The sequence below is a fragment of the Balaenoptera acutorostrata genome, chromosome 16, assembly GCF_949987535.1.
Source record: "Balaenoptera acutorostrata chromosome 16, mBalAcu1.1, whole genome shotgun sequence".
NCBI classification, from domain to species: Eukaryota; Metazoa; Chordata; class Mammalia; order Artiodactyla; family Balaenopteridae; genus Balaenoptera; species Balaenoptera acutorostrata.
The window spans coordinates 20,030,416-20,152,311 of record NC_080079.1 but is presented as its reverse complement, the minus strand read 5'-3'; the positions used below and the strand labels follow the sequence as shown (position 1 = coordinate 20,152,311).

General features: G+C 39.3%; 2 protein-coding genes across 5 annotated transcripts; one reads left to right on the top strand and one right to left on the bottom strand.

Annotated features, from left to right (window-relative positions):
- The first annotated feature begins 556 nt into the window (after positions 1 to 556).
- MXI1 (MAX interactor 1, dimerization protein) lies at positions 557 to 91,902 on the top strand. Of its 4 annotated transcripts, none has more exons than XM_007173070.2 (6): positions 561 to 1,048; positions 20,352 to 20,484; positions 38,835 to 38,864; positions 83,523 to 83,637; positions 84,268 to 84,439; positions 88,020 to 91,902. In XM_007173070.2, exons 1-6 carry the CDS (start codon positions 787 to 789, stop codon positions 88,181 to 88,183), a joined length of 876 nt encoding a protein of 291 aa, XP_007173132.1. In that variant the 5' UTR covers positions 561 to 786; the 3' UTR covers positions 88,184 to 91,902. The 4 variants fall into 4 exon arrangements, with proteins under 4 accessions (XP_007173133.1, XP_007173132.1, XP_057386806.1 ...); XM_057530822.1 differs by lacking the exon at positions 561 to 1,048 and adding an exon at positions 18,359 to 18,649; XM_007173071.2 differs by lacking the exon at positions 38,835 to 38,864 and having other exon boundaries at positions 557 to 1,048.
- A 4,565-nt stretch (positions 91,903 to 96,467) lies between these two features.
- SMNDC1 (survival motor neuron domain containing 1) lies at positions 96,468 to 107,778 on the bottom strand. Its single transcript, XM_007173072.2, has 6 exons — positions 107,594 to 107,778; positions 106,289 to 106,408; positions 101,353 to 101,495; positions 100,576 to 100,737; positions 98,538 to 98,691; positions 96,468 to 97,720 (listed from the first exon to the last, which is right to left on the bottom strand). The coding sequence occupies exons 2-6, from the start codon at positions 106,406 to 106,408 to the stop codon at positions 97,583 to 97,585; spliced, it is 717 nt and encodes a 238-aa protein (XP_007173134.1). The 5' UTR covers positions 107,594 to 107,778; the 3' UTR covers positions 96,468 to 97,582.
- Between the last annotated feature and the right edge of the window lie 14,118 nt (positions 107,779 to 121,896).

The following is a 121,896-nucleotide window of genomic DNA, read 5'->3' as shown; positions in this document are numbered from 1 at the left end:
GACTATGGCTGGGAAGAGGAGTGTGGGGAGAGATGCTTACACCTCCTCCCTCTTCCTGGAAAATAACTTTGCATTCGAAGGGAGAAAGAAAGAGTGAGTAAATCTGTAACTGGGATTTGGTGGCCTGGGGATTTCATTTGGCCCCGTGAAGGCAGATGCCCGTGCGTCTGTGAGTGAGTGAGTGAGTGTGCGTGCATTGGCGGAAGAGAACTTGAGGTCATATATGACGATATTTTGGATTGGGCTTTTATTTTTTAAGTCATAGCAGCTCCCATTTGTTGGAAACCTACTATGTGCCAGGCATTGCTATTACTTTTATGTGAAGAAAAAAATAGCTTCGTAGTTTGTTTTTATGCCGGTGCGCTCAGAGCCTTCGAGTATTTTTTTCGATTCGTGTTTAAATCCTACGCTCTACAATGTGGTAAGATTTGGGGAGAGTCGGGGAAGTGTGCGGGGACGGGCAGGGGGCGGTCCCTGCCTCGCTTGTCTCCACCTTTTATTTTGACCGGTCCGATGGCGACCGGCTCGCACTAGGACCCAGGCGCCAGAGCGCCTCCGTCTGTCCTGTAGGTTCATTCAATCTCCCATACACACAGACCCACTGCGAGACGGACACACACTCACACTCAGACACACAACTGCACGCAGCGAGGCTCGGGAAGTCAGGTCGCCTCCTCGCCTCGGCGCCTTCTTCGCTCCAGCCAGCCGGTTCTCCCCTGGGGCCCGGAGCTCGGCCGGGCCGCGCAGCCCCGAAACAGGACGAGCTCGGCGGACCCCGGTTCCTCCATGGGCAAACGCGGGCGGCCGCGCAAGGAGGCGCGCTGCGAGGGTGCGGGGCTGGCCCCCGCCGCACCCCCGGCCGTGACCGCGCCCCAGCCCCCGGCCCAGCCAGAGGAGCTCGCGGGGGCCAAGCTCAGGTGCCCCTTCTCGGACATTTTCAACACCAGCGAGAACTCGATGGAGAAGCACATCAACACTTTTCTGCAGAACGTGCAGATTCTGCTCGAGGCCGCCAGCTACCTGGAGCAGATCGAGAAAGAAAACAAAAGTAAGTTTGGGGGCGCTGGCTCCTCCTCGGCGCCCGGCTCTTTCTTCCTCGCCCATTTGGGCGACCCCTGTCGCCTGCTTGACCCCCCTCCCCCAACACACACACATCCAGCCCTCGGCAGTAAAGCCGATGACACCGGAGAAAGGACACGCACGCACAAAGCTGCTAAAGATGTAACAAAGACGAGCGGGGGGAAGGGGGGGGCCTGTCGGTGCGTCCGTCTGTCCGTCTCCCAGAGGCTGGCAGGACCGCTGGGCCGAGGAGCGGGGGAGTGTTGTTGTTTGCTGACAACTGAGCCGAGAGCTCATCTCTTCGAGGTCGCCTTTCTTCCTTTTTTTTTTTTTCCGGAGCCTTCTCGGGCAGACAAGTGTTGTTTTTCTGTCGCTCGTTCCTGGGTGGGGTGGGGATTAGAAGCCGAAAGTTGGAAACTGTAGGCAGAGCTCAGCGGTTCCAGAAAGAAAACACACAGACACACACGACAACGATAACACCAACAACCAAACAGCCCTCCGCGGCGTGGGCTCGGGCTGGCTCGGCTCTGCTTCTCCCTCCTGTCTACTTTGCTTTTTCCTCTCCTCTCGCAGGAGGCTGGGCTCAGGCCATCGCGTCCACGGATACAGTCCTCCTGCGCCTCTGGTGCCCTGTGGTTTCCTCACCGCGCCCCCCCCCCAAAGAAACAGGCCGGCAAAGCCAAGCACCGCCAGCAGCTCGCCCCGGACCCGCCGTCCTGCGCCCGGGAAACTTGGCGAGGGGGACGCAGCCAGAAGGAAACTTTGGGATCTCGCAGGAAACAATAGTTATGGAAGAAGGTGTAGGCTGTTATGTTCGGTTTTTTTATTTTCCGGGATACGGCTCCCGAGTGAGCGCGCTGGGAGAGGAAGGCAAATGCCTTCCTCGTGGATTTCTACTGTTCCCCCCCCACCCCAGATTCAGGTGGAGAGCGATGCTTTGGGGGGGGGGGTGCTGGGAGCCCCACCCCGGCCTGGCCTCCTTTTTGTATTTGTTTGTTTCATTTTTGCCTCTGCCAACTGGGTCCCCCCATCCTCCCCAGGCAGTTGCTCAGCGCCGTTAACGGGGGCACGCGTGTGCGGCGTTTCCAGCACGGTCCTCACAAATAATAGCTGCGAGAAGGGGGAAGGGGCCGAGGAATATAGACCGACAGAGTAGAGAAAAGCAGGCTGTTTTATCTGTCCGAACAAGTAGGAAGATCAATGAGATGAGAGAGAGAGAGGAGGAGAGAGAGAGAGAAAGAAAGAAAGAAAGAAAGAAAGAAAGAAAGAAAGAAAGAAAGAAAGAAAGAAAGAAAGGGTCCGATTGCAACGTGTCAGATCTTGCAACCTACTCCCCCCTCCCCCAAACACAACAACAACCCTCAAACACAAAAACACCTTAGCTGACCGACACCCCAGGCCTTCGGGGTTAAAATAACCGTGTGATGGCAGCGAAATCGTGCAGTAGCTTAAGGCAAAAACAAGGATTTTTGTAGCGTGGTCGGTAGTGCGTTCTTTTCTTCTCTCCTGTTTTCTCAGAGTGCCTGGGTTGCGAGAAAGGCGCATCGTCGGCCGTGTAGCTGAATGTTTGCGATTATTCACGGGGTTTTGCGGGGGGGGGCAGTGTGCATTCGTCAGTAGGGTAGTTTCTGAAAAGCCAGAGCTGGTGGGGAGGTGGGGGAAGACGTGGTTTTGTTTGGTGTGTTCGCTTTTGTTGGAGGGGGGAGGGGCGTGATTTCTTACGCTATCCCCCGCCCGGGTGCCCTGTTCCCCTGAGTCTGTCCCGTGGCGTCGGCTCTGGCCGGGGGTGCACCCAAAGAGGGCACCTTGGCAGTGTGTGGCAAACCTGGTTGGCCCCCTCCGCCCCCCTCTACAGAAGGGTGTACTAAACAGGCTGCTGGAGCTTCCACCGCATCCCTCGCCCCCCGCCCCTCGCACTCGCAGACAATCGGAGACCTCTGCTCCCCACCTCTCCGCCCCCACCCTCGCTCCCCCGGCCGCCTCGGCCGCCGCCACCTCCTTGTTTACCGGTGCCGGGGCTCTGGCGTGGCCACCAGTCACGTAAGCAGAGGGCCGGGCGCGCTGGGCCGGGCTGCCCCGCACCGGGCGGGCCAGCGGCAGCGGAGCCAGGCTCCCGAGACCGTGGAAGCCAAAGGGCTTCCTCCTGGTCCCTTTCCCGAGGCGTCCGCGCTGCAAGACCCCGAGAGGGGCTCGGGAACCTGGGCGCCCCAATCGAAGTCAACTTCGTGTGCGTAATCAGCCCCTCGGCCCCGCTGCCCCCCCTCCTTCGGCCGGCTCCCCGCGGGAGTATTTTTAGCTCTCTTGCCTCTTTTCGCAGCCGCTGTTTGGCTCAGCATGACGTGATGCCAGCGGCCCCCAGATTTCCCCGAGAGCGGGAACTCCGCTCTAGGCTCTCGCCCCCTCCCCAACAGCTCACGCAGGCGAGGGTGACCTCCAGCAAACTATGGGGCGACCATCCGCAGGGCCCTCTATTATCTCCCCTTAAAATTGGAGCGGCCCACGGAGGCCACTTTATTTTCCCCACTCTCGCCCCACCTCCCGCCCAGTCTCGGTCTCCTGGTACGGAAAACAGCGGGCCCTACATCTGCCTCATTTTATTGGGGGTGCTTCTTCGCGCTGGCGGCGCTCGCCGTTGTTTTCTGCTCGCTGCACACAATGCCCGCGCGTCACGGCGGTCCGCGTGTGCACAGCAATAACGCGAGTCGGGGGGCGGGTCGTGCGTGCGTCGGGTTCGGGCACTGAGGGTCCCTCCGCGCGCGCAGGACTTGTTTTGCTTCAGAGCCCCGCTTTCCGAAACGCTTACATCATTCGGTCGTGGGGGGAGGGAGGGGAATCTAGGCGTTCCGATAGGATTCCAGCGTTTCTCAGGTCCCTGGTTTTTGGAAGGAAGCAAGGACCCTAGCTTTTTAATTATTTTTATGATTGGGGGAGCTCAAGTTTTGTTAGTTGGGCAAGGTCTTTTTGTTTGTTTGTTTGCTTGTTTTCTTAGGTCACTACTGCAAAGGGCATTACTGGCCGGCTCAGGTGCACAACCTCCCCGCTTTCACTTCAGCCAGTTCTCCTGTAATCACTTGATCTCAGTTTCTCCGCCTCCTCCTCTTCCCCCTCCCAGCTAGAGACACATGGTTTCCACATGGAGACAAACTTCTTTCCTTTGACTGGACTTGACCTAGCAGCGTCCCTCAGCCAATCGGCAGCTTCAGCTTCCTCTGACGTCACGAGTTGCTGAGGCCAGAGACTGGGGGGTGGAGCCAGGAGGCAAGCCAGAAAATCACGGGGAGCTGTAGTGTGGCCAGCTGGTACAATCCCTTCTTAAAGGGACGCTCTTCACCCGGGTGTTGAGCCTCAATTCTCCATTTCGGGTTCTGTGAGACATCCTCGAAACGCACCGATAGGCCCTGGTCACGAGTTTACACGTTCCGCTTTTACCGTTTGCAAAGTATTTACTTGGCAGGAGCTTGCCTTATTTTCCGTTGTCACCAGAACTGCTTTTCATGGCTTCTTTGAGGTTTACGTACTAGGAGAGCTGAGTGTACACAGTAGTGAATTATTCTCAGTATATATAATGAGTTTTCTTGGGGTGTTCAAATTAAGTCACTCAGTATTGACTGCTCTGTGCAAGGCAAGGATTGCTTAGGATATGCTGGTACATTCTCCCAGAGTTCCAACTGATGTGAATCCCTGAGAATCTCAAATTATAGGCCTCCAGAAATATTAATCATGGATACTGTGACCCTGTTATCACAAATTCAGAAATTATACATAAATAACCTCTGATATATCACCCATATCCATTTGGGGTCCAGTGGAGGGATAGCAATTTAGGACTGACTGATTAGTAGAAAAAATATGTCCTTCCTGTTTTAGAAAAGGCTAAAAATGAAAGGGAATAAGAAAGAAATTCACAAAAGGGTGTTCTGTGCATAAAAGTTGTTCAGCAGGCAAGTGGAAGTTACTATAACCGGTAAGGTCTACAGGACAGAAACGGGCTTCCCAGTCTGTAGGGAAGGTGGCTTTGGGGCAATGCTTAAGATAGAAAAGAATGATTAAATGGGAGTAGAAGCCATGGGTGGTTCTCTGGAGTGTTTTACCTGGGTTTGAGGGTGAGGTGCTTTCCTAAGGGCATGCACAGGCCCAAGAGCAGCCTCTTCCCCCTGATAGAGTAAGCTGCTGCTGTGTGGTGTCATTTGGCCCTACCCTGCCTTCCTGACTTAATCTCTGCTCCCGTCCAGCAGGTCCACCAGCAAGCAGGCTTTACAGTCATGCCTCTGTGCTTCACTTAGACTCTTCTCTCTGTCTAAAATGCCCTCATTCTCTTACTCCCCTGGGGTTATCTGTGTCTTACCTACCCTTCAAGGCCTAGGTCACTTCCCACCTCCTCCAGGAAACCTCCCCTGGATATTTCTCAAGTCAGGGTAGTTGAGAGAACAAAAGCTTTACAGTCACCCAGAGCAGGGCCCAAATTCCCCCTTCACTGCTTACTGGCTGTGTGACCTTGGGCACAAGTTACCTAACCTTTCTGAGGTTTCATTTCTTTTTTGTAAAACAAGGATAACAATAGCATCGGCCTCCTGCCATTGCTGAACAACTAACTGAGGTGCTCCTTTTAAAGTACCTGGAATATAGTAGGTGCTCAATAAATAGTCACTTCTTTGAGCCTTGATAATCAGCAATTCTCTACTTGCTTGCTGTGCATTAGCTTTATCCTCACAGGGAGAAGATTAGCATCTTAAGGGAAAAGATCACTTACAGTATTTCAGTATATGTCACCGTTGCATAACACTGGGCATACGGTAGACAGTATACAGCCTTTGATTGGTTGGATTTGTCATTTACTGGCTATGGCACAGTGATCAGGTTTGAAGGCCAGGGGACACATGACAGACTTTCTGAAGACTTGGAGAAGAGTTAGAAATACTGATCTCTTTCAAGAAGGGAGGATGTCTCCCATTATCAATGCAGAATGCCCTTGGGCTGTAAAGACCAGGGCTTGTAAGGAGATGGTAGGTCAGGCCTAGAGAGCTGAAACTACATCAGCTGTGACCCTACAGACGGATCAGTTATTGGTTTAGAGAGCAGGAAACCAGCGCAACTTATGCTAAAATTGAGGGCTTTGGTGGCAACTAATGTTCACCTAGGTCACATTTCTGTACAGAAGGCATCTTACGATTCATTCATTCCACAAATATGTATTGAGCATGTACTATGTGCAATTGCTTTTTTTTTCTGAAAACTCCATGGGTTGATTTATGATGGGAGTGGAGTGATGTACTTGTTTTTGGTGGAGTTATGTAAAGAGCATTATTAAATCAGGCTTCTGTTTCCTCTGCATCCTAAATTATGTTCCTCAGATTCAACTTTTTTTCCAGTTTTAAATATTATCTCTGGGGGCTTCCCTGGTGGCGCAGTGGTTGAGAGTCTGCCTGCCAGTGCAGGGGACACGGGTTCGAGCCCTGGTCTGGGAGGATCCCACATGCCGCGGAGCTACTGGGCCCGTGAGCCACAATTACTGAGCCTGCGCGTCTGGAGCTTGTGCGCCGCAACAAGAGAGGCCGCGATAGTGAGAGGCCCGCGCACAGCGATGAAGAGTGGCCCCCGCTTGCCGCAACTGGAGAGGGCCCTCGCACAGAAACGAAGACCCAACACAGCCAATAAATAAATAAATAAATAAAATAAATTAAATATTATCTCTGCCCATAGGTAAATGCCAGAAATAGACTTTTGAGGATACTGTTGTGGCTTTCAGAGTCCCAGAGCTCCCAGGGACTGGGTAACCTGTGGAGGGGACCCAGGAAAAGCATCCGGACCATGGGAAGTTAGAGAAGCTGAATTGAGCCATTTCTGGTTTGGGAGGTGGTGGTGGTGGGGGGAAGCTCTATCAGATCCAAGGCAAAACAACAGCTGCTCACCTACCTGCCCTCTCTGACCAAAACACTCTCCCACTGATGCACCTAGAAATGGGGGTTTTCATCTGAGGATGGCTGGCAGAAGTCTGGGGGTAGAACGGAAGGAAATGAAGAGGGTGCCAGCATGCGGTGGCAGCAGCAACTAATTGCATTGTATAATGTCAACACTGGCAACTATTTATCGAGCACTGACTATACTTGGTAAAGAATGGGGCTAAACATGCGTTATCTCCTCCAATCTTCACAACAACCCCACGGCATATGCACTTCTATTACCCCCATTTTACAGAGGGGGTAACCAAGGAACAGGGAGCCGAGTAACTTGCCCAAAGGTCACAGGGTTAATAATGGCAGAGCTGAGGTTTGAACCTAGGCCTCTGATTCGACTGAGCCTACAGTTTTAACCATATATACGTGTATGCATTTTCCAGCTAAGGAATGAAGTCCAGAGAGGTGAAATGATTTGCTCAAGGTCGCCCAATTACCTGAAGCAGAGCGGGTGTTTGTAACACCCTGTTGATTGTCCAGGGTCTTCCTGCACACACTCTGCTTAGAAAAGGTTTAGAAGTGAAGCTGGAAACAGAAGAGCCAACCAGAGAGATTGTTTTTGTTTTTCAGAGTTGTTCAACTCTGCTGGCCCTAACTCAAGTTTAGGCTCCTAGGAAACACTACCCCCCTCCTACTGCCTTTCCCAAGTCTGTCCTCTGGACATATTAGAGGACTTGGGGCTGTTGCTATGGTACTAGGGCCAACAGCAGGTTCACCAAAAGCTGGGTCTTTTGCCTTTTAAAAAAGGCCTGGCCCTGCAGAAATGAATTGGCCACAAAGATTTGCATCAGTCATTGTGGCTTGTTCTGTTTTAGATGCCCCTGCCTCCCTACCCCACCCCCTCTTCCCTACCACCACCACTTTCTATAAATACAGTTGGATAAATATTGATTTAAACTGGGTTTCTGGAGGAGAAGCCCATGGTTGCCCTGGCCTGGTCTTCACTTAGATACCACCAGTATGCCAGGCCTGACACACCTAACCCCTGATAGCACTGGCTTCCAAATGACCCGTTTTGGGGAGGTGACTTGTGGTTTTGTGGCTTTTGAGTTAAAAAAAGAGAGAGAAAGAAAAAGAAGTATAAAAATCAATAACCCAGCAAAAAATGGGAATCTTCCTGCAGAATGAATAAAGGCATTTTCAGCAGGAAGAAACGGGGGAAGGTTTATGGTAGCCTGGCCTTCTGAACCAGTTCTCTGCCCTTTCCCATTCTGCCTTCCAATCCCTTTTGGGTTTTGCTTTGAAAGGAGGCAGGTGGTAAGATGGAGCATCAGGGCCAGAAGGAGCCCCAGAGGTCACAGAGCAGCCATCATCCTCACTATACAGACGGGGAGGCCGAGGCCCAGAGAGGGACAGTGGCTTACCCAAGATGACACAGGAGAGGCAGAACCAGGTCCTTCTGGGCTGTGTTCCCTCCCGCCTGACGTGAGAATGGGTCCCAGGCAGAGCCCCAAACCAGGCTTTTGTTTTATAAGTCAGGTGCTCATAAAGTCAGCAATTCTCAACCCTGGTTTACTGATCCCAGGGTGTGTCCGGTTATTGCAAAGGTCATTGCAACATTCTCAATAGTCTCTCAAAATTGAGCTAATTTGAATTCACCATTTAGAAGAAATATTTCCTTTTACATTTAGGGTGGGGGGAGTGGGGGGAGCCTGAAGGCGATGACAGTGACAGGATGGCTACCCAGCCTTAACTGAGGAGGAGGAATTCAAGTCTTCCTGGAGGGGCCTCCTTCTGGGGGTGGAGGGTGGAGCTCTGGCTGACACTGGAGAGAAGCTTCAATTCCGCAGGGAGAGACACCTGCTCTCTGGCTCTTCTGCTAAACTAAAGGGAAATAATTTTCTCGATACTGTTGTCCCTGAGTGGCCTGGCTGGAGGTCTTAAAGCTGTCAGCAGCTGACTTGATCTCTCTGGCCAAAACGAATGGGCGTTTGCCACCATCCTCCGCAGCTGGAGGTTCCTTCTTTGCTTCCTCATCTTGGCAGAATGCTGTACAGGGCCCCTTGCTTGTGAAATATTTTGAAAGTTCAGGTGACCCTTGTTTTGAGCAATACATCTCCAGGAAATATATGTAAATAGGATCTCTTTTTTAAAAATTTAGGTTAGAGAACCTTTCTTTAAAAGGCCCCTGTGGCAAATAATTTTATAAAATGTGGAATTATATTGCATGCCAGGAATTCTCCCTAAATGTGTTCTGTGAGTTTGTTCATTCATCCATCCATCAAACTGGTACTTAAGGGGTACACACTGCTTTATGTCAGGCTCTGTGCTAGGACCTGGAAGTACAGTTTCCTGCCATCATGGAGTTATACTCTATTGCAGTGCCAGATTTTAGAAATTCAGTTGTCTTAAAGTAAACCCCAACAGTGTGGGACTGCATCTGACTTGGGCTTTGTGTCTTTGGTTCTAGCCATCATTACAGATAGAACAAAAATTTATGCCGGGCTTCCAAAAAAAGGAATAGTCCCTCCCCTCCCTGCATGCACCCTGCCACCCCCCAGCCTGGTGTTTAAAATCCTTTGTGTTTTGTGTTTATTCTTGTAATATTTACATATCTGACTCTTTTTTTTTTTTTTTTTAAAGCTGCCTGAGCTTAGGAAATCAAGTACTGTGTAAGCAACCTTGTAAATAAGCACATTCCACTCCTAGTTCTTTACAGACTAGGGCACTCTGCACTTGGAGGATTGTCCATAGCAGTGCTCCTACCAAGCCTGCTCTCCCATACAACATGCCCTTGGCCTCATACCTCTAATATCCAACTCCAGTGTCTGCTAAGGAAATTTAAACACAGCAAAATTAGAAAGATAAACACAGTGTCCTGAGGGAGAGAAAGATTGGGAAATTTAAAGCTAATAAAAGGGGATTTGGATTACCTGCTATTAGAGATATTTTACCCTGTGTCTTTATTGCCATTAGCAAGGATACTTGAATAAAGATGATTCGGGACTGTTTTAATACTGTTGTATTAAAATGGAGGGCGTGCCCAGGGCTGCTCTGTTTTTGGCCATGGGTGGCGAGTGTAAGCGCATGTGGCCTTTGTTTTTATTTCTACAGGGGCCCAGAACTTCATTATGATGTCCCTGTGTTATCTCCCTCTTACCTCCACCACACCTGACCATCTCTACCATATTTCTTGACTCCCAAGACTCTGAGTACCTTGCATGCAACTTTCTTTCCTTTTTTCCACCAGCTGTAAAATTTCTAACACCTGTGAGGAGCCAAGCACTGTGCTTGTTGCTTCCAAAGTGCAGTATGTGTGGTCTCCAGTTCTAGTTCTATATTCCAGTGCAAGTGACAGACAAATAGAGAACAGTAAATAATACTTGCCTGTCTCCTGCGAGTCTGATAGCCTGTCCCCAAGGAGGCTGCTGACAAATACAATGTTGTCTCTGTTTTCCAAAGGAATAGTGATAATGGTGCCCTTTTACTGAGCAGTTACTACGTGCCAGCACAATGCTAAGTGCTTTATATTAAATCCTAACAATCATCCAACAGGAGGGTGCTATCATTATCCTCATTTTATAGATGAGGAAAGCCTTAGCCTTAGCAAGGCTAACTAACTTTCCCAAGGCCACTTGCTAACAAAGAGTGGAGCTGAGACTCAAAACCAGGTTTTTCTTTCTTCCTAGGAGACTTCAGAACTCTGAGAGAAGTGTCAGAGAGCAAGAGGCAAGAAATGGAATCTGGAATGTTTGAGGTTCAGGCTGAGGGTCCCCTTGGGAATGCCTCCCTGGAGCGACTTCCTTTACTTCCCACTCATCCTAGGGCAGAGAGAGGGCAGCCAAAACCTTCCGGGACTCTTTAGGCATTGACACTGAAGCCAGATAGGGCCCTTTTTTCTGGAAGGCAATGGTCTAGGGTGTTGCCACTTGCCCTTGCAGTACCACCTTGCCCAGCACCCCCTGGGGAACTCACCCAACCAGTAGGGCTCCTGACACTCTGGGTGCTACAATGTCAAGGGTGTGAATCCACACCCTGTCAGGCTCTACTAGGTTTCCAGAAGGCACTTGAGCTTGTAGGGTCTGGCCCGTGCTTGGCAAGTGTGAGCTGCACAGATGAGCTTTAGGCCCTGGCTGCCACCTTGCCAGTGTGGGCCAGCTGGTTCCGGTCAAACGGTGTAGGTCCAACCTCTTCCTCTCCTCCATCGAGATCTAGGAAACAAGAGTGATCTTAAATATAACTGGGTTCATGTCATTTATTTGGTTAAAGCCCTTCAATAGTTTCCTTCCTATCTCACTTAGAATAAAATCCATCTTCCCTGCATGGCCGTCACCCTTACTGTTTAACGTGAGTGTGGTCTGAAGATGGGTAGCCCTGGTGTCTCCTGGGACCTTGTCAGAAATGGGACTCCCAGGTCCCACCCCAGAGCTGCTGAATCCAAATCTCCATTTTAGCATGATTCCCAGGTGATCTGTGCGCTCATTAAAGCTTGAGAAGCTGGCCTAGACAGCCCTTGTGATTGCCCTAATCCCTCTACCCACCTAAAGCTACCGCCCCATCTCATTTATTATTTATCCCTTATCCTACTTATCACAGTTTACAATGATTTTACTTGCTTATCATCTATCAGGCTAGAATACAAGCACCTTGAGGACAAAGACCTCAAGCAGTTTTTGTTTTTTGTTTTTTGTTTTAATAAATTTATTTATTTATTTATTTTTAGCTGTGTTGGGTCTTTGTTTCTGTGCGAGGGCTTTCTCTAGTTGCGGTGAGCGGGGGCCACTCTTCATTGCGGTGCGCGGGCCTCTCACTATCGCGGCCTCTCCCATTGCGGAGCACAGGCTCCAGACGCGCAGGCTCAGTAGTTGTGGCTCACGGGCCCAGTTGCTCCGCGGCATGTGGGATCTTCCCAGACCAGGGCTCGAACCCGTGTCCCCTGCACTGGCAGGCAGATTCTCAACCACTGCGCCGCCAGGGAAGCCCCACAAGCAGTTTTGTTCATTGTTCTCTTTAGCATCTAGGTTAGTGCCCAGCATGTAATGGAGGATTAAGAAAGATTCGTTGAACAAATGATGAGTTCTCTGCCTTTAACCTTCTGACCTAGTGTTTATCAACAAGGGAGCTATTGATGAGACGGTTCTTCTTGAGCAGGATTTAAAATCCTTGGTTCGTACTCACTAAATGCCAGTAGAACTCCCCAGTCATGGTGACACGCAAGAAAGACACTCCTACACATTTCTGAAGCCTTCTAGGCGGATGGTATTACACCTGGGTGAGACCATTGCCCTAACCAATTTTGTCTGACCTTGTCTGACGGAACATACCCTGACGTATGCTGTGGGGTCCAAGAGTTGGGAAATCTAGGTTTGAATCCGTTTGCTACCTATGTGACCTTGGGCAAATGACTTAACCTTTTGGGGCTTCATCTGGGAAACAGGAATCTCAGAGGTGCGCAGAGGATCAAATGAACTGACTATACAAGTGGCACCATGCACACTGTTGCCTCTCATTATGTAGCAGCTAGTAGGCAAGCGGAGGCATACGTTCTAGGATCTCTGGAGAATCCCAGAATCCTAGAATCAGAATGCTGGAAATAGAAGTGATGGTGAGATCACAGACATCTTTGGCCAGGCAAAGTCCTGGTGTTTTATTCTAAATAGTGCACCTGAAGCTGAGAACTCAGCCACGAGGCAGCAGGGCCGGGTGTGTGATTTAGTGTCCAGGGCCTGGCTGGCCCTAAGAGTGACCTCCACAAGTTTCTGCCGCTTGGAAGGGAGTGGTGATGCCAAGGGGTGGTGAGGCAGGGCAACTGTAGGCAGGCTCCTGGCAGGGGAGGGAGGGTTACCCAGGGCTGTGTCAAGAATGTGGGGCATCCTCTTAGCAGCAGGGGAAGGCCTCTGGTAATATATTTTTTTAAGGCTTTAAAATCAAGTTGCATTTAACTTTGAAAGAATAGGTCATTGCATCCAAAACCTGATAAGTGCAACAAAAAATTACAGTACATTCTTGCTTTTGAATAGAGATGCAAACATTCTAAACAAAATATTAACCCGTGGAATGAGCAGTTTTAAAGAACAACATACAATGGCTGACCAGGATATATGCCAGAGATGGCTGAAAGTCACAAAACCTATCAGTATAAATGATTATAACCACAAATTAAAGGAGAATAATACACGGCTACAGCAACACATGATGAAATGTCATTTGAAAAAAAGTATTCGGGAGGCATTCCTAATGAAGGAAGCTACTTCCATACAACAAAGATCATTTACCTGTGCTGGTCTTTTAATTAAAGTGATGTAGCGAGGTTGGGCCCATGGCTTGTGGTCATCACCAGCAGAGGAGTTGATTCTTCCCTTTCCTTAGGGAAGAATGAACCTTGAACAGAAGACGAAACAGGAAACGCTTTGGATCCCTTTGGAATGTAACTTGATCTAGATATTTAAAGGAGAGGGTCTCCATAAATTTAAAAGACCAGAAAATGTATTCCACTTTATTTATCTATTTTTTATTTATTTTATTTTATTTTTTATAACTTTATTTATTTGTTTGTTTTTTGTTTTTTGGCTGTGTTGGGTCTTCGTTGCTGTGCGCGGGCTTTCCCTAGTTGCGGCTAGCAGGGGATACTCTTTGTTGCAGTGTGCAGGATTCTCATTGTCGTGGCTTCTCTTGTTGCAGAGCATGGGCTCTAGGCGCGCGGGCTTCAGTAGTTGTGGCACGCGGGCTCAGTAGTTGTGGCACATGGACTTAGTTGCTCCACGGCATGTGGGATCTTCCCGGGCCAGGGATCGAACCCGTGTTCCCTGCATTGGCAGGCGGATTCTTTTTTTTTTTTTTTTTAAAGGATTTTCTTATTTATTTATTTATTTATTTATTTATTTTATTTTTGGCTGTGTTGGGTCTTCGGTTCGTGCGAGGGCTTTCTCCAGTTGCGGCAAGCGGGGGCCACTCTTCATCGCGGTGCGGGGACCGCTCTTCATCGCGGTGCGCGGGCCTTTCTCTATCGCGGCCCCTCCCGTCGCGGGGCACAGGCTCCAGACGCGCAGGCTCAGCAATTGTGGCTCACGGGCCCAGCTGGTCCGTGGCATGTGGGATCTTCCCAGACCAGGGCTCGAACCCGCGTCCCCTGCATTAGCAGGCAGATTCTCAACCACTGCGCCACCAGGGAAGCCCTGGCAGGCGGATTCTTAACCACTGAGCCACCAGGGAAACCCCATATTTACCTATTTATTTTTAAAACCACAAATCAACTAGAAAAAGAATTATGGAGATGGGTAGAGAGCACAGGATGAGAGTCTGTAAGACTGAGTCCTAACCCTTGCTCCATCAGTTTGATAGATAACTGTGTGACCTTGGTAAGTTACCATACCTCTCTGAGCCTCAGTATTTTCATCTGAAAAATGGAGGCTGGATTGAGGAATACGCTTAATGATACAAACTTCTACGAAACAAACCATGAAATGTTATTCGGGGGAACATTCACTTGGCATGCCCCTAGCAAGATCCTCCCGCATACCTTATCAGTTGCACCCCCAAGTGGGGTGCTCCAGGGTAAGCAAGAGTCTTGCACGTGCATATTAATTGAGTCCTGCAATGCAGATTTCTTCTTGGATCCAAGTTAATGCAAAAAAGAAGGAAGAGGACATTCGAAAGATTAACACATCCATTACAATCACCGAAACAGGCTGCTGTTATAAGGGCCATTTAATAAAATGTAAGAAGCCCTTTTCTAAGAGGGAAGAGATAAGCCAGGATGGAAGTCAAGTGCAGCTGTTTGAGCTTCTGCCAGTGGCCTGATCTCACCAGAAAACCAAAGTTAAAAAACAACAAACTTCCAGATTCAGCGATCTCAGATTAACACTGCCTCCCCCTGCTGTTTCCTCCACCCTCATGTCCTTTCTTTCCCTTTATCCCCAGCTCAGGCACCTGGGTCGTGGTGCTTTTCCGTGTGGTTGGGATGTCAGCCGGCAGCCCTGGCGACTGGAGCCCTGGGAGGCGGCAGCTACCTCTCGGGTTTAGCATTACGTCATCCCTTCTAGACCCAAATTTATCTCGGCTGCACACAGACCCGCAGCTCTGAGCTGCTGCTGACTCGAGGAGAGCTTACGCATGAAGTTAGGCAAGGCTGACTCACTGGGCAGAAGAAAAGGTTTTCTGCTGCTCCTCACGTTTCTGGGCTCCGAGGAGAGAGGCGAGGAGGAGGCTGCGGTTGTCATTTTGGGGTGGGCGATGGGAAGATGTATAACTGTTAACGGTTCCTACTTAGGAGCTCAGGACTTACCTCCCCTGTTCCCAGCCTTGATTATTTGAAGATCCCCACCCTTGAAGATAACTGCGGAAAACAGTGCCCTGCACAGTATACACTTTGCAGTTTCAGGGAAGTTCTCTTAAGCGCCAGGTGTCACTAAGACAGTGACTTCGGACTTGCACCTTAACCTCGTGGCCCCTTCCCCTCTATTCGTCTTTCCTGTCTGCAGAAACGATGTAACGCAGACCAGGCTTCTCCATTGTTCATGGATCTGCAGTAAATCATTTGAAAATTTACATTGAGTAAACGGTGCAGGGAGAGGACCCCTAGGAATGGAGAGCTTTGCCGTGTTCTTCCAGAAGGCAGACTGTCCCCATCCAGGCTGTTTGTTACAGGGCTGGGGGACTCTGGAGGACTTTTTCCGTCTTCAAAAGAGACTCCCCTGAGTGAGATACTTTAGGGAGAGGACAGAAGAACCAGAAACTATGGGTAAGATTCCAGGTTCTTTTGTCATAGACTTTGGAAGCCTTGCTTTTCCTCAGTTTCCCCATTTGTAGTGCAGATTGGATTCATCTGCAAAAGAAAGGCCATGGCTGCCTCTGGGCTTCCCCAGGCTGGGCTGGTGCTGAGGGATGGTTTGTGGGTACCATCACTCTCCCAAGGCTAGAGCCCCAGGCTTTGTGCTGTAGGAGGCCTTTGTGGCCAATGTCCACACAAGAACTCTGGGAGTCAGCCGGAGCAGGTCATTTGCTGTTAGAAGAGGCTGGATATTTCTGTACAGAAACCGGTTCTTAACACTGCCCACTAGCACCATCACCTTTTCTCTTCTTCAACATATGCAGGTGGCCTTTTGGTGATTCTCGCACTACTTTCCATCTCCTCATCTCCCTCTTGGCCATGGCTTTAAAAGAAGGGTTGGTTAATTCATCTGGAGGTCAACTGTGAAAGGCCAGGCATGTGCTCCAAGCATCCTGCTTTCTCTTAATAGCCCGCTAGGGCTTATGATGTATGGATTTAAACCCATCTTGAACCCATGTGTATTTTCAGTTTGTACTTTTTTCCTTGATTGCATGTCGCATGGTTTACCTCCCATTGGGTAGACTTTTATTTGTTATAAAGCTACCTCTTTTAAGCTCCTGGGGTAGCCCTTAGCAATTTGTGATCTGAAGTGGTAGAAACTTTCAACTTTATTAGAAACTTTCAACCTTATTTTTATTTCTACCCTCAACTTACAGATGTTCTGAGTGAACAGGTATTTTCTTTTAAATAATTCCATTCTTCCCCTATCCAACATGTCCCTTGTTGAATGTGGAGGGTGGTTGTTACCAACACCCAATGGGAAAGCCCAGATCTGAAGTGACCTAGCCAACAGCTGAAAAAGCACAGTTCCTGTTTCAAAGCTTTTACAAAAAAAAAAATCTCCTGTGGCTTGTGAACATCTCTCATTTTGGGTCTCCCTGCATTTGATGGAACATCTATTTGGCTCTTAAATGTGGTGCCAAGTGTAATATTTAATAAGGCTGGTAGAATTTTGCAGATTTTGACCTCATTGGAAATCTTGTTCACTTTGGGAAAAAAAAGGAGGGAGAGCATATTAAAATACAGCATGAAGCCCATGACATTTTTGAGAGTAACGTTTTCATTCTGAGATGGTTATTTTCTGCAGTAGCCACTGGAATGACCACAGGAAGTTCTCCCCTCACCAAGAGCTTCCTGTTATTCTGGATGTCCACCAGGAGGTTAAAATAATCAGGGTGGGGAAAAGTTATGGATGTTTACGCAATTCCCAGCTTGCTCCTAGAGCTTTCAACAGTTATGACCCTCTTGCCTTTCTTCGCCCTAGACCAGAGCTTCTCAGTCAGGGGTGATTTTCTGCCCCAAGAGACATTTGGCAATGTCTGGAGACATTTTTGGTAGTCACACCTGAGTTGGTGGTGTGTTACTGGCATCTAGTGGGTAGAGGCCAGGGATGCTGCTGAATATCCCACAATGCACAGGTCTCCACACCCACCCCCAGTTAGGAATTATTCGCCCAAAATATCAATAATGCTGAGGTGGAGAAACTCTTGTCTAGACTTTGAGGACTTGGAAAGACGGTGGTGGTGAGGGCAGCCATTGGCAGTCTTTTAATGTGGTCCTGCTCTCTTTAGCCTCTGCTTTCAGTTCCTTCTCTGTGGAGGAGAGCGTGAGAGGAAATGATCATCATAGCTTCCATTTATTGAGTGCCATGTACTAAGTGCTGGAATTATTTAATCTTCACAATTAGCCCTACTGACTACACACTCCTTGAGAGCAAGGCCCATCTCTGTTTCTCTCATTACTGTACACATTATGTCTTGTACAGTGCCTGACACATGGCAGGCCCTCAATGTTTGGATAAATGGAGTAATTATATCTGATATAGATGTGAGGAAAATGAGGCCTGAAGAGTCCACACAACTAGTGTTAAGTAGCAGAGTCAGAATTTGAACTGAGCCTCATGTGACTCCAGCACCAAACCACTGAATTATATCCCTCACTTGCAGCACCAGCGAGGTTTTCTAGTCTCTAAAATCTCGAGGTTTTCTAGCCTTTTCCCCTCCTGAGGGAGGTGAAAGGAGTTTTAAAAAATAAGATTAAAAAAACACACAAAACACTACCTCTCTGTGAAAACTGAGGTGGAAGAAGGGCCTTATGGGAGCCCTCTCTGGCTCTGATAGGATCACCCCTTGTTCCTGAACAGGGATTTTTGGCTTTTCAAGTATTTATTCTGCACATGGGGCAACCAAGGCACACAAGTTACAGGAGAAAGTAGTAGTAGATAGAAAACTGGAGCGTGGCACTGCGGATCAAGCATGCTTCAGCTCCTAGGCGCCCGCCGGGAGTCATTGAGAAAAGGGCTCCCCGGGAGTAGACTCACAGTTCGCTCAAATCCTTCCCTCCGCGAAGCAAAGCCCAGAGAGCTTCTTAGTCTTTGCATCTGGGAGGTACAAGTCGAGCGGGACTACATCTCCCGGCGGCCATTGCGGAATTTGGCAAGGCGCAGGCGCATTGAAGCGGCGTGCGTACTACGACTCCCGGCGTGCAGTGGGCGGGGCGGGACTACATTTCCCAGGAGGCAGAGGAAGGGGCGGGAGGGGGCGGGCCGCGGCACTGCTCCCGCCCCTCCCCCGTGCTCGCGCGGAGAGGTAAACAAACCCCGCGCTGGCTGTCTGCAGAGGCGCGGGGGCGGCGGGGCGGCGGGGCGGCGAGGAGCGCGCGGAACCGCGGCGGGGCTGGCCCGCCCGCCGCCGCACATGTCCCGGGGCGGTGCCGGATTGTAGCCGCATGAGGCGCCTCCTGTCGGCCGGGGAAGGGAGCGCGGAGAGGCCCCTGTCGCCGCCCGCGGTGCCCATGGAGCAGGTGCGGATGATCAACGTGCAGCGCCTGCTGGAGGCGGCCGAGTTTTTGGAGCGCCGCGACCGAGGTAACGGCTGGACGCCGCCGCCTCCTCCACCGCTTGAGCCCGCGCACTCCAGCTCCGCGCAAGGAGTGCGGTGCGGCGGGTGAGGGGTGCGTGTGTGAGGAGGGTGCGTGTGTGAGGAGGGGGTGCGTGTGTGAGGAGGGGTGAGTGTGTGAGGAGGGGTTGCGTGTGTGAGGAGGGGGGGTGCGTGTGTGAGGGGGGTGCGTGTGTGAGGAGGGGGTGCGAGTGTGACGAGGGGTTGCCTGTGAGGAGGGGTTGAGTGTGTGACGAGGGGTGTGTGTGTGTGAGGAGGGGGTGCGTGTGTGAGGAAGGGGTGCGAGTGTGACGAGGGGTTGCCTGTGAGGAGGGGTGCGTGTGTGAGGAGGGGTGAGTGTGTGAGGAGTGGGTGCGTGTGTGAGGAGGGGGTGCGTGTGTGAGGCGGGTGCGTGTGTGAGGAGGGGGTGCGTGTGAGGGGTGTGTGTGTGTGAGGAGGGGGTGCGTGTGTGAGGAGGGGTGAGTGTGTGAGGAGGGTGTGTGTGTGTGTGGGTGCATGTGTGAGGAGGGGTGAGTGTGTGAGGAGGGGGTGCGTGTGTGAGGAGGGGTGTGTGTGTGAGGAGGGGTGTATGTGTGAAGAGGGGTGAGTGTGTGAGGAGGGGGTGCGTGTGTGAGGAGGGGGTGCGTGTGTGAGGAGGGGTGAGTGTGTGAGGAGGGGGGTGCGTGTGTGAGGAGGGGTGAGTGTGTGAGGAGGGGGTGCGTGTGTGTGGGTGTGCGTGTGAGAGAGGGTGGGCATGTGAGTGGAGGGGTGCATGAGACAGCAGGTATGTGAGGGGAGGAGTGCCACTGGTGCATGCGTGTGGGGGGCACATGTGGGTGTGTGTATGTTAATGAAGGGGAGGAGACTGTCACCTGGGGGAGACGGAGAGAGGGGTCAGGCTGGAACTGGGAGCTGCCCTGAGTGGAGGTGGACCAGAGGAGAGGGAGGGAGGGTGTTGAGAGTGGAGGTGATCTGAGGACCTGGGAGGCAAGAGGATGCAAAGAACTGGAGGAAAGGGCTGGGAGCAGTGCAGGTAGGGGTGGAGGAGACAAGGCTGAGAGCAAAGAAAGGGAATGCCTGCTGAAGAGCAGGGCGGAGGGCAGACACTTGTGGCCAAGGGACCTCTTTGAATCTCAAGTGTGATGCGATGGGATCCCCTTAGGAATGGAGACTAAGGGAGCTGTAAAGAGATGGGGGTATGAAGAGTACAGCCCCTGGAAATTGTGGTGTTGAGAGAAAATGTCCTCCTAAGACTAGGTGATTGATTTATTTGAAGTACACAAAAACGTGGGGCTTAGAGAGACACCTTCTAGAAGGGGGATAGTTAAAGGAAAAGGGATTTTGAGGCAAGTGAAATAATTTAGGTGAATGGTAATTGGTCTCAGAAAAGAGAGTGTTTGAGTCAGGAATTCTTGGAGAAAAGGATTTTGGAGAGGAGGGAGAAGTTCCTTGGTTTAGAGGAAGTGTTGGTACACCTTCCAGGGGTGAGTTGGGTCTGTATATAATGTCACAGGATTGATGACCAGGCAAGGACTGGGAATTTTATCTTCCAACCAGAAAGAGTGGAAAAAATTTACCTCTTTTTCTTCTCTTGTTTTCAACAACCTGTTACTGCAAGGACTTGAGATCTGTAGATCCTTGAATTTGGGTATATTCCTCTTATCATATCTTTTTTTCTTGCCATTTCTTTAGAGTGTGAACATGGCTACGCCTCAGCGTTCCCCTCCATGCCGAGCCCCCGGCTGCAGCATTCAAAGCCCCCACGGAGGTTGAGCCGGGCACAGAAACACAGCAGCGGGAGCAGCAACACCAGCACTGCCAACAGGTAGCAAGCTGGGGAGGTTTAGAAAGGGCAGCTGGAGGGAGGGAGCACATACTCAGGCAGAAGTGCTGGCCCAACTGACCTCAGTTCTCTAATACCGAGTCTAGAGCAACACTGAACAGCCAAATGGGTGCCTTTCCCACCATCCCTCAGGATATGGCCCTTTTAAAATAATAAAGTCTCGGAATCATAACCTACCTTTGTGTAGAAGGGAAGAAATAGAATCTGGAAAGACAACCAAAGAAGTTCTTGCTGGGGATTATTAAGTGGAGATGTCTGTGACTGAGAGCGATAGTAAGTTCAGAGACCTGGCAGCATGTGTCCACGCATGCAGCCACATGCTAAATGCAGTCTTGGGCCAGCTTAAACTTGGATGATCCAAAATTTTTAAAAAATCAAAAATAGCTCAGGCAGGATATAAAACAGAATCAAGGGTTTTGTCAAAGGAATAAAAATATTTAGGTAGAGTAGGAAGTTAGTGGGCACAGTCTATTTTTTTTAAGGATGATAAGATTGAATTGGGAGCTTTTAAAGCAAAAAAAAAAAAAAAATGGAAAAGAAAGAAGGTGCTTATTCTTCAATCAAAACAGAAACTTAGAAAATGCTTACTTGGCTGTACTCAGACATAGTTGACTTCTATTTTTTTTGAAAATTTTTGGTAGTGTGTGGCTCTCTCTTCAGTGTTTTTGTTCTAGAGGGTCAGTGAATTCTAAAGATTCATCTCATATGAAGTTTTCAAAAGTCCAGTCTTAAAAGAAAGTCAAAATCAACAGATGCTTGCCTTTTCCATTGATAAAAGGAATTAAATGAGATCTTTTTTTTCCAAAGTTTGGTCTAGAGAATATAAGCATTCATTTTGGTGGGGCACAGAGCAATCTCTGGGTAACTAAGTTTGCCTGAAGACTTTGGAGAGCTCCAGACAGGAAATTGGATAACACTTGGGGAGGTGGATTGGGGAGGGGTCAGGAGTAGGGGCTCTAACTCACTGATGCAGAAAACTTGAGGTTCCTATATGTAGCAGAGCTCAGAATGTTGCATCTTCCCACTCTGGACTACTGAGGCACATCACTAGGATTCACTCTTCTCTCTCTGACTTATCTTTAAAGCTGTGTTTCCTTTATGGCTTCTATTCTTCATTAAGACTATTCTGTGTATTTTAAACAATTTTAAAAATTATAACAATAATTAGCCATAAGTGTAATATGCTGTATTTATGTTTATGTGTGGATCTAGAGGGTTTGTTGTGGTATGGGAGGTTTGGGAAGAAAATATGTAGTATGATATGCAGCATTAAACAAAAAGTACGTATAAATTTTCTTGCCCCTCACAGTTTCTCTGGTTAAGGTATCGTCAACTGAAACCTGTATTCAGGAATTTATGAGTTTTCCAATCCATGTGTAGATTAAAAAAAATTTTTTTTTTAACTTCGAGACATGGGAGAAATACCAGGTAGGAAACCAAACGTGGATTCTGCCATGCTGCAAGTATTTATTGTTTCCTACTTTCTAGAAATCAAGTATATGATCTCATTACATTTTTCCTCTGTCCTTTACTGTCATCATAGTAAATTGAGGGATGAACTATGTACTCACCAAGGTCCCGCCTTCCCCTGAAGTTCTGTGACACTGATTTATTGACAGTTTTAGAGATCAGTTACTATATTCGTTATTCAGTACACCACCCCATCATTGCAAATGTGACATTTTTATTAACAACTCAAGGATTATAGAGGTATAAATAAGATGTGTATTTCTAGATTTTACCAGTTATGTTACAGGTCATTAATGTCTTTGTCATCTGTTGACTTATACTTTGCTTAACTTGGGGTTTTGACTAAGTGATGTTTCTCTTTCATGCTAGTGTTCTTGTCAGGATTCTACTATTGTGTGTGGGACCACATTGCTAATTACTGTGTATTTTAGCACAGCATGTCAGAAAATTTATAACACTACAAGTATGCCATGTTGTTCTTAGTACCCAAGGGAAAATAATTACGTGTACATTGGACCACCTAAGACTAAGTAAAGTAATTTTTCATGGGAATATAAATAGTAAGAAAGAAAGAAAAAGAGAGAGAGAAAGAAAAAGAGATTTTAGGATATATTATCTCAAGGTCGACCCATGTGTGGGATTTAGGGTGGGGCCTTTAGATGAGAACTAGTATGTTAAAGTGGAACACTAGAAATTATTTCTCCTTACCATTTAAGATTTCTGCTTCATGGAGTAGGGAACCAGGGATCAAATTCTAATACTGGGGTACTTGGGAGATAGTGTTGTTGTTTCATTTGTAAGGGAGCACTGTAGACTCCCTGTTAACTTTAAGCCTATTACTGGATTTAATAAAGATTTTATTATACTGGTTGCATAAAGCAGAAAGAAAGAAAACTTGTAAAAATTTTCATTTATTAGTCATCTGAAACAAGGAAAGGAATAGAGTTGATGAGTATATGCGTCTTATTTTCCTGATCAAAAAGCTACCTATATGGAAGTTGCTGTTCTTATGCGTCTTGAACATTGATCTCTTGTATGTCATAAAGTGACATTTGTTTCCCTGACATTGTAGCATCCTTAAGATATAATGTTGGTTGACTTTTCCCCCCCTAATATTCTCAGGTATAATACGATATTCCTGATATAAAATGTTACTTTATAAATTTATGCTGAGAGTTGACTCATAATATTATAAATTCCTATTCCTCCTTTCTCCCAAGCCTTGAAACCTTACTTTCATAGAAGTAAAAAGGAGAGAAAATGAGTGATGTAATGTGAGTTTAAAAGCATGTACCTTGAAAATCCCAGTAATTTTATCATTTGGGATCCTTTTAACAATTAGGAGGTGGGATCTGTAATACATAATTATTTTTTAAATTCATGGTTGACTTTACTGTAGTCTTGGTTCATGGCCTTCTGGCACACTTCCAAAGATCACCCTTGCTAAGATGTTATTGCTGTTAGAGAACTGGCTGCAATTGCTATCTGGCTTATTGAGTAGTATCAGATAAGTTCAAATTCCCAGCTTCTTTACTGTTTGGTCTCACAACTGAAAAATATTAAGATCTGTCATCTTTAAAACTCTACTGACACTACTGTACATGGCTTCAGCGTAACACCGATTTCCTCCTAAATATCTCTTGAGCCTGCCTTTTCTCTTAGCTTCGTTACTACCCTCCTAATCCAAGATACTATCACTCCTCACCTGGACAGCCGTTGCGACCTCCTGACTGGTATCCCTGCAACCACTCTTGTCCCAAATATAATTCTGATGAATTATATTGGCTAGCCTTCCTTCAGTTGCTTCAGTATACCATGTTTCCTCCTACCTCAGGGTCTTTGCACATACTCTGTTCTCTTCTGAGAATCATTTTTCTTCCCCTTTTGCCATGTTACCTCTATCTAATTACACTCTTACTTCAGCTCAATAATAACTTCTTCAGGGAAGCCTTTTCCTCATCTGCCAAAGTAGAGCAGGTATTCACATACCTCATGGCATCCCTACTTTTCCTTCACTGTTTATCACAGTCTATAGAAATACAGTTATCTGATTGATAAATTCATGTCTCATTTATTGGACTAAAAACTCCATGAAGGCAAGGATTGAATCTCTTCTGCTTAAAGATTTATCCCCAGTACCCATCACAGTGCTCTGTACACAGTACATGTTTTTGAAGAATGGAAGGTTTTCAAACTCCAAGTAGACTGTCCTAAATTGGAACTGAGTTTTTCTTTTGTGCCAAGTATTATATTAGACTCTGTAAGTAGAAATAATGGAAGAATGTGCAACTCCTGCTTTGGCAAACTCTGATTACTTTGTGTTCTGAAGGATATTAATGATAATACATCTGGAAAGGAAAACAATATATAGTATTTGAAGAATAAAAATCTTCAGATTACCAGTTCTTTTAAACAGGTATGTTATTATAGACTACAGAATGCTACAATTAATTTTAAAGACTACTATTGTCATCCTGTGTCATGAGAATTCAGTGATATCAGAACTCATATATGCAAAGAACCGTAAGTCTGTCAAATATTGGCAGTAAATATTGGTATGAGCTTGTGACACGCATATAGTAATTGTATTATTTTAAGGTGATCTACAAAGTAGTAAGTACAGGCATACCTCATTTTCTTGCACTTCCCTCTATTGTGTGTCACAGACATTGTGTTTTTTACAAATTGAAGGTTTGTGGCAACCCTGCATTGTCAAGTGATGGTAAGCATTTTTTAACAATAAAATATTTTTGAATTGAGGTATGTACTTTTTTTTTTTTAGACATAATACTATTGCACATTTAATAGACTATAGTAGGGACTTCCCTGGTGGTCCAGTGGTAAAGAATCCGCTTTCCAATGCAGAGCACACGGGTTCGATCCCTGGTTGGGGAACTAAGATCCCACATGCCGTGAGGCAACTAAGCCCGCGTGCCACAACTACTGAGCTCGCGTGCTTCCACTAGAGAGCCCGCATGCTGCAAACTACAGAGCCCACGCACCCTGGAACCCGAGCGCCACAACTAGAGAGAAAAAATAAAACCAGCACGTCACAACTACAGAGAAGCCTGCGTGCTGAAAGGAAAGATCTCGCATGCCTCAGCAAAGATCCGGTGTGCGGCAACTAAGACCCGACGCAGCCAAAAAAAAAAAAAAAAAAAGACTATAGTATAATGTAAACATAACTTTTATGTGCACTGAGAAACCAAAAAATTTGTATGACTCACTTTATTGAGATATTTGCTTTATTGCAGTGGTCTGGAACCAAACCCATGATGTCTCCAAGGTATACCTATACCAATTTACGGTTGAATTTTCAAGTTGATGAAAAATGTCTTACATTTTTCAGCTGCAGTATTTCAGTACTGTGTGCTAAGACTGATGACATAAAAAACAAAACAACTTTCCTTTTGCTTGTAAGGCTTTAGTTTAACTTTTCTTAAACTACAGAATGATGAAATGTTTTAGTCTTATTTTAGAGGGAATGATGTACTGTTATATTTTCAGCTTTACATCCTTTTTGTCTGTCTTCTTCATGGATTATTAGGGATTTTTTTTGTTTTGTTTTGCAGGAGCGGGGTGAACTCTTTTTCTAGTATAGTTGTAGAGGGTTTTTTTCCCCCTAGTGGAAGTAATTTGAGATATATCTTCGGTTGTTATTCTTAAACATGTACTTATTTGTTCACAGAATAATAGAATGAAGCCTTATTTTTATTTTTGTGAAATTTCTTATTAGTCTATATTTTTCAATTTTTCTATATTAAATAACTAGTTGCTGAGTCTTTGTCCAGTAGAGAACTCCCAAAGTTTCAGGACAAAAGTGGAAATTAGTAGCAGTTAAACTCTTAATGATATTAGTGTTGTTCTTCAAGTACTTTCCAAATGTTGAGTGATGTGATCTGATGTGTTCTGTGATATTCTGTCTTTCACTAAAACCAAGTTTAAATGAAAAATTCTCAAGAATTATTTATATACCTCAACAAACTCAGATTTTCCATTAAATGCTTCATTGAAGCATGAGTTTGCTGTTGTTGGGTTTCTTAAGAATATATCCCCCTGTGGAAGTATCGTTTGAAGGAGACTTGCATGATCATGGCTTGTAAGTTGGTAGGACAACTCCTTCTGTTCCTATTTGATGAGAGGCCTTTCGCCAAAATATTTATGTGATACTGTAATATAGAAGATCACAAATCATAGAAAGGGAATTCAGGATTTCATCTGGTACAGCTCTCTGTTTTATGAAGGTAAGATATTATCATATATTTTATGGTTAAAGCTCATGTGGCCTAGAGATGCTTAAGGGATTTTTGTCCAAGCCTTATAGCTATAAGTGATGGTTAAGTTTAATATCAAGACAGATTTTAAGCAGTATATGCATAATTCTAAGCAGGCAGGAATGTTAACCTGAAGAAAGCTTTCTCTTCTAGTTTTTTCCTTACAAATTAAACAGCATTGCCTCCTTTTGGATATATTGTAGCATGATTCTTTGTCATTTCTTAAGTGAAGACAGTTTCCCCAATACTAATCTAATCAAAGAGGTTTTGTGGTGTGGTTTGACAAAATATGTATCCAGATCTCATTTCTGTTCAATAGTGCTAATGTAATTTAAGTATGCATATTTTTTTTAGATTGTTTTTATTTTCATTTTGGCTTCTGACATTTTAAAACACTGGCAGACTTTTCTTCCCCGTGTGTGTGTATGTGTGTGTGTGTGTACACATATGTATACCATCTTCATTATCATCTAACACATGTTATCAAGTAAACATATAAATACATTATTTCAAACTATGATGAGCTTAATAGAGAAAAATAGAAGATCCTGTGAAGGCCATAATAGAGGACCTGATCAAGTTTGAAAGATGAAAGAAGGCATCTCAGGGTTGTGAACCTTTGCAATCCTGCTTTCACTTACCTTGAACATTTTTTCAAGTTCATACACATCTGTTAAGTCGTTTTTAATTACAGCATGATATTCTACTTCATGTGTGTACCATAATTTGTTAAGCCAACCATCTGTTAATGACGTTTTAAAAAATATTTATTTATTTGGCTGCACTGGGTCTTAGTTGTGGCACGCGGGCTCTTTTGTTGTGGTGGGCGCACTCTTTGTTGCGGCATACAGGCTTCTCTCTAGTTGTGGCCCATGGGCTCCAGAGCGTGCGGGCTCAGTAGTTGTGGCACGCAGGCTTGGTTGCCCTGTGGCATGTGGGATCTTAGTTCCCCGACTAGGGATCGAACCCCTGTTCCCTGCATTGGAGGGCAGATTCTTAACCACTGGACCATCAGGGACGTCCCTGTTAATGACATTTAAAATGTTAATTTTACACTACTTTTTCATGCCATGCAGGGCTACTATGAACATCTTTGTACAGATACTTCTGTGCATTTGTCCACCTACATCCTTAGGATAAACATGAAGAATTAGAATTGTTGGATCAAAGGGTAGAATCCATCTTCAATAACACCTTGCATTTAATATGCTACTTGTGTGCAAAGCCCTTTAACATACATTATTATTTCTTTTGAATTTCAGAACATTTCTGTGAGGTGAAGTGGAATTTATTTCTCTATTTTTTTGATAAGGAAACTGGACTGGTATGCACAGTACAACTAGAAGATGAGAGAAATCCCTGCAATTTGTTTCTCTGGAATCAGCAAACAGTCCTTAGTAATAATTTACTTAAAAACTAAGACTCAGTGACTATAACCTGAAATTTATGTGTTTTACTGTTCTCCTTTTCTGCTCTGGGAAATGCCTGAAACGTGTGGTCTGCACCTGCTGTTTTAATGCCTTACCACCAGGGTTCTTTTTTACCCTTTGCAATTTGCTTCCTTATTTGCTAGCTATTGAAACTGCTCTCTTAAAATAATTTGTAATCAAATTTATTGAACTTACGCTATATATATAGAACTATTGCTGTACATGCTTCCCTACCATAGAGGAGCTTGTGGTATATTTGGAAAGATAGTGTATATAGTAAAAATGATAAATAATACAAATCAGCAAGATGTTATAGACAGGGCCATTTTTATTTATGTTGGATGATGGTACAGAGAGTAAATAGCTTAAATTTATAGAAAAAGTTATTATGGAAATGCTATAGATTCACAATATATACTTGTTCATTGATTAAATTTAATGTGCATTCAAGGAGACATAGGGATTCCACCACATAGTATTAGAGAGAAATTCCTTATGTTTTATCTAAGTAATGAATTTCTTATAAGAGAAAATATTTGGTTTAGTAGATAATTTTGTTATTAATGTTACTGCATACATTTCAGGGGAAAGTGTTACGGATTTTCTTTTTATTTAGTGTTATGACATTGGATAAAAGGGTTTCCATGTGGTATTTATTTCCTTGTCTTTGTTTATCATGGGAAATATTTTTGCTAGTCTTTTGAGAACACTATGTAAACACCATTTGTGGAGGCCACATGACGAGAGCTTTGAAGCCATTTGAAACGAGCGTTTTTAAATTATAGAAGAATATAATTTTAGTCTTTAGTCAGTCATGTATTTTGATAAAGCAACTGATTTTCCTTTACTCTTATTTTGATTAATTAGACAGGGGCAATTTAGGATTCTTTTTGAGGAGCTATAAAGAACCTTTCCTCTCATGTAATAAAAGAGACTAGAGAGTAAAATGTGGTAAGTTTGCCTTGGTATTAGAAGTAAATTTTCAGGTTTTTAATTTCGATCACCATAGTCCTGTGTGATAGTATATATCTTCTATAGGAACAACAGAACAAAAGTGATCTTTAGTCTCCACAAAAACTCTGGATAATGTATTGTCATTAATACTTAGTCTGTTGGATGGTTTTTTGTAGTCTTTGTTGGTAACAGTAAATGCACATAAGTTACAATTTAAAATTTAGATTTCTAGGCCTGGCTCTTAAGTTTTGGTGTACTTAATTTTATCATTTTAATACGTTACCCAATCAGTTGTCCTTTGGAAGGCAGGTTACATTCCTGAAAATAGCACTATTAGTCAAAAAGAAGTATTTGAATCTCATTTTTGTATAGAATCATTGTTTATTGCTGGGAGGGGGGGGTTACCAAAAGCTCAGAGTCTAATATTTTAATGGAATTTATCACGAACACCATATTTAATCCAGTGACTGTTTAAAGAAACAAAATGATTTATTTGTATAAAATTTAAACATGCTTAAGTATGTAGAAATTAGTTTAAAAGAATTACGTGATGGTTATCTAACATTGTAAGAATATAGTGCCATAGTGTATGGTATATAGTTGCAATTTTCTTAGTAAGTCCTGCGTTATTTTTGCTATTTTTGTTATTTTTACTTTTTGCAAAAATTGGATGATGGAATGTGAGCTACATGAGAGAAGAGACTTTGAAATTTTAGAGTACTTATATTCCCAGTGTAGGCACTCAATAAATCCTTACTAAGTAAATGAATGGCTGAATACTTTGAGCATGATTATGTAGACCGGAAGGTACTTTTTAATGAAATGTTGATATAGTTTTGAGAAGACTTTTAGAGAAACTTAGGCTTAATTGATTGTTTTGTACAAAACTGATCTAGGGATGTTTAATATCTTTATTCTCATCGTCAGTTTATTTGTAGCAGGTAAACTCATTGGAGACAAAGTTGTTTTTGTTTTGTTTTTTTTAGCATTTGAGGTTAAGACCCATATTATCAGAAATAGCTGAGTAACATGTTTCTTTTATTCTTTTAACAAACATTTTAAGTATCAGTAGGAATTTAATATTAATTTATTAAGTATCAGTATGTGCTTCATACTGTTGGCCACAAATGTGAAAAATCATTTGGCTGTTAGTGGTAAAGTGTAACAAGTGTGAGGCACTGTCCTGTAAGATGAAGGTCTCTTATTCTACAGGAGTCCACAGGAAGACTTGAACATGCATGGTCATGGCATTATTCATAATCACCAAAAGCTGGAAGCAATTGAAATGTCCATCAGCTAGTGAATGGATAAACAAAATATAGTATATTGTACAATGGAATACTACCCAGCAATAAAAAAGAAAAAATACTCATACATATGACAAAATGGATGAACCACAAAAAACTTATGTAAACAAAGTCAGATACATAAGAGTACATATTGCATAATTCCATTATATGAAATTTATAAGGCAAAACTATAGAGATAGAAAGCAGATCAGCAGTGGGTGAGGGGTGGGAGTGGAGATTGACTGCAAATGGACATGAGGGGACTTTTGGGGTGATAGAAGTGTTCTAAAAGTGGAATGTGGTAATGGTTACACAAATACGTAAATTTACAAAAGCTCATTGAATTGTACACTTAAAATGGGTGAATTTTATAGTATGTATCAATAAAACTTTAAAAAAAGATTGCCTGTCTTATTTATTGCAGTAAGATAATGAAGGGTCTTGGACATATGACAAATGCTAAAAAGAACTAAAGGTAGAATGAATGACTGAATATTAAGCAATGTTTCCTTTATTTTTTTCTTCCAGTTTTATTGAGATATAATTGACATACAGTGCTATATAAATTTAAGGTGTATAGCATAATGACTTACATCATGAAGTTATTATCACAATAAGTTTAGGGAACGTCTATCATCTCATACAGATACAAAATAAAAAGAAAAAAATTTTTTTCCTTGTGATGAGAATTCTTAGTATTTACTGTCTTAACAACTTTCATGTATTACAAACAGCAGTGTTAATATATTAATCATGTTGTACATTACATCCCTGGTACTTATTTATCTGATAACTGGAAATTTAAATATTTTGACTGCCTTCATCCAATTACCCCTCCCGTCACCCCCGGCCTCTGATAACCACAAATCTGATCTCTTTTTCTATGAGTTTGATTGTTTTTGAAGTATAACTGACCAACAACACTATGTTAGTTCCCAGTGTACAACATAGTGATTTGTTATTTCTGTTCATTACAAAATGATCACCACAGCATTGATTCCTTTAAAACTTGAAATAAACCAATAAGGAGTAGGGAGTGTAGTCAGTTGGAAGAAGGCACTTCCACTCTCCTGCAGCAACCAGAACAAGGAAAATTCAGCTATCCTGCCAACCTCTCCTCCCTTACTCCCTTTGAGAATCACTTTTCTATGTGATATATTTCCCTTAGACAGGAGGATTCTTTGAAATAGATATATGTATAACATCTGTGTCTGCTTCTAGTACTATAGTGAGGAATGGAGTATACTAACAATGAAAATTGGGATCTATGGGCTTTCTATTATGAGTAGTGCTATTAATTATGGTACCATTGGGTTTTTTTTTTCCTTCAACAAATATCTACTGAATGTTTATTTCATGCCTGACTCCTTCCTGAAATACTGAATTACAATTTGGAAGTCCAGTGATTTAGGAAATCATTGATATTTTTTCCATTTTCAAAGATTTTTAGAATGTTGCCCTGTAATAGAATCAAATAATGAAGCAGTCTAGGTAATTAGTGGTTTGTCTTTTTAAATGCCTTGTTTTAACTTTTGAAAATTTGTTTAAGAGCAGTCATTTTAATCTTGAAAATTCTCTGTAGTTCCCAATATTGCTTTTACCTAAGAAGTGATTATTTCACAAATATTGTATAACTTTAGTATGTATTTAGATGCATCTTAATTTCTGGCACTAAGATAAAAGTTAGTTAATACTAAATGGCTTACAAATTAAAATAACATTCCTCTGCCTCATCTCTCCCCATCCAATTTCTGCTTCCTAGAGGCTACCACTTGCAATAATTTAACAGTTTCTTCTACTGTTTGCTTTCATATTTCTAAATTAGGAACTTATCCTGCTTGTTATCTGTTGACTTCCTGTTATGAAGATGAAGATTTGACTGTCTATACTCTTGACTGACAGCAGATTAATCATATGCCAGAAATGAAAAATAAATTTAAGTAGATGAAAGAACAGATATTCCCCAAAGCGCTTATGTTTTAAAATTATGCACTTTCTAGTAATTTGTATTATTAGTCTTCTAGAATAAGGAATTGATGTTTTAGTCTCATTCCTGAATACTTTGTGGTAGATTAGAGTATTGCCTCAATTGTAGGATGAGGTTTATAACTTTAAAAAAATTTTTTGATGCAGTGTAATTTCTATACAGTAAAATTCCTCAATTTTTAGTGTATGAGTCAGTGACTAGACGTGTATACAGTCATGCAACCCCCAACACAATTATGATACAGAACTTTTTTTTATCATCTCAAAATATTATTATCTCATGCCTCTATAGTCAGTTTCTAATCTCCACCTTCTGATCTGTTTTGTCACTACAGTTTTGCCATTTCTGGAATTTCATATAAATGGAATCATGTATATACTATTCCGTGTCTGACTTCTTTCACTTAGCATAATGTTGTTTGAAATTCATTCCTGTTGTCCTATGAATCAGTAGCTAAGTCCTTTATATTGCTGAGTCCATTGTATGAATATGCCACAGTTTGTTTATTCATTTACCAGTTGATAGACATTAGGTTGTATATAGTTTCTAGCTATTATAAGTAAAGATGCTACATACTTTTATGAACAGGTCTTTCTGTGGACATATGTTTTCATTTTTCTTAGCTACCTAGGAGTAGAATTCTGGGTCACATAGTAAGTGTATATATAACTTTATAAAGAAACTACCAAACCATTCTCCAAAGTGACTGTACCATTTTACATCCTGACTAGCAGTGTAGGGTACTTCCAGTAGCTCCAGATCCTGGATAGCACTTGGTATTGTCAGTCTTTTAAATTTTAGCCATTCTAGTGGGTGTGTTGTAGTATCTCACTGTGTTTTATTTTGCATTTTCCTAGTGATTTTGAATATCTTATTGTGTGTTTGTTTGCCATTGATATATCTTCTTTGGTGAAGGGTCTGTGTCTTTTGCTTTTTATTTTATTTAGTTGTTTGTTTTCTTATTGAGTTGTAAGAGTTCTTTGTAAATTCTGGATACAAGTTCTTTGTTACATATGTGGTTTACAAATGTTTTCTCCTCAGTGGTTTGCCTTTGTCATTTTCTTAACAGTGTCTTTTGAAAAACAAAAGTTTTAAATTTTGATGAAGTACAGTTTACATGTTTATCTTTCATGGTTCATGCTTCTTTTTTTTTTTGAATTTTTGAATTTTATTTATTTTTTTATACAGCAGGTTCTTATCAGTTATCCATTTTATACATATTAGTGTATACATGTCAATCTCAATCTCCCAATTCATCCCACCACCACCACCCCCCACGCCAGTTTCCCCCCTTTGTTTCCATATGTTTGTTCTCTACATCTGTGTCTCTATTTCTGCCCTGAAAACCGGTTCATCTGTACCATTTTGCTAGGTTCCACATATATGCGTTAAAATACGATATTTGTTTTTCTCTTTCTGACTTACTTCACTCTGTATGACAGTCTCTAGATCCATCCACGTCTCTACAAATGACCCAATTTCCTTCCTTCTTATGGCTGAGTAATATTCCGTTGTGTGTATATATATATATACCACACCTTCTTTATCCATTCGTCTGTTGATGGGCATTTAGGTTGCTTCCATGACCTGCCTGTTGTAAATACTGCTGCAGTGAACATTGAGGTACATGTGTCTTTTTGAATTATGGTTTTCTCTGGGTATATGCCCAGTAGTGGGATTGCTGGGTCATGTGGTAGTTCTATTTTTAGTTTTTTAAGGAACCTCCATACTGTTCTCCATAGTGACTGTGTCAATTTACATTCCCACCAACAGTGCAAGAGGGTTCCCTTTTCTCCACACCCTCTCCAGCATTTGTTGTTTGTAGATTTTCTGATGATGCCCACTGTAACTGGTGTGAGATGATACCTTATTGTAGTTTTGATTTGCATTTCTCTAATGATTAGTGATGTTGAGCAGGTTTTCATGTGCTTCTTGGCCATCTGTATGTCTTCTTTGGAGAAATGTCTATTTAGGTCTTCTGCCTATTTTTGGATTGGGTTGTTTGTTTTTTTAATATTGAGCTGCATGAGCCATGTGTATATTTTGGAGATTAATCCTTTGTCCGTTGATTCGTTTGCAAATATTTTCTCCCATTCTGAGGGTTGTCTTTTCATCTTGTTTATAGTTTCCTTTGCTTTGCAAAAGCTTTTAAGTTTCACTAGGTCCCATTTGTTTATTTTTGTTTTTATTTCCATTACTCTAGGAGGTGGATCAAAAAAGATCTTGCTGTGATTTATGTCAAAGAGTGTTCTTCCTATGTTTTCCTCTAAGAGTTTTATAGTGTCCAGTCTTACATGTAGGTAATCAAAATCCATTTTGAGTTTATTTTTGTGTATGGTGTTAGAGAGTGTTCTAATTTCATTCTTTTACATGTAGCTGTCCAGTTTTCCCAGCACCACTTATTGAAGAGACTGTCTTTTCTCCACTGTATATCCTTGCCTCCTTTGTCATAGATTAGTTGACCATAGGTATATGGGTTTATCTCTGGGCTTTCTATCCTGTTCCATTGATCTATATTTCTGTTTTTGTTCAAGTACTGTATTGTCTTGATTACCGTAGCTTTGTAGTATAGTCTGAAGTCAGGGAATCTGATTCCTCCAGCTCCTTTTTTTTCCCTCAAGACTGCTTTGGCTTTCGGGGTCTTTTGTGTCTCCATACAAATTTTAAGATTTTTTGTTCTAGTTCGGTAAAAAATGCCACTGGTAATTTGATAGGGATTACATTGAATCTGTGGATTGCTTTGGGTAGTATAGTCATTTTCACAATATTGATTCTTCCAATCCAAGAACATGGTATATCTCTCCATCTGTTTGTATCATCTTTAATTTCTTTCATCAGTGTCTTATAGTTTTCTGCATACAGGTCTTTTGTCTCCATAGGTAGGTTTATTCCTAGGTATTTTATTCTTTTTGTTGCAGTGGTAAATGGGAGTGTTTCCTTAATTTCTCTTTCAGATTTTTCATCATTAGTGTATAGCAATGCAAGAGATTTCTGTGTATTCATTTTGTATCCTGCAATTTTACCAAAGTCATTGAGTAGCTCTAGTAGTTTTCTGGTGGCATCTTTAGGATTCTCTATGTACAGTGTCATGTCATCTGCAAACAGTGACAGTTTTACTTCTTCTTTTCCAATTTGTATTCCTTTTATTTTTCTTCTCTGATTGCAGTGGCTAGGACTTCCAAAACTATGTTGAATAATAGTGGTGAGAGTGGACATCCTTGTCTAGTTCCTGATCTTAGGGGAAATGCTTTCAGTTTTTCACCATTGAGACTGATGTTTGCTGTGAGTTTGTCATATACGGCCTTTATTATGTTGATGTAGGTTCCCTCTATGCCCACTTTCTGGAGAGTTTTTTATCATGAATCGGTGTTGAATTTTGTCAAAAGCTTTTTCTGCATCTATTGAGATGATCATATGGTTTTTCTTCTTCAATTTGTTAATATGGTGTATCACATTGATTGATTTACATATATTGAAGAATCCTTGCACCCCTGGGATAAATCCCCCTTGATCATGGTGTATGATCATTTTAATGTGTTGTTGGATTCTGTTTGCTAGTATTTTTTTGAGGATTTTTGCATCTATATTCATCAATGATATTGGTCTGTAATTTTCTTTTTTCATAGTATCTTTGTCTGGTTTTGGTATCAGGGTGATGGTGGCCTCATAGAATGAGTTTGGGAGTGTTAATTTAAAAAATTAATTTATTTTTGCCTGTGTTGAGTCTTCGTTGCTGCATTGGGCTTTCTCTAGTTGCGGCGAGCGGGGGCTACTTTTCGTTGCGGTGCGTGGGCTTCTCATTGCGGTGGCTTCTCTTGTTGTGGAGCACGGGCTCTAGGCACGCGGGCTTCAGTAGTTGTGGCACTTGGGCTCAGTAGCTGTGGTTCGTGGGCTCTAGAGCGCAGGCTCAGTAGTTGTGGCACACGGGCTTAGTTGTTCCAAGGCATGTGGGATCGTCCCAGACCAGGGCTCGAACCCATGTCCCCTGCATTGGTAGGCAGATTCTTAACCACTGCGCCACCAGGGAGGTCCCCTTACTATAGTATTTCATTGTTTTTGTTTTACTTGTTCTGAGTTTTCTTCTCAGATTAAGGCAGTTAAACCAAAACTTACTAAGAGGGGGTGGGTGGGAAATTTTATTATTGATTACACGTTCAAATTTTGGACAATATTTTTTTGCTTTAAATCTCTTTAAAATACACCTTTTCCCTCTTCTAACTTATTGATTTACTTTGACATTTCATTCAAACAAAAAAGAACTTAAACCTTTTTATAAATACTTATAGGTGGTAGAGATTTGGTTGTAATTTATTTATTGAGTTTTAAAGTCTGAGTCTTGTGTTGTACTAAAAGTTCTGTGTTTTTATTGTTTCTCCCATCTGAGTCATACATATCCTTGCCATTAATTTGTCTGAACTCTTAAAGCATCCTGAGATTTTTTTTTACATCTCTAGAGAGAGAGAGAGATGTTTTTTTATTAAGATAATCTCTTAAAAATGAACATCAGACTACAATGAGGTATCACCTCACACCAGTCAGAATGGCCATCATCAAAAAATCTACAAACAGTAAATGCTGGAGAGGGTGTGGAGAAAAGGGAACCCTCTTGCACTGTTGGTGGGAATGTAAATTGATACAGCCACTATGGAGGACAGTATGGAGGCTCCTTACAAAACTAAAAATAGAACTACCATACGACCCAGCAATCCCACTACTGGGCACATACCCTGAGAAAACCATAATTCAAAAAGAGTCATGTACCACAATATTCATTGCAGCTCTATTTACAATAGCCAGGACATGGAAGCAACCTAAGTGTCCATCGACAGGTGAATGGATAAAGAAGATGTGGCACGTATATACAATGGAATATTACTCAGCCATAAAAAGAAACGAAATTGAGTTATTTGTAGTGAGGTGGATGGAACTAGAGTCTGTCATATAGAGTGAAGTAAGTCAGAAAGAGAAAAACAAATACCGTATGCTGACACATATATTAGGAATCTAAAAAAAAAAAAGGTTCTGAAGAACCTAGGGGCAGGACAGGAATGATGGCGCAGACGTAGAGAATGGACTTGAGTACACGGGGAGGGGGAAGGGTAAGCTGGGACAAAGTGAGAGAGTGGTATGGACATATATATACTACCAAATGTAAAATAGATAGCTAGTGGGAAGCAGCCACATAGCTCAGGGAGATCAGCTCGGTGCTTTGTGACCACCTAGAGGGGTGGGATAGGGAGGGTGGGAGGGAGACGCAAGAGGGAGGAGTTATGGGGATATATGTATATGTAGAGCTGATTTGCTTTGTTATAAAGCAGAAACTAACACACCATTATAAAGCAATTATACTCCATTAAAGATGTTTAAAAAAAAAAAAGGAACATCAGTCTTTTTCATCCTGTGTCACTTGGACCTTATGAAACTGCTAAGAAAGCAAAAGGTGGACAGTAGACAGTAATTCAAAGAAGCCTTTTGGCTCTTGAACTATGACAGTGGGTAAAATTTCCACAAATTATGAGACTGACAAAAATATTGTTAAAGTTTAGAAATTTGATTATTAAATATCCATTAAAATAATAAATCAGATTAAAGTAATCAGTAATATAATAATCTGAAGCCTTTTGATATTAAGCAGAATATATTAAATGCTTAAAGTTTCAGTTCTGATGACAGGAACTTAAGTTTTCCTTTATAAAATTCCATTATTGTTAATGCTAAACTATTGTAAAAATTAATACGTTTATTCAAGAGAACTTAGTATAACATAATTCTAATAGTAGCTAACTTTAGGTAGAGTTTGTTATATTTTGATGTTCAACATAAACTTGTTTATTCCTCATAACAATCATATGAGGCAAGTACTGTTATTTTTCATATTTCGTAGATGAGAAAACTGAGCACAGAGAAATGAAGGGACTTTTAAAAGGCCACACAATATTTGAACCCAGTCAGTCAGGCCTTAGAGTCTGTGCCATTAACCTCTCTTCAGTATTGCTTGTCACTGAGTGGTTAAGAACTTGGGGTTTGGAGTAACAAAGACGTGGACTTAAATCATGGCTGCAACTTATATTCTTGGGACAAGAGCATGTCTCTTTACCTCTCTGAGCCTCAGTATTCTTGTTTATAAAACGAGGGTTGTTTGGAGGATAAAATGAGGTAATGTATGTTAACTGTTTAGCAGACACTCAGCTTGTTCAATAGATGGTAAGTATTATTATAACAAATACTAATAAGTAAAATGAAAAAAAGTCACAAACAGAAGACAACCATTGTTATTAGCATTTTGAGGTGTATCCTCCCAGTCTTTTAAAAATGTGTTTTTTATTTTATTAATATATTTTCTTCTCTTCATGTTAATTTTTTCCCTTGTATAACTTCTTTTGGTTTATGTTTCACATTCAAGGAAAGAAGACTTGAATTTGTCTGTATCACTTAGCAATAAGGCAAGCCTGTTTCAGCTTCTGTGGTGGCCAAAACTTTTTCTCTCCCTATGTTTAGGAGTAGGTAAATGGAGATAGAAGAGGACACGGAAGTACATATACCTTTTTCTTTAAACAAAAAAAATGGGATTATGTTTGAATTAAAATTTCTAATATGATGTCTACAAATCAGTAAAACGTAGGACCCTAGAAGTAGGCAAGAGAATACGTGCTAGTATCAATTTTATTAAAAATGACAATGAGATCCTAATTTCAAAATATTTAGAGTTGTTAACTGAAAACAGTATACCTGAATGAACAGTCTTAATGAACATAGACTATTTCTTCTTGATGAGTGAGATAGATAGAAGTCTGACCATGTATTGCATTGTTAAATAAATTAACTGTGTGAATTTATTTAGCAGTACCTAAACTATCCCCCTTTCTATAGCCTCAGCAACAAAACATGGCTAATACGCTTTTTTTCCCCCTTTTTTCCTCCCTTTTAGGTCTACACACAATGAGCTGGAAAAGAATCGGTGAGTCAGTGATGAGGTGCAGCTTTCATATATGTTAAAAAGCAAACTCAACATTTGACCTGTGAAAACATATTGCATATGTAGTTATAACTTTTTTACATGTGTAACATATCATGATTCTGATATATGTGTATTCTCTCCAAAAAGTAGTCCGCATACGCTATCTAAACTGGCAGACATAAATATACTCTAAATTTATTTGAACTTTGAGTTTATGTTGAGCGTTTTTTATTTCTGTCTCAACGGGTTAATTGTGATAGGCTCATGGCTTAAATATGGTCTTGCTAAAGGATTAGGTTTCTGTAATGTAGCTGATAACTATTATGGCAAATTGTAGGATATTGAATTTCTCTTTCTTTGCAGTTCATTCATTCATTCATTCATGCATTCAACAAATCTTTATCTTGCACCATCTATATGTCAGTGCCAGGCAGGCGTAATGCTTTACATAGTAAATACAAGAATGTGTAAGGCAGCTTATGACCTTAAGGAATTTATAGCTTCCTGGGAGAGAAAGATAAGTAATTAAAATACTGTATAGTGTGGTAAGTGTGATGATGGAGAAGCAGAGGATGCTGAAAGATCATTTTTGAAGGTCACCTGATTCTCTCTTGAGGGAGTCTTAGAAGGCTTTCCAGAGGATAGTGAGCACTGTTTATTGAGGAAACTGCAAGAGGTTCAGTATGAGTATAAAAGATGGTAGCATGAGGCAAGCCAGGCCCGATGTTGACAGTTACGCTGAAGAGTTTGGACTTTTTCTGAGAGCAGTAAGGAGCAGTTGAATGATTTTAAGGTGGATTGTCATATGATCAGATTTGGGTTTTGGAAAGATCACTTTGGCTACAGTGTAAAGAATTGGCTGATTGGCAGAAGGGATCTCAGAGACAAGAAAACTCTTTGGAGGCCATTGGAAGCCTCCAAGGTAAGAGGTGATGGTAGCCATTGGAGATAGAAGTAGACAGAATAAAGAAATAGTATGGAATATAATCAATAGAAATTGGTGATTAGTTGGCTATGGAAGGTTAAGTTTTAGATTGTATTATCATTTACTGAAAAAAGGAATATAGGAAGAGGACAAGTTTGGGAGAGAAGATGAGGATTGAATGACTAAATATTCTCTTTCTGGTAGAGAGGTTAAAGTAATAAGCAACAAACTGGAATTGTTTATATTAGCCATTTTTTTAATTATATAAGTTTCAGATGTACAGCACTATAATTCGACATCTGTATGCACTAAAAAGTGATCACCATACAGTTGACCCCCTTCATCCATTGCACCCTGCCCCACAACCTCCTTCCCCTCTGGTAACCAGTAATCTGTTCTCTCTATCTATAGGTTTGTTTTTGTTTTATTTTGTTTGTTTAGTTTTTTTAGATTCCACGTACAAGTGAAATCATAGGTATTTGTCTTTCTCTGTGTGGCTTATTTCACTTAGCATATACCTTCAAGGTCCATTCATGTTGTCACAAATGGCAGAATTTCATTCTTTTTTATGGCTGAGTACTATTGCCTCGTGTGCATGTATGTGTGTGTGTGTGTGTGTGTGTGTGTGTGTGTGTATACACACATACATATACATGCCACATCATCCATTAATCCACTGATGGGCACTTAGGTTATTTCCATATCTTTACTACTGTAGAGGTTATTTCCATATCTTTACTACTGTAGATAATGCTGCAATGAACATAGGGGTGCATATATCTTTTCAAATCACTGTTTTCCTGTTCTTTGGATAAATACCCAGAAGTAGAATAGCTGGGTGTACCACCCATTTTTGACAAACAAGATCTCTATGACCTTCAACTTTTTGTCCTGCCCTTTTTTAAATAGAAGGGCCCTTACATATTGACTAACCCAACTGCCTCATTGCAGATGAATTTAAATGTCAAATCCTCTTGAAGAGGCTTAGCATTTTCCTCCAGGCTGACTTAGTGGCTTTTACCACTTTATTTGCACAATGCTCTGTTCATATCTCCTATTGTAAAACTTAATCAGGTAGTCTTATAATTATCTGTTTATATGTCTCTTTCTGCCAAATGACTATGACTACCTCAAAGGTAGGGATTCTGTTTTGTTCAATTTTGTATCCTTGGTGTCTAGCGTTTGATGCATGTATAGTAGATGATAGCTTTAATACTGAATGAAGGATAAAACTGGAGCAAAGTTCAGTGGTCTAGTCAAAAATGTTTTGCTAGTTAGAGGCAAAGCAGTTTGGCAGGAAATGTTTTATTTTAAAGAGTCTCTTTTCTGTCTTATATTTCTAGTATATTAAAGGAAGTATCTGGCTAGTTTAAACATGGCAAAAAGACTAAGAAGTAACAGCTTTGAAGATACTAAAAATAAAACCTTCTCTTGACCTTTAGAGCACAGAGTGTATTTTTGGGCCATATGTTTTAAATACTGATAAACATGTGGCTTTTATAATTATTTCACCCACATGAATGTGGCCCTTGGGAGACCCTCATTGGAAATCTAGCAAAAACCTTTGCTTAACACGAGAGTAAAGAGACTGTTTAGTAAAGTATTTGGAATTGAGCTTTTAAAATCTTTGAGTAAACTTCATTCAATGCATTCTGTATATCAATTCTGACTTATTGATAACCTTATACCCATAGTATTACTTTGATATGCCCTGTAAATTGTTTAATCTAGTATTTGTCTGTAGCACTGGAGTAGCATGTGTGGCTTTTATCACCTGGACTGTACCTGATCTCTGCTCTCTCCAGTGAGGGCTTTTTGTTTCCGTTTTATTTACTTAGGTCTAAGACTTTCTGGCTGGTTTCCTACCTTACCTCTCTTAAGGCATGGTTCACTCATCCTTTTCTGTCCTCTTCTGATAGTCCTAGATGTCTTTATTTCTCAAATTATGTCTTCTCCTCTCTCCCGTCTTCCCTCCTGTTCTTTCGTCCTCCCTCCCTCTCTTCTTTGAGGTTGAAAGGTAATATAGAATTAACCTTTCCAAGATATATTTGTTTTTAAAAGGGATATTTATCAATATAAATAAATCTCTAATTTAGTGGAATGTGTCAGAGGATGAGTGTTAAAGGAAGAATCCAGTTGAATAACCTATACTCCACTTCTGAAAAGTGGATCTAACAAGAAAACAAAAATATTGGTAGACACAGGATGATTTAAAGGGAGGGGTGGGGGGATGTTTTAGCCAAAGAGCAGGAAAGCAGCACAAGAATATTTTTAATATTTAAGCCTGTATTGCTATTACACTTTTTAGGCCCCCACCCAGTTCTATTTAATGATCCTCTTTTCTAAGGCAGTGTTTTTATTTGACATATTAAATAAAAAGTTAATGTAGATTTGGCATCCTTTAAAATAAATAGAATTTTGGCTTTACCTTTCATTTGCTTTTGAGTGTGAGCTTATTTGAGGAAAGTAATTCACTGTCAAAAGAGTGATTTGATTTTGTTTTCGTTCTGAAAAGATATTCCTGAAGCAAGTCATATTTTTGAAATTTTGTCCCTCTACATACAATATGTTCATATCAAAAGTTTTTTTAAAAAGCTTAGTTCTAAAATCTTGCATGTAAAGCTACTCCAAGTTAGTGGTTTTTTTTTACTGGGGCAATGCAGTGAGAATTAGAGTAGATGATTTTAAATTGTTAGTGAATGACAGAGTAATTCCAGATGGCTATCTTTTTTAAAAAATTTATCTATTTATTTATTTATTTTTGGCTGAGGTGGGTCTTTGTTGCTGCTTGCAGGTTTTCTCTAGTTGCAGCGAGCGGGGGCTACTGTTCATTGCAGTGCGCAGGCTTTTCATTGTGGTGGCTTCTCTTTGTTGTGGAGCATGGCCTCTAGGCGCACGGGCTTCAGTAGTTGTGGCACTCGGGCTCAGTAGTTGTGGCTCGTGGGCTCTAGAGCGCAGGCTCAGTAGTTGTGGCACACGGGCCCAGTTGCTCCGCGGCATGTGGGATCTTCCTGAACCAGGGCTCAAACCTATGTCCCCTGCATTGGCAGGCAGATTCTTAACCACTGTGCCACCAGAGAAGTCCCCAGATGGCTGTCTTAAACAGAGCCCTAAGATTGTTGAAGCTCTGGGTCTGGCCTTGAGGAGACAATAGCCAACAAATGTTGAGGTTCGTACTCCCAGATTTCAGAGGGTCTGGCGAGCACAGAGTAGTTTGCTCTGGCCCACAATTACCCCAAGATGCCTATAGCCCATTAGGGAGCTTTTAGGTAGTTTCAGACCTGATAAAGAAATTCAGATTCTTTCTTGGATAGGTCGTGGGTTTCTTTTTCTGCCTAAAACCTTGATGGTTACACTGAGCCTGGTCTAGGCGGTACAGAACATTTGTTACCTGTGTATTCACCCTGTCCCTCTAGACCTACAAGAGGTCGTAACAGGCTCAGGAGGTAGAAGTAAAGGGAAGTAGAATACCTTTAGCTGTTCTGCATTCCTCAGGAGCCTATGTGAATCATCTCATGGTAAAATTAATTTTACTTTTGAGTCTTTGAGATTTGAAAATTAAGAATTTACATTGCCCCATTGGCTTATCTTATAAGTTGGGTCTTTTGCCAGAGAAGAAACCATTCAGTACAGATTTTAGATCACTTCATTGCTTTTTCATTTTCTTAATTCAAATTACTGAAGATGTTTTTGAAAGAGTCAACAACTTTAATAGGACTTTAATGATCAAGAACCTTAGTGCTGACAGCAGGAGAGGCCATTTAACCTTAATAGTTGTCATTCCATTGAAACAAAAGGCTTACTCTTATCCCCACTTTGGCAAAGCTAAAAGGACCACATGAGGACACTGGACTTACAATGCCTTCCTAGGCAGAGCAGAAGTACCCGAGTATTTGTGATAAAAGAGAAGCATGCCCAGTGAATGGTAATAGGTTTCCTCCATATAGAGGTTTTCTTATACCTCTGAAGGAATGGTGAAAAGAGCATTTATTGAGTACTTACTGTGTTCTCCCACTATGCAAAACCATTGTTTAATCCTGTAAGGTAGGAAGGCAGAAAGTATAGATCAAAGTGTTATTAAAAACTAGCCATTTTGACCATCATAACTACAATTTGAAACAAGTTGATGGGAACACAAAACAGTCAATCATGATCGTATCTGATCATAAATATGATAGCTGTGTGTAATATCAGTCTTTCTCTTCAGTAAGAATTAATAAATACTGTGTTTGACATCATGGTAGATAAAATGAAGTATAAGATACCCTGTCCTATCCTTAAGGTTAAGACCATTGTAGTTTGGTAGTTATAAGTTGCCTCTTTCAATACCAGGATATGTATGATAAGTTAACAATTAATGTATAGAAGGATACATTAAAATTGTTTTTCAAACTGAATGTTGAAACCCATTAAGTAGTCTATGCAGTCATTTTAGTGAGTCATTTGAAAAAGAAGTAGAATAGAATAGAAGATACCAAAGTGCGTTGCTTGAAGTAAAGTTAAATGTAGAATTGTGAAACTTGTATATACTGCCTCGTGATGTAAAAATGCTGTGGTCATAGTCAAACAGCTACTGCCTGGATAGTCAAGGAGAATGTATCCTGAGCCATGAGGAAGAGAGAGACTTTGAATCTAAGGAAAGGATAAGGAAAGGGGTCAGAGCCATGGAAGCAGAAAGGTGGCATCATAAGCTCTGTCCAGGAAAGAGTGAGTAGCCCATATATAGTGGAAGAGTAGAGTCTATCAAATTGGTGTTGGGAAATGAGGCCAGAAAGGTGGTTTGGTATTAGACTGCAGTGTTATTGAATGTCAAGGAATTTGGATTTCATTTTGTTGGTAGTAGTGAGTTTTTGAGACTGTTGATCAAAACATACACATACAAACGCACACACGCGCGCACAGACATGCGCCCATACGCACACATACTCTAGCTGTGAAATCAGGGAGACTGGTTTGGATATTCTGAAGTAGCCCAGGTAGGAGAAGGATATAAGAACCAGCGTTCAGTTGATGGAATTAGGAATAGAAAGGGACAGAGCAGACTAAGAAACAGTGCAAGGAAAGAATATTATTTTCCGTTAACTGCTACTATTCATTCCTCTTTACATTTCATTCTTTACATAGCAGCAAGAGTAATCTTCTTAAAGGATATATCATGTCATGCCATTTCTGTTTACAATCCTCCACTGGCTTCCTATTGCAACTAGATAAAATCTATGGCCGACAAAGTCCTACACCACTCTATCCCTCATCTCCTATGGTCCAGCTGGCACTGTTTTCTTTCTTTTCCTCAAACACACCATGTTTATTTCCATCTTAAGGCTTTTGTACCTGCTGTTTCTTCTGCTTGGAAAGCCCTTGCTCTAGTCTTTCATCGTTATTTAGTTCTCAGTTTTCAGGTCATCTCCTTAGAGAACAGTATTTGCCCCCCAGTCACTTTCTATCCTATTGCCTTTTCTGTCATCTTAACATTTATCTCTGTATGAATTATTTATTTGTTTGAGTTATTTGACTTCTTTTACTAGAATATAAGTTTCAGGAAGGCAGAGACTTTGTCTTATTTACCCTTAGCAGATAGCAGTCATTCATTAAATGTTCACTGAATGAAAAAATGATTAAATGTGCTATTGAGCATATCTATAATCAATAATATGTTATTTATTGAATTATAATGACTTAAGTGAAAAATGACAAATATATAAAATACTCTTGAGAGCTCAAAAGACATATTATTATAATAAAACAATTTCATAGGAGGTAAATGGAAAACTTAATGAATTCTTAAAATGTAAATAAATTATATGGAAAAAATTTGATATCTGGCAACATACTAAAGGATTTTTACCATGCAGAACTTTATCCTGCTCATAAGAAGAGAATTGGTAACTTTTTTTTTAGAAGCTAATTGATTCTTTCAGTTCATTAAGATATCACATAGCACACTAAAAAAAAGACAGGTAATTTTGTAAAGGGGAGCAGTTTACCTGATGGAGTTTATGCTGCACTTGTGAGATCTTTACTCATTTCTCAATCCATGACTTGAAAATGGTTAAGCTTTTTTTTTTTTTTAATTTATTTATTTTTGGCTGTGTTGGGTCTTCGTTTCTGTGCGAGGGCTTTCTCTAGTTGCGGCGAGCGGGGGCCACTCTTCATCGCGGTGCGCGGGCCTCTCACCATCGCGGCCTCTCTTGTTGTGGAGCACAGGCTCCAGACGCGCAGGCTCAGTAATTGTGGCTCACGGGCCCAGTCGCTCTGAGGCATGGGGGATCCTCCCAGACCAGGGCTCGAACCCGTGTCCCCTGCATCGGCAGGCAGACTCCCAACCACTGCGCCACCAGGGAAGCCCTGGTTAAGCATTTTTTGAGGTAAAGATTTATATATACTTGGAGACTGGAATGTCATAAATAATTTCAACTTTTTTGTGGTAGAATTTTTGGTGTATTATGTTTATCTCAGTGGTTTGGACATGATAATGAATACAATTTTTTTTAGACTATATACATGTCCTCATTTGACATGGACATTTTGACAGAGTGATTGTTTTGGTCTACATTATCTTAGAACAAGACATAAGAGTAAATCTTTGACCGTGGGTTAGGCAATTGTTTCTTAGTGTATCACCTGACTATTTAGGATTCCTTGGCAGGAAGAGCATATCTTAAATGGTTTTAGCTGCATATTTTGGGTGCTTTAATGACACTTGTTTAAAAAGAACATATGCTTTTATGTACAGTGTACACATTCTAGAAAAAAATGTACATTTGTTAGGAGGAAAAACAAATTGCAAGATTGGTTTGGTAGAACTTTCATTAAAACTCTTATCTCAACTAATATTGAAGGATATTTGCTTGCATTAAAAACAGGTTATGTGGGACTTCCCTGGTGGCGCAGTGGTTAAGAATCCGCCTGCCAATGCACGCAGGACACGGGTTCGAGCCCTGGTCCAGGAAGATCCCACATGCCATGGAGCAACTAAGCCCATGTGCCACAACTACTGAGCCTGCGCTCTGGAGCTCGCAAGCCACAACTACTGAGCCCACGTGCCACAACTGCTGAAGACCGCGTGCCTAGAGTCCATGCTCCACAACACAAGAGAAGCCACTGCAGTGAGAAGCCCACGCACCGCAACAAAGAGTAGCCCCCACTCACCACAACTAGAGAAAGCCCACACACAGCAATGAAGGCCCAATGCAGCCAAAAATAAATAAATAAATAAATTAAAAAAAAAAAAAGTTATGTAGTTAAGGAAACTATACCTTTATTGTAGGTTTGAAATATATAACTGCAGCCGGATCAAAAGTCTGTAGTTTTAGATTGGGTCCAATAATTCTGGAAAGTTCAGTTGAAAGTTTTTCTTAGCCTTGGTTTATTACTAAGATATAAATTTCATTATGAAAATACCTTATAGTAACTTCCTTAGCCTGATAAAAAGGTCATTTATGAAAAATCCACAGCTAACATTGTACTTAATGGTAAAAGACTAAATTCTTTCCCCTAAGATCAGGAGTAAGACAAATATGTCTGCTCTCATGCCTTCTACTCAACATTGTACTGGAGGTTCTAACCAAGACATTTAGGTGAGAGAAAGAAATAAAAGGCATTCAGGTTGGAAAGGAAGAAGTAAAACCATTTCTACTTGCAGATATCATAGTCTTGTCTTATGTATAGAAAATCCTAACGAATACACATAAAAAACTGGAGTTCATTAAAATTTTAGCAAAGTTGCAGGGTTCAGGATTGACACACAGAAACCAGTTCTGTTTCTATAGATCAGCAGTGAACAATCTGAAAATGAGTTTAAGAAAACAGTTCTATTAACAATAGCATCTAAAAAAATAAAATACTTAGGAATAAACTTAACAAGGGAGGTGAAAGATTTGTACACTGAGAAGTACAAAACACTGTTTAAAGAAATTAAAGAAGACCTTAGCTGGAGAGAGATCCTGTGTTTATGGATTGGAAGACTTAATATTGTAGTACTCCCCATATTGATCTGCAGATTCAGTGCAAGCCCTGTCAAAATCCCAGCTTCTTTTTTTAGAAGGGATTTACAACTAATCCTAAAGTTCATATGGAAATGCATAATACCCAGAGTGGCCAAAACAATCTTGGAAAGAACAAAGTTGGAAGATTCATACTTCCCAATTTCAAAACTTACCACAAAGCTATGTAACCAAGACAGTGTGGTATTGATCTAAGTATTCTTATACTTACAGACTTATAGATCAATGGAATAGATTCCAGAAACAATCCCTCATATTTATGGTAAATTAATTTTCGACAGGGATGCCAAGATAATTCAATGTCTTTTCAACAAATGGTGCTGATACAACTGGATATCTATATGCAAAATAATGAAGTTAGATCCCTATCTCACACCATATACACAGATGAACTCAAAATGGATCACGGACCTGAATTTAAGGTATAAAACTGTTATAAAATTCTTAGAAGAAAACCTGAGAGTAAATCTTTGTGACTTTGGCCTAGGCAATGGTTTCTTACATAAGACACCAGCAGCACAAGCAACACAAGAAAAAATAGATACATAGGACTTTATCAAAATTTAAAACATTTGTGCTTCAAAAGACACCATCAAGAAAGTAAAGACAAATTACAGAATGGGAGAAAATACTTGCAAAACATATATCTGTTAAGAGACTTGTATCCAGAATATATGAAAAACTCTTACAACTAAACAATGAAAAGACAACCCAATATAAAAATGGGCAAAGGATTTGAACAGATATACAAAGGGTCAATAAGCACACGAAAAGATGCTCAACATCATAATCATTAGGGAAATGCAAATCAAAACTATTGAGATACCACTTCACCACTCACTAAAATGGCTAATTGCTCACCAACTTTGTGGTCATCCATTCATCATACCAGTCACCACTGGCTGGGGAAAAGGTCTGAAAAAGTCTACTGACCGCACAGTTTGGCACTTAAAAAGTGCTGATTTCATCATTGTCTGATGGCATTGCACAAATGACTCAGCACTTTACAACTGCTTAAGATGTGTAATTAACCACAGATAAATTTCCAATATATTATATGGTGCTACTACCTAATGTGGTTTGAGTACTTGATAATGAGGAAAGATTGAGTTCTGTAGCATATAAAAAGGGAATATTTAAAGATTTTTCAGAGCCTCTAATTAACAATGAAACTTAACAAAATTAAGACCATATATTGAAAGCATATAGTAATTGTATCAGTTTCGCTTAAGGTATACTAAAATATAACTTGATTGTATTTGTCAGGCCTTGAACAACAAAATTTTAAAAGTATAGCTGTGGGGGGCTTCCCTGGTGGCGCAGTGGTTAAGAATCCGCCTGCCAATGCAGGGACACGGGTTCAAGCCCTGGTCCGGAAAGATCTCACATGCCACACAGCAGCTAAGCCCATGTGCCACAGCTACTGAGCCTGCTCTCTAGAGCTCGCAAGCCACAACTACTGAGCCCAAGTGCCACAACTGCTGAAGCCTACACGCCTAGAGCCAGTGCTCCACAACAAAGAGAAGCCACCACAATGAGAAGCCCACGTACAGCAAAGAAGAGTAGCCCTTGCTCACCGCAACTAGAGAAAGCCCACGCGCAGCAACAAAGACCCAACGCAGCCATAAATAAATAAATAAATAAATAAATAAATAAATAAATAAAATTTTTTAAAAGCACAGTTCTTTGGAGGATTTTTTGAAGAAAAAAGAAAAAGAAAAAGTATAGCTGTGGAGGGAAGGAGAAACGGCATTGTCCAGATAGCAGGAAATAGCTACTGATCTAGTTTTCTGATTAGGCAAGTAAAAATGATGGCTGTTTCCTCTTTTTAGTCTAAAGATGGAAAACTGGCCCTTATTTTTTAAATTCGTGTAAAAGTCCCTGAAGAAGTTAATTTTATTCTTTGTACTTTTTTAGACAGTAGGAGTCCAGTTACAGTACTGAGTTATCGAGGGTAACTACAGAACCCTAAAAAAGTAGCTATGCACTGGAAAGTAGGGGACACATATTTAATAGAATTTGGCTATTTATGAAACTGTAGAACCAGCTATATGGAGATGTTAATATTATCAAACAGTATGCAGAGTAACATCATCATTTGTCAGAGAAACATGTAATTGATGCATTTATTGTTGTATGCAAGTAAATGAATATTTTAACTGTAGTTTTATAGGGGTAGGAACGCTGAAAACTGTAGACAAACTAAAAATAGCTGTCCAAGTGCAGAGATAGGCACCTGTTAGAGTTCAATTCAATTATAGTTGAATGTTATATGAGATAGAGATGAAGTAATGGGTGGGTTTTAGAGGTAAAATTTATGGTTAATAGAGGAAACATAGCCAGGATAAAATTACCCATCTAAAATGCAGCCTATACAGTGAAGTCATTGCAGCAGTGTCTAGACAGATTCACAGTTTCTATATTGACCTTTGTTAGAAATAGCTCATTAAGGCTAAGCTTTCTATTCCCTGACTCAGGCTGCAAGGTGACAGAGGCTGACTCAGACAAGGATTGCATTCTAGAAACTAAGTGTTCTCAGAACTTCAGTTATCCAATTCCTAAAGTTTAAATCAATTCTACAGATGATACCTGGGAAGAGATGAGATCATTAGGTTTTAAAAATAACCAAGAAATATTATAACTTGAAACTCAGATTCTAAAATTATGTCTATAAATAAATAAGTCAGACTTTAAATAATTGACATGGTGACTATTATAGTGAAGGTGTAGTAGCTTTTTATCCAAGTGATTGCAGAGTGTGTATCTCAGGGCAACTGTAACTTGTTTAGGAAAACACTTCCTCTCAAACTATGAATTTGTAATTTAAAGAGGAATAGTAATAGATTTTCCTGATATATTTTAGATGATGCAGTATACAAGAATTTATTTTATGTCAGCTTTAAGGAATATTGTAGTATGTCAGCTTTGATCCATAAAATTGGGTATACCTTTTACACTGATGTTCATAATAATTATACAGCAGCAGAATTTCACTAGATTTTAAGGCAGTGTGCTGTTTTGCTAAATTCTTTTGTTGCATACAGTAATTAATACAGTGTAAATGCTCTGATAAATATTGGTTTAATAATAATAACTGCAATTCAAATACTTTTTCTTAAACTGTCATCTTCTTCATGTAAAGAAATTTCTATTTTGGTACAAATTTTGGCAGTTAAAGCATGTCAAGAGGTACATCAGTGAGACATCTTTTTATTACATGAGATACTTTTTTAGTATCTTCAATTTATTTACTTTTAAAAATGAAGAGATTCAGACCGTTTGATATGTTTTAGCTGTTGCAGAGAAGAGGATAGTTATTTTGTACATGCTTATCTTTTTCTGTGCATTCTAGTGAATAATGCCAGTTGCAAGTCCCATGGGTATTAAGAGTGGAAAAACCACAGTTCTAAAGGAGAATTCAGTAATAAGAATTTTCTAATATGGTTAGTTGCTAACCTTTTTTTTTTTTTTTCACCGCACTGTGCAGCATGCGGGATCTTAGTTCCCCAACCAGGGATTGAACCCATGCCTCCTGCAGTAGAAGCGAGGGTTCTTAACCACTGAACCACCAGAGAAGCCCACTAACCAGCTTTTGAAGATAAATTTGCTTGGAAAATAATTGATTCAGCCCTGGGACAACCACATGACATATTGCTTATATTCATATCTTCTAAATCAAGAAAAGTTGAAACTTTGTGAACTAATAAGTATGAATGACTTCCTTTTTTTGTTGTTATTTTGGGGAAAGCCAATAGAGGAAGGTAGATTTTAATACTAAATGTGATTTAGGAGCTAAATTGTCAAAAAGGATACCTGTAATCCAACACAGATGACTTCTTTGGGGATATGTAATGCATTGATGTGAGAATTGTACCATAAGTTAGAAGATAATAATTTTTCTTTTCATCTCTACTACTGGTAGAATAATTTTTCTTTTCATCTCTTCTAGTGGTAAGTTGTGGATATTATAAGTTAACTAAATTCTTGGGGTCTTGCTTTCCTTGGCTGTAAAAAGGAGGGGACCTAGATGATCTCTGATTCCCTTCCTACATGAAAAGTTTTATAGTTCTGTGAATTTTTTAAGTTCAATAATTATAAGCATATTAAAAACTTAAATATTATTCTGCTATCTCCAGAGCATATATGTATGTATGTATGTATGTAAATACCCCCCCACACACACACAAGATTAAAGAGCAGCTGGAAAAATGAGCTTAGAACCTCATCTCATTCAAACTAGAGCTTTGTAAAATATCTATAGATTATTGTAACACATGGTGCTATAGCTACAATAAAAGCTTATTTTGTAACAAGTACTTATTTTATAATGATAAATAGTAAATATTTCTGTAAAACTAGAACTTGCCCTAAGAAGCATATGTGTCTTTTATAACTAATATAAACACATTCCTTAAAGCTGAATACACACATAAATATAGATATGAGTTCTGAGATTTAAATACTAATGAATATTAGGACCTTGTCCCTTTTGGAAAAATACCTACCATTGACTCACTAAGGAAATGTAACAAGTTAATCTGTAAACATTATTGTGCTAAATCCTGGTCACTTTTTTTTTTTTTTTGTATTCTCTGACAAGTTTAAGTTTACATTTGCTCAGGCTCCAGAAATCTGGTTTTGTGGTTGTAACTGTATTGTATTGCTATATCTAATCAGTCATTTTAATAGGCCCCACTGATCATTAGATGAGGGGTGCTATACCCGGAGGAAAAAGCACACTGCTGTTACACAAAACTCCAGGGAAGGGCAGCTTAGCTTATTTAAAACATTTGTCTATAAACAATCTGAAGAGGAGGTAGATAGGTATATTGGGATCTTTCTTCCTTACCATTTGGACAAAGTAGCTTTTCAATAATGTCCTCACTGCTTTGATAGTCTGCCAAACCCGTCCCTAATTTTAGGACATCTCCACTGTTTATTTTTTTTCCTCTTCGGAGTTGGTAAAGTTTGCTGGAAATCAGAGCTGTGCTGACTGGGTCCACTAGAAACTTCTGCTGTCTTTAAATGTAACATTATGGGTCGGTTATTCTCACTTCTTATTGTGTTTCTGTAGTATTTATCACAGTGACTATTCAAGCCCTTCTAAAAAAATCCTTTCAGCAGAGTGTGGGGTAGAAACTCAAAGCTAGGGGTCATCAAAATCACATTCTAGATTACAGATAAGACTTTAGTTTCTCTAAAATCTGGAAGTATAAGTGAATGATCTTTAAGATCCCATCCAGTCTGAAAAAAATTATGAGATTTGAAAAACCCAATTCCACTTTTTACTGTCAGATCTAGTTTGTGAACCAAGGGCTAGGACTCATATCTCCCAATTCCTAGTCTTAAAGCTACTTGCAGTATATTATTGTGACTCCCGTTTCCTCCTTTGCTGAAAATAAGAACTCCTGGTTTGAACTTCTTCATCTTCCTCTTTATTTTCTACCTTTATGCTTTTGGCTCAAATTCCTTCCTCCCCCCCCCCCCGCCCCCACACTCCCCATTTAAACTTCTAATGCACAGAGAGGGATGAATAAGAATAACAAAAATGTTTATAATAACCTCAAATTAAAAGTAACATGGCTATTGTAAATAGAGCTGCAATGAACTAAATAGAGCCGCAATGAATAGCCAGGACATGGAAGCAACCTAAGTGTCCATCGACAGATGAATGGATAAAGAAGATGTGGCACATATATACAATGGAATATTACTCAGCCATAAAAAGAAATGAAATTGAGTTATTTGTAGTGAGGTGGATGGACCTAGAGTCTGTCATACAGAGTGAAGTAAGTCAGAAAGAGAAAAACAAATACCATATGCTAACACATATATATGGAGTCTAAAAAAAAATGGTTATGAAGAACCTAGGGACAGGACAGGAATAATGACGCAGACATAGAGAATGGACTTGAGGACACGGGGAGGGGGAAGGGTAAGCTGGGACAAAGTGAGAGAGTGGCATGTACATATATACACTACCAAATGTAAAATAGATAGCTAGTGGGAAGCAGCCGCATAGCACAGGGAGATCAGCTCGCTGCTTTGTGACCACCTAGAGGGGTGGGATAGGGAGGGTGGGAGGGAGACTCAAGAGGGAGGGGATATGGGGATATATGTATACGTATAGCTGATTCACTTTGTTATAAAGCAGAAACTGACACGCCATTGTAAAGCAATTTTACTCCAATAAAGATGTTTAAAAAAATTTAAACAATTGATTAATGTCATAACATAAATTCTTCTAAAATTAATATATATTGATAGATGTCCTATTATATTTTTTGCTAAACTGCCAGCTTTTTAAAAGATTTGAATGAAATGTTCCTAAGAGTCATATGGGAAAATAAATGCCCAAGTATATCCAATAAATTATTTCCATCTTTAAAAAAAAAAAAAGAAGTAACATGAATTCCTATCAAAAGGGGTATGGCTAAGTAAATAATAATACATCTGTACCTTGTATTGGGTGAAAAGAATGATATAGATTTCTATGTGTTTATGTGGAAAGATTTCAAAGACATACTAAGTGAAAAAAAGCAAATTGAGAAGTGATATTACCAGTATGATCTCATTTATGTTAAAAATAACACAATCAAATGTGTAAATACATTGGAAAAGTTTTGGAAAGATACATGTCAAAGTGAAACACTTGTTGCCTCTGGGGAGGGGAATGAGAATCAAGGAGAAACTATCATGTTGATTTTGTTAGAATTTCTGTAGTAAGAGTGTATTACTTGTGAACTTAAAGATTTTTTTGAAAGGCAATAAATGCAATTCTACCTATACATTTCCATAGATAATAAAGCTAGAAGGATTCTTAGAAAATCATCTAGTCTAGTATTCTTATTTAATGGATAAGGAAAACTAAGTTCCTCCAAGTTTTATACTCCACCAAACTAATGACAAAGTCAGGATGAGAATCTAGATTTTCTGATTCCCAAAGGAACTTTTTCACACTGCCTTCAAGGTGTAGCTAAAATATGTTTTTCACGAAGTCTTTTCTGTTTATCCAAAATGATATCTCTTCTAAATTCCTATCTGTTCACTGTTTGTGTCATTTATATGAACTTTAACCCATACTACCTCATACTGTAATGTCTTTCCTTTCTGGATCATGTGGAAAGGGACTGTAACTTGCTCGTCTTTATATCTAACCAGTGTCTTGCATGTAACAGGTGGTCAGTGAATTAGTAATTTACATTTTTATTTGATTTTTATAGCTGGCTATGCACATTGTGTTAGATTAAGAGAAAAAAGTTAAATGCCAAGTCAAATAAGTAGCTGGGGTTTTTTTGGGTTTTGTTTTTTTTGAAACCTGCCACTTCAAGATAGAAAATATTTTAGAAAGGCACATAGTGAGATATTTGCTACCCTGAAGATATCTTCCGTTTCCAAGGAAAATACTTTTGTTCTCCACTCCTGCTTCAGAGAGAACAGTTTGTCCTCATAGGGTATTCTAGGTAATATGACCCACTTAGGAAGTATGTGATGATAGTGCTTCATAATGGGACCTCTCCTAAAGTTGTATCATGGGAAAATGCCTCTTGAGTGTGATGGTTTTACAGGTGCAAGTACATATCTCTCTGTATCTGAATTCGGTACAGCAGACTGAGAAACTCAATTGTGACTTAAAATAAAGTTTTGCTATAAATAGCAAGAAGCGGTGACAGATCTTTTTGTTGTCGTTATAAAGACATTTCGTCAGAATGTTTAGAATTTATACAGGTGTCTTCCCCTTGATGTGTTGTTACCTTGTTCTGTCTACATAGCTCTAAGATGTTAACATCTTATTACATATTAGCTTGCTTTTTGAGATATAGACTCTTCCCTGTAATTTTTATCTGCAGTTGTGTTAATCCTGTTTTGCTTCTGATTTTTTGGTAACTTGATTTATTCTGATAGCTGTTGATTTTGACATCATTAAAAGCCTGTAGAATTATCTAAATAGATTATGACATGGAAGTTTCCATGATCACTTAGAACATTGTTCTTGGGTGGCACCTTGGGAAGACATTATTTTCTTTTAAATTTTATTAGAGTATAGTTGATTTACAGTGTTGTGTTAGTTTCAGGTGTACAGCAAAGTGGTTCAGTTATACATATACATATATTCATTCTTTTTTAGATTCTTTTCTCTTACAGGTTATCACAGAATACTGAGTAGAGTTCCTTGTGCTATACAGTAGGTCCTTGTTGGTTGTCTTATCTTATATATAGTAGTATGGTATATTCATTCCAAGCTCCTGATTCTCCAGATTTATCCCTCCCTCCCCACCCACATTTCCCCTTTGGTAACCATAAGTTTTCGGTATCTGTTAGCCTGCTTCTGTTTTGTAAATAAGTTTGTTATCATTTTTAAAAATTAGATACCACATATGAGTGATATCATATGATATTTGTGTTTCTCTGTCTGACTTATTTACTTAGTATGATAATCTTTAGGTCCATCTATGTTGCTGCAAATGGCATTCTTTCATTCTTTTTTATGGCTGAGTAATATTTCATTGTATATATGTACCATATCTTTATCCATTCCTCTGTCGATGGACATTTAGGTTGCTTCCAAAGACATTCTTTTTTGGAAGGCTAATGTCTCTCTTAGTTTAGAATTAATAGCTTTAGGAAAACATCATAGAATGCTGAGAATTTCCATAAATGCTTCTAGACAAATAGATTGTTATTGAAATGGCCAATTGGTGCTCATAGGTATTCATCTAGAGCCGTTTCTTTTATGCCTGAATTTAAAAGTGTGTGTGTGTGTGTGTGTGTGTGTGTGTGTGTGTATTTGTTTAAAAAGTAGCTATGAGTTTGGCTCACTTGAAAGCTGTGAAGTAATTAAAGTAAAGGTAACAAGTTTATTAAATAGAAAGTGATCCGTAACTACTTCAGTGAATTTCAGATATGGTGTATTAAAACTTGTTCTTGTCGGGCTTCCCTGGTGGCGCAGTGGTTGGGGGTCTGCCTGCCGGTGCAGGGGACGCGGGTTCGAGCCCTGGTCTGGGAGGATCCCACATGCCGCGGAGCAACTGGGCCCGTGAGCCACAATTACTGAGCCTGCGCGTCTGGAGCCTGTGCTCCGCAACAAGAGAGGCCGCGATAGTGAGAGGCCCGCGCACCGCGATGAAGAGTGGCCCCCGCTTGCCGCAACTGGAGAAAGCCCTCACACAGAAACGAAGACCCAACACAGCCATAAATAAAAAATAAATAAATAAAATAAAATAAATAAATTTAAAAAAATTGTTCTTGCTGTGTTGAGCATTTTATTAGAAATTTTAAAAATAATCATGTTTAGCACTCTTTGATCTGCTCTGCTTAGAAGGAAAGATACTAGTGGTTAGTTTTCCCCTATTCTTGAGATCTTAGATTTTTTATTTTCATACTGACAAAGATATGTAGATTAATTTACTTGTGATAAAGTTAATAGATATTTGCTGTCATTTTTCTAAACTTTTAATTGGCCTTACAATTTGCTACAATAAAATTCATTTTATTTTAAAATTGTTGTCAACATGCTTAGTTTAGTAACATTTGAATGGAGTAGGAAAAAATGGATTCTTAAACGTGAGCTTCAGGGTATTTTCTGATTAGTGCTTTAATTTAAAAATAATTTTTTTTCAGATGGTAGTCCTCTACAGAGAAGCTTTTTTGGAAATGATATAAGGAACTGTATTTTACTTCTGTCCAGGATTTCTTTGTTTAGACCTAACAAAGCTGGAGCTCAAACATATGTTTGAACTTAGCAGCTTCAATTTGCAAAATGGCCTTACCTTTGCTCGGCAGGTGAAGGTTTATTGGAGGTTTCTCAACATTTTTGGTAGCGCTTTGAGTACTTTGAAGAGTTGGTTGGATGCTAGTACAGGTCCAAAAGACAGGGGTTAGGAATAAACAATTTTTGTCTTTTAGCAGCAGTTTTACTGTTTCAGCTAAGGTACTATTTGACCTCTCCGTAACTCTCTCCCCTCATCCACCTTTTGCACTTTTATTTTAACTCAGAAATATGTTGAAAATTTAGGTTTAGGATTTGTTTCAAGTTTCCTTGATCTTGAAATTTTAGAATTTGTTTTGAACTTCCTTTGAATGTCAACCTAGGATGACTTATAAGTTATTGGTAATGGTCAGATGTCTATGCTAATGTCTCTTAACAGGCTTACATACTGTTAACCCCAAGATCATGTTTTCTGATTTAAAATCTTTGTGTGGAAATGGGAGTTCATTTGAAGTGGCTTAATTCCTGGCACTGACAAAGGACTCCTAAAGATAATTATAAATCAACTGACAAGCATTTATTAGGCATTGACTGTGTGCTAGGTACTGGGGATAGGATAAAAGGAGGAGAAATCCCAGGCCCTGCTTTTGAGGATTTAGTCTAACTAGGTAGAAGACAAAATTATAAAGCCCCCGCAAACAGTATGTAATTAACTGCTAAGTTGTGTGTGTTCCAGATGGGAATTGTGGTAAACTCAAAGCAGGGGGTTATCGTGGGCTGAAGCTTGTATGAACAACTTAGTTACGAGTGATTATTCCTGTGACTTGCATGATTCTCTGTAGGAGTTTGCCAAAATTGGTTTTAAAACATTGTCAGTGTGTTTGAAAGGGTTTTCAGGAGAAATGTTGCATCTGAAACTTTTCTGTTCTTTCAGTCATTAAAGGATAATTTGTCACTTGTTCTGGGGTGAAAGTGGACTTTCAGCTATTCAGCATGGATAAGACAGATATGGGCCTGGGACTACATTTAGAGAATGTGATAAAGCCTTTTTATTCTCTTAATCTATAGTTTCTTTCCTGGTATTTCTTTAATGACAGCTAAAATACAGTGTCATTTGTAATGGCTATGTTTTCCCTCTGAAGGGGTGTCTACTAGGGTTCTCCCTCTTTTGTACTGGCAGTGTAGATGAATGCCCAAGTGTCTTGTGAAAAGAGCCAAAAGCTTCAGCTGGGGCAGGTACATCTGCTATAGCTTCAGGTAAATAAGGATAACACCAAAGGCCAGTTTTCTTAGCTCTCCAGAATCTCTTGGATGTCATTTTGTTTTGGAGTACTGTTGAAGATGTTCACTGTACTCCAGTAAGCCCTTTATGATGAAGAGCCAAGTAACTTTTGCTATCATGTGTTTCCCCTTGTAACTTATATTTCATCTGAGTGTGTCTCAATTTATCCTTTAATAGAGAACCCTGAACAAGATATATCTGTGAGAAATCCTGTGCCTTTGTAAACTCTGTGCCTGCTCTAGTACATCAACCTTAGATCGTTGACTTTTAAAAATTTCAACATACAACCTGTCACTCTTAAGTTTGCCTGATATGGGAGGTTGATGTAGGATTTTATGCCATTACCAAAAAATCTATTTTTTTATAGAATCCTTTATTTTCCAGTACTTTTATCCCAAAGTAATTAGGGCAATGCTGAACCTTTAAAATAATCTAAAATTAAATGAGAAAAATATCTTTCCAATCTGGAAATACAATAGCTAAATTAGAACAAAGGAGAAATCTGGAAATTAATAAAGAATACAACTAAGATTTTTTCACCAAAATCATAACAGACTAGAATTAGGAAGTGTACTCCTTTGAAGCTTGGAAAGCTTGAAGGAGGAATTTTCGGATTAAAAAAAAGGACAGTCCTACTGTACACAGTGAGTGCTAACTACATAGGGACTTATTACCCTAATAAAAAACGAAAATAAAGTCAAACCAATCTAGATCAGTTCTTTGAAAAAACATTGCTATTTGACTTTAGTAAGAAGATGTTAGGGGTATGTCTCTGTAATATACATGTATTGTCATGTAGGACAATCATCATAGTTTCCCTGAGCCTGCTGGTGTCACTGACAAAACTTACTCTTTGGCATTTGAATCATTGGTGTGACCAATTATTGCATTTTTCTCTAGGGTTGTAACGTCTGTATGGTTTTTCTATCTTGATTCATTTTAATCCAGCTGGATTCACAATTATTCCTTTACAGAACAGCTTGTATTTGGCATAGCTGTAAAAAAAATTCAGTGTCTTCTAAATAAGGTTCTTTTTCAATTGGAAATTCCGTCTTCGCAGTTAAAACATTTGTAAACATAACACAGTTGAGATAGAGCTGAACGGCTTTGCAAGACTGCTATTTTTGAAATGGAGGAGGCTTTTCCTAAAGAGCAGTTTGGTGATATTGGGCTCTTAGAACTCCCTTGAAAGCAGTTGGAGTTTAACTGCTGCGTGTATTGGGTCAGATGAAGGAAGAAACATGTATTTGTTGGCTTGCAATATTCGGGAAACATTGGTGTGTCTAGAAGAATACTGAATAAATTTTGGGTCTTATTTTCCTTTATTTCAAAGGATCCTTCATGTATCTTTTGTTCCCTGAGATTAGAGATGTTGGTGATCCTGGAAGATGTTTCAAGACTTTCACCCTGTAGTATTTCTAATAACTGAAAGGAACTGTGGCCAAGTTGGGCAAACTTAACCTCCTAACTCTACCCCCTTCTTTGGCTGAAGCAACAGTTTTTATGTTGTTGTTGTTGGAATATACTTAAGTGAGAGAGCCACACAACCTCCCCCATGAACAGCCAGGATTTTGATTGAGTGGTAACAAAATGGAACATGTTCCCTCAGCATGGCTTTTCCTTCCTTTCCACAGAACAATATAGATTTTTCAAGGCTGTTCTCCTGGAATCAAAGTGTAATGGCACTTTTGTAGCAGTCCTTGAACAGAAAACTATAATGGTATTGCCTTGAGGCTGGAATCATACAAAATAAATATTATATCTCTGATTCTTCTCTCATTTAATTTTTTTCTGGGCTTATCCAGAGGAGAGTCAAACTAAGATTTAGACAAATATAAATAGAAACAAGCCACAAAGTGTAGTGTTGCAACCCAGTCTTAATTTGAACTCAGTCTTTTACTGATAAAAGTTTACCTTTTAGGAGACTATTGTAATTGTTCTTAATCCTTTGAATACCTTTCCTTTTCAGAAGGGTTTTTAAAAGTAAAGTAGTTCTTAAGGCATGTTCACTTTCTACCTGCCTAAAAATGCTCTTCTGTCAGTGCCCTAATACAACACTGAAAAATTTTCTGCTTTATCAGAGGAGAGCATGCCCAAGATTGGGGCCAGCTGTTATGCGAGGCTGCCTCCAAAAGTAACTCTCAAAAACTACTCTTCAGTTGGGCCCTTTGTGGTCAGAAAAAAATGTAATACAGTATATAATGAAAGAGAAAGATCAGAGGAGTTAAGTAACTTTGACATAAGAACATTAATTCTCTGTCATTGTCAGGACTGTGAATTCTGTGAATCTTATTTTAAAATTCTGTGAATCTTATTTTTTAAAAGGTTCCAAATGCCCTACAAATACCTCAGGATTAGTTTTTTAAAAATTACACCTGGCCAACAATTGCTCTTTGGCACCCTTTTTCCTGCCCCAAATTTTACCTCCCCAAAGCAAAAACCAGAAAACCCCACATTTTGATTTTGGGGAAATTTTACTAAAATGGGGCTTTAAAAATAATCCCTGGCTTGGATTGACTAAATTGGCAGATGTCCAGCAATGCCAAACCATTTGCCGTCTGCTAGTAGTAAGCATAGTCACCAGTTTTAGTCATTTAGCTCTCTATTTCAGGTTACTTATATTCAGTACAAATTGTGAATATTCATCTTCCAGGGATGCATTAATTCTTAGGCCAGAGTGTTTGTTTCATGTAAGAAAGGTGCCTCTCCGCCTAAGTGCATACACCTCCTTAAAGTGAACTATTACACTAATCACATCTTAATAGTGGGACTATTTTTAAAGGTATCACGCTATTTTCATTTTATGCTTCTAAATGAACATCTACATTACAAAGCATTCTTGGAGTGTGCTGTTTGTGCTAAGCAGGATCGCCATTTTATTAGAGGTCAGTAACAATAGTTCTTCCTTTCTCTCTTCCACCCTGGACTGTGATTTGATAAATTGTACTGGGCTGTGGGTAGGAATGGAGCTGTGAGAGGCAGACTTAAACTCTTATAGAATAATAGACTGATGCTTGTTGTGTGCATTTTGTATATAAAACTAGGGCAGTGTCTTACAGAAAGTTATCACTGTGTCTCAAATCTGACTTGCCAGCACGTAGGAAGTTTGTTTTGGTTTCAAAATGTACTTTACCCCATGGTGGCTGGCAGGGTACAATACTATTGACATCACTGTGTTTCAAATAGAAAATTAACAAGTAGCTACTGTTGTGATTGCAGATTGCCTTCCCAGTCCCTGTGAGAGAATGCTTTTTCTTTTGGACAGCAACACTTCTCAGCCCCTTGGTACCATTAAATCAGCCAATGGGGGCTGCCAGAATAGGGATGAACACCAACAAAAGACTGAAGAGTAGAAAAACTGTTAATAATGCAAAAATCTTTAATCAGTTTCCAAATTGATGTGAAAGATAAATAATTTAAAAAAATTTCTCTCCCACCCACAGCTAAGTTTTGACAGTAGGCCAGGTTCAGAGCCTGATCTCTCCAGAGAGGAGTATCCTTTCCCTCCACCCAAAACCCTGGAGAGTTGCCAAAGGAAAATAAGCTATTTTGTATTTAGAACAAATTGCCACTGTTTTCACCAGTGATGTAGCCCTATTTCCCAGACTTTGAAACTTGGAACACAGAAAGTTCTTGTGTGACCAAAGAAGAAATATGGTGAATGAATGATCAAGTTTTTTTTTTTTTTTTAACAAAATTCTTGTAAACAGATATGAGAGGGAATGAGACATATGCATGGAAGTTAAGTTGAGCACAGAATGGATATCAAGTGAGCAATTTCCGTTAAATCACTTTGGAGATTGGGTTCCTTGTGGGAGTTTCAGTAGAGAACATATGCCTCTGGAACCAGATTTTAATTATTTTTTTCACATGAGGCTGTCAAGAGTCAAGTCTCCCTTAGAGATGAATGCAGGACAATAAAAATGAAATAATTTATGTGTTCTGTACTGTAGGCTTCAAGGGATCAGCAGTCCTGAGAGCTTGTAAAACTATGCAGACATGAGTTTCTCATCTTATCAAATGAGATAAAAACTGTTCATTTAATTTTTTTCCCCCTTGCATTGTGGAGTATTTCTTTTTAGACTTTTTCCCCTCATACCTGGGTTTTCTTAGCTATTTTTTTTTCTATTTTCTCCTTAATAATTGCCTTCCTGTCATCATACTTGTTATTATCACCATTTCTTGAACAACAGCTGGAACAGAGGCCAGACTTATCAGTCAGGTTTTCTACTTGCTAGGAGGCCTGTCAGTAAGGTCAGAAAGTTGATATTGGTGACCAAAAAAATGGATTTTAAAAAATTATCTGTGAATTTTATTTGATATTGTTGACCTAGTCCCCCATCACTGTAAATACTTTGATAAGTCACTCTCTTGTAATGGATGCAGTTCCCAACCCTCTGCTTCATGTCTACTCTTAACAAGAGTTGGTTGGAGATTGTCAGTTACTCTACGTGTAGTCATCTTGGGTGGCGACCACAGCTGCACACCAAAGTATAGAGTTCTGGCATCCATAAGCAAATCTCTCATGAATGTTGGCCTGCCATCTGATTATACTGTTTGGAGGCCCCTGTATTTTTACCTCAACTTTGCTGAGTTAGGGAGGCCCAGAAATATCCACTAGAAATTGTTACATCCCTTCTCCCCACTGTGGGCCAGTCATTCTGTTTGGGTATTGGAAGAACTAAAACGACTAAAAAGTATGGATTCATTCTTATCCAGAAGATAATTAAAATATAGTGTGATTAGTGTAAAAATCAAGTATTAATTATCTGAGGAAGGGATATGGCAAGGAAGGCCTCATGGAAGAAACAGTAGTTTGGCTGTGGGCTGAAAAATGACTTAGATGCCCACTAGAGGACAGTGGAGGAAAGGGTATTCCAGGTAGAGAAATCCATAAGTACAAACCTTTGGTTTGTGGAAGAGGTTTGCAAAAGGGAATGGATAATGCTAGGTGGAGCTGGAAAGGTGGTAGGCCAAATTATAGCATCTTCAAACAGATAAAGCTTACTACTGGCATCTTTAAAAATTTTTTACAGCATCTAATTCAGTGGCATAATAGAATGTAGCTCTTTGTTTACTGATGGTCATTGTTATTGACTGAGTGCCACTTCATCCTCTTCATATCTCTGAGATGTAAAGACTAAAATTTCAGCCTACATGGAATCTGTGTAGTTTAAGAAAGAATATGTCACTGTCATCATTAATTTATTGAGTACTCACCTCTCCCCTGCTCGCTTCCCCCGCTCCACTCTTTCTCTCTCTCTAAACCTTTGAAAGACATAATCCCAACAGTAATTCAGAATTGATGTTCTGAAGTCCCGAGCTCTGATAGTGATCTGTAGTAATTTGCTCTAATAGTTTAACATAGATTCCTGGAGGTCCTGGGTTGTACTGTGAAATAATGTAAGATTTATTTGAAGTCTTCTTCAAATAAAGAAGAACACTATTTTATATAAACACTATTATCAGTTCTTGTTTTTATATAAAATAGTGTTCTTTTTCCAAACCTTTGAGGAAAATTATGACTTCTGGAAGGCATACTATATTTAACTTTCTGGCTTTAAATACTCTCTGGTGACTTCCCTGGTGGCACAGTGGTTAAGAATCTGCCTGCCAATGCAGGAGACACGGGTTCGAGCCCTGGTCCGGGAAGATCCCATATGCCGCAGAGCAACTAAGCCTGTGCGCCACAGCTACTGAGCCTGCGCTCTAGAGCCTGCGACGCACAACTAGTGAAGCCCGCGTGCCACAGCCACTGAAGCCCATGCGCCTAGAGCCTGTGCTCCGCAACAAGAGAAGCCACCGCTATGAGAAGCCCGTGCACCGCAACGAAGAGTAGCCCCTGCTCGCCGCAACTGGAGAAAGCCCGTGCGCAGCGGTGAAGACACAATGCAGCCAAAAATGTTTAAATCCATAAATAAATAAATTTATTTTTAAAAAATAGAATAACTTAAAAAAAAAAAAAAACTCTCTGGCTCCCTACCCTAAGAACTACTTTGATTTTACTGGGAGAAACTGATTTTAAAAGTTTTCAAAGAATGAGTAACATGTATCTCAACCTTACTGATTTTCTTATCTTGTATATAGATGAGCCCGTTAAGTGCTGAGGTGGATAAATGTGACTATAGAGTAATTTATATTATCATAATATTATGTACTTTATATAATTTACAACTTCATTATAACACTTGTTAATATTCCTATCTGGTTATTTTACAAGATACCAGTTGAATTAAGAGGAATATTAATGAAAGCAGTTTTTTTCTGAAAAGTGAGAAGAGGGTCCTAGCTATTCTCCTAAGTTTTAATTTTATTGTCCTTAAGCCCCATGACACCACAGTCAATTCCGACGCTAGGGAAATGCCACTTACTAAGTTACTCACTGGAAGTTAATAGTCTATTTTTTATGAAGTAGATAATATATAAGTTGTAAATGAAGCATATAATTATCATGTGCCGTTTTATGGGAATAGCTTGTCTAAAGCTTATTTCACAAACAGAGTAAGCTGAACAGCAGAATATGATCATATTTGTTTTTTGTAAATAAAGTTCATGTGTAGCATGATTGTGCTTGATATCTGGATCCATCTTTAATGTCATTTTTTTTAATAAGAAAAGGAGGCAGGCAGTTTTTTGGGTTTTTTTTTTTTTTTTTTGGTAACTGTAGATTTTCAGAAAATTCTCAGCATGTTACATTTTAGAGAAATGCTGGAGTACAAAATGTGTAGGAAAAACAGCTAGTTGCTGTCATGTGCAAAAGTGTTGTGTAGAGAGTTGGGAAACCTGGCCACAAGCCACTGCAGCTTTGAAGAAAGTGGCTCAAGGGAGGACTCACAGCCCATTGCGTAACATTCAACAGAGAGGAAAATACAGTACTGTCCCTATCGCTTGACTTGTTTTCCATTTTTATTTCGTTACTTGGCAAAGTCTTGGTATCCCGTAGTGGAGGAATGAAAGACAAGTAAGTTCCAGTGAAGGACCGTGCCTCCAAGGGCATCAGCCAATGGATGGTTTGTGAGGCTGGGCAGGCGTTAAATTTCTTATTGTTGTTGGGCAGAGGGATTAGAGTTTCAAGAGACGACTTGAAAAACATCATCGTGAGGTAGATGCTTGCAATTTTTTTCTGAAAGGGAATTCTTCCTCTCTCCTCCCTCAACAGTGTGCTTCTTCTGGTTGATATACCTATGCATTAAAATATCACACCTACTAGCAGGGGCCATTTTATGGCAAAATCATTTCCCCTCATGTTCTGTGATATTTCACTTTGGCAGTAGAGTTTACAAGGTTTGAAATCAAAAGCAGCACTGTTTCTTTCAGGGAAAAATGATCCTAATCTACCAAAATAAAAGCCAAACAGACTCTAATTGTTCCTTCTCCCACAAGGGGCTTGCCCTTTTTGAAGGTGTGGGTAATTCTGATAGGACCTTCTCTCTAACAGGGTTAGTCACTGGGAATTGCCTCTTCCCCTGGGTAAAACCCACTTTTAAATCTCATTTTAAAACAGACCTCAAAGTGTCTTTGAAAATAAAAGTACTTTGCCATCTCTCCATTGTCTTGCCCCCTCCCTCTCTGCAAGACTCCAGTTTTCTCACAAGGCACCTCCTGCTGCAGTGTCTAATCTTAACTTTGCTTTACAGTCACTCACGCTAAATTAGGAAAGATTTTAGTTGTATAGTTTTTATTGAGCTATTGATGCATTGTGAAAAGTTAAGTAACTGCTAACCAGGGTGCTACATTTTTTTCCATCAAGTCTGATTACGTTAATTTTACAATGTGAGGTTTTTTCCTATTGATTGTTAGTCTAATGTTCATCAGAATATTCAGAACAGCAGCCTTAACTTTCCCCAACCTTCTTACCCTACTTTGACTAAAGGTACAGAACCATGCCTTTCATGAATCCTTCTTTATGTCAGTTCTTCCACTCCTTGAAGACTTGAAAAACATCATCTCATGATAGTTGCAAATTTTTTCTCAGTACATAAGGATTTTCAAATCAAACCAAGCTTTTTTTCTTCTCTGTCTCTTGTCCTCTTTTTCCCCCATTGTCTTACAGTTCATGATTTGGCAGCTCTGTACAAGAGACTCCTGAGCCACCAGTCACATGAGAATGAAGGCAAGAAAAGAAAGGACCAGATGGCATCAAAAGATATGCCTTTCTAGGTCATTGGTGGTTAAGCTTGCAATCTGGTTACCAGCAGGGAGACTATGGGGGAAAGGGTGGAGAGCAGCACAGCACCATTGTAAGGGAAGAAGAATTTTGCCATACAGTTCGTTTCGTAATTTGCTGGAGAGAAAAAACTTACACATGGAAGAGAATGGATTTTCTGATTGAACTTTCCAGTTGACAGTCACAGAGAATCCATTGCATTTACTTAAAAGTGGCATATAAGCACATGTGAAAAACTGTGTGCAGTATTTGAATGGCAACTTTGAAAAGTGTGGCTCCGCCTTGGTCAGCTGCGGTTCAACTTCCATTAACCCTTTGTTATTCTATTCTCCAAATGCCTGATTCACTTATAAGTACAAAAACTGGAGGAAATGACATTTGGCTCCCACACATACACTTGTCCCCACAGAAGAGCAGAGGACATCATTCACCACTCATCCTTCATAATATTATCTATTTTGAAGGACCCTATTTACAAAACATGGAAAATGGCATCACTGGCCTTTGTGAGACATGTTATCTCAGGGTATGTTTTCTTAGTATAAACTGCATCTTGGAGCACATTTAAAATTACTTGACTGAAGAAATGTTCAAGTGGAACCCTCCTACACTGTTGGTGGGCATGTAAATTGGTGCAGGCATTATGGAGAACAGTATAGATGTTCCTTAATAAACTAAAAACAGAGTTACCATATGATCCTGCAATCCCACTCTTGGGCATATATCCAGAGAAAACTCTAATTCAGAAAGATACAGGTGGGATGTACCTGGTGGTCCAGCGGGTAAGACTCCATGCTTGCAATGCCGGGGGCGCAGGTTCGATCCCTGGTTGAGGAACTAAGATCCCACATGCAGTGTGGCCCCCCAAAAAAACCAAACTCCATGCCTGTGGTGATGGTTACACAACTCTCTAAATATACCCAAAAATCATTGAATTGTACAAGTAAAGCAAGTGAATTATATGGTATGTAAATTATAACTCAATAAAAATTCAAAAAAATACATGCACCCCAATGTTCATTGCAGCACTATTTACAATAGCCAAGACCTGGAAGCAACCTAAATGTCCATCAACAGATGAATGGATAAAGAAGATGTGGTGTATATATATACAATGGAATATTACTCAGCCATAAAAAAGAATGAAATAATGACATTTGCAGCAACATGGGTGGACCTAGAGATTATCATATTAAGTGAAGTTAAGTCAGACAGAGAAAGACAACTATCATATGATATCACTTATATGTGGGATCTAAAAAAAATGATACAAATGAACTTATTTAGAAAACAGAAGTAGACTCACAGACGTAGAAAACAAACTTATGCTTACCAAAGGGGATAGCAGGGTAGGGGTGGGGGAGATAAATTAGGAGTTTGGGATTAACATATACACAGTACTATATATAAAATAAACAACAAGGACCTATGGTACAGCACAGGGAATTATAGTCAATATCTTGTAATAGCCTATAATGGAAAAGAATCTGAAAAAAAAATGTATGTATAACCAAATCACTTTGTTGTACACCTGAAACTAACACAACATTGTAAATTAACTATACTTCAATTTTTAAAAATGGCTAAACAAATTGACTTGACTGAAGAAATGTTCAATAGTGGCTAATAAAAAATATTTTAGAGGGGCAGTCTGCCTTCCCTGTTCATTTAGGCATTACTTAAACCTTGACTCCTTTGGCCTGGGTAGCTCCTGATTTGACAGTGCTATTGTAGATCACCAGACTGCTGAACTTGGCTGATATTTCCTTATAGAATTCCAATTCAGTTGTTTTCTCTTGAATGAAAAAAAACTATTTTTAATTTTTGGTTTAAACTTGGTCCCAATGTGTGAACTTTGAATCCTTTACTCTTTTAATTACCTTGAAAATCCTTGCTTTTTTCATAAACAAATTCAGCATCCCTCAAGTTCAAAGTCAAGTTTCAACCTCTTTTATAAGGCTGCCTTCTCCAATTACAATCTCTCCTTTTATTCAGATTCTGTTGCCCTTGATACCTGTATGACTCATTTCATCGTGAACTAAATGAAACAAAATGTTTCATTTTGTAGTCTAGATTATAAACTCTTAAAATATACGTTTTTTTTTTACTTCTCCCACTCAAGCAAGTGTCTGGAACATCATTGCTGAGTACACAAAAGTCATGTAATATACAACTGAATGATTTTTTAAAAAGAGAAAACAGACATTTTAATATTGTTAGTTGATTTCTTCTCTTTTTTTGGGGGGGACTGCTTTTTTTTGTGGTGTTCATTGCTGTGCACAGGCTCTCTCTAGTTGAGGCAAGCGGGGACTACTCTTCGTTGCAATGCATGGGCTTCTCATTGCAGTGACTTCTCTTGTTGCGGAGCATGGGCTCTAGGCATGCGGGCTTCAGCAGTTGCAGCACGCAGGCCTCAGTTGCAGCACGCAGGCTCAGCAGTTGCGGCGCACAGGCTGCAGTAGTTGTGGCATGCGGGCTCAGCAGTTGTGGTGCTCAGGCCTACTTGCTCCACGGCACGTGGGACCTTCCTGGACCAGGGATCAAACCCGTGTCCCCTGCATTGGCAGGCGGACTCTTAACCACTGCGCCACCAGGGAAGTCCCTTTTTAATTGATTTCTGCCTAGATTGTTTTTTTTTTTTTTCACATTAAAGCATAGGTTTTTTTAAATCTTTTTTTTTATTGAAGTATAGTTGATTTACAATGTTGTGCCAGTCTCTGCTATACAGCAAAGTGACTCAGTTATCCATATATATATGTATGTGTGTGTATACACACACACACACACTCCTTTTTTTATATTCTTTTCCATTATGGTTTATCCCAGGAAATTGGATATAGTTCCCTGTGCTATACAGTAGGACCTTGTTGTTTATCCATTCTAAATGTAATAGTTTGCATCTTCCAACCCCAAACTGTCAGTCCATCCCTCTCCCTTCCCACCTCCCCCTTGGCAATCACAAGTCTGATCTCTGTGTCTGTTTCTGTTTTGTAGATATGTTCATTTGTGTCATATTTTAGATTCCACACATAAGTGATATCATATGATATTTGTCTTTCTCTGTCTGACTTACTTCACTTAGTATGATAATCTCTAGTTGCATCCATGTTGCTGCAAATTCTGCTTAGATGTTAATATGACTTTAACTTAGATCTCACAAAACAGAAAACTGACCCACCCATTTTTTTCTTGATATGAAACTATAGTAAGGAGTCATTTTGAAGTTTCTTAAGCTAAAAGTAAAAGTTCCTATATATGCACTGAATTGCTGGGGTTAAATAATTTAAACAAAATTGACAATTTATTCCTGTGGCAAAATACTTGTTAACTTTACTAGTTAGTTGCTTTGTTAACTTTTTTAGATGACTGAATTCAGAGCTCCCTTGGGAGCCTCTAATTATTGCAAGAGAACCACCAGTCTCTCTCCACCCTCCAGTCATCTCACATGAGTTCGTTGTTAGGCATATGCTATAATAATCCTAATGAAGAGTTTAAAGGCACTTTTAATTTTTTTTATTTTTATTTTTTGAATTTTATTTATTTTTTTATACAGCAGGTTCTTATTAGTTATCCATTTTATACCTATTAGTGTATATATGTCAATCCCAATCTCTCAATTCATCACACCACCATCACCCCCGCCACTTTCCGCCCTTGGTGTCCATACATTTGTTCTTTACATCTGTGTCTCAATTTCTGCCCTGAAAACCAGTTCACCTGTGCCATTTTTCTAGGTTCCGCATATATGCGTTAATATACGATATTTGTTTTTCTCTTTCTGACTTACTTCACGCCATATGACAGTCCCTAGATTCATCCACGTCTCTACGAGTGACCCGATTTCATTCCTTCTTACGGCTGAGTAATATTCCATTGTATATATGTACCACATCTCCTTTATCCATTTGTCTGTCGATGGGCATTTAGGTTGCTTCCATGACCTGGCTATTGTAAATACTGCTGCAATGAACATTGGGGTGCATGTGTCTTTTTGAATTATGGTTTTCTCTGGGTATATGCCCAGTAGTGGGATTTCTGGGTCATATGGTAATTCTATTTTTAGTTTTTTAAGGAACCTCCATACTGTTCTCCATAGTGGCTGTATCAATTTACATTCCCACCAACAGTGCAAGAGGGTTCCCTTTTCTCCACACCCTCTCCAGCATTTGTTGTTTGTAGATTTTCTGATGATGCCCATTGTAACTGGTGTGAGGTGATACCTCATTGTAGTTTTAATTTGCATTTCTCTAATAATTAGTGACATTGAGCAGGTTTTCATGTGCTTCTTGGCCATCTGTATGTCTTCTTTGGAGAAATGTCTATTTAGGTCTTCTGCCCATTTTTGGATTGGGTCGTTTGTTTTTTTAATATTGAGCTGTGTGAGCTATTTATATATTTTGGAGATTAATCCTTTGTCCATTGATTCATTTGCAAATATTTTCTCCCATTCTGAGGGTTGCCTTTTCGTCTTGCTTGTAGTTTCCTTTGCTTTGCAAAAGCTTTTAAGTTTCATTAGATCCCATTTGTTTATTTTTGTTTTTATTTCCATTACTCTAGGAGGTGGATCAAAAAAGATCTTGCTGTGATTTATGTCAAAGAGTGTTCTTCCTGTGTTTTCCTCTGAGAGTTTTATAGTGTCCCGTCTTACATTTAGGTCTCTAATCCATTTTGAGTTTATTTTTGTGTATGGTGTTGGGTTGTGTTCTAATTTCATTCTTTAAGGTAGCTGTCCAGTTTTCCCAGCACCACTTATTGAAGAGACTGTCTTTTCTCCACTGTATATCCTTGCCTCCTTTGTCATAGATTAGTTGACCATAGGTGCGTGGGTTTATCTCTGGGCTTTCTATTCTGTTCCATTGATCTATATTTCTGTTTTTGTTCAAGTACCGTATTGTCTTGATTACTGTAGCTTTGTAGTATAGTCTGAAGTCAGGGAATCTGATTCCTCCAGCTCCGCTTTTTTTCCCTCAAGACTATTTTGGCTATTCGGGGTCTTTTGTGTCTCCATACAAATTTTAAGATTTTTTGTTCTAGTTCTGTAAAAAATGCCACTGGTAATTTGATAGGGATTGCATTGAATCTGTAGATTACTTTGGGTAGTATAGTCATTTTCACAATATTGATTCTTCCAATCCAAGAACATGGTATATCTCTCCATCTGTTTGTATCATCTTTAATTTCTTTCATCAGTGTCTTAGCGTTTTCTGCATACAGGTCTTTTGTCTCCATAGGTAAGTTTATTCCTAGGTATTTTGTTCTTTTTGTTGCAGTGGTAAATGGGAGTGTTTCTTTAATTTCTCTTTCAGATTTTTCATCATTAGTGTATAAGAATGCAAGAGATTTCTGTGCATTAATTTTGTATCCTGCAACTTACCAAAGTCATTGATTAGCTCTAGTAGTTTTCTGGTGGCATCTTTAGGATTCTCTGTGTATAGTATCATGTCATCTGCAAACAGTGACCGTTTTACTTCTTCTTTTCCGATTTGGATTCCTTTTATTTCTTTTTCTTCTCTGATTGCCGTGGCTAGGACTTCCAAAACTATGTTGAATAATAGTGGTGAGAGTGGACATCCTTGTCTTGTTCCTGATCTTAGAGGAAATGCTTTCAGTTTTTCACCATTGAGAATGATGTTTGCTGTGGGTTTGTTGTATATGGCCTTTATTATGTTGAGGTAGTTTTCCTCTATGCCCCCTTTCTGGAGAGTTTTTATCATAAATGGTGTTGAATTTTGTCAAAAGTTTTTTCTGCATCTATTGAGATGATCATAGGGTTTTTCTTCTTCAATTTGTTAATATGGTGTATCACATTGATTGATTTGCATATATTGAAGAATCCTTGCATCCCTGGGATAAATCCCACTTGATCATGGTGTATGATCCTTTTAATGTGTTGTTGGATTCTGTTTGCTAGTATTTTGTTGAGGATTTTTGCATCTATATTCATCAGTGATATTGGTCTGTAATTTTCTTTTTTTGTAGTATCTTTGTCTGGTTTTGGTATCAGGGTGATGGTGGCTTCATAGAATGAGTTTGGGATTGTTCCTTCCTCTGCAATATTTTGGAGGAGTTTGAGAAGGATGGGTGTTAGCTCTTCTCTAAATGTTTGATAGAATTCACCTGTGAAGCCATCTGTTCCTGGAATTTTGTTTGTTGGAAGATTTTTAATCACAGTTTCAATTTCATTACTTATGATTGGTCTGTTCATATTTTCTATTTCTTCCCAGTTCAGTCTTGGAATGTTATACCTTTCTAAGAATTTGTCCATTTCTTCCAGTGTATATATGTCCATGACACTCTCTTACCCTGTCACATCTCACCCCACCCCCTCCTCATATCCTCAAGTCCATTCTCTAGTAGGTCTGTGTCTTTATTCCCGTCTTGCCACTAGGTTCTTCATGGCCTTTTTTTTTTTTTTTCCCTTAGATTCCGTATATATGTGTTAGCATACTGTATTTGTTTTTCTCTTTCTGACTTACTTCACTCTGTATGACAGACTCTTAACTCCATCCACCTCATTACAAATACCTCCATTTCATTTCTTTTTATGACTGAGTAATATTCCATTGTATATATGTGCCACATCTTCTTCATCCATTCATCTGTCGATGGACATTTAGGTTGCTTCCATGTCCTGGCTATTGTAAATAGAGCTGCAGTGAACATTTTGGTACATGACTCTTTTTGACCTATGGTTTTCTCAGGGTATATGCCCAGTAGTGGGATTGCTGGGTCGTATGGTAGTTCTATTTGTAGTTTTTTAAGGAACCTCCATACTGTTCTCCATAGTGGCTGTATCAATTTACATTCCCACCAACAGTGCAAGAGTGTTCCCTTTCCTCCACACCCTCTCCAGCATTTATTGTTTCTAGATTTTTTGATGATGGCCATTCTGACCGGTGTGAGATGATATCTCATTGTAGTTTTGATTTGCATTTCTCTAATGATTAATGATGTTGAGCATTCTTTCATGTGTCTGTAGGCCATCTGTATATCTTCTTTGGAGAAATGTCTATTTAGATCTTCTGCCCATTTTTGGATTGGGTTGTTCGTTTTTTTGTTATTGAGCTGCATGAGCTGCTTGTAAATCTTGGAGATTAATCCTTTGTCAGTTGCTTCATTTGCAAATATTTTCTCCCATTCTGAGGGTTGTCTTTTGGTCTTGTTTATGGTTTCCTTTGCTGTGCAAAAGCTTTTAAGTTTCATTAGGTCCCATTTGTTTATTTGTGTTCTTATTTCCATTTCTCTGGGAGCTGGGTCAAAAAGAATCTTGCTGTGATGTATGTCATAGAGTGTTCTGCCTATGTTTTCCTCTAAGAGTTTGATAGTGTCTGCCCTTACACTTAGGTCTTTAATCCATTTTGAGTTTATTTTTGAGCATGGTGTCAGGGAGTGTTCTAATTTCATACTTTTACATGTTCCTGTCCAATTTTCCCAGCACCACTTATTGAAGAGGCTGTCTTTTCTCCACTGTATATGCTTGCCTCCTTTATCAAAGATAAGTTGACCATATGTGTGTGGGTTTATCTCTGGGCTTTCTATCCTGTTCCATTGATCTATATTTCTGTTTTTGTGCCAGTACCAAACTGTCTTGATTACTGAAGCTTTGTAATATAGTCTGAAGTCAGGGAGCCTGATTCCCCCAGCTCCATTTTTCGTTCTCAAGATGGCTTTGGCTATTCGGGGTCTTTTGTGTTTCCATACAAATTGTGAAATTTTTTGTTCTAGTTCTGTGAAAAATGCCAGTGGTAGTTTGATAGGGATTGCATTGAATCTGTAGATTGCTTTGGGAAGTAGAGTCATTTTCACAATGTTGATTCTTCCAATCCAGGAACATGGTATATCTCTCCATCTATTTGTATCATCTTTAATTTCTTTCATCAGTGTCTTATAATTTTCTGCATACAGGTCTTTTGTCTCCTTAGGTAGGTTTATTCCTAGATATTTTATTCTTTTTGTTGCAATGGTAAATGGGAGTGTTTTCTTAATTTCACTTTCAGATTTTTCGTCATTAGTGTATAGAAATGCAAGAGATTTCTGTGCATTAATTTTGTATCCTGCTACTTTACCAAATTCATTGATTAGCTCTAGGAGTTTTCTGGTAGCATCTTTAGGATTCTCTATGTATAGTATCATGTCATCTGCAAATATTGACAGCTTTACTTCTTCTTTTCCGATTTGGATTCCTTTTATTTCTTTGTCTTCTCTGATTGCTGTGGCTAGGACTTCCAGAACTATGTTGAATAATAGTGGTGAGAGTGGGCAACCTTGTCTTGTTCCTGATCTTAGTGGAAATGGTTTCAGTTTTTCACCATTGAGGACAATGTTGGCTGTGGGTTTGTCATATATGGCCTTTATTATGTTGAGGAAAGTTCCCTCTATGCCTACTTTCTGCAGGGCTTTTATCATAAATGGGTGTTGAATTTTGTCGAAAGCTTTCTCTGCATCTATTGAGATGATCATATGGTTTTTCTCCTTCAATTTGTTAATATGGTGTATCACATTGATTGATTTGCGTATATTGAAGAATCCTTGCATTCCTGGGATAAACCCCACTTGATCATGGTGTATGATCCTTTTAATGTGCTGTTGGATTCTGTTTGCTAGTATTTTGTTGAGGATTTTTGCATCTATGTTCATCAGTGATATTGGCCTGTAGTTTTCTTTCTTTGTGACATCTTTGTCTGGTTTTGGTATCAGGGTGATGGTGGCCTCGTAGAATGAGTTTGGGAGTGTTCCTCCCTCTGCAATATTTTGGAAGAGTTTGAGAAGGATAGGTGTTAGCTCTTCTCTAAATGTTTGATAGAATTCGCCTGTGAAGCCATCTGGTCCTGGGCTTTTGTTTGTTGGAAGGTTTTTAATCACAGTTTCAATTTCAGTGCTTGTGATTGGTCTGTTCATATTTTCTATTTCTTCCTGGTTCAGTCTCGGCAGTTTGTGCATTTCTAAGAATCTGTCCATTTCTTCCAGGCTGTCCATTTTATTGGCATAGAGTTGCTTGTAGTAATCTCTCATGATCTTTTGTATTTCTGCAGTGTCAGTGGTTACTTCTCCTTTTTCATTTCTAATTCTATTGATCTGGGTCTTCTCCCTTTTTTTCTTGATGAGTCTGGCTAATGGTTTATCAATTTTGTTTATCTTCTCAAAGAACCAGCTTTTAGTTTCATTGATTTTTGCTATTGTTTCCTTCATTTCTTTTTCATTTATTTCTGACCTGATCTTTATAATTTCTTTCCTTCTGCTGGCTTTGGGGTTTTTTTGTTCTTCTTTCTCTAATTGCTTTAGGTGCAAGGTTAGGTTGTTTATTCGAGATGTTTCCTGTTTCTTGAGGTAGGCTTGTATTGCTATAAACTTCCCTCTTAGCACTGCTTTTGCTGCGTCCCATAGGTTTTGGGTCGTCGTGTCTCCGTTGTCATTTGTTTCTAGGTATTTTTTGATTTCCCCTTTGATTTCTTCAGTAATCACTTCGTTATTAAGTAATGTATTGTGTAGCCTCCATGTGTTTGTATTTTTTACAGATCTTTTCCTGTAATTGATATCTAGTCTCATAGCGTTGTGGTCGGAAAAGATACTTGATACGATTTCAATTTTCTTAAATTTACCAAGGCTTGATTTGTGACCCAAGATATGATCTATCCTGGAGAATGTTCCATGAGCACTTGAGAAAAATGTGTATTCTGTTGTTTTTGGGTGGAATGTCCTATAAATATCAATTAAGTCCATATTGTTTAATGTATCATTTAAAGCTTGTGTTTCCTTATTTATTTTCATTTTGGATGATCTGTCCATTGGTGAAAGTGGGGTGTTAAAGTCCCCTACTATGATTGTGTTGCTGTCAATTTCCCCTTTTATGGCTATTAGTATTTGCCTTATGTATTGAGGTGCTCCTATGTTGGGTGCATACATATTTACAATTGTTATACCTTCCTCTTGGATCGATCCCTTGATCATTATATAGTGTCCTTCTTTGTCTCTTGTAATAGTCTTTATTTTAAAGTCTATTTTGTCTGATATGAGAATTGCTACTCCAGCTTTCTTTTGATTTCCATTTGCATGGAATATCTTTTTCCATCCCCTCACTTTCAATCTGTATGTGTCTCTAGGTCTGAAGTGGGTCTCTTGTAGACAGCATATATATGGGTCTTGTTTTTGTATCCATTCAGCCAGCCTGTGTCTTTTGGTGGGAGCATTTAATCCATTTACATTCAAGGTAATTATCGATATGTATGTTCCTATTCCCATTTTCTTAAATGTATTGGGTTTGTTATTGTAGGTGTTTTCCTTCTCTTGTGTTTCTTGCCTAGAGAAGTTCCTTTAGCATTTGTTGTAAAGCTGGTTTGGTGGTGCTGAACTCTCTCAGCTTTTGCTTGTCTGTAAAGGTTTTAATTTCTCCATCGAATCTGAATGAGATCCTTGCTGGGTAGAGTAATCTTGGTTGTAGGTTTTTCTCCTTCATCACTTTAAGTATATCCTGCCACTCCCTTCTGGCTTGCAGAGTTTCTGCTGATAGATCAGATGTTAACCTTATGGGGATTCCCTTGTGTGTTATTTGTTTTTTTTCCCTTGCTGCCTTTAATATGTTTTCCTTATATTTAATTTTTGACAGTTTGATTAATATGTGTCTTGGCGTGTTCCTCCTTGGGTTTATCCTGTATGGGACTCTCTGTGCTTCCAGGACTTGATTAACTATTTCCTTTCCCATATTAGGGAAGTTTTCAACTATAATCTCTTCAAAAATTTTCTCAGTCCCTTTCTTTTTCTCTTCTTCTTCTGGTACCCCTATAATTCGAATGTTGGAGCGTTTAATGTTGTCCCAGAGGTCCCTGAGACTGTCCTCAGTTCTTTTCATTCTTTTTTCTTTATCCTGCTCTGTAGTAGTTATTTCTACCATTTTATCTTCCAGGTCACTTATCCTTTCTTCTGCCTCAGTTATTCTACTATTGATCCCATCTAGAGTATTTTTAATTTCATTTATTGTGTTCTTCATCATTGCTTGGTTCCTCTTTAGTTCTTCTACATCCTTGTTAAATGTTTCTTGCATCTTGTCTATTCTATTTCCAAGATTTTGGATCATCCTTACTATCATTATTCTGAATTCTTTTTCAGGTAGACTACCTATTTCCTCTTCATTTGTTAAGTCCAGTGTGTTTTGAGCCTGCTCCTTCATCTGCTGTGTGTTTTTCTGTCGTCTCATTTTGCCTATCTTACTGTGTTTGGGGTCTCCTTTTCACAGGCTGCAGGTTCGTAGTTCCCGTTGTTTTTGGTATCTGTCCCCAGTGGCTAAGGTTGGTTCATTGGGTTGTGTAGGCTTCCTGGTGGAGGGAACTAGTGCCTGAGTTCTGGTGGATGAGGCTAGCTCTTGTCTTTCTGGTGGGCACGTCCACGTCTGGTGGTGTATTTTGGGGTGTCTGTGGCCTTATTATGATTTTAGGCAGCCTCTCTGCTAATGGATGGGGTTGTGTTCCTGTCTAGCTAGTTGTTTGGCATAGGGTGTCCAGCACTGTAGCTTGCTGGTCGTTGGGTGAAGCTGGGTCTTGATGTTGAGATGGAGATCTCTGGGAGATTTTTGCCGTTTGGTATTACGTGGAGCTGGGAGGTCTCTTGTGGACCAGTGTTCTGAAGTTGGCTCTCCCACCTCAGAGGCACGGCCCTGATGCCTGGCTGGAGCACCAAGAGCCTTTCGTCCACACTTTAGGCTTTATCCATATAAATAGTCTCCATCTTGATCCACGAAGCAAGTCTTCAGTTATTTCTAAGTCCTATGGCCAACAAGAGAGGAGAAGCTGACTCCAGACAGTAGGCTTCCTTTCAGTCAGGGAGTTGATTCAGAAGGCATTCATGATTCAGGATTTGCTTCCTTTGGCAGAACCCAACTTCCCTGGGGAGAAGTAAATATAGGTCGACGGGCTATTTCACTTATTTCTGCTCTGATATTTATGATTTCTTTCCTTGTACTAACTTTGGGTTTTGTTTGTTCTTCTTTCTCTAGTTCCTTTAGGTGTAAGGTTAGATTGTTTATTTGAGATCTTTCTTGTTTCTTGAGGTAGGCTTGTATAGGTATAAACTTCCCTCTTAGAACAGCTTTTTCTGCATCCCATCAGTTTTGGATCGTCGTGTTTTCATTGTCATTTGTCTCTAGGTATTTTTTGATTTCCTCTTTGATTTCTTCAGTGATCTCTTGGTTATTTAGTCGTGTATTGTTTAGCCTCCATGTGTTTGTGTTTTTTACGTTTTTCCCCTGTAATTGATTTCTAATCTCATAGCGTTGTGGTCAGAAAAGATACTTGATATGATTTCAATTTTCTTAAATTTACTGAGGCTTGATTTGTGACCCAATATGTGATCTTTCCTGGAGAATGTTCTGTGTGCACTTGAGAAGAACGTGTAATCTGCTGTTTTTGGATGGAATGTCCTATAAATATCAATTAAATCTATCTGGTGTATTGTGTCATTTAAAGCTTGTGTTTCCTTAGTAATTTTCTTTTTGGATGATCTGTCCATTGGTGTAAGTGAGGTGTTAAAGTCCCCCACTATTATTGTGTTACTGTCGATTTCCTCTTTTATAGCTGTTAGCAATTGCCTTATTTATTGAGGTGCTTCTATGTTGGGAACATATATATTTATAATTGTTATACCTTCTTCTTGGATTGATCCCTTGAGTGTCCTTCCTTGTCTCTTGTAACATTCTTTATTTTAAAGTCTATTTTATCTGATATGAGTACTGCTACTCTGGCTTTCTTTTGATTTCCATTTGCATGGAATATCTTTTTCCATCCCCTCACTTTCAGTCTGTATGTGTCCCTAGGTCTGAAGTGGGTCTCTTGTAGACAGCATATATATGGGTCTTGTTTCTGTATCCATTCAGTGAGCCTGTGTCTTTTGGTTGGAGCATTTAATCCATTCACATTTAAGGTAATTATCGATATGTATGTTCCTGTTACCATTTTATTAATTGTTTTGGGTTTGTTTTTGTAGGTCCTCTTCTTCCCTTGTGTGTCCCACTTAGAGAAGTTCCTTTAGCATTTGTTGTAAAGCTGATTTGGTAGTGCTGAATTCTCTTAGCTTTTGCTTGTCTGTAAAGCTTTTGATTTCTCCATCGAAGCTGAATGAGATCCTTGCAGGGTAGAGTAATCTTGGTTGTAGGTTCTTCCCTTTCATCACTTTAAATATGTCATGCCACTCCCTTCTGGCTTGTAGAGTTTCTGCTGAGAAATCAGCTGTTAACCTTATGGGAGTTCCCTTGTATGTTATTTGTCATTTTTCCCTTGCTGCTTTCAATAATTTTTGTTTGTCTTTAATTTTTGCCAGTTTGATTACTATGTGTCTCGGCATGTTTCTCCTTGGGTTTATCCTCTATGGGACTCTGCACTTCCTGGACTTTGGTGGCTATTTCCTTTCCCATGTTAGGGAAGTTTTCGACTATAATCTCTTCAAATATTTTCTCTGGTCCTTTCTCTCTCTTTCCTCCTTCTGGGACCCCTATAATGCGAATGTTGTTACGTTTAATGTTGTCCCAGAGGTCTCGTAGGCTGTCTTCATTTCTTTTCATTCTTTTTTCTTTATTCTGTTCTGCAGCAGTGAATTCCACCGTTCTGTCTTCCAGGTCATTTATCCGTTCTTCTGCCTCAGTTATTCTGCTATTGATTCCTTCTAGTGTATTTTTCATTTCAGTTATTGTATTGTTCATCTCTGTTTGTTTGTTCTTTAATTCTTCTAGGTCTTCGTTAAACATTTCTTTCATCTTCTCGATCTTTGCCTCCATTCTTTTTCTGAGGTCTTGGATCATCTTCACTACCTTTATTCTGAATTCTTTTTCTGGAAGGTTGCCTATCTCCACTTCATTTAGTTTTTTCAGGGCTTTTATCTTGTTCCTTCATCTGGTACATAGCCCTCTGCCTTTTCATCTTGTCTATCTTTCTGTGAATGTGGTATTTGTTCCCCAGGCTGCACGATTGTAGTTTTACTTGTTTCTGCTGTCTGCCTTCTGGTGGATGAGGCTATCTAAGAGGATTGAGCAAGTTTCCTGATGGGCGGGACTGGTGGTGGGTAGAGCTGGCTGTTGGTCTGCTGGGCAGAGCTCAGTAAAACTTTAATCCACTTTTCTGCTGATGGGTGGGGCTGGGTTCCCTTCCTGTTAGTTGTTTGGCCTGAGGCGACCCAAGACTGGAGCCTACCTGGGCTCTTTGGTGGGGCTAATGGCGGACTCTGGGAGGGCTTATGCCAAGGAGTACTTCCCAGAACTTCTGCCAGTGTCCTTGTCCTCATGGTGAGACACAGCCACCCCCTGCCTCTACAGGAGACCCTCCAACACTAGCAGGTAGGTCTGGTTCAGTCTCCTATGGGGTCACTGCTCCTTCCCCTGGGTCCCGATGCACACACTACTTTGTGTGTGCCCTCCAAGAGTGGAGTCTCTGTTTCCCCCAGTCCTGTCAAAGTCCTGCAATCAAATCCCGCTAGCCTTCAAAGTCTGATTCTCTAGGAATTCCTCCTCCCGTTGCCGTACCCCCAGTTTGGGAAGCCTGACGTGGGGCTCAGAACCTTCACTCAAGTGGGTGGACTTCTGTGGTATAAGTGTTCTCCAGTTTGTGAGTCACCCACCCAGCAGTTATGGGATTTGATTTTATTGTGACTGAGCCCCTCCTACCGTCTCATTGTGGCTTCTCCTTCGTCTTTGGATGTGGGGTATCTTTTTTGATGAGTTCCAGTGTCTTCCTGTCGATGATTGTTCAGCACTTAGTTGTGATTCCAGTGCTTTCGCAAGAGGGAGTGAGAGCACGTCCTTCTGCTCCGCCATCTTGAACCAATCTCAAAGCCACTTTTTAATGTGGACTTTATTTTGTTTACTTTTAGCCTGTTCAGCAAGAGCACTCTGTGATCATGTGAGAGTCCTCACCTAAGGGATTTTCCAATTAAAAATGAAAATTCTACTAAAGGTTCTATGATTTTGGGTAGCATAGCAGGGGAGGAGAGTGACTTTAAAATTGTTTAATCTCATTAAGGGGAATCCATTGATAATCCTTTAATTTAGGGAAAGTTTAAAAAAAATTTTCATTATCCACATTAGGTATGTCAGGTTTCAGCCTGGAGCCAATTAGTAGATTTTAGTTGTTGAACTCAATAAAGAGATTTGGAATGGAAATGCTAGCAGACCTTTAACTAGCTGGGCTAGTGGGTACTGGAAGAATCTTGACAATTCATCTGCCAGATCTCTGACCTCACTACCCTTAATCATCCTTACTTGTCAGTGACATAATTGGCTGCCTTCTCCTATTCCTCTTTGAAATTGCTAGCATTTGAGAATGTCTCTTGACATTATTTCTTATGTATTAAGACAGAGAAAGCATAGTTTGGTGGCTGAGCTAGTAGACCGTTTTGGCCCTCTTTGAGGAAAAAATGGAGGATGTGTTCTGTTTGTGGGGCAGTTGAAACAGTTGCTAAATGTTCAATTATGGCTCTTTACAGAATAGAGCTAATCTATGAACACATCTGTGGGTTTTCTTTTCAGATATATTATTAACTGATGAATTATGTTATACTTTATGAAGCACAGGACCAGATATACGAACTAGTATTGTTTCAGGGTGAAATCATGTACCCAGAACTCTCATCATGGTAATCATAGTTCCTGTAGGGTATAGGGAATATAAATTCATGAGGCTCTCTGCTAGCATTTACAGGAGAAATTTTCCCTAACTTGCCCACAGGATGGGTGTATTAAAGAATACAGTGACTTTTAGTGAAGAATTCTGTCATGGCTTTTTTCCATGTGTAGAAAACTGGAGGTGGTAAGGGGTAGTAAGAGAGAGGGGAGAGGGAGACAAATAAAAGTGAAAAGCTAATGATAGCTCGTACACTTAGATATTAGGAAATAGGGAACTATTTTATGGGTTGTTGTTTCAGTGGCTAGAATTGACCTCAGGGCCATATATTTTGCCTAACCCTGTCCTCACTGGCCACAGAATTTTGCTGTTTCTATTGTGTTGGATCATATGAAGTTGCCATTTTTATGTGAGAAATGGTTGAATATCAGAAATTTTGTATGGTTCAACCTAATACATAATAACATAAACACTATAGGATGGCTACAGTTGTGGAGAAGGGTGTGTGTGTGTGTGTGTGTGTGTGTGTGTGTGAATGAAAGGTGGAAGGGAGGAAATGGAAATTTGTGAGCAATTTGGGGTGCTTTGAAGCTGAAAACCTCTACTCTAGCCTGTGGTTTTACACATTCAAAATCAAATACAGTTGCCCAAATATGTTTTCCTACTTCCACATTAATACAGTTGAGACAGTTTATGGGGCAGGTTAAAATTAAATCACCTCTGACAGAGATAACCATTGGGGATAATAATCTGAAGTGACTGATGTCTTCAGAGTACAACAGAAATGTCAGAAACTGAAAACCAGTAGGCACACCTGCACTTGCATGCAGATACTTTGTTGAAACTGTAGAATTAGGGGCGTAACATGGTTATAGACTGAATAATGTGAAAATTCTTATTTTTCTTAAAATAGGCTTTAGGATGTTTTTAGTGGAATATTCAGGCTATACTGATTGGACTTTTTTGTCTTTCTTAGACGAGCTCATCTTCGCCTGTGTTTAGAACGCTTAAAAGTTCTGATTCCACTAGGACCAGATTGCACCAGGCACACAACACTTGGTTTGCTCAACAAAGCCAAAGCACACATCAAGGTAGGAATTTTTTGTCATATTTTCAGATGATTCTCAGTCCTGCTCTCTTTTTAGCAATGATTCCTATTCATATATATCAGCTAGCACAGTGCCCTCCTTTAATAACTGACCTCAAGAGAAATTTTCTGAAAACTTACCAGCTAATCTGATGGGAGCAACATAACCTGATTACATTAAATTGTTTTGACAGCATGGTCACTTGAAGAGCTGAGAATACTAGGAAAATAACAATTACTCTGCTGATACCCTGAAGGAAGGCAGTTGTGCCCTCTGGTGGAGATGACTTCATTTGGCTATGTCTCTCAGTAATTTTCCATCAAACTATACTGCAAAGCAATTTTCTCTTTTGTGGTGGTAACTTGACAGACAGACTTTGAGAATTCTGTACTGTTCTAGTAATGTAGCATTCATTACACACACACACACACACACACACACACAAGTGAAGAAAGAACTATTTTTCATGTTTAAAAAATATATACTTATGTATGTTTTTATGTATATACACATGTGTATAGTCATTCATGTTTTCTCTGTCAAAGAAGAAATCTTTTGAGATGTTAGGTAGGAATCAGTTTTATTGTTTGTACTGTACCTCACACAAACTTAAATATCACTTTATCATTTTAGAAACTTGAAGAAGCTGAAAGGAAGAGCCAGCACCAGCTAGAGAATTTGGAACGAGAACAGAGATTTTTAAAGCGGCGACTGGAACAGCTGCAGGGTCCTCAAGAGATGGAACGAATACGAATGGACAGCATTGGATCAACTATTTCTTCAGATCGTTCTGATTCAGAGCGAGGTAGGCAGTGAGCTTCTTCGCTGATGAAACACTAGCATCCCTGTATCTGAATTTAGAGAGGGGAGGTTGGGTGGCATTGTATTTGCTTCCTTTTTTGCCAGCACTGAATGTAGCATTCTAGATTTTATGTAGTCACATTGTCTAGCAATGCCTGTATGAATTATAGAATTTTTTTTCTTGATTATATATATATTGAAAATTTTCCACTTTGAAACAATTTTAGACTTAAAAGTTGTAAGTTTTCTGTAGAAAATTGTTGAGTTCTCATATACCCTTCACCCAAGTTCCCCTAATGTTAATATCTTATGTAACCATAATACAGTTATTGAAACCAGGAAATTAACATTCATGCAATACTATTAATTAATCTATAAACCTTATTCAAATTTCACCACTTTCCCCAGTAATGTCCTTTGTCTGATCCAGGATCCAGTGCAGTATCCTACATTGCATTAGATATTTCTTCAGTCTTTCTTTCATGACCATGACACATTTGAAGAATATTGGTCAGTTATTATATGCAGTGTTCCTCAATTTGGGTTTGTCTGATGTTTTTTCATTAGATTGAGGTATTATACATTTGGGGGAAGAAATATCACAGAAGTGATGTTGTGCCCTTCTCAATTCATTGTATCAGGAAGATACATTATGTTGGTATGTTTTATTACTGGTGATGTTAATTTTTATATCTATATTTTAAAGTACCATGCCCTTCATTTCTCTTTACATCTGCCCCAGAACATTTGTCTTTGGCAGAATTAAAGAACAAAAAACAACCAGAAAAGAAATTGTTTGAATCTTACTGATCTGCTCATCTATAGCTCCCACTACATCAGGCCTCACACCACAATAAAAGATCCCAGAGGTGAACTTTAACTAGAGCTCACAAGATTTTGAGGATTCTAAAACAAAAAAAGAAAATTTTGTAAAATTTCTTTTGACTTTGTATTATAGAAATTTTTAAACATACACAAAAGTAAATAGAGTAATGAACTCTCATGTACCTGTCATCCAGCTTGAACAGCTGTCAACATTTTGTCATTCTTGTTTCACCTGTTCTCTACTACCCTTACTCCCTCACCATTTTTTCTGGAGTTTTTTTAAATCAAATTTCAGGTAACATTATCATTTTGTTCCTAAATACTTCAATATGTATCTTTAATAAATAGGACTTTAAGAATATATATAATACTATTATAATATCCCACAAAATAAAATCAGATAATCCTATTTAGTGTCATCTAATACCCAGTCTCTGATAGACTTTCTCAAAAATGGCATCTTACCATTGGTATGTTTGAATTAGAATCCAAACAAAGTCTACATTACGTTTGTACCTTTTAAGGTACAGTTGGCCCTTGAACAACACAAGTTTGAACTGCACAGGTGCACTTATGTGTGGATATATTTCAATAAGTATGTGCTACAGCACTTACATGATCCATGATTGGTTGAATCTGCAGATAGGGAGGGCTGACTGTAACACTAGACTCAGATTTTTGACTGTGTGGAGAGTTGGCATCCCTAACCCCCTGAGTTGTTCAAGGGTCAACTGTACTTCTAATCTATAATAGTTTTCCCTTTCTCACTTTTTTTTTTTCAATGCCAATTACTTCTTGTAGAACCTGGGAAACTGGGCCATTTTTCTTATAGAGTTTCCCACATTCTAGATTTGGCTGAATGAATCCTCATGGTGTCATTTAACATGTTCTGTCCCTCATATTTCTTGTAAACTGGTTGGTAGATCTAGGGGCATGATTAAATTCATGTTCTTTTTTGAGGCAAGAATACTTCATGGGTGGTGCTGTGTACTTCCTGTTGTATCAGTGTTATTTTTGATTGTCCCATGATAGTGATAATTGGTCAGTGGGTTCAGGTGATGTCATCTTTTATGCAGATGTATCAACCTTTCACTTAATAGTTTTAACAGTCATTGATGATTGTTGCTCAATCACTATTTCATTAGGTGTTACAAAATAGTGATTTTTCTAATTCTGTCATTCTTCTTGTGTTTATTAACTTTTTCTTCTTTAAAGAAGAACATTTCCTCATCAACTTTTTTGGTTACCCTCAAATAACCAAAAAGTGTGTACCTCCTTGTACCCACCCCACCTCCAAATTGCAGAGAGAGGGTATGTTTTCAACATTATAGTTCTCATTTTTTTAGTATTCCCGAAGTGCAAGTACCTTACCAAGTACCAGTCTTGTTCTTCTCTGGCAGCTCTCTTTCCCAGAGTTACAGGGACTTTTTTAGTAACATCTCTAGTCCATTTGGCTAGAACAGTCTCTCATTTTATTTTGTTTTAATTGAGTTCAGCATGCTCTGTTGGATAGGGTGTCTTGATTTTGTTTCCCAAATGTAGGTTGGATGAGTGTTCTGTGATACTGGGAAACACTAAATAGCCTGTGAAGCATTATGGATATGAAACAAATAGTTATGAATTCATAGGATTATTTGTACAGCTTGTTTGGACAACTGCCTGCATCTTAAAAACAGATAGCTAAAACTTTTTGAAGCAACAAGCCCTTTTGAAAATTATGCTCTTTAAAATAACTTACTCTGTCTTCTTGCGCTCAGCTAGAATCTACGTTTCCTAAAGTGATTGTGTGATCAGTGTGAACAGCTAAAATCAGTGCCAAATATGAAACATCAGGCTTTGAGTTTGTTTTAAGAGAATTGAAGAGTATTGAGTTCATCCTGTCTGTTATGGGAGAAAATGGTCTTTCAACTGCCTTTTAAAAAAAAATGTGTATTGCTTTTTATATATTATTGGTGATTGTATATGTAGTATTTAACAATTAAAATATCTATACATAGCTGGGTCATATATGTATTTAGATTTTTTTATCATGTTTGGTTTTTGAAGTAAAGTTAAATACCACCAGTATTAAAATAAAATGCCTTTACTGTAATCTTTACTATAGAGCTCACTATAATCCAGAGACTTTTAAGCCTCATGCCCTCATTTCAAGCTATATTTGATGCAAGAGAATTTAATTGAAGACAAATCTCTCAGAGTCCACTTTATAATGACTGGCTAATTTTGGTTACTGAATAGTCAGAGAGCTTTATGATGAATCCTAGAAGTCTATAGAACTATCTGTAAAATAATACCACCAAAGGCCTGGATGGATACATTTTCTAGTTCACCTGTATTCAGTTTATGCTTTTTTCCCCCTTTAAGGCAACTCTGCTTAATAAAGATCACTGAGAATTAGTTTCTAGTTTAATGCAAAACAAATGTTGTTAAACTACTTGGGGTTGGGATCTTTTAATATTAAGCACTAATTCCCAAATAGGTCAAGTGCTTTTGGTGGAAGGTCTAGACTGACTGGTGTCAAAGGCTTTAGTAAACTTGCTGCTTAAATTGAGACCACCACTGTATACCAGACATTTCCCTTGCAAAATATATCCCTGTGTCTCTTCATCTTTGGGTCCTTCTGTTCTTCACAGATGACTGATAGTAGTTTGTATAACAGTTTATACTACAAAAAGTAATTTCTTTTCCTCATGCCCCCCTGTTCTTGAAGGCACACGTGTACTAGATTACTAACATTCTTCCTTTTTTCCCTTTGGCAGAGGAGATTGAAGTGGATGTTGAAAGCACAGAGTTCTCCCATGGAGAAGTGGACAATATCAGTACCACCAGCATCAGTGACATTGATGACCACAGCAGCCTGCAGAGTATTGGGAGTGACGAGGGTTACTCCAGTGCCAGTGTCAAACTTTCGTTCACTTCCTAGAACCCAGCGTGACATAACAGTGCAGGGCAAAATATTCACTGGGCCAGTTCAGTCCAAACAATCTCTTAAATTGGGTTCATGATGCAGTCTCCTCTTTAAAGCTAAACAAAACTATACTTGAATGGAAGGGTCAAGAGACCTCTATTTAAGCAAATACTTAGCAAAAAGTGGAGCAGAGGCTCCTCAACAGAACAAATATTCATAATATTCATATCTGAAAATCAGTTTCTAATGGCAGCAGAAAACGTGTGAAATTTTCTCGATTTGATTTAGTTGATTTGAAAGAGGACATTGGAGATTCCATCCTCTTTTTCTTTTCTAGTTTGCTCATACTACATTGATTGAGTAGACACATTTAAGGATGGGATTATGAACCCTTCCTGAGCTTTTTGGTCCTAAAAACAAAAATCAAACCTATAGTAATGACAAGACAAGATAATCAGGCATTAATCTTGGATAGCTAAAGAGCTATTAAAAGTCAAGCCTGGGACAGCTTATCCTGAAGCCTGTGGATGATCAATTCTTTAAAAAAAAAAAAAAAAAAAAAAAGCTCATTTCATGCTCTGCAAAAGGAGAGACTCCCATGAAGCCTTTTGAAAGGGATCATCATGCAGCTCAGCTTTCTGTTGGATTCCATGCTAAGCAAGCTAACCTTATCCAGCATTGTTAGCACTAGGGCACCCAACCGCCAGCTCTACAGTCAGCTGCCCTCAGGCCCTTGGGTCTGTGTGCATGACACGCTCTGCCACACAGGGCCTGAGTTCGGACTGAGGGGCCAGAAGGAAAAAGCTCCATGTGCCTCTGTGTCTGCGTGGGCCAGAAGAGCTGGGCACACAGATTAGCAGGCCAAGGTCTGAGCCATGGCAGCATTTTTATTTCAGATTTTGATAACTGTTTGTATGTGTTGAAAACCAAAATGACATCTTTTTAAAGCTTGTCCATAAAAAACATAGACGTCTTTTATAGTGAAAAACACATGGGAAAAAATCATCTATTTTGATGCAGCATTTGATAATGATAAAACACCTCACACCTCACTCTTTATAGTGCACAAAATGAATGAGGTCTGGGCTAAGTAGAAAAAAGGTCAATGCTGTTTTTGTTTTCTTTTAGAATCATTACCTTTTACCATCTTTTAACCATCTGATATCTATAGTAGACATACTATCATAGTTAACATAGTTAAGTTCGGCACTTGTCTCATTTTAATGTAAAGATTTGCTTCCGTTTTCCTACAGGCAGTCTCTCTCCTTCCTCACAATCCCATTGTGCAGGTGCTATTGTTGCTCTTGTCAATATTTTCAGAAATGTTATTTTAAGTGAAATTCTAGCCTGCACTTTGATGTCATGTGTTCCCTTTTTGTCTTTCAAACTCCCAGGTTCTCCCCTGGCCCTCTCCCTTACCCCAGGAAGCCTTGGAGACCTTACCCTGGCTCTTTGGACTTTGTATACTTTAAATAATTTAACTACCCTTAATTACTTAAAAAAGAAAAAAAAAAAAAAGCTTTATGATTTTCATAACTTATTGCTGATTTTAATGGGTTAATTTCAGTCCTGTAGTTTTATTTTGTTTAGATAGGGCTGGGCAAGGAAAAAGAAAATAAAGACAACCATATTTAGCAGTGCAGTTGAGTTGTGTGTGTAATGTTAGACCATCCTTTGTAAGTAGCACTTTTAACAGCTCTCACTGCTTCTATATATGAAGTGAACCATCTTGGTCGTACACAAGGCCTCATCATATACTTACTTGTTCTTGTGCTCTTCCCGTGCCTCCAAAAATATTTTGTCCTTGACTGTGGTATGTTTGAGTGGAAGAAATTCTTTGAAGTAGATGTGTGAAAAACTGCATGCCTTTAGAAGCCCATTATTAGAACTTGCTACTTCAGGTGCTGGGGACTTAATGAAAAACATGATAAAAGAAATTCATTTCTGTGTCCCAGGTAAATTATTTCTGGTTTCATTTATAATTACTCCTGGCCAGGTCAAAATGTTCCTCTATATGTTTGCTTATTTTTGACTTTCCCAAGGGAGACAGTTTGAAGACTCTGCTAACTACCATGGAAAGTAAATGGAACCCAGTGACAGAGCTTCCATTTTGTAATTCCCATGGCATTCACTTGCATCACTTGCCGAGGGCTGGAATTTGGGACTTCATTTAGGTGAACTTGAGGTGCTGCAATTTTGTCGTATATGTACAGGATGGTGGGCTGGGAAGCCTTTGTCACGAACCCATAGTACCTATTTCAACTGCCCCCTAAATTACTCCTTCCCTGAATTTGTTTTCCTTGGGGGAAGGGGATGGATTGTATGATGAATAAGTATTAATTTTTTTTTAAAGACAAATGGACTTTGAAGATACAAAAAGTTAACTGCAAGAAATAAAAATTGTGAATGAAGAACACACGAGTGCTTTTTGTACCACCCTTCTCTATGAAGGAAAAAATATGAATGAGCATCCATATCTTGAGGCAACTATCTCCTTAAATGTCTATGTTTATACCACTTCAGTGGTCTGAATTAATGGCAGTTTAAATCATTGCCATTTCCTGTTCAGTAATTTACAACAGGTGCCTTCTTGACTGATAATTCCACATAACTTAACTGCAGATGGTTTAATGTACCCAATAATCTTAATTTCTTCAGGTAGGACACAAAGCCATTTGTCATTCTAATAATGATCTGTTCTCCAAATAACTTTTTAGGGAATCCCTTTGACTCTACTATTATTCAAATTGAAAACCAATCTGGAAGTTCCCATTTAGTCCTTACTAACCTGAGTTAACACTGCCCCCTATGTAAAATGTCTGAGTGATATATTAATAGGTACAGGTAAATCCTATTTCTGTGCATATTATTACCAAAGAAGATTGTGATTAAGTCATTACAACTCTAGTTTCTGATTAGAATAGGTATGAGAAACTCCAGCAGAAATGCCTTTTTTAGGGCCGTAACAATGACAGTTTTTAGCATTATGAAGGGATTTTAAAAGGCAATGAGGATGGTTCAGGCAAGGCTCCTAACCTAAAGCCACACTGCATCCTGGGTCATTTCTCAAAAGGAAATGGTTTACCCTTTCGGGGAAGGGTTTTTTGAGGGTTTGTTTTCTTCCACTTGAAGAAGCAACTAGCTGCCCTTTTTCTTTTATTATCCTTCCACCTCAAAAATTCCATACTCCCTTCCAAAAAGAGCATAACAGGGGAAGAACAAGGGTTTTGGTTACATTTAAATAGCAGTTCTAACATTTGCTAAGGACCCTGGGCAAGACACTAAATTTCTTCATGGAGACTTGTTTCCTCCTGGAAAGTTGATAGAAATACTACCTCTATTTTGAAAGACTGTTAAGGATTAAAACTGATATATGTAGACTGAGTGAACTGATGAGGATGATTATAATTTTTGTGACTTTGTTTGAATAAAAAAGAAAAAAAAAAAGAATTACAAAAGCGGACACCTGTGGATCCACACCACCCCCACAGCCCAGGAGCATGTAGCGCTAGAAGGAAATTAACAGGTGTTATACTTCTCTACTTCCTCTGATGAATGCAGCCTTCTAATCTCTTCGTCCTTAATCTTGAATTTTAGTTATTCTGACTCTGGGTCTTGCAGAATAAGACTATTAATAAAATGGTTCATTTTCACAAAATTCTGTGGCAGGTTCTACATTGTAAGAAGTAAATTTTGACATCCTATAGAAATTTTTAAATAAAGGCTTTATAAGATTCATGTATCATTGGTTTTAGTGATTACCTGGTCTTCCTAAAAAAAGGAAAGCACCTGAGCTTGAGTATGTTATACACTGATAGTAACCATTGCATAATAAATTGAGTGTCCTAGTTAATATTTTAGTGCTGGCCTCACCATGAAGAAAAATCCTATTGGCCTAGGTACCAGATCCAACAGGAAACTAGTTTTCTTTTGGAATACATCTGATTCTTGTAAATAGTAAGTGTAGTTCAACATAGATGTACTGGCTGACAGCTTCAGTTGTTTGTTTTACCTTTCTATGTAGTAATTATTAGGGGAAATGGTTTAAATGAAGCTCTTCTAAAGTACTGCCAACTTCCTATAATTTTGGGATATTTTCTATTTTTTCAAGCTCTTAGCTATGGAAGAATGCTTTTACTCTTTACTAGTAGGACAATAATGGGGATATTTTAGATTTTCACACCAGGGCACAGAATAGCATTGTAAATAAAAGCCATAAAATATCTCTAAAATGTATGTAAGAAATACAAATTTAAGAAGTCAGTTGTTTCTAAATTAGCAGCTTCATCACACTCACTCTGAAAGCTAGGTCAACTAACCTGACAGGGCTTTTGGAGGGAAAAATTCTGAGCAAAAGAACCAAAGGGATACTTACTCCTCCTTCCTGCATACTTCTGAGCAATGAACAATTGGGACAATTACCATCTATTAAAGACTAGCCTAGCTAAGGATCTCAGGCTTCAACTCTAGTTTTCCCAGGATGTAGAGTCAAGTGTTTCCTCCAAGCCTGAATTCTTTGTTTCTCTGGTCAGAAATTCACTGCATCTTGCTAAAGTGAGTGCAGGGCTTGAAAGGAGAAAAAACAAAAGCACATCAGTTTCACCAAAAAAGGAAAATCATGAGCCAGCAAAATAATAACCATGATTTTTGTGTGAAGTAGCTCTTCACACAAAAAACAAACCTTTTCTCCCAATGAGAATAACCATAGCTTCTTTAGCTGTGCTCTTAAAAATAACTGGGGAAACAAGTTACAATTTTAATAATTCCAGTAACAAGTCCGTACTCGTTTTGTAAAAATGAACTGGTGAGGTGCTTGGTGGAAGTAAATTGCCAGTTTTTATTTCTGGGAACTAAAAGATGACAAGTAGCCATAATTTGATATTTTTAGTTAGTTCAGCTGTCAGCTAACCCAAGCCCAGCATTATTCTCAGATATGCTTTTCCCCACTCAGGGCCACAAAAGAACCTTTATATACCTAAGCTGAATGGCAGAAAAGGCAAGTGAGGAGCCTCACAGAAATCTAACACCATCTGTTTTTGTTTGTTTTACTACTTTTGGCTAGGCCAAAACAAATTCTTAGAATGTCAATATTAATGGCTTCTGAACCTCTTGAGATGTTTCTTAAGGATACATCTATACCCATCTATACAGGTACGCTTTTTTAAAAAATCATAGTATAAGGGGAATCAATAGCTTTGGTTTTGTTTAAACTATGGCATTACCTGTTATTTTACCTGCTATGCTTTTCCTCTCCACTGCAGTAAAAATTCAGTTTAACTTGCAACTCAAAAATCCTAGATACAAAGAATGTTTACATTTACTGTTGAACTTGTAAATTACCATTTATACTAACTGGTTGTTTCATAGTTTAATACAAATACTTAATACAATTCAGCACATGTTTATTGAACTCTCTAAATATTTTAACAAATACAAAACCTTGTTGGTTTTAATACATTTTCTTCCTTCTTTTATATCTCAGTTAATACCCAGTTGAGGCAAAAAGCCAAATCAACTCTAATACTTCGCTTAATTTGCAAGTGGTATTTTTCACCTCGTATAATCACAATCTACAAACACCACGCAACTTACAAAACTGAGTTTCCTTTGTCACCTCATGGTTTTCCCTTGCTATTTTAAAGGCAGACACAGCATTAAAACTGCATTGTAATGGAAACACACACGTGCATGCACATGCACATCCTTTGTTGTGAAAAAACAAGTATTTAAAAAAATGAGTTGTTACATTAAACGGATGCATTTTCACTTTGGTTTGATGCCTAAGTCTTCATAATTGGGCTCAGAAAATTGCCACATAAATTTTTTCCTTCATTTCAAAAATCCAACCGTTTTCACATTTAACCTAAAACATGGTGCTCAGCCAGGGATGCACATCAGAATCACCTGTGTGGTGTCTGTCAAAAAAACAAGACATACCTTGGCCTGGATAGGCCTGGGGTAGGACCCAGATCCAAGAATCCCTCATTAATTTTAATCAAGAATTACGAGTGGGGCTTCCCCAGTGGCACAGCGGTTGAGAATCCACCTGACAGTGCAGGGGACACAGGTTCGATCCCCGGTCCGGGCAGATCCCACGTGCTGCGGAGCAACTAAGCCCATGCGCCACAACCACTGAGCCTGCGCTCTAGACCCCACAAGCCACAACTACTGAGCCCACGTGCCACAACTACTGAAGCCCGCGCGCCTAGAGCCCGTGCTCCACAAGAGAAGCCACCGCAATGAGAAGCCCGCGCACTGCAACGAAGAGTAGCCCCCGCTCACCACAACTAGAGAAAGCCCGCGTGCAGCAACCAATACCCAACGCAGCCAAAGATAAAAATAAAATTAAAAAAAAAAAAAAAGTGATTTTTTTTTCTTAGGAGTGTAACCCCCTTCCCACTAAGAAACAAACCCTAAAATATTCTAATACAAAAACTTAAACCTCTACCAGGATTACTTAATATGTCTTAGAACTTTGGTAACTTGGTAACATTTCAGTTAACACATTTATAAGCAATAGTATTATTTCCATTATAATGTGAATTGTTATTCAAGTTAAGGAAAAAAGATCAGATAGTCACCATCAGCTCTGCACAGTAGTAGCAAACACTTCTATCTATAGTGCTTACAACATACCAGGTACTCTACTAAACACTTCACACATATTAACTCACTCATCCTTACAACCTAATGAAACGCATTAATTTAATTCTACAGCTGAGAAAACTGAGGCAGAGAATTATGCATACAAATAATAAATGAGGGAGCCAGGATTCAAACAGCAGTCTGGCTCCAGAGTCCTTGCTCTTCCAATATGACTTTTCTACATGTTAATTAAAACACTGTTATCTGATTAATATTAAAATTTAAAATTGTTTTGGGGGTGTTAGGACTGTTCTTTCCTTGAAAGAGTCAATGACAAAGTCAAATGTCAAGTTCTGAGAAAAGACAGATGCAACCACAGCCACGTGGGGGCCATCAAGTATGGTTCAGTCTGTCCATTTCAGAGCTTCACGTCTCCTTTCTTGACAAGAGGGTAACCTCTAGATTAAATTTTATAACAAACCTTCATAGACCAAGCATCATATTTGATTTTAGAATACTGAGAGCTTGACCACCTGCATTTGTAAAATACCATTGGTATCATGCTCCTCATTAAGCATTTCTCAACTTCAGCATCCACTATGAGACAGGTCCCCCCAAGATTCCTAATTCTTAAGTTTAGTCCAGAGACACTATCATCATCCTGACAACAGGACTTTACAAAGGACCACATCTAGGTCTTCAACACACAGGCTCTTGACTTCATGCTATATGCCTATTTGTTAAAAAATGTTTTCTACAACACGGTCACTTTTTTTTTCCCTTTTCTCTCCTCCTACTGCAAAGCCCTCCAGGAAAATTAATGTGCGGAAAGGAAGGCCCATAGAGTCAAAGGAGGCACGAGTCTCAACACAAGTCTTGCCTACACAAACACCAGGTGAACTATTACTCCAGCAAACATACCAAGATAATCTCACCAAAAACCACTTTGTGTGGCCACAGAGTTATACCAAATTTCTTTCCAGTGCTTTTTAATTACTAGGGTTCCCTTGCAATCCTTTAAGGATACCATTGATTTAAAGTTTGTTATACTGGTAACAAGAACATTAGTATATTTAGAAGTTTTTCAGGCTAAGTAGCTCCTTTTCTACTGTAATTTGTGCCTTGTATTGAAAAACTACCTCACCTTTCATTCTGTCCTATGTGCTCTACCCTTTGGCCATAAATTACAGGGAAAGAAACAAGAAAACAAAACAACAGTGATCTCCTGGGTTGGGAGGGAGATGGAGACACGAGGAAATCTCTCTCTCATCACTGTCCTCCTGAAAGTTTCAATTTGCCAGACTTCCCTGGCGGTCCAGTGGTTAAGACTCTGAGCTTCCACTGCAGGGAGCACGGGTTCGATCCCTGGTCTAGGAACTAAGATCCCATGTGCCGTGCTGCGTGGCCAAAAACTTTTTTAAAAAGCTTCAATTTACCAAAAAAATTAAAATTCATGAAATAAAAAAAAATTTTTTTTCTTAATGAAATAAAAATTATTGTCCCCTTCTACCAAAAATTTACAAACACCCCTATGCAAGCACAACCCTTAAAACTAGTCTGTCCTTTCCAATTTCTTATGTCCGATATAAGGAGCACATAAGGATTTATCGAAACATTTATTACACACTCAATATTCTTTCCTGTGGAAATGATGTATGCTTAATCACTATATCAATGCTGGCAGCTAACTTCACCTTTCTGTTAACACACCCTGGAGATTTTAAAAACACTTTATTTAATAAAAGTTAAACATACAAAAACTGAAATTAATACACATCTTAAAAATCACCATCTTCCATTAATAGGAAGACCCTTTCCTACGCATACATTTGGCTTAAACTCAACTCAGGATAATTGTGATGTTCACTTACCAACAAATGCTGACAACTTCATCTAGTTAACAAAAATTACAAACTCAGCTACGTGAACATAATATACAGGGAAATTATGGTCAGATTAATGCACAAGAAATACAGTAAATTTTTAATGATGAAACATTCGGTACTCTTGTTCATTAATTTAGCCTTGGTTTTTTACAAAAATAGTATCTACATTGTATACAGGGCTATACATCAGCTTTTTGTTTTCTCATATAAACATTACACATCCAAAAAATGGTACCACTACCATAAGTGAAAATCAACACAGGAGGAAAGCAAACGTACAAAAAACAAAAAAAACATTAGAAAAGGTAGCTGGTCCTAAACATGGTTTCTTACATAGAACTAAAATTCAATGAAAAGAATACAGAGCTGGATCAATTTTAGAGATGGCCTAATAGGCTTAGGAAACGAGTTGAGAAAAACCTCAAGAAAAACTCTGCCGTTTACAAATTAACCTACTTTCAGGTTAACTGGGCAACAGCTAGGCTTAAGCTGAAGATTAAAAAAAAATGAAGAGAAGTTCTCTTTAGCAGGTTGGTATTTTGCCCTGATGTTCCAGTGAATTGCTAGAATATGTGGCAAGTTCAAAGCATCTGAAAATTCCCAGTTAGTTAGAACCTTACAAAACGTATATGCCATTCATTAAGTGGGGGCCTGATACTAGGAAGATCAATAATTCATCTAAGTGCTGTATTTATCCAGCATCTATCTAGAAAAGTTGCTTTATCCAACAAACTTTGAGGAAACTGGTAGTTGTAATGAAAAAAGTTTAAATGAATAGCAGTTATCAAATACAATTTCTTCAAGTTTCATTCTACTGAAGTCAAACAATGACGACAATGGTATCTTCCTTACTCGTCTAACAAATAATTTACCTTTAGAAAAATATAAGGATAAAAAGGTAAATGTAAAGCCCTGCAGAGATGAAATCCAACAGTTTTTCTGATTATTGAGGCATCAAATGCCTAACATTGTATTTAGAGGTATCTTGATACTGTGTCATAGGTTTATCAGCAATTCCACAAGTTCCTACTCCAACTTTGCCAGTTACACTCTCAGGTGAAGCAAAAATACTCCTCTTTACCTAGGAGAAATGAAACAAACAATTCTTGATTAGTTTTGGAAAAAATTAAAATTCCAAAATACACCTATAAGGAAAAGTACCTCAAGGGAACCTGAGTGCTCATAAAACCCACTAGTGATACCCAACATAAGGCATGTTAACAAATCAGGTAGGGTTCAATACACTCTAAGCAGTATGTAAGATAACAAATAATTTTTCAAATTTTAGTTTATAAAAGGAAATCAGGGATTTCCCTAGTGGCGCAGTGGCTGGGAATCCACCTGCCAATGCAGGGGACACGGGTTCATGCCCTGGTCCGGGAGGATCCCACATGCCGTGGAGCAACTAAGCCCGTGCGCCACAACTACTGAGCCCACGTGCCACAACTACTGAAGCCCGCGCACCTAGAGCCCATGCTCTGCAACAAGAGAAGCCACTGCAATGAGAAGCCTGCCTGCCGCAACAAAGAGTAGCCCCCATTCACCACAACTAGAGAAAGTCCGTGCGCAGCGATGAAGACCCAACACAGCCAAAAATAAATAAATAAAATAAATAAATTTATTAAAAAAAATTTTTTTTTAATTAAAAAAAAATAAGAGGAAATAACCTAGATCTTTTGTAATTCCTGGTATAAACTCATTCATAGTGCTTCCATTGCAGAGACAGTGGCTAATGGAGATATTTTTCAGTAAGTCAAAATGAAGATTAAAGAGGATTCTGAATTCAAGATCCAGTTACTATTTCGTTAAATCTATGAACCTCCTTTTTCATTTTAAAGTTATTTTAATGACAGTTGCACTTTGCAAATTTACAAAGTATGATGAAAGGATTTACTAACCTGGCCTTTTTTGTTTTTAGAATAGGCTCTGTTGTTGAACTGCTGCCATTTCACCTTCTGGTCCTCTCTTTCTTGTTCAAGTTCTTTTATTCTCTGTGCTTTTTTCAAAGCTTTCTTCTTTTTATATTCACGCTGCTGGGCAATCATTTCTTTTCTGTGTGGACAGAACAGGTAAATGTCAACTCGGAAAATTTAAAAGATGACTTCCTTAGAGATATTTAGCAGTGCAACCACTGCCCCCCCCCACAAAAAAAAACCCAAAACCTAATGAACTTACACATTCTTCACCGCACGAATAAAAGCTAACATCAATGCTGATCACTCAGGACTACTAAGAAATAAATGTTATTTGAAACATACAGTATCCTTGGAAGCTTTTGAACGCAAGTGTAGTAATCTATTACCCATTTAAATCAAACATTTCAACTATGACTTTTAACTTGCCGTTTACATGGCTTTTGCCAGTTGTTTTAGGAATAGGATGAGTTTCAACATTAAAAGCTATCTAAACCTGTATCAATTGTTAAATGGGCAGTTAGCAAGTGTGATATGCTGCATTTGGAAAAACTGTATGAAGAGATTCAATGCAGATAAAACTATTTCACGTAGATTGGAAGAGCACAGCAGTACAAAGGGAAATCATAGCTAACAATTCTTAAAACAAAAACAACTAGGGTTTTCCAATCAGAGCCTAAAGCCCTCTCAATAATTTCTGCTCAGTCTGTTAACACTGACTTCTCACCAAAAGAAGGACGAAGAGAGAGGTCTTTAAAAACAAGGCTATACGATCTAGACTCCTCTGTATCATATAATCACTACTATGAAGTGTGGTTTTTACACAAATATCAAAGACTAAAAATAGAAATGTCATGTTATTCTACAATCTTTCTTATTGGCATGCTTAAACCAAATTTACTTTAATAGATGATATAATTTTCCCAAATTCAAATATATTTATGTAGCAACTTAAGTTTTGAAAACTGACAAATCCAAAAGATAGCAAATTGTGGCAAATATGCAGAACTGAAAATTGTTCATTCTATCTCTTAAATACCTCTCAAACTATACATGGGTCCATCCTTAACTGCTACTCCCTGGGTTCAGGTCCACGATCATCTTATACCTGGATGACAGCAGTAGCTGCCTTCTCTCTGCTGCCAGGAATCATTCGAAAGCTCCAATCTGAACACATCAGATCCTCTCTACGTGAAATACATCTGTGGCTTTCAAGCTTTTTATGATCTGACCTCTGCCCCTCTAACCTCTTCTCTTGTCAAACCACCCACCCTCGAGCCCCAAGTTTTTAACCAAAGGAATTTCTTTCTGTTACCTCTATGTTCCCACCTTGTTTTCTTCTTTAAATGTAAACATTTACTGAGTGAGATCTTACTACATGTCAAGAACTGTGCTACATGTTTTACTCATGCCGTCATTTAATCCTTACAACCCCATAACGGGTATACTATTGTCCCTGTTTCACAGATGAGGGAACAGAAGTTAAGCAGCTTGCCCAAGATCATACCTTCTAGTTCATTAACTGGCTAACACCTGTTCTTTTCAAATCTCAGTTTACACATCATTTCCTCAAAGAAATTTGCCCTGATGACTAAAATGCAGTTTAGGTACCTTTTCTTTGTTCCCTAAAAGTACCCGTTATGTTCCCTCCATTACTTTTACATATTATTAAAGTTCTTCTTTAATTATGTGTTTGTTCTTTAGACTATAAACTCAGTCAAGACAAGGCCTAATTTGGTCTTCTTTGCTGTGATGGAACCCAGAACCTGGTTTAGTGAGAAGTATCGATATATAGAATCCTCTTAATATTTATTCATTAAATGCCTAAGTGGGAACCAAAATGTCTTCACTTTACCTAGGCATACATATACAGACAATGTTGACCATACACTGCTAATCTTCAAAATAATGGTGAACAGTATTATAAGTTTCTTACTCTAGTCTAGCCTGCATAGATTCTGCAGACCTCAAGTACCCAAATGGGGAAGATTACATTTAAAATGCTGAAGTCAAAGTCACTTACTTTGACATGGGTTTGTTGCCACTGTCCTCCTTTGCCTTCCTTCCTTCTTCTACAGGCTTGAGGTTCAACAGTGGAGTCACTTCAGCATTGCCATAGCCAGCAAAAGTGATTGCAGCGGTGCCGTTTTCTTCATCTATCTCCTCAATCTCCGCTTCATAACACCTGTAAAGATATCATGGCTGTAAGCAGGTGAGTAAAGGTTTAGCACTCAGCCTACAAGACTTATACTGCAGTGATTCAACTATTCAATGTGTCTAAAATGAAACTCCTATAATCAAATGTCCCTTTGGCAAAGATAATAGTGGCTGGAGTTAGCCATCTGCTTTTAAAAAAGGAAGTCCAAACCAAAATATTGCCAAGGAAGTCTCTTACATGTCTACTATATGTGCTTTAGTCAATCTCTTTTGAGAAAAGATACTTATTATAGGAATAATTTCAGTGTATGTGTTTCACAAAAGTCTAAGATAACCAACCATTACTCAATTTTCAATTCAAGGAAAAATGAATTTAGACTATTTTTTTAAAAATATCCATTCATTTTCCTCTACTTTCATGTTTATTTCCTCTAGGATCCAAGCCATTCTTCTGCCCTAAAACTTAATCTAAAGCTAAAAATTAAACTGTATTAATGGTAACCACCCAAGAATCAAATTCGTTCTATAAGTCATACTGGCTATTATAGAAAGATTAAAATAGGGTAGTTCAAGTTGAATAAAATCACCTTACCATTGTACTTTACTATTTCATGTTATATTTACAGTTTTTTTCTACACTTACTGTCCATCTTCACTCCAGATTGCCATACACTTGTCTCCTACTTTCCAAGAATGAGTGGGCTGAGTAGAAGCAAAATTGTCTGAACTTGCCAGTGTTTCAGAAGGTTGAGTTGACAGAAGGTCTTTGGTTAGTTCTATAACTTCCTAAAAAGAAAAAACAAAAACCATTAACATTATTTTTATAATTCACATTGTCAACTACTTTCAACAAGCAAGTTCTTTCAGTTTTTGGTAACAGCTCTCATACCACATAGCACTCATTAAGTACTCTACACGTATTTATTTGCAGTTCATAACAATACTATGATGTAGATACTGTGATTATCCCCAGGTAGAAACTGAAATACAGTATTTTATACACTGGTGCTGGGATTTAAACCCAAACAGTTGCCTTTCAATTTAATTAACCTCAAATACTAACAGAAATAGAGTAGACTTGAATTTACACTGTACATTATTTTTAAGCACCTATTTTAGCTGAATAGATCTCTCTAAAAATGAGAAACAGTCAACTGTAAGGCACTGACTTAGATTCAAGATCACTTTTCTCTCACATCACTGTCACGTGTATGTCACGCAACTGCACTTTTTACAGGGCACTGCTTGGCAGTCGTATTAACTGCCTGCCAACAGTTGAGTTCCCCCTCAAAAACCCCCAAACACTTGAAACAGCCTTGTTAGTAATAAAAATGTTCCTGCTCATACATATTTCTACAAAGTACTGTAGATATATTAAAAAAAACAGTAGTTTCTCTATTCATTTATTATAAAATCTATCCCATCTGGGTAGGTAAATTACCAAGTCAGATTTAAAATATCCCAATACCTTAATGTTAAGCACATTAGCACAGCTTCATTTAAAAGAAAAAAATAAAATAAATGTAACACACACAGGTAGGCAAAACCTTTCTGTGTGGCAAATATATTTTCTAACTCAGGCTTACGCTTACTGACTTTAAAGGTGTTTAGTAGGGTTGGTTAAAAAACTTAAGAAATAGAACAAATTGATAGATTCTGCTACCAATCTGCTATATTTTTACTCTGATGAAGACTCATATTATGCATCACCTTATCTGATTTAAGAACTTGCATATCTGTTCCTCTGCTGTTGCAAATAAAATACCTTAAACATCACATTGTATGTTCTGGGAGAAAAATTAGCAAAGTTACACTGTATTGAGTTTCTTCTGGTTCCCACTGAGGTTTTATAGTAGTTGTTCTGGTTCAATAGCCAAGAAAGTTTAATGTTACTTCTCTCCTAAAGATTTTAAATCTTCCTGGCTATTTCTTAAAAACTTCTATTTGAGCCTTAAAAAAAAAAGGATTATTAAAGCCCTTGGAGAAAGATCAGTTTATTAATTTAAAAATTTTATGAATGAAAAAACTAGAAGACTCAGATTTAAGTTAAAAATTCAGTACATTAACATCTTTAATGAAAGTTTTATTAGGTGCCAAATATCCATTCAAATACTTTTTAATAAGACAATCTTTTGCAAATAAGCAAAGAACTTCCAAATAAATAGATCATGTACTACACAAAGAAGGAGAGTAAATTATCCAGTCTTGTTCTTAATTAACCACTTTTAGGGCCAAGAATGTAATCCAATAAGCCTGACTCAAGAGCCCATACAATCCCTATCATTAAATAATTCCATTTAACTAGGGATCATTTAACAACTAAAGCACAAACATGAAGTCTGTGTTTGTAGGTCTCAAGATTTAGAACTCTACTTCTCTTGGGGTAAAACATCTCCCCACTATATTTTCATAAGGAAATACATTTTCACCAAAGAAAAGGGTCCTGAAAAGCTGTGCATGTTATAATTTCCAGAGTCCTGCACTGAAATGACGCTTTAAAAAATCTGGAGCATTTATCTCTAGTTGTCTTTTTACTTTGCCATGTTTTACATACCCCTCCCAACAACTATGAAGACCCTTCTAAATGGTTTTTTTTTTTTCCTTCACATGTGTATATGGACCAAAGTATTAGAGAAACTATTTTATGTATGAGGGAGTTCTTAAAGGTACATACCATTAATTACTTTTCCTCCCCCAAGTCTGAGTTCTGAAACTGCTCCTTCATTGACAGATGGGCAGCAGTTACAGTAATCGGCAATCCCAGGAAGCATCAGATGTTGTGATCTACATATCAGCAGGTCAAAGGGGGTGCACTCAAGCACTCTGCTTACTGAAGGAAGGCGTTTCGGGGATGCAGAGCCACTGTAACATATGAGACAAGTGACTTGACCCCTGCCTCCTTTAGAACCAGTGTATTCAGCAAACAGCCTAATAAATTGACTATATTTTGTGATTATCAGAGACTGCCTGGGGAGCTAGCCAACTAGCTAGCCTGGATTTTACTAAACCCACTTCTTTTAAGTGAAAAAAGAAAGGCAATTAGGACTTTAGTAAATTAATCTGCTGCCTGTTGAGTAACTTTATATGAAAGATAGTACATAAAGAAATAAACATAGAAGCCTTACTGACAAAATGAAGGTCACTGAAAAAAATGCAGAAAGAACATTTTGCATAAATGAAAGGGCAAACAAATTCTTAACCAGAGTAAGGATATTCCATAAAAGGAACACAAGAAAATAAAGGAGGTCAAACTCAAGTCATCAGTCTGAACAGATTCTTCAGCAAATATAAAAGGCAGGATTAAATATCAATGGCACAAGGTATATCCCAGAATGCAGAGAAGGAAAAGGATTTTTAAAAAAACAAACACACAAAAAAAACCTATGACAAAATAGAAACTGTAGCTGTTGTTAATGGAGATAACAATTACTAGATGGAAGGAGACAGCAAAAAACTTTCCAGAATTTTATGTAATCCTAAATGATGCCTTCCACCTTTGAGTAGTTTTCAATTCAAAACAGACCTATTTCTAGTAACCAAAATGATTTTTTTTTCCAAGACAGAATAAGAGGAAAAGAATCCAAAGTCAAGACTGGTCAGGAAAAACATTCTCTATTATTTCTAACTGAAGTGTTAGAACTTATGCTTCTAAATCTGTGCCACCTGATATGGTAGCCACATATGGCTACTTAAATAAAATTAAAAATTCAGCTCTTCAGCCATCCTAGTCTTATTCCAAATATTCGACAGCCACACGTGGGTAGTGGCTATAATATTACACAGCAGATACAGAACATCTCCATCACCACAGAAAGTTCTATTGTACAATGCTTTTCAAAATGGTTACAGAAAACAGGACATTTTACAGATAAATGGCCCCCAAGTCATTATTAACTGAACCCTAAGTAAGCCATTTACCTAGTTACTACAATGCCTACCACAATGGTCTGTCTCCCAATAGTATTTCCACTATGGATCATGTCCTAATAAGACAATTCTGCCCAGGCTCTGACAATTTACTCTGTAAGTACTAAAAACACCTCATAATAATGTTCTCAGTCTTCACTCCCAACTCCCCCCTCCACCAGTTCCACATATACCCCTCCCTCCTACTGCCCAGGAAGCAATATATACAACATTAGCACATGACGTTTTATTTTCTTCAAAGAAAAAAAGCACTGCTTTTAAGTTGGGTTTAAAAAAAAAAAAAGAGAGAGACAGAGAGATGGGGGCATGCCAGGCTCTCTCCTTGAGGCAAGCAGAAAGTTGGCCTGAGAGTGGGAGAAACTGCTCCCAAAACATCTTTTTCTTATTGACTGGCTCCTTGAAATCCACTGGCCTGATTTCCACGTATTGAAGAGAGGCCCTGGTTTCTGTGTTTTTAGGAAAATAACATACTATTGCAACTTCATGAAAGTCTATCCTAAATCCAGAATTTGAACCTGAAAATATTTAACTCATCTTAATTATGCCCAGGTAAGCGCTTTCAGAATCCTGAATCTGGACCCCATTTCACATAAGTTTCATTTGTTTGCAGTTCTAATATCCCTAAAATTTAATAATTTTAATGGGCAAGAGGATGATATAAAGGGAGGGAAAGGATTACTTAGATAGGATGAAGATGATTCAAGTTTTGTTTTGAATCAGTGAACATAGGCCATCTAATCAAAACATCTTTTAAAACTTCCCAAAAAATCAGGTTCAGAATTTTAAGTTCACAAATTTGTCAAGATGAAAACTCATATATATTTACAAGTATTATATATGGTATTTTTATTAATCAACCTATTATTCTGAAAAATAACAGATATTTACTATTATGGCTTTATGTTTGTCTCGAAACCCCAGAGCAAGTTTTAAAAAGCAGGTTTCATACTTACTGCCCTTCCACAACAAAAAGAACAAATTAAGATCTCCTCACATGGATTCGGTTTAATTTTAAGCTGCTAACAAGTGTCAAAAACTACATGTAAAACCTAGCCTTAAGTTCAAACATTATATAACATTTATGCAGAAAACAGGCATCTTTTTAGGTATTTTTATAATGTGTTTTCAACACAAAGCACTAGAGCTAGCTCTGTTACACACACACAGGATCTCTGGCATGCGCGCTCTATTTCATTTTCAAAGACTCTTTTGGCATTAAAAAGAATCTTAATCAGATTATATTTTCCTCCTTTAATTTTAGTTACCCTTTGAACTAATTCCTTTTCCAGGTCTTTAAAAACAGAAGTGCTATTCCTTGTAAAGTTGTATGTACCTCTTTCTCTAGAAAGTTTGACAGTGATTTCTAACGTTAACTCCTATCTTTAAAAATTATATGAGCATACAAGGTTGACGTTAACAAAGAACAATGCTTCAATCATTTTGATGCACACAAACTGAGGAAGCAACCCTACTCCTAGAAGCCATGTATGCCTATGTGCGTACACACTTGTACACACAAGGGGTGAAAAGGGGTGAAACACTCCCTCCAAATGGTGTTCTGGATACCCACAGATTCTTAACAACAGATCATTTGTAAAACACAGAAATATTCTTTTCAAGCAATGTAACTATAAGTGTCCCCTCATACTTACTTGCAAATCTTTCTTTAACTTTAGCAAATCTTCGTTTTCTCCATTTCCAGACAGCGCAGCTTCAACTTGCTGGAGTTGAGCTTTGTAGCTTGCCAGTTGCTTTGCTAGATCCTCTGACATCTGAAGAAAATAAAAAGAGTAAGGCCATGAAAACAGAACCAAAAAAAAAAAACAAACCATAAAAAATAATTTTCCCTGTCTGCCTCAATCAACCCTAACCAATTTTGCTCCCAACTCATTATTATAATTCACTGCAGCGTAATTTGTCACTACTACCTTTACTTTCAATTCAGAGAAAAGCTATGAGCCAAACACAAACTTCAAGTATTCTGATGATTATAAACATGTCAGACAAATAACATATAGGAACAGAAAACAAGAGATAAGAGGAAAAAGAAGAATTTCTAATGTTCTTTAAAGTCCTGTAACAGGGAAGGCACTGTTAGGCTCAATTAACAGGATTGTTACACTGTCACCAAAAAAAAAAAAAAAGGCACTAAACTGTTGAAAGAGTTGAGGCTTCTGATTTTTAAGCACTAAAAAATACTTCCAAAACCAATTCCAACTGATTTTAGATTAACTACACAAATAACTCTCTCCACAAGAACTATTCAATTAATATGAATGTGTTTAGAAACTCTTATCCAGAGCAAAAACCCAGTCACTTAAATACTGACGATGCATTTTCTGCAATTAAAGAAACAGCACAGATACTCTCCTATTTAGGCAATCTAAGGAACGTGGCTTTCACCAAATCTGGCTCATTCTTCTCCCGAAAATAAGATAGGAGAGAATTCTTTCTCGCTTTATTAACGAACATACGGGGTTTCCGAGGACCCGTCTGTTTTACAATCCCCGTCCAACCACAGCCTGGAGCCTGGAAGGACTCCAAAAGGGTTAGAGCAAGCCAGGCTGCTCCCCCTCGGTCACCCAACACCTCAAAGCCCGCCACAACTTGCTCGACCATTTCAGACCTCGAAATTCAAACAGCTTCCAGGGAAACCGAAAACACGAACCCAGCGGAGGCCCCCGGAGCCGGAGCCCCACCCGCAAACAGGCTCGGAAGGGCCCGGAGCGTCCTTAAAATGCCAGCTCCACCCGCTGGGTTCCCGCGGCTAGCCCAACCCCGTCCGAGGCCGCTCAGGGCTCAACTCTGGGTGGAAGAGGAGGCCGGCGCTCCTGACACACCCGCCGGCGCCCGGGCCTCTCCAGCGCGGCCCGCTCCTCGGCCTCAGGCCTCCGCTTCAACTAGGGGGAGGCCAAAGCCCGGAGAGGCCTTACTCTCTTCCTCATCGCGTTTGTTACCTTGTGTGGGGCTGGGGGCGTGGCGGCGGGACGGGGTCGCGGCAAAGGAGCCCAGTGGTGGTTGCGACAACGGCAGCAGCAAGCAAAAGCTCCGCCGCGACAACTAGGCGACTCGGTGTGTAAAAGAATACCTCACTCAACGGCAAGCGGGAGAGGACTAAAGCCGGGCACTGGAAGGAGGAATAGAGGAGGCGGGTGAAGTCTCGCGAGAGGTTAAAAATCCTCGCAAGACGTCGCTCGACTCACGTGATTCCCAGCTCCCTCTAGGCCGCCGGCCCTTAATCACGTTAGGGAAGTAAAGTGGGCGGGGTTTCGTAGGAAGGAAACGACGTGCTGGTATGCGCCAGGCGCCGGATGTAGGTTCGTTTTATTTTAGTTCCGGCTCGGAGTTGGGGTCCGTTGGTTAGTTACTTCAGGGCTGGGTGCTGTTGGGCACTTCTTGAGGTTCCCAGGATGCTGGGTGGTGGGAGGAACGGGGTTTAATACAGCATTCATACTACCGGTTGGTTCTCTGAGTGTGGTCCCGGTACCATCAGCCTTGCGTGGTATTTTTTTTTTACAGTAATTTATTGCAAAAATAATTTACTATAAATACGATTTCTCAACACCCACCTCACACCTTTGAGTCAGAAACTCTGAGGATGGCCTCAGCAACCTGTTTCAACAAGCCTTCTAGGTGATACCAATGTCTGGTCAAGTTTGAGAACCACCGCTTCACAGAATAATAAAAGTCTTAGTGGCAACAAAAAGCTGTTTAGATTGTGGCAGAACCTATTCGAGAGTAGATTGGTTTATTTAAAACCTAATTGGACTTTTCGAGGGCGGTGAACCAATCTGTGGAGTCGCCCCAGGAGCCGGAGCTATCGCATCCCCGCCTCTTCCACTTCCCGTAGCAAACAATAAAGGCCATGCGTACCGTGAAAAAGAAAAGAAAAACCTATTTTGTTAGCACTTACTGGTTTTAATTAAGTTATATAGGTTAATACCGCCTGAAAGGGGACACTCTCCAAGTTACAATCTTGAATGATAAGTAGTGGTGTGAATACGTCCACTTACGTTTAAAAAGAAATGCGTGTTAAGTGTGTATGTTTGTAATAATATATACCATTTATGGACGGATGCACGAATATATGTAGACATTTGAAGTGGAAGCCACATGTTTTCACTAATTATCCTTTTTTTTCCCCATACGTATATAATTTTTTCCAATTTAAAAAAAACTAGTTAAAAAAAAAGATAAAGGTCTGAGACACGAAGAGGCTATGTGAATGCCAGGAAAGAACGTTCCCTGGAGGATTGGGGTCTGTTGCTGGACCCTTAAGAAAGCCTTCCTCTAAGGTGGGTTTGTGATGATTAAGAGTGGCAGTCAGCTTGCAAGAATGGAGAATGCTGCAGAGGGCAGCAGTGTGTAGCTAGAATTAAGAGGGAAGACAAACCAGAGAGGATGTACTTTTCTTTAATATAGTAGAAATCTATTAAAAACACAATGTAGTATTTGACAACTGCTCTTATTTCAATTGTGTATTTTAAGAACTAATGCCAGGAGGATCTTCCATGAATATAAAGTAAACTTTACAGCTGTTTTAAAATTTCTCAAATAAGAACTCGTAATGAACCCCCAAGATCAGAAAATAGGAAAATATTTATAAGCTTCAGTATAGTTTTTTGATAGCTTTTGTTTTCAGGATTGCTTTTAATCTCTCCCTGTGTGCAACATAGATTATATTTGGAAAGAAAAGTTATAGTGAATGTTATTAGTTCTCACAAAGAGATAACAGTTGTGTGTACCAGACACCATTATAAACACTTTACATGTATTCACTTATTTTTCACTGTGATTCTATGTGCTTTTAAAGACAAAGCTGGAGCAAGTACAAGCTTTGACTAAGAGTGTTCCTTCAAATAGGCGTTCTGACTTACCACTTCCTTTGAAGTGTCAAAATCTTAAAATATTCTCACTCAAATTTAATCGTGTTTATCTTCAAAAAGAACAGTATCTAAAACCTCTAGTTCTTTAGAGCTGGTATTTATTTTATTGAACTCAGTAAGTACATAAAATTTAAAGACTCCACATTGTCATATATGCAGCTATTTTCTTTCACTACTAAAGATAATTAAAGTATAGCCACTGCCTTTGGAAATGTACCAACTCACTGCAGAGCATAAAAGTATAGAATAAACTAGTACATGTTGGTTAAATGGGAGATTGCATTCTTTAGCTTAGCTTTTATTGTATTCCTTCTTGACTAAAAGTAGCCCCAGATTTGCCTAACTTTTTTGCTATCTGTACAAATGCCTAAGGTAATGAATTAGAGATGTGTACATAGTCAAAATAACTATCTATGCCTTTTGCCCTTTTTAGTCATAATAGGTGTTTTGAATGTTTGCATGGAGATTTGTTGCAGGGCAAGCTACTGGCTTTTTCTTCCTATTGAGTGTTTTTGGGTACAATACCTTGAAAATATATCCTGAGATGACTCTTAGGTTATATCATCCATTTAAGTTTGATGGAAAAACAACCTTAAATAAATGCTGACCGACGATGCAGGTGCTCACCAGTCATAGCAATCCTGATTTGTTCACTGAAATCTGCATTGCCTTTCTAGTCTTAGGATGCACAATTTTCAGCTATTCTATGTTTCACGTGTACCACTAAAAAAAGAAAAAAGGATTAGTTTGAAAAAGATGATAATCTAGGCTCTACAAGGATCAGAAATGTCAGAGTCATCAAAGTTCTTTAGATCTATTTGAAAGTGGTGTTTAATAGTACTCCTACATTCTTAGTGGGATATATTCTGAGGGCAGAAAGAACAAAAACAAAAAATCTCAAACATCACAGATTTATTTCTAATAGTACTATTAGTAATGTAATTTTAAAACTTTTATGTTTATCTACTCTAGATAAAGTGAATAATTAATAAATTTTGTTAGTTAAAACTCTAATAAGAGGAAAGAAAAATATATTAAAAAAGAAGTTTTTTGGGGGGAAAGCCCTCTGATGTTAAATCTGAATTTTGGAAAAAAAAAATATATATATATACACATGTATCTTAGAAGTAATGTTACCCCAGTGGAGGGTGCCCCTATCTTGATATTTAAATACCATTCTCCACAAAAGAAACAGTATTTCTTGGGGAAATGGTTGCTTTTGGGTCTTAGGCCCAGAAAGTAAAATAGTACAAAGGTGAGCCTGGAACATCTTGCCAGAAAACAAGGAAGTGCCCCAAAACTAATAGGATCAAGTCAAAAGTTCACATAACCCAGCTTGAGGGGACTCCACTGGCTAAATATGAGTCAATCACGGCACTAAAAAGAGTAATGACTGTGATAGATTGTCAAATCATTAAATACATTTTAAAAATCCGTAAGTCCAGAGTGATACTCAAAATCAAGGGTTGGGGAAGGGATTTTTTTTCTTTATAGATGAATGCCAGCCAGTAAACATAGATGGAATTATGGAATTGGAAAAATCACCTTGTGCAGTCCCCAATAATTCAGGCAAAGGTCATCAAGAGAAGCTAAAACCCATCTTGTAAAAGGAGGTAGCGAAAAGGAGGATGTTCGCACAGTGTCAGAGTATCACTCCATATATTAATAATTATACAGGGGAAAATATACCTTACAATGAAGAAATTCAGCAGTCACCAATTTAGCCTAGTGATCACACTTAGCACCACTAATGGCAGAATAGTTCTGCCAAAAAATTATATAAAATTTTGCTAAATTCGTTGTGTGTATGTACACACACATACATATATGGAGAGAGAAAGAATTAAAACGTGGCAAAATATTTAACAGTCATTGTGGAGGATGCATGTGTTTGCTCATTGTACTAATCTTTCAACTTTTTGTTGAAAAATTATGTCTCAGAATTTTCAAAAGAAAAAGATGGAGAAAAGTGTTCATAGACTAGTTAGAATAGTTATGGCCGGTGTTGTGCATGTTGGCGGGGAATGGTGAGGAAAGGCAGCAGATAGTTGAGGAGAAATCTAGGAGCTAGCAGTAGTTTAACAAGCTCAAAAGTAATATAGGAGATTATAAAAGCTTATGTGTTGTCAGAAACAAAAAGCCACAGAAAGCCAGATGGGTCAAGATGTGGGCAGTGGAAGTTGAAGTAGTCACAGGAGCTCTTTGAAGGCCAGGAAGGAAAGCATGAGAAAAAATTACTTTGTCCCCACATGCAAGAGAGAGTCCAGTGGGCCTTGCCCTCTGATGTGGTGACAGGAGCATTTTTCATTTTTTGTTCTGTTTGGCTTTCTCGTATAACAGCCTCCATCAGTAGTCTTAAGATGGTCTTTTACACCCAGAGTTAATTGGATTCATCTGCATCATAGCCCCTGAAAGTACCCTCCTTATCTGTGTTTCCCACCCCCCATATTCATGTTGCCTGTTTATTTATCTTAGAAAAAGCTTATCACAGAAAAAGCAGGGAAAGCCTGGTACATTCCACATCACTTTTATTGCACAGTGGGTAGATAATAAAACAATCTTTTTTTAAAAGGATACATATTATACCAAACAACCATGGGGAGTAGGGGGATATACATTCCCAAATGTAAAGAGGAAAAAGGAGACAGTTAACATGACTTTTTCCAGAAGCCAGAATGAGCCCCAGAGTTTTGCCACAGTAAGACTAGTGGTCCATAGTTTGATATGGTCACATTTAGCCAATTTATTGGTATAGTGTCAGCAGTTGGGAAAAAAGAACTACGCAATGGAGACCTTAATACTCAAAGAACCATTAGGTGGCAGTAGGGACACAGGTATCTTTTTTTTTTTAATTTATTTTATTTTTAGCTGTGTTGGGTCTTCGTTTCTGTGCGAGGGCTTTCTCCAGTTGCGGCGAGCGGGGGCCACTCTTCATCGCGGTACGCGGGCCTCTCACTATCGCGGCCTCTCTTGCTGCGGAGCACAGGCTCCAGACGCGCAGGCTCAGTAATTGTGGCTCACGGGCCTGGTTGCTCCGCGGCATGTGGGATCTTCCCAGACCAGGGCTCGAACCTGTGTCCCCTGCATTGGCAGGCAGATTCTCAACCACTGCGCCACCAGGGAAGCCCCACAGGTATCTTTTGATGTCCGATTTCCCTCCCCCCCCCCACCCCACCCCACCCCACCCCAGTGATGGAGCCTTAGTGAAGGAACATTGCCGAACAGATTTGTTGGGGAAAAGACAGGGAAAAACAAAAACAGCCAAAAAAAACTATGGTTTATAGTATCCAAGTGATGAAGGCCTGCTATTCATCTATACTCAACTCCTGTTCTTGGTTTTAATATACACATTTTTACTTGTACTTGCTATAATTTTTTAATAAAATAACTTTATATCCAAATTCCTTTAGATCACCGTGTTCTGTTTACAACATCTCTCTGTTGTCAGTTTTAGAACATAAGCTGAAACATAAGTAGGAAGTGTGGCTCATCTTGTTCAAGACCCAGTACATTTAATATATACATGCTTCTATAGGGACACCTTCATTCTCTGTAATTAGTGACCACGAAGGGCTCTTTGTGGTCCTGGTAGGTGTAATGGGTTGGGGTTCCTGGGAAAAAAACTCGGATTTCTATGCAAGAGGTTTATTGGGGTATACCCTTGGGAACACCACCTGTGAGAGGTAACAGGAGCAGGATGGGGCAGAGGGAGAAAGAAGGAGCTGCAACACAGTTGCAACAAAGGCCTCAGCCAGTCCTGTAGGAGCTCTGGAGCTGGGATGGCCCTTCAGAGATGCTCCCCACCTGAAGTCAAGGGAGCCAGGGCTTTATACCCACCCAATCCCGAATAATCAGCCAATAGATCTGGGCTGCCCCTGTGAAGGGGGCTAAGAGCAATTCAGCTGAAAACTCAGCCACCAACACTCCCTCCCTCTGGGAGAACAAGCACCTCAGTCCTGAAGAGGGAATCTGGGTAGGGCACCCAGCATCCACAGTAGGGAAGAAGGCAGACTTTCCCCATGGCACCCCTGTTTTTGGCACCTCTGATGCTGCCTCTCTTGCAGAAGCTACCCATTTTAGAAACCATGAAGCAATGTCACCTTCTCATCTTGTTTTCCTTGTGTTAAAAGCTAATGGAAAAATGTCTCAGCACTTCCTGCAGGTGTTTGTTTCGAATTGATTTCTGATATATATATATATACATTTATACATATAAAATGCTGTAGGAGAGCTTGCTTATGCTTAAGCATCTCAGGTACCAAGATAAAGCATTTCCAGTGTTGAAGGATGCTCCAAAATTTTTTGGCACAATTGGTGATTATTTACTACGGCACATCAAAAGCCAATAGGGCAAATTTTGTAAAAAGAAAAGCCATTAAGGTAAGTTTTTTTTTTAAGGAGGAATAAATGATATGTTCTGAAAATAGCCTCTTTGCAGGCAGACAATGCATGATCAACTATTTATAAATAAGGTTTTTTTAAAATTTATTTATTTATTTTTGGCTCTTTTGGGTCTGCGTTGCTGCATGTGGGCTTTCTCTAGTTGCGGCGAGCAAGGGCTACTCTTTGTTGCAGTGCGCGGGCTTCTCATTGCTGTGGCTTCTCTTACTGCAGAGCACAGGCTCTAGGCATGCGGCTTCAGTAGTTGTGGCACATGGGCTCAGTAGTTGTGGCTCGTGGGCTCTAGAGCACGGGCTCAGTAGTTGTGGCGCACGGGCTTAGTTGCTCCACGGCATGTGGGATCTTCCCGGACCAGGGCTTGAACCAACGTCCCCTGCATTGGCAGGTGGATTCTTAACGACTACGCCACCAGGGAAGTCCCAAGAAGTTTTTTAAACTTTCTATTTTCGCCTGATTTTGTCTTCTTTTGTATTCTGTGATACTGATGCCCTTCTTATTCTTTTTTTCCAGTTTCAGCTAAGGGAATCACTTTTCTCCCTTATAGTAGCTTGACTAATTCTACTCACTAAATGTCTTTTGGATGTATTCCCTCTTCTCCATCCCAGTGCTGCAGACCAAGCTGTCAGCATTTCTCACCTGGCCTGATGCAGTAGCCTAAGAATGGGAATCCTTCCCTGAGATGCATCTTCCACACTTGGCTGCCAGATTGATCTTCTGGAAACACCAATCCAAGAATACCCACACCTAGTTGTCAAAATCCCATTTGTTAACCCACCATATAAGGCCATTAGTGATATGGCCACAACCTGCTTGTCAGCCTGAGCATTGACCATACTCTCCACGTATGAACCTACACTGTTCTTTCATGCATTACTGCTTTGCCCCTAGTGTCTGTTCTACGTCACATGCCTTTCCCCACTTTCCTGCTTGGAAGAATATCTTTAATGACCCAGTTCTGATGAGACTTTGGTGACTGCTCACCAGCTTGCACAGAACTCCTTGTTTCCCATTTCTGCTCCTTTAGTGTTTTACATCTAGTAACAAACACCCTGGGCTATTGGGGTTTAGAATAGAGCTACTCTAGACATCATATCTAAGGGGCAGTGATTACATCTTGTTCTTCTTTGCATCGTCAATATTTGGCAAGGTGTGCCTGGCACTAGTAGAATTCGGTCTCCTTGAGACACATGGAGTTTGCTATCAAAAGCAAACTTTTGACAGCAGTGAACATTATATTTGACTTTGGAGAATATCCTAAAGATTTCTTGTAATTAGCATTATAATATTTCTCTGACACATGGGCATATGATATCAGTTGCCTCATAAGTTTATTACTACAGTAACATATAAGGAGTTAATGTTTTGAAGCATTTTCTTGGTGGAGAGAATTTCTGATTGATCCTAATTAATGACATGTCTCTTTTCAGGCAGTTGAAAGTGATTTTTACATTCCTGTTTGCTGGTAAGTATATAGATAGGAAAAACATGACTGTAATTGCTTGATTATGAGCAATCAATGTATCTCTGGTTTATTTATTTTTTCAGTGTTACTGATTAGGTGCCTAATTTGATACTTTCTCCACAGACAGAGTGAATAGAACCAATTAACCTGACAGTGGAAGAACAAAACTCATGTAACTGAGACAAGAAAGTGACTACAATCTATAGATATATGTGGCCATTCGTCTTATGGTTTATGAAGAGAAAAGTATTGAACACAGAGCCCATGTTTGTTTACTCTCATTTTTGCCGTGACTTGTCAAGTGCCCTGGGTTAAGTCACTTTCCTTTTTTCTGTCCCATCTAAAAAAAAAATGATAACATATTTCTTGTATCCTCATAAGACAAACAAGTTGATGTGAATATAATAGCTGCTTCTAACAGTTTGTGAGCCCGGATTAAATGGTTGTGGGCTTTTTTTGGTTGTAATTGATGCTCTGTCTTGTCTTACTCCATTTTTCTTTTGCATTGCTCTCAGGTCTCTATTTTACGATCAAAGGAAGACATGACAACTTGCTTGACTGGCAGGTAAAACAGCACACTGGACCTAGGATCTGTAATTCTAGTGTGGATTCTGCCTCTTACTAGCTGTGAGACCTTCAGCAGGAAGACCTTAACTTTGGCCAGCCTCCATTTCCTTATCTGAGCCCTGAGATTCTGTGATTCTTAGTTTATAGGAGGTCAAGAAAGTTGACATATGATCTTCTCTGATTAATCCAGTCCATAGACAATTACTCAATATTACCCCCATCTCTCCTTCCTCTGAGTTTCTACTGAAGTATATCAAGGCTACACCATCTAACAAAATTAGTCCTCTGATGGTAAGCTCTAGTAAGGCAGGGTTCAATGTATGAAATCCCATCTCATCTCCTGCCTCCTTGCTCCCACCCCGGCCAACTCCCAGATCTAGGTATTTGTTGTAGAATCAATTAATATATGTTGGCTAAAGGAGGAAGCCCAGGGACTCTACAGCTATCTATAAGAGTTGACTTCTTTTACCTTACTGAGAAAAGAAAGGTCATTTGGCAAGAATTTCCTTTGATAACTTCTTCCTCCAGCACATACACCTAAAAATAATTTGTGTTAATTCATCCTTGAAAAGATCGAAAAAATAGGACTATATTAAAATTCAAATCATGCATACAACCAAAAGCATCATTACGAAGTTAAAAACAAGCAACAGACCACAAGAAGGTATTTGCAAAAAGAAGTAGTAACTAGAATATTTTTTAAAAATCCTTCATATCATTAAGAAAACAGACAAATAACCCAACAGAAAAGCGAAAAGAATGGGGAAGAGGAGGAAGAAGAGAAGATATGAACAAACAATTTACAAAATGACACCAAATAGCCAATAAACATATGAAGAATACTCAAACTTATGAATAATCAGAGATATAGCAACAAAAACTTATCAAATGGGAGAAAATTTAAAATTTTGAATGAAGAAAAAACCACTCATGCACAATTGCTGGATATTGTTTTATCCACATTGGAGAGCAAGTTGGCTTTATCTACTGAGGGGAGACTGACATCAACAGTTTAAAAATTAGATCTGTAGTATTTACATGGTGATAAGTTCCATGGAGAAAAATAAAGGAGAGTAAGGGGATGGGTAGTGCAAAAGGAGGGCATAGGTTGTATTCATTTTACAGCAAATAGTCAGGAAAGCCTCACTGAAAAATTGACTTTGGGGCAGATATTTGAAGGGAGTAAGAATTGTGAGCCATGAGGACATCTGGTAGATCATTCCATGCAGAGGGAACAGCAAATGCAAAGACTCTGAGGTGGGAGTGTTCCAGTTTGGGACGTGTTGAGTTTGAAAGGTCTATTATACATTCAAGTGGAACTGCCACAAAAGCAGTTGAATAGATAGATATATAGATGATACAGAGATAGATATATAGATGATACAGAGGTAGATATCTCCCCTCACTAGAATGTAAGCTGCATGAGGGCAAGGCCTTGTCTGAGAAAAGAGCAGTGCTAGGGCAAGGCCCTGAGGGCAAGCACTGAGAAAAGAGCTTGGCATGGAATAGGTGTTCAACAAATATTTGTTAAGTGAACATTGAAGCTACTTGAATAGAAGAGAGTGAGAAGAAAACATGGATGAGGAAGGAACACTAGCATTCACAGGCTGGGTGGTAGAACAAGAATCTGTAAAATAGACCAAAGTCCCAGCAGCCAAAGGAAGGAAATCCAAGATAGAATAATGTCACAGAAGCCACAAGAAGAGTTTCCATAAAAAAGGTGTCAAATATTGTGAAGATCAGGTGAGGTGAGAACTGCAGAGTGGCTCTCTGTTTTTGAGAAGTAGAAGAGCCTTGGTGACTTTGTGGCTGACAGTCATTTTAGTCATATCGTACATAATATGTGTATATGATATGTATGTATCTCATATGTATATGAAATAAATAAAGTAGACTTGGAGAGGAGCATGTTTGCTGGAGGTGAGAGTGAGAGAGAGAGAGAGGAAATAAAGGGTTTAGTTTAATTGGGGCTAGGTTAAGTGTATGGTGTGTGTTAGAGATCAGCATGGAAATATAAAGTGGGTGCTTGAATTTGTTTAACAAATATTTATTGGGCACCTGGAATTCCAGGTCTGTTAACAGCAGGTAGTTTATATTGGATTAACCCTTTTGCAAATAATGATTATAAACTCTGGTGGGGGAGATTATCTAAAGACATTAAAGAGTAACCAAACTAGAAACTAGAGAAGAGTTGACGCTTAGAAGGAGGGAATGGCACTAGATGAGTTTTCTGTTTGTTTTTAAAATGATTTCTTCTGCCTGAGGGCAAGCTCCAGTCAACTCCATGCTGAGGCTTTTAGAATGTGGACAGAAACCCAAAGTTTTGGTGAATTGGTTTGAGGAATTAGAAGACAGAGTTTGAAGCTATCACAGCAACTGGAAAATGTTAGTGGTCATGGAGGTATCCTAGAAAGGAGAAGACAACAGAAGAGAACCTCCAAATTCTGTGCATTAAGTTTTCCCAAACCTCTGGCTGATCTCTGAACAATACTCAAGTGAGGCAGACTTCAATCAGCCCAGCTAATGATGAAAGAACTGAATAGAAATTTCAACCCTTGCCCACCACAGAGGAGAAAAACAGTCTAACCAAGTTAACTCTTTTTTTTGTGGGAGAGGGACTTAAAATTTTTTTTTATTGAAGTATATTTGATTTACAATGTTGTGTTAGTTTCTGGTGTACAGCAAAGTGATTCAGTTATAAATATAAATATATTATTTTCCATCATGGTTTATTATAGGATATTGAATATAATTCCCTGTGCTATACAGTAGGAACTTGTTGTTTAGCTATTTTATATATAGTAGTTTGTATCTGCTAATCCCAAACTCCTAATTTATCCCTCCCCCACCCCCTTTACCCTTTGGTAACCATGCGTTTGTTTTCTATGTCTGTGCCCTATGTTATGTTATGTGAGAGGAACATAACAGAAACCATAGTCTCTACAATGTATCATTCACATTGTGCAAGCACAATCTAAAATTAGAGACAATCAAAGAAACATAAAAGTGGAACCATGTTCAAGAGAAAAGACAAACAATGATGCAGAAGTTGGGATTAGGAGACAATTATTTTAAACTAGCTATTTTAACTGTTCAAGGACATAAACAAAGATATACTCATAATGAATGAATAGACAGGAAACCTCAGCAGAGGAACAGAAACTATAAAAAGGAACCAAAAATTCTGGATGTGAAAAATACAATATCTGAAATAAAAACTCACTCAATAAGATTAACAGGTGACTGGAAATGTTAGAAGAAAGAGTCAGTGAACTTGAAAATAGATCAAGAGAAGTGATCAAAAACTGAAGAGAGAAAAAAATGTTGAAAAAAACTAATAGAGCCTCAATGACCTCTGTGTCAATATCAAAAGTTCTAATATGGTTGTAATTGTCACCCCCAAAGAAGATGAGAGAGAAAATAATTCAGAAAAAAATTTTTAGAAAATAGTGGCTAAAATTTTTCCAAATTTGATGAAAGACTTGAAATTACAGATTCAGGTAGCTTAGTAAATGCCAAGCAGAGTAAGTAAATTTAAAAAACAAACAAACCATACATAATACTCAAACTGCTAAGAGCAAAAGATTCTTAAAAATACAGAGCACCTGCTGTGTGCTAGGCCCTGGAATAAAATAATGCACAAGACAGTTGTAGCCCCTCTACTCAGAGCCAATACATTTTTAACTGAGAAAACATTTTTAAGTATCAACTGACTATTAGCCAGATGAGCCACCGATCACCCACATGTCTAAAATGGAATTTATCTTCTTTTCTCCAGTGTTGCTTCATTTCTTATATTTCCTTTCAAGGAATGATGTCACCTGCCACATTCTCCTGAGGGAAGCCTGGAGTCCCTCTGGGCTCATCCTTTGCTTTCTTCTCTACCTCAGTGGGACACTAACTCCATTTATTATACCAAATCTCTTTCCCCCTCACAGCTGCTGTCTTAGTTCAATCCCTTATCATTTAGAGCTTGGAAGCCTACTACATTGTCATCCTGCTCTTTCTTCTTTCAGCTGCCAGAATCATTATTTTAAGCCCCAATTCTTATCAGCCCAAGGAGAGAAACTTTGTACACATGCTTAGGTATGGAGACCTGAGGGTACTGAGACATATTGGGCTTATTTTCCCATCAAGAGGATAACTTGGGCTAAGTGTTTCACCTCCTTAGATGATCACCTCTTTGTATGATCGCTAGCACATGGGTAGACCAGCTGACTTAAACTAGGAGAGTGGTCTTTTTCAGTGAAACTGTTTTTGTACTCTCCCCAGTTATACATGATTGACTACCCTTATTTACTTTTTAAATCACTTTTTGTGGAATAGTATTCACGCCCATCATTTATATTCCTTGGGTCTTTGCTTCTAACCTAGATTTAGTAGGCCCCCTTATGTCTATCTAGAATGGGTTTAAGCAATTCGTTTGCCAAAACAAGGTCCAAATTTCTCCAAAATATTATCTTTTGCTTGTAATCACTTTCGGCTCATCAGCATTTTTGATTTCAGATCCACCACGAAGAGAAGACTATGGCATTGACACTAGGGAAATGGTTCTCTCTGAACTTAGAGACCAGCTCAAAGTAGGAAAGATAGAACCTGCAGAAAGATTTGGCTCGCCCAACTGAACAGGGGTGAGTCTTCTTTAACTTTGTAGGGATGCCTCCCCTACTGCATCACCCCTACCTGAGCTGCCCTCTCTCACATTCCTGCTCTTGCTTTGGCTCCGTCTTCTATCTTCCAACGTGGTTGGGAACAGAGCTGGAACCACGTGAGCCAGCTCTTACCTCTGCCCTCACTGGCTTATGCCAGCCCTCTCCTCTGTGGCCTGGTGTTCTCTTTCTAGGAGCTCCCAGACAATAACCATTCTCTGGTAAAGTTTATAGTATGACACCTACTTGAAAAGTATGCACATATTTTGTTTTTTTCATTGCTGAAGCTAATTATCACATTAATACTTTCTGAAAGTACCTCTCCTACCCAGAGTTCTCACCCTGAACCCATCGAGTAATAACATAGGAAAGGCTCTTGAAACCTGGGAGAGGAATATTCCTCAAGAGCATCCAGCCCAAGACACATATGGCAAGTCTGTTGCCAACTCTCTATTTCTGAGAAACTCCTTTAGCATGCAGGAGACCCCTTTAGAGTTCACTAAAATGCAAGTTAGATGCAGCAGAAGTAGTAACAACAAAGGTATAAAAAAGAAGGAAAATAAGTTGTTACAAACAGTGAGTAATGATAGCATTTTTAAAAAAATCAATATCTGTCCACATATTTCTATGCATGAGGTGCATCCATCAAAGTGAGTGGGTGATATTTGTCCAAGCCCGGCTGAGCGAGCCAGTGCAGCATGACTCACCTTCTGTGCTATCAGTAAACTGCCAAGCCTCTTGCCTGGAGTTAACAAATAAAAGAAACTCTACTCTGAATATGTCACTGGTTGAATCTTTAAATGTAATCCAATTACCAGTCAACTTACAAACTTTCTCCATATTCTTCAGGTTGTTTCTAACCTTCCTCCTAATCACTTCTGCAGCCTGGCTGGATTTTATTGGGTTTATCTTAGTTTGCTTTGAGAAGGGATTGAAATGTCTCCTTCTCTAAGAAGATCATTGTGTATCCACCCCCCCACCTCAAAACAGGTTGGGTAGAGCAGAAAGGTGATCTCATAGGGTTTTTCCACCCAATTATTCTGATTTTTCAAACACAAATATATGAAAGCCCCAATCGTTGCCTCTTAAAATCCCCTTTGTGCTCAAAGAGGAAGCTTGGTGAATAGTTTCAGTAAAGTATCAGGAATATCAGATAGCACTGATTCACCCAGTTCTGGAAACAAACCTCAGTTTCTTCAATCATTGGTTCAAGATGAGAAAACTCTAAAAATGTGAAAACTTCCCTTTGTCATGTACTAATATGGCAACAAACCAGAGATCAGCCTGTCCTCTGA

Coding starts and splice junctions, on each gene's coding strand:
- MXI1 (XM_007173070.2), top strand. CDS start 787: ATGGGCAAACGCGGGCGGCCGCGCAAGGAGGCGCGCTGCGAGGGTGCG. Junction 83,638..84,267: donor AAGCCAAAGCACACATCAAG/GTAGGAATTTTT, acceptor TTATCATTTTAG/AAACTTGAAGAAGCTGAAAG. Junction 84,440..88,019: donor TCGTTCTGATTCAGAGCGAG/GTAGGCAGTGAG, acceptor TCCCTTTGGCAG/AGGAGATTGAAGTGGATGTT.
- SMNDC1 (XM_007173072.2), bottom strand. CDS start 106,408: ATGTCAGAGGATCTAGCAAAGCAACTGGCAAGCTACAAAGCTCAACTC. Junction 101,496..106,288: donor AGTTAAAGAAAGATTTGCAA/GTAAGTATGAGG, acceptor TTTTCTTTTTAG/GAAGTTATAGAACTAACCAA. Junction 100,738..101,352: donor ATCTGGAGTGAAGATGGACA/GTAAGTGTAGAA, acceptor ATATCTTTACAG/GTGTTATGAAGCGGAGATTG.